The sequence below is a fragment of the Sardina pilchardus genome, chromosome 10 (genome assembly GCF_963854185.1).
Source record: "Sardina pilchardus chromosome 10, fSarPil1.1, whole genome shotgun sequence".
Lineage (NCBI taxonomy): Eukaryota > Metazoa > Chordata > Actinopteri > Clupeiformes > Clupeidae > Sardina > Sardina pilchardus.
In genome coordinates this window covers 6,390,180-6,493,326 of record NC_085003.1, presented here as the reverse complement: position 1 = coordinate 6,493,326, position 103,147 = coordinate 6,390,180, and the positions used below count along the sequence as shown (strand labels likewise).

The 103,147-nt window shown below is 42.3% G+C and overlaps 10 protein-coding genes across 12 annotated transcripts; 2 read left to right on the top strand and 8 right to left on the bottom strand.

Annotated features, from left to right (window-relative positions):
* The first annotated feature begins 298 nt into the window (after positions 1 to 298).
* abhd2b (abhydrolase domain containing 2, acylglycerol lipase b) lies at positions 299 to 7,655 on the top strand. Its single transcript, XM_062547890.1, has 11 exons — positions 299 to 398; positions 725 to 797; positions 887 to 1,113; positions 1,320 to 1,495; positions 2,172 to 2,339; positions 2,524 to 2,707; positions 2,955 to 3,047; positions 3,776 to 3,877; positions 5,028 to 5,097; positions 5,244 to 5,328; positions 7,438 to 7,655. Exons 3-11 carry the CDS (start codon positions 902 to 904, stop codon positions 7,653 to 7,655), a joined length of 1,308 nt encoding a protein of 435 aa, XP_062403874.1. The 5' UTR covers positions 299 to 398; positions 725 to 797; positions 887 to 901.
* A 2,487-nt stretch (positions 7,656 to 10,142) lies between these two features.
* Positions 10,143 to 13,796, bottom strand: rlbp1b (retinaldehyde binding protein 1b). The gene is made up of 7 exons (XM_062547767.1): positions 13,630 to 13,796; positions 12,841 to 12,969; positions 12,356 to 12,554; positions 11,886 to 12,064; positions 11,581 to 11,739; positions 11,257 to 11,367; positions 10,143 to 10,884 (listed from the first exon to the last, which is right to left on the bottom strand). The coding sequence occupies exons 1-7, from the start codon at positions 13,639 to 13,641 to the stop codon at positions 10,756 to 10,758; spliced, it is 918 nt and encodes a 305-aa protein (XP_062403751.1). The 5' UTR covers positions 13,642 to 13,796; the 3' UTR covers positions 10,143 to 10,755.
* A 3,997-nt stretch (positions 13,797 to 17,793) lies between these two features.
* isg20 (interferon stimulated exonuclease gene) lies at positions 17,794 to 20,723 on the bottom strand. 2 transcript variants are annotated; one of them, XM_062547766.1, is made up of 4 exons: positions 20,632 to 20,723; positions 19,424 to 20,114; positions 19,105 to 19,305; positions 17,794 to 18,780 (listed from the first exon to the last, which is right to left on the bottom strand). In XM_062547766.1, the coding sequence occupies exons 2-4, from the start codon at positions 20,087 to 20,089 to the stop codon at positions 18,589 to 18,591; spliced, it is 1,059 nt and encodes a 352-aa protein (XP_062403750.1). In that variant the 5' UTR covers positions 20,090 to 20,114; positions 20,632 to 20,723; the 3' UTR covers positions 17,794 to 18,588. The 2 variants fall into 2 exon arrangements, with proteins under 2 accessions (XP_062403750.1, XP_062403749.1); XM_062547765.1 differs by lacking the exon at positions 20,632 to 20,723 and adding an exon at positions 20,275 to 20,616.
* A 3,196-nt stretch (positions 20,724 to 23,919) lies between these two features.
* On the bottom strand, positions 23,920 to 30,625 carry pdia3 (protein disulfide isomerase family A, member 3). The gene is made up of 13 exons (XM_062546877.1): positions 30,334 to 30,625; positions 29,238 to 29,316; positions 29,015 to 29,132; positions 28,810 to 28,917; positions 28,504 to 28,633; positions 28,256 to 28,372; positions 27,750 to 27,875; positions 27,004 to 27,186; positions 26,735 to 26,843; positions 26,220 to 26,348; positions 25,306 to 25,385; positions 25,160 to 25,217; positions 23,920 to 25,058 (listed from the first exon to the last, which is right to left on the bottom strand). The coding sequence occupies exons 1-13, from the start codon at positions 30,465 to 30,467 to the stop codon at positions 24,936 to 24,938; spliced, it is 1,494 nt and encodes a 497-aa protein (XP_062402861.1). The 5' UTR covers positions 30,468 to 30,625; the 3' UTR covers positions 23,920 to 24,935.
* A 347-nt stretch (positions 30,626 to 30,972) lies between these two features.
* On the top strand, positions 30,973 to 35,751 carry LOC134094036 (cation channel sperm-associated protein 2-like). Of its 2 annotated transcripts, XM_062547404.1 has the most exons (13): positions 30,973 to 31,090; positions 31,729 to 31,849; positions 32,094 to 32,258; positions 32,575 to 32,643; positions 32,749 to 32,921; positions 33,019 to 33,180; positions 33,278 to 33,402; positions 33,507 to 33,685; positions 33,774 to 33,873; positions 33,975 to 34,001; positions 34,100 to 34,191; positions 35,230 to 35,388; positions 35,670 to 35,751. In XM_062547404.1, exons 1-13 carry the CDS (start codon positions 31,079 to 31,081, stop codon positions 35,699 to 35,701), a joined length of 1,416 nt encoding a protein of 471 aa, XP_062403388.1. In that variant the 5' UTR covers positions 30,973 to 31,078; the 3' UTR covers positions 35,702 to 35,751. The 2 variants fall into 2 exon arrangements, with proteins under 2 accessions (XP_062403388.1, XP_062403389.1); XM_062547405.1 differs by lacking the exons at positions 34,100 to 34,191; positions 35,670 to 35,751 and having other exon boundaries at positions 35,230 to 35,382.
* Positions 35,752 to 37,978: 2,227 nt separating this feature from the next.
* ckmt1 (creatine kinase, mitochondrial 1) lies at positions 37,979 to 45,997 on the bottom strand. Its single transcript, XM_062547406.1, has 10 exons — positions 45,873 to 45,997; positions 45,549 to 45,766; positions 44,505 to 44,703; positions 43,240 to 43,335; positions 42,884 to 43,105; positions 42,594 to 42,679; positions 41,863 to 41,986; positions 40,945 to 41,079; positions 40,308 to 40,433; positions 37,979 to 38,554 (listed from the first exon to the last, which is right to left on the bottom strand). The coding sequence occupies exons 2-10, from the start codon at positions 45,698 to 45,700 to the stop codon at positions 38,444 to 38,446; spliced, it is 1,251 nt and encodes a 416-aa protein (XP_062403390.1). The 5' UTR covers positions 45,701 to 45,766; positions 45,873 to 45,997; the 3' UTR covers positions 37,979 to 38,443.
* Positions 45,998 to 47,702: 1,705 nt separating this feature from the next.
* Positions 47,703 to 66,049, bottom strand: ticrr (TopBP1-interacting, checkpoint, and replication regulator). Its single transcript, XM_062547762.1, has 22 exons — positions 64,865 to 66,049; positions 64,514 to 64,775; positions 64,187 to 64,404; positions 63,780 to 64,011; positions 62,749 to 62,890; positions 60,354 to 60,490; positions 60,025 to 60,222; positions 59,299 to 59,444; positions 58,967 to 59,067; positions 58,449 to 58,542; positions 58,253 to 58,335; positions 57,917 to 58,138; positions 57,473 to 57,569; positions 57,274 to 57,361; positions 57,033 to 57,173; positions 56,809 to 56,899; positions 56,668 to 56,726; positions 56,340 to 56,477; positions 55,843 to 55,994; positions 51,169 to 53,368; positions 49,966 to 50,091; positions 47,703 to 48,114 (listed from the first exon to the last, which is right to left on the bottom strand). Exons 1-22 carry the CDS (start codon positions 65,546 to 65,548, stop codon positions 48,017 to 48,019), a joined length of 5,709 nt encoding a protein of 1,902 aa, XP_062403746.1. The 5' UTR covers positions 65,549 to 66,049; the 3' UTR covers positions 47,703 to 48,016.
* Positions 66,050 to 70,341: 4,292 nt separating this feature from the next.
* c10h11orf96 (chromosome 10 C11orf96 homolog) lies at positions 70,342 to 71,863 on the bottom strand. Its single transcript, XM_062548328.1, has one exon. The coding sequence runs from the start codon at positions 71,477 to 71,479 to the stop codon at positions 71,108 to 71,110; it is 372 nt and encodes a 123-aa protein (XP_062404312.1). The 5' UTR covers positions 71,480 to 71,863; the 3' UTR covers positions 70,342 to 71,107.
* Positions 71,864 to 78,098: 6,235 nt separating this feature from the next.
* alkbh3 (alkB homolog 3, alpha-ketoglutarate dependent dioxygenase) lies at positions 78,099 to 87,536 on the bottom strand. Its single transcript, XM_062548282.1, has 10 exons — positions 87,442 to 87,536; positions 85,505 to 85,605; positions 85,339 to 85,406; positions 85,214 to 85,248; positions 84,394 to 84,441; positions 83,935 to 84,038; positions 81,707 to 81,795; positions 81,116 to 81,325; positions 80,442 to 80,540; positions 78,099 to 78,762 (listed from the first exon to the last, which is right to left on the bottom strand). The coding sequence occupies exons 2-10, from the start codon at positions 85,593 to 85,595 to the stop codon at positions 78,685 to 78,687; spliced, it is 822 nt and encodes a 273-aa protein (XP_062404266.1). The 5' UTR covers positions 85,596 to 85,605; positions 87,442 to 87,536; the 3' UTR covers positions 78,099 to 78,684.
* A 384-nt stretch (positions 87,537 to 87,920) lies between these two features.
* Positions 87,921 to 102,361, bottom strand: hsd17b12a (hydroxysteroid (17-beta) dehydrogenase 12a). Its single transcript, XM_062548150.1, has 11 exons — positions 102,068 to 102,361; positions 94,647 to 94,693; positions 94,136 to 94,211; positions 92,079 to 92,186; positions 91,360 to 91,424; positions 91,190 to 91,234; positions 90,573 to 90,607; positions 89,680 to 89,761; positions 89,501 to 89,566; positions 89,220 to 89,369; positions 87,921 to 88,998 (listed from the first exon to the last, which is right to left on the bottom strand). Exons 1-11 carry the CDS (start codon positions 102,231 to 102,233, stop codon positions 88,855 to 88,857), a joined length of 984 nt encoding a protein of 327 aa, XP_062404134.1. The 5' UTR covers positions 102,234 to 102,361; the 3' UTR covers positions 87,921 to 88,854.
* Between the last annotated feature and the right edge of the window lie 786 nt (positions 102,362 to 103,147).

The window sequence follows — 103,147 nt, the reverse complement described above, 5'->3', positions numbered from 1 at the left end:
GACAATGAAATTGCCAGACACTAAGCCTGCAGCACACGTGTATGGCCATACATGTAGGCTAGAGCTATGTAGGGCACCAGCCTGTGATGCGCTGTTTCAACCGAGGGTATAGGACTGTTATGTCTGACAGCGTCTGTCTTCTATACCTGCAACACTAGGCACCCCACAACCAGCTGGTGTGTTTATGTGACTCGCGTGACGCAAAAGTGGCTCTCGCCCAATGCTAGAGCCACATGTAAATGAGCTTTCCTCAAAGGGAAGAGCTCAATCGTCAGTGTTTGTTTTGTGCGTGGTGAATTACGGAGTGGATGCTATGTGACTGATAAACTGTAAACCGTTTTATTGACATGGATGTAATTCGCGAGGAGATTTTTCTCTACGTCTTGTGGAATGACATGGTATGTGGATACGACGCACGCCGGTTTAATTTCTGCACAATGTAGGTGCCATTGGTGATGCTGTTGCGTTGATGCCAGAATGTCCATTTTAACCTGGTTAAAACCAGTTAGCATTCTCAACAGTAGTCCATTGCAAGTTAAAACCATTTACAAGTAGCCTACGTTTATATCGAATCGTTTGATCGCGCATATATTTCGTTTAGTCCCTTTATCCTGCAAGCATCAGTGTTTGTAGTGCATTGACAATGGTAAACTGTGCTATGTCAACAAGCAAGCTTGACAACTGTAACTGTGCTTAATGTAACTGTGCTTAATGATTCCATTAGTGACTAGTGGCAGGCTATTGAGGCCGCTTGGAGGCAGTGACCAAGGCTTTCATTGGCAATAAAAACCCGTCAGGTGGGAAATCTTATTCCTTCGATTCCCTTTTTATCACTTATCACGCAGTAGACACATACAATGTTATAATCTCCATCCCCATTTCTCAGGGATCATCTGGCATCATGAGTTCACACAACGAAGGAGATGCGTACACCATCGCGCCCGAGATGCCAGCCATGTTTGATGGCATGAAGTTGGCAGCTGTGGCAACAGTGTTGTATGTCATCGTGCGCTACTTGAATCTGAAAAGTCCCACCGCCCCGCCTGATATCACCTTCCAAGACACACCTCTCAACCACTACATCCTGAAGTCCTGCCCCATCCTTACCAAAGAGTGAGTCTGCAACAGATACTGAAAGACTTTGCACACAAGTGAAACTTCATTACCAAATCTAAGCACATGTTTGGCTCTGTTTCCTGGTTTTGGATTGTTCTCCCTGAGTAGTAGTAGGGGTAGGCCTACAAGCAACATCTCTGTGAACACTGTCTCTTGTCTCTGGCTGTTATCGCTAATATAAATTGCCATATTGTGTTTTATAGGTATATTCCACCGTTACTATGGGGTAAAAGTGGACATTTCCAAACTGCCCTTTATGGAAAGATGGGGCGCGTCGGCTCGCCACATCCAAATGGACTTCGGAAATACCTTCCCATGCAAGATGGAGCAACAGCCACATTTGATCTCTTTGAGCCTTTATCTGACCATATTACAGGGGGTAAGTGGGGTAATGTCAGCCCTTTTGTATAATTGCTTTTAGTAATACTGTGTCCATATTATTTATTTGTACATTATTACAGCAACAATCATCAGTAGAACCATTTCAGTCAACATAAATCAGTCCAGATGTTTATGTTGGTGTTGTTTATGTCATTTATTCCATGTATTCATTTTGACAATACTGTGCCATTTTCAGGGTTCCCAGTCTAAGAGGCATACAGTATATAATTCCATGACTTTTCCCCGACATTCCTTGACCAAAAAAAAAAACCTGAATTTCCATTGCTTGTTATATATAATGAATAGTACAATATACTGACTAATAATTTCAGAGTAGCGTTCAAGAATCTTTTACCTTTTTTAGAGCAGATGGATGAATTGGCACTGAAGAAACAAAGTTGGGCTACTCAAACAAGCAATAAAGCTAATAACCAGATATACATCAATTTCGCTTGGAAATATTTGTATTGACAAGTACGTCTTAAATTGCAACAGCAAAATTCCCTGACTTCCCATGTCTGGAATAGACTTTCCAAAATTCCATGATATATCAGCAATTCCATGCCTTTCCTCCTTTAGCTAGAAAACCGAATCAAACATGTGATGACAGATATGTTTTATTCATGAAATGCTCTAAAATTCCAGCTTCATTGTGAAACCAACTTTGTTTACAGATGACATTACCATGGTGATATGCCCAGGGATTGGCAACCACAGCGAGAAGCACTACATCCGCACCTTTGTGGGTTACTCCCAGAGCCAGGGCTACAGATGTGCTGTCCTTAATCACCTGGGAGCGCTGCCAAACATTGAGCTCACCTCACCCCGCATGTTTACATATGGTAAGGAACAGACATTTTACAATTACACACAGGACGAAAAGATTAGTTGGTCAATCATCGTCAGACTCAAATTTTGTCATTCAAATAGACTGAATTAAATATTTCAAGGCGTTTGGAAGATGAGATGTCACTTAATGAACTAAAGTACAGAGGTAAGTTTGTTTGTTTTAAATACGTTTCACAGGTTGTACGTGGGAGTTTGCTGCTATGGTGGGCTACATGAAGAAGGCTTTCCCCCAAACACAGTTCATTGTGGTTGGCTTCAGCCTGGGAGGGAACATTGTCTGCAAGTTCCTTGGAGAGAACCGAACCAATCAGGAGAGGGTGCTGTGCTGTGTCAGCGTCTGCCAGGGCTATAGTGCACTAAGGTGAGGAAGTGTTAACATCAGGCTTTGACGTCAATGTAGCGTGTACCGTCATTTCCCGACTATTAGCCGCGGCTTATACATTGATTTTGCCAAATTTCTTCAGCTATGAGGTTAATACAGAGGGGCAGTTAATATGGTGTTAATATGGTTTTGTTACCTTTAACTTGCATAAAACACTGTAATGCGGCTTATAAAATGACTGTACCATTGCAATCCTGCTGAATGCATTTTTGTGTGCTCTGTCCAGGGCTCAGGATACATTCCTAGAGTGGGACCAGTGCAGGAGACTCTACAACTTCCTCATGGCAGACAACATGAAAAAGATCATCTTATCACACAGGTACAGAAAAGGCCTCAGCACAGAGCATCTGACTTGGGATGGCCTTGCCGTGTGGCTACATGCTGTACATTGTAATATAATACTTATAGGCTGTTCAGAAGTTCACGTTCCAAATTTGCAACAACAAGCAAGCAAGTGAAAAGCGTGTTTGGCGAGATCACTAGCCAGGGTCATGGAGTGCTTTGCAGGGATCGGGCAGGAGTCTACTGCGCAGGCAGGAGTCGAGCAGGACCCATGCGTACACCCCTTTGCTATTCCTAACCTAAGAAGATGGGAGGCGTGAGGGGAGGTGGTGGGTTGAAAGCGAGAGAGCAAAGCAGTTGCTGCAGCATGAACAGGTAGGCTGGGAAAAATGACCTGATAGGAATGAGGCTGTAGGCATGACAAATTTCGTCACGCTCCTCACGAACTTCCGTTTAAAAACGCCATTTTGCTGACTACTACATGCACTCTAGTAACTGTATACACTACAGTATACACTTTCTAGCCCCCCCCCCCCCCCACGTGTTTAGGTATCACATGAATGCTGTACAACAAGCTATGGTGAAATGATGTTGTTACAGATTAAATGTAGAGCTCACAATTTTCACATTTCTGCTTTATTCTAAAGATAACTATTGCAACTACATAGTCGTTGTGTTGTAATTATCATGTCATTTATAAAAGATCACTGAGAACTGGAAGCTTAGATTATTTAGCTTCTTCTTGATGTGATTTGGTGTTTTCAGGGGAAGCCTCTTTGGAATGAATTCAAGCAAAATGAAGGATGCAGACCTGAGCCACCTCTACACAGCCACCTCCCTCATGCAGATAGACGACAGCATCATGAGGTACGGTATATAGTAGTACTGCTCATATTGTGTGTGCCGTGACTGCTATAGAAAATAATCTTGCCTCATAAGATGCTCCGAATGATGTTTTGTAAAACAATTAGTAGCAAGGGATACACAGAATTAGGTCAAAAAGAACTGAATGAGAACTGTAAACAACTAACTATTGTGGCCTTTGCGGCATAGGAGCCTGTACCTACCCTATTTGGTAATGAGAATAGCCTACTTTTCACTTATATAATATGGTCAGGTGATACCCTTTAGTCTATATTTTAGAAGGGATAGTTAATCTTATTATTAGATTCTATACAGCGGACATGTGTTTAACATGAATAGATTGAAAGAATGGAAAAAATATGTCTGAACCAGCCATATTTGATTAATTTTGAAACAAAAGCCCTAATCGATTGTAAATTCTATTGAGGAAATATTTAGGAACAGTATGGAACACGTTTTGGAACCATTTTTCTATGTCAACTTTAACTGTGTAATAAAACTGCATTTTTACAACAATGTAAACTGACTTCTAGGAAAGGAGTCGTTCGATATGAATAGTTGGCATCAACTACATTTGGTTTGTGCTGTTGTTGACATGCAAAGCTGTTATGTAATGACTCTCAAATATCCAATATGACCTATTTGAAGGCGGTAGGAACCCATTGGCATTGCCATTGCCATGACAGCCGTTGGCCCTAATCTGGACCCAGAACCGGACCAGACTGAATATAGACCACCCGTAGGAAAACAACATTTGAAAATGAGCTGTGAACTGTTTGTCCCACCCCCCACCCCCCCTTAGGGAGAAATAAAGAGCATTAAGAATAGATGGAGAAGGAAAGAAAAGGTTTGTTGATATCTTAAGATCTCAGATGAGAAATAGCCCTCTTCTTGTCTCAGCCCAAGTTCAACTGAAGATCTCGAAATTCTTTGTTTTTCTTCTCAATCTATTCTTATTGCTCCTTAGTTCTCCAAAGGGGGGGGGGGGGGGGGGGGTGTTAAGACAAACAGGTGTGATCTCAATAAGAGGTGGTTGATTTCTTGTGAGACAAGAGACAGAATATTTTCATTTAGGCAGCTGCTTTATGAGGGGTACGACAACATTTATCTGAAGAGGTTATTGTGACATCCTCTGTTTGTTCCCGTGTTCCAGAAAGTTCCATGGACATGACTCCTTAAAAGAATACTATGAGAAGGAGAGCTGCGTGCACTACATCCATAATGTACGTATGACAGTTTTCTTTCTCCCTTCTATTGCATAATGCATGTTTCATCATTACAGAGAATAGTAAAGCTAAGTTGTATTTATCTTTAAAAATATGCATGAATCAGTGACAAATGTAATCAACATGCTGACATTTTGTAACAGGTCAATGTCCCACTCCTCCTGGTCAACTCATCAGACGATCCACTTGTCCATCAGTCTCTATTAACGATACCCCGTACACTTGCAGGTATGAACTGCCTTTATATTGCCAATGCTTTTCCATGTTATCCATTTATATAACAAAGATCCTTCATTACTGACAAGCTAGAGCAACATAATGCATCTCTATGGAAGCAAAATTCAAACAGTTCCTGTCTGCTTAAGGAAAGACGTCATAGTGGGATATCGATCGGCAAGCAGTTCAGTTAAAATGTAACGGCACTTTCTAGGTCTGCTTAAAGGGGGATTTCGCCCCCCCTCCCCTTGGCGATAACAGAACGGGGAAATGGTCGAACGTTTGCACCTCTCACTCCGCTTTAACCCTCGTTGATATAAACTACTATGGATGTTCCACAATGATGTGACAGTTGCAGGTGCCATTGTAGCATTGGCTCAGTTCCATGTAACTTGTTCATTCATTTACTTGTTGATTTCTGCTACTTACTTTCACATCTATAGGCAGTCACCTATACGTAAGAATAATGTTCTATGTGGTGGTTGTGTTTCTGTTACATCTCCAATATGTATGTTTTTGAATGTGTCCTTCTGCTGGTTTCCAGTTCATTCAGCTGGATTGTGAGAGCAGGTACAGCACCTCGGCTACATTAGTAGTAATTCACTTGGAGTGGAGGAGCTTTAACGGCTGAGCGTATTGGCACCATTGTGTGTGCACATCTCATTCAGGCATCTGTCTCTTGCGTGCGCCGTCACATGCATGCCCTCGTTGTGTTAATGGCCTAAGCTCTTCTCATCTCTCTCTCTCTCCCTCTCTCTCCCTCTCTCTCTCTATCTCCCTCTCTCTCTATCTCTCTCTCTCTCTCTCTCTCTCTCTGGCCTGCTGCGGCTCAGACAGCCGTGCTGAATTTTTCAGGGCCATGCGATCCCTCCCCTGTGGGATTTATTTATAGGAGGTCTTGGCTCCGCTTCCTGCTCGGCCGTGGTCTTGGATGGGTCAGCCTGTCCTAACATTCAGCCTCCACCTCTCGGCCAGCTCTCTCTGGTCCCACCCGGAGCTGCTGCTGCGGCACAGGTGGCCGTGTAGGTGGCATCACAGGGGCCCGCGCTCCAGGTGATCTCGCAGCGGACCTGTAACCGTAGTAGTTGCGGAGCAGCTCCGTGGAGGTGGTTTGTTTGTTGCTTGTGTCGATGATGGCGTGGCTGCCGTGGGTAGCTCGTTTTTGGAGGCATGAGGTAGTGCCATCTGCCCTGTCTGCTACTGGAAGGGGGGTGGGAAGGGGGCGGGGCTGGGTCAGGAGGGATGACTCAGCTCAGAGAGACTCCGCACCACACCAGCTGTCTGTGTGCACACGTCTGACCCCCCCTCTCTCACCCCCCCACCCTGCCAGATCAGCCCAGTTCAGTTCAGTTCAGCTCAGCTCGCGTAGCACAGCGTGGGCCGAGACTCCATCTGGGGCTGGGAATTAGCCATCAGTCAGACACTGCTCCCCTACTAACCTACTTTCCCAGGCCAGGCGGAAGCTGCCGTGATGATGATGATGATGGTGGTGGTGATGATGATGATGGCAGAGAGCAGCGTAATCCTGGTCATGTTTTGGCTAGCGTTGGCTCGGGTGGTCATTCCCGGAATCCTGACTCAGAAGTCGCCGCCGAGGCTGCTCAGGCGGACGGCGTCCCGCACCGCTGACAGACTCGCCGCGGTGTCACGTATCAGGGTCGCCCGGCCTCTCGGTTTGCCGGCGACTGATCGGCCAGGACGCTGAGCTGAAGAGGGACGAGAGGCCGAGACATTCGGCAGGTTTAGGGTGTCAGAAAGAGAAAGGGCGACGGCCGTGAGGAAGTGCGAGGGTGTGACCTGAAATCAAGCCGTGTTCCTCGATCTCGTCCAGCTGTCTCCGCTGCCGAGTGTTGTGTTCATGCGCTGGCTTTCATTTTAATGACTCCTAAATGCAGTTTAATAAACAATGTTTGAATGAAGGAAGCACTCCACACTTTAAGTATCCACAATATGCATTTTCGGATGTATCCATCAGATCTGACTTGGTAATAGAGGCAGCTTATTGAAAGCCATTGAGTCATCAGCAATAATAGCATTGTGTTTTTGCCTTCTGACTAGTTAATTAGTACGATTTTAACGTATTTGTTCACTGAACTCTTCCTCTCGCTGTGCCCCCCACAGAAAAGAAGTCCAATGTGATATTTGCCCTGACGCTCCACGGGGGTCACCTGGGCTTCTTCGAGGGTGCGGTCCTCATCCCCCAGCCCCTCACCTGGATGGACAAAGTGATCATGAGCTATGCCAACTCCATCTGCCAGTGGGAGAGGAAGCGGCCCGCCTGCCAGACCGCCTGCCCGGACGCCACGTTCGAGGACACAGAGGGCAAAGGCAAGGCCTAAAAAAAAAAAAACCTTGTGCACCACACACACTCCTGTTGTCCGTTTACCGACAGCCCATCCACCTTAAACAACACAGTGCTGCTCTCCGATGAGTCACTACAAAGGCAGGTGATCGTCGCATAGAGCAGTTTATTTTCAGCTCTCTTTCCCATGTCCGTGAAGCAGATGGGATATCTGGAGGAGTAACATCATTTGGACTGTGCCTCCTGTGATGTGTTCGTAGAGCACACGCGAGTGAAGAGACCCACAAGGTGTTCATGTTTTTATCAACCTTGGATCCTGTAGACACCCTGAGTGGGGAAAGACTTGCTACAACGTGTTTGTAATTTACAGTCTTATATTATTTGGAAAAAAAACGTTTTTTTTTTCCTTCAGCTGTTTTATTTCCTACCGAATACAGCCTTTGGTAAGAATTAATGTTTTCATTTTGTTTTGTGTTTCAATGTATGTTACATTTCAGAGCAGTTACTGACACGGAACCTTGACTTAGATGGTTCGTCCACTATTGAATTTTAAAGCAACACTAAAGAGTTTTCCGTATCTTAAAATAATGTTTCCAAAATCATTTCAGCAGTTCATCAACTCGTAACAGGGTGAACGGCACGTCTGCTTTCACTTCGCGGCCCTCTATCGGCTATAACCGCACTATGTAACTTTACGAGGTGGGGTAGTGTATCTGTAGTTCGATGAAATGAGACATTAGAAACTACAAATTTGACTTGCTTCGATGTTCCAATACATCATACTTTCATAAAATCATGCAACATATTCTACCTTGTCTGTTATTTGCTGGATAAACAAACAGTGTGTGTGCGACAGTGGAAAAGTGCTTTAGTGTTGCTTTAAAGAATATCACTATTATGTACTTCAGCTACACCTGCCTTTAGTACTCCAAACAACTGAAACTTTAGTCCAAACCCTATGGCGTTAGTAGAGATACCTGTCTTTTACACTCTTGCGTGACTTGTCCTCCTGTGAACCCTAAAGTTGCCTTATTGCCTGTCCTGTCCTGTGCACCAGGCCTCAACCGGCTGTTCTGTGAAACAGGTGCTCCACCTGCTGGTTCACTGCAGTCAGACCAAATGCTCTTAGTCTTGGCTCCAGAATCTAATCCCACTTCACAAAGTTGATCATACTAATGGACTACGACGAGCATATACCTTATGATTCTACTTTGACATTTCTCAAGTGAATGTTACACTTACTAATGTAGGAAGAGTAACCCGAAATGGGTGTTTTTTGCACTTGCACTGGTTTCATGTAACAACATCAGTCAAATTATTTGGCAGATTCTGTTTTCCAGAGTAGCTTGTAATATGTGGGGGTATTGTAATATGTGGAGGTATGCACTTTATCTGTGCATATGCTCAGACAAAAAGTCATCTTTTAAGGATTCAGATCTACAATTTTAGATCGATATTTACATATTTTCATTTGAATGTTGATTTCACTGATTCACTTTAGGTTTCTGCATGTTGGGTTTTCCTGGTGTGTATGTAAGTACTCTTTATGGGAACAAGTGTAATTTTATTTGGAAAGTGAGAAGCCTAGTGAGAAACATTCGAAAATTGAAAGAAATCTATGAGTAACAACCAGCACGAAAGTGCAATGGTGTCAGTGACCCTCAGTTGGGTTTCGTGTTGAAACTCAATACCCAACAGGGAGCATATGGTCTTCGGTATAACATGGACCACTACCTGTGTCTTTTGTATGTTTTTGGCATAAATATATTGGAAGGACCTTGGTTTTTCTGACTTCGATTTAAGTTATGTGTTGGGGAAAAATCCTTTGAGCATTATGTTACAATACAACTTGCTAGGAGATGAATGGACCAGTAGCTTGGCAACAACAGACTCAAAAGAGGGAAATTTGAGATTGTGCATTGTGTTGGTGTATGTTCCAGTGGGTATTCGGTGTCAGTGACCAATTAAAATGCATTACAGAAAAGGTATTTATTCTTGGTATGATTACCATTATTGAGCCTTATCTTATGTTTATGCGTAAAGTCATGTTTTATCCTGTCTTGATGAAGTTAACCCCTATAGCTAAGAAATTATGAAGAAAGTGGTTTGTATGTATTATGCCAAGATTGGAAGATAAAACTGTGTTCTTCAATAAATTATTTTCTTGTATAAACTTCTTGTGTCCCTTTTATATCTGTTTGCAACAAAAATATTTCATTTGAGAGACTTGCTATTAGATCTCAGCAGCTTAGAATATGTGGTATAGTTGGTGCTTCTTTACATACAGCTATTTTAACAGGGTCAACCTCGACCTGACTTGGATTAAAACATCCAAAATTCCATCTAAATCCAAAAGTATTATATAATGGCATTTACTCCAGTTTGGCTACAAATACACCACGTGTTTGATAGTGTTCGGCTTTTCCACCAAGTCAATTAATTTGTATTTGGCTTTTTAAACAATTAAGTAGGCAGTCATCTTTATATACAGTTTATTGTACACATACTTGTGTAGTGGCATGTTGTTGACATGTTGGGTATCTACAGAGGGTTGTACTCTATGTACACACATTTTCCATTGGAGTCAAATAAAAACAAAACAAAAGAATAGATACTTGGTCTCGAGGACATCACTGTCTGGACAAAAAGCGTTGGAACCTTGACTGTACTATTGGGGTGCAGTTCACAGCAGGGGCCTGGCTGATATTGTTTCATAAAGATAAAGCCATTTAGCAGGAGTGTCATTGGGACAGGCTTCTTCCTCAGTCCTTTGTAAAGTTATAGATAATCAAATTATTATTATTGGCTCATTAATAAAAATGGTCCACAGTAAACCCACTAGACCCAATGACTGTCAGGTTCCAGATGTGCTTTAAGCTCTGTGCCACAGCAGTTGACCAGCTAGTGAATAACAACAGTGGATGTTTAAGGCACTGAGTGGCTTCAGCTGAAGAGAAGGAGCGTGTTGGTTGGTCAAAGCTTTCTCTTGTGCGGCTCCCGTTCACTTCATTCCGTTACACTCAGGCGTGGTTGTATTTTTTTTACACAGTTCACATTAACCTACAATTTTGTTGAAAAGGAATACCATTATTACATTTCTCCCCTGGGGTCTATGTGTGTGGTCCCATTGGTCATGTTCAGTCGAACAGCTTTGTTGCTATTCCCTTGCCGTCATACTTGCTACCTTTACCGTCAAACTCAGAGGGCAGAATATCAGCGTCAAATTCCTTGTAATAGTTTTCTAGCTCATCTCCGTGGACAAAGACCTGCAGGAGACAAAGGGATAGCCATTAGGGAGGGTTCACATTTTGCACACGGGCCCATATGCTTTTTAGAAAATGAATAGCACAGCCCCTTCATAATCTGGGAGAATAGTCCATAATCTATTTTCATCACACCTAGATCCATCATTAAATTGTGCTGTCTTTCCAGCTAGCTGATTCTACATTATGTCCCCCCATTAAAGCTATTTCATTGCCAAGTGGTTTAGGTGCATGGTCAGTCAACCGTAACGGTTGGACACATATCAGCTGGTTCTGTAAGGCAGAGCAGTTAGTTAATCATTGCTGTGGTTGTGCAGATGGCCTGATGTGTATGCACGTGTTGCACTGTTGTTCTTATGGGACAGCCAGACTCACTCTCTCCAGCAGCTTGCCCTTCATCAGGGGCTTGACCACGTTGTATGTGGTGGTGAAGTACCACGGCTGGTGGATGAAGTGCACTGCCTTGAAACGGGCTGGGAAGGAGTCCTGCCAAACACAGTATTGGTAAGAATAGGAACAGTTTATGTAATAAAAACATAGAAAAATTGTGCATTACACAGATTAAGAGCACTTAAATAAGAAAATAACTGGAGTGAAACAAATGCATTCCACTCACATGTTAGTTATATACCGGTACTCATGTAATACAGTGTATTTACAATGTTTTTGTGACAGTAAATTTAGTATTGACAGTGTTACCTGTAACATGTCCACCATTTTCTTCAGCTCAGTAGGTTTGATGCCTGAGGCCTGCTGCATGGTGAAGCCCTTGAAGTTTTCAATGATGCAGAAACCATTGATCTGGGTCTCCTCGTTCTCCAGGAGTTTCTCCAAGATCACACAGTAGGCCCTCAGGATCTAGAGAACAAGCACACACACACACACACACACACATACACACACACGATAGAGGACACAAGCACACTGATTCACATTTCCAATTTTGTGGATGGATCTACGATTGATGACATTAGAGATACAGTATGTGTATGACAGGCACATACCTCATCGAAGGTGATCTCCTCATAGTCCCAGTTCTCGATGTTGAAGAGCAGCACAATGCGTCCGTACTTGTCCCTGTTGGACAGGATGCCGGGGTAGCCGGCCTCGATGGTGCTCCGCACAGCCTCGGGGGTCAGGTTCTCAAACAGCTCGGGGTAGTCACGCCTGAAGCGCACATAACCTGCCCACACACAAGCAAAGCCACATCACTATCTACAGTATTATAAAAAAAACACTATTATTACAATAACTAGATGTAGAACTGCGTTTATGTGTATTAGTCTATTGTACCTTAGGTTTTAATTCAGCTAAAATGGACTGAAAATGACTGTATATTTTCTAACTATGTGCATGTTGTCCAGGTTTACAATAGAGCAGTGATGATGTCTGTGTATTAAGGTTGACTATTACTTTCATTGGTATTTATGTGTATGTTGCCCAGGTCTACAGGAGGTTTGGGATGGTGTCTTACCCTTCATGAGTTCATAGGCTCTGTTCACGTCATATTTCCTAGCACGGATAAACCTGAGCAGCACACCATCAGGCTTGTCCCCGAAGGTGTCGACCACTCCCTTGCCCAGGTCCTCTCCCCCCTTATCTTTAATGATGCCCCTCAGCTCCTTCACAGCAGACACCCTCTTCTCATCCGTCTCATTTAGTTCATCTTTAGCCTACAAAGGACAACATTAGCGTGAACCTCTTCTAAATGTCACTGCATAAAATCGCAATCTGTCATAAGAAACAATAGTGTAGACTTGATCGCTACATAATGAACAAAAGAATCAAAGCACACCAATCACCGAAAAGATGAATTGAGAAAAATTCTGAGGATAATATCTCATGTTCAATGTAAGATGTAAAATCATTTATGATCATGAAAAACTTCAGCACAGTAAACATCACTAGTTATCAGTACACTGTGGTTTTGCATGGGGACAGATAACCGTCATCTCACACCTTCTGCAGGGTGTGGTCAGGCAGCTTGGCACAGGGCCCGAACACGGGTCCATGGTCCTTGACAGTCAGGTGCTCAAGTTTAGCACGGAGGGCCTGCTCCTCCTCGGACACCACACGATACGTTCCACTCTGGATGGGAGAAAACGTGTGTGTGTGAAGAGGGGGCTTGGGGGGCTTGGGGGGGCACACAATCACAACACGACGAAAGCCTCTCACGACTCAAGACCTGCTCAAGACCACTCGACTCACAACTTTAATCCTGGCCATGAGCCCAGCGCTGGGACCTTGAGGGGGAACTCAATAGCACCCAGTGTGAGGGTTTCATAATCTGTCTCACATGAATGCAGAAAAGCCTTGTAAACCTTTGTCTGAGATCAGAGATTAGTGGCTAATGCTAACAACAGTATCATTCTCTTAAGATCTGCTGTACTGTTCTGTACATATTTTCAGGTCCTTGGTCCACGTGAGGGAAAGGGGGGGAGTTGTAAGGTAAGGTTCAGATATTACATGGTGACCAAAAGGGAAATCACATGATTTACTATGTCATTACAAGGATCAGACATCACTCCTTCTCCACACAAGGTAAATCATAAATAAGTGTACTAACTGTACTTATGTACTGAATGCAAACATAAATGGATAAAACAAGTCAACAAGTAAAGGGAATTGACTTGACCTGAGTTGACCTGTCATTCAATCATTTCTAACCTCTCTCATAATACATTTTCAATCATGCACCACTACTGCATAATGGCATTTTACAGATTATATAGATATGGATTTACTCACAACAACAGCCATGTCTTCAGATCTTCCGAATACTGTTGACTTCACTGTGAATGGAGGAGGCAGAAATGCTTTGACCACATGAGAACAGTGTGGTGCCTGTTGCTCCCAACTTTCATTTGACTTATTCCCTTGAGTCTTTGAGCACTCCTTGTGGAGGAACAATTTCTCCCTTGAGATACTGTCCCATGCCTCTTCAACAAAAGTATACTGTAAAACTCTAAACTATACAACCTAAACACCTACAGGCCAGTGGGATTTAAAAGACTTATCCAGCCACAGATGATAAATTAAGATTTAACATTAAACGCCAACTGAGACATGTGACTGGATGTGGTTTGTTTCCTCTTCACAGCTTTCACAGCCTTAATCCCCATTCCATCATCCCACACTTACCACAGTGCCATAATAACATGATCCCTGATCTCATGATCTCTAACTTCACTTAACGTAGTACTTGCATAGCACCCTGTTTGAGCAGACAACTAATAATGCCAGAAAATGTTTTGATAACCAAACTTTTTTTTTTTAATCCCAAACTATCTAATTGAAGTCTACAGTGTAAATAGGCCTACCTCATTGTCAGAGATAGCACCCATACTTGAAACGCCAAATTAATTGCTATCCTCACAAATAGGAAAAAGCACTATATTTAAAACTCTCATATTGAAAACATATCTGCCCCTCCAAATAGCTGTACAAAATACTCCAAAGAGAAATAGGCCAACAACTCACCTGGGTTTAGACAGGGATGCTGCACTTGGTCCTCAGTTCCTGTGAACAGCGAAGCAGGCGATTGAATGATTTGTAGTGTAACCCCTGGCAGGATTAGTGACGTCATCTGAGATTATGCAGATCTGATTTTTCTGATAATCAGCAAACACACTGTGGGACATAGGGAAAGGCAAGACAACCCATCGGTGCGTGGCCAATCAGAGACAGGGTTGAAGGGAAAAGGTGTGGCAGAGAACTCCATTCAGGCAATAGTTGATTTTAGGGTGTGGGTAGGGGTGGTATCGAATATGTGTGTGTGTGTGTGTGTGTGTGTGTGTGTGCGTGTGTGTGTGTGTGTGTGTGTGTGTGTGTGTGTGTGTGTGTGTGCGTATGTGTGTGTGTGTGTGTGTGTGTGTGTGTGTGTGTGCGTGTGTGTGTGTGTGTGTGTGTGTGGTTTACCCTGAGCAACTTGACTGAATTCCAAAACTACTTAGAATAAGAAAAGTAGCTATTGTTGCCTCCCTGAACCACAACGTGATTTGTTAGTTTAGACAGCTATTCACCTTTCACATGTGAAATCACGCATTTAGATTGTAAAATGTACTCTGAGGCTGATAATACAGACATAAACTGTGTGGTGAATGCTGTATCAGTGGAAATTCTGGACTATGTCTGGAAACACACTGAAATATAGTACGGGTACAGCTAAATATAGTTAGTCAATAAACTGAAATAATGTAGGCTACACAAACATTACTATTTTAGTAACAGTATTTTAGAATGTTCAGATTCTAGATTCTAGTACAGTATGAATGATGGGAGGACTTGTAAGAACATGTTTTTCTGAGTTACAGGGCATGACGAAACATTTTATAACATGTATATAAATGCTCTTATGGGAAAATAGGTAATTATTTGATTCCTCTTCAATTTGAGTGTTAAATGTAAATACTATGACTGACACTATGAACAAAAGTGAGAAATGTGGTAGTGTTGAGTATGAATGCTCCTAGGACTAAGCAGTCCCGCTTGGTATGTTTACCTCTACCCCCTTTCTCACATAAGTTACAAGACTTCTGAAATACTGACATCACCCCCACACGTTTTTACTCAAACCATGGGTAGTGAGCCAGGGTTAATCTTTTAAATCAGACTTTAGCCTCTCAATGACGGGGTCTGTGCAACCAAAGCAGTGGGATTGGCAACACAATGCTCGGCTCTGTACTCTCACCACAGCTAAACCTCCCTGGTGGTCAAGACATCCACCACAACAGGTCAATAATCCAGCGCTAAAACGGTTAGCAACGCAGAGTCACTGCCCCGCTGTTGCAATGAGCCATGGGGTGAGGTGAGGTGCAGCACCTGTAGAGTGATGAGACATCTGCCCATGCATGTACCAAAGGTGCCATTTCATGTAAGGTGGTTGACTGTGCCTTGATGGCCAGGCTGCCAGAGTATGGTGTAGCATAACTGAGATATCCCTCCCCTGAGATATGTGTACTAGGCATCTGCGGGGTATTGACATGAAGTGAGGCTAAGTTCCCTGTGTGGGATGCATACTGGTCACTAAAATGTAAATACAGTACTGTGCAAAACTTTCAGGCACCTTACATGTTTTGTTTCAGCAATGCTATAAGGATTTATTTTCCACTTTCTTAATTAAAATTTGACCATAGAACACAGGAAATATGTAAATACAGTAAGCTGTTTAAAAGCTGCATAAAAAAATCAAGCTAAAATTAGATTAGGTGTTTTAGCAGTGTTATAATGACCAATCACCAAAGGTGGAAGCTCTCAATGGAGCTGTCATTCATACCCAAGGCACTAATAGGCATGCACGGCCTGCCAGAAGCTGTTGGTAGATACAGCTACGATGAGGTCTCAAGATCAGCTGCTGATTTGACTGTGATGCACCCTAAAACAGACGCCGTGTTGTCAGGAGTATTTTGGCAAGGCGCAAAGTAGAGGAGCCACCTGAAAAGTACTGTACATCTCTGGAGACTGTCTTCATTGTATTCCCAGATGGCCACACATTTTCCAATGTGAGTAATGAACTCCTCTGGCTGTAACTTTTCAATCTTCAATCTGCCATCTCTGCCCCACTTCTGATACCAATGTGTCAGAGCCAGAACCACCAGTACCAACCAGCTTCAGCTTCCCTCTTGCGAGATTGGTCATTTTAACACTGAAAAAACAACCAGTCGAATGGATGCAAAAGACTAGAACCTGAATCAGAAATGCAGTTTTTGGTTCTTTATATTCCCTGTCTTCTGGTTGAATTCTAATGAAGACAATGAGAAATAAACATATGGTCATCGGAACATTGCTAAAACCACAAGTCTAATGGGTGCCTACACTTTCGCACATTACTATATATTGGCCAATCATTGGTGACATGAATAGAATCAAGTCATGTAATTCTGGTATAAGTTTCAATGAGAGTACTGGGTCAAGCACAGTGTGGTCCAGGGGTGTTAATTGTGTTCGTAATCACGTTATTTCCCCATCTGACATCACATTAATCTATACAGGCAGGATTTAAGAGTAGGAGTAACAATCAGGGGTTGTGGTGCGGCTCTTGCACAATTGCATTTCTTCCTCACTGCGCACAGGGCACCTTTTTGTCTCAGCTAATGCTAGACTTGATCCAACAATTCAGGATATCGGTGGACTAATGAAGACTTTCTCCACAACATAAATACAAAGACCTCATATATGCATATAGCCGAATGAATTCCTTGACCCATAAGCCTCAGTTGAATCACCAGATATGGTCAAATGAACAATTAACTTGTGTAATAAATAATTAAATGATTTCTAATTACTTTCAATCACCGTAATCTCGAGTAACACCATATACTGCAAACAATTGTGCAGAGACAGCAGAATTTAGACAAAAGCATAGCATATTTGAACATCAGATTGTTATTTTTGGTCTGAGTCAGATGCGACGGTGGATTTATGTGTCCGGTTTCTTGATTTTTGTAGAGGGAAAAGTTTTTCCCTACCACATACTGGTAAATAGCTTTACTAACATAACGTTACGGGAAGGAGGGGTTTAAGAGAAATTAGTCTCCAGCAAGATGTAGAGGCATTCCAGGTATGTATTAATAGAGCTGTGTGACTGAATGGAAAGCCTTATAATAATAATCCATTTCCTGGTTGGACTATAGCAATGGTTTTCAAAGTGCAAAACCAACTACGAGTCATCAGGATGGTACATAGTAGGCTGTAAGTGCTTTCTGGTGAGTAGCCAATAGTCTCGACTGTAATGCAGTGGTGGGGAGGGCAATAGTAAGAGAGCAGACCACGATGAAAGGCCTGGGCACCACTTAACTATGGAGTATAAAGACATGACTGACATCAAATATTCTTTATGGTAACCATAAATATAACATTATTCTTCCAAATTATATTACACTTCAATACATGGAATACTGTTCACACAATGACTAATAGTTTAAATGCTTTTATTAATAAATAACTCCATAAGATTTAACCACAGCATATCATGATGTTCAATAGCACATGGACCAAATGTTTAAGTTAACATTAAGTATTTAACACCACTGTCATTACAAATGACATTTTAGCGTTGTCCTCCATCCCAAATGTAAGGCTGAACAACAATAATGTATTACCATGACAGTATGCACACAACTGCAAGTTTCTGTACAATCAAATGGGTGGCTTTTATGTTTTTTACAGGTCTAATTAAATATTAAACATCAGAGCCATTCATTCGGTTATGATGAACTTTCAAAACAGCCACAAAGGTGTGGTAATAAAATGGATTTCATTTTTCAAACTGTTGTCTGACTGAGTTTCATGTTCTTGGGCAGTTTTTACCAATAATTTCTTTAGTTCATAATTTGTTGTAATTTTGATAAGGACAGATTCCCACATATGAGTGGGCTCAGGGATACAGCTTAGAAACTGTATTGTGCAACTCAATGGAAGGTTACAAAAGTTCTCCAGATACAACCATTTCATAGGGTAACAGACCTCTATAAATGTGCCTACAAAAAGGACCCACAAGCTGCCACCATTGCCCATATAAGGAGATCCACGTACCATCTTTGCCCAAATAAGGAGAGCCGGATCCCCTCATAGGGGCAAAGATGGCAGCTTTGGGTCCTTTTTGTTGGCAAACTCCAGAGGTCTATAGCAGCGGAGCACACCACCTCTCCGTTCACCATGTTCTCCTCCCGTAATAGTGATATAGCACCTGTCGAGCTCTCAGCCAGCTCACTGGCTACAGTCCATATGCTCTGGCCAGTACTGGTCCAACATGTAGTGGCTGAGGGAGGGGTCCGGGCCAAGCTGAGGTGGTGCCCTCTCCTTCTCAGAATTATTCTGCTCCCACTGGTCCTCCACCAGCTTGTAGAGATCCAGGGCAGCCAGGGCGTCTTCCACGGAGCAGTGGCCAGCCTGCCCAACCTGCGGCACAGAGAGGTCACAGAAGTCAATCTTAAACAGAGTCTCACTGGCCTGAAGCAAATGCTTCTGAAATGTGTTGTGAAATTAAAGATACGCATCAGTCCAAGTATTCCTCCTTGTTAAATAACTGATTTGATTGAAACATCCAAGACAAACCTCGTAATACGTCACACTGCTGTAACAAATCCAATCATCAATGTATTCATGATTAAGGCTATATCATGGTCCAGATATTACCATATTACCACCAGTACATTTACTGATGAGCTAAAGACAGGGAATTGAAAGGGGCTTGATAGTCTAGTGGTTCAGTCAAGACCTCACCTGAATATTTCTATTGAGGAGTCTTCGTGTTAGAGTCTTCAGTGATGCGCCATTTTTAGAAGGTAAGCTGCACATCTGTCGAAGTGCTCGCGAGGACATAGTATCCCTTGTCATATGCCATGGGTGAGAGAACCCCAAAGCCTTAAAGTCATTGTGAAGTGCATGACCGATAACCACCTTATCCTTAATTAGAGTCACAATCTAAAAACAACAAGGTGCAAACAAAGAGCATGTTAATGTAGTGCAATGACAACATTTTCATATTTAAACTGAAGAATGGCCAACACTTTCTACACAAAACGCACAGCAGGAAACCTACCTCTGTCCTGGCCTTTTCGAAAGGGATGGCATGCTTGAGGTGCTGCTTTCTGATACCACTCCAGCGAGTGCGGTAGTTTGTGACAGGCCGGCGTGGTAGAATATACTGGTCATACAGTACATTACCATCATAGTTCAACACACTACAGCGTGCCAGCTCACTGCAATGTCCATCAGGGCCCGTACCCACCATCTCACAGTCTATGGCCACAATTTTGGCAGGGCAGCTGCCAATGCAGGGTGAGCATCGGCCACTGGAGGGTGGGCTGGCCTCGGACGCAAAACCACTGTCCAACTCCCAACGTTCACCGGGTGTAGGAACCCTCTTCTCCATAATGGGTTGCAAGTGATCAATAGAGGAATCCTGGACACCTGTGCTTTTACTGAATACAGAAGCCGGAGTGTCAACAACACAGTCACCTGTCCCATAATATGCACTGCCTCCTAGGTCATCTCCTTTAATCTCACACAATTTCCTTTTCTTTGCAGAGCTGGTCGCTTTAGGAGCGTCGGTACCATCGTCTGGCTTTTCTTTGGTCTTTCGTTTTGTAGGCTTCCTCTTAGACTTCTTGTATACTTTTGAAATACTGTATGTATGTGCCCGAGGCTGTCCATTCAGTGGGCCACAGGGGGAAATTCTTCCACATGTGATCTCTATGCCCGACATGTTCACTGTCTGAAATAGCTCATATCTGAAAGATGAATAGACACGGATATGGAGTTGGTGACAGACTTCAATTGCTAGCTTAACGTTAAAAAGCCTAATTAACTTTCGCTGAAAGTCTCTAACGCCAACGTTGATAGCATTATGTGATAGACTATCTTTTCACCAAGCTATTTAAAGGAACACACCAGTTAACGTGAACGTTGCCATTTGATCTTCATGTCCATACAGCAAAAACACCTTTACGTGGTTGCATATTCAATGTAGGCTAAGTGTAAGGTAAAACGTTATACTTAAAACGACATTGTTTTTACATGGAACTGCTTTGTTTAAGGGGAAGGCTTCACCACCAGTTTGAATTGTGCTAACTTCACCGGTGCTAACTAGCGCTGTTCATGATACAGTCACTTATCAGACAAACTACTGCATCTATTTGGATTACATATATTTTACCTCATACATTATGGTCTCATATTCACTCTGAAACTGACAAACAAGATAAATATTTGCATTCATAGGCTGTGCGAGGATAGCTAAATTCCTACCTTAGTGCACACGTGGACCCAGTCAAGACAGACGTATGGCAGAAATAGAACAAGTTGAGGCAAGTCCTTAAAGCTGGGTTGCCATTGGTCGATTCAAGTACATCGCTGCAATAAACAATAATAGTAGGCTCACCCTTTTTTACTCCGATTTGAGGAACGGCATCACGTGACCAAGCACAGCCCCCTCACGTTTCGTAGCGGCACAGTGGCCCCTACATGTAGTAGTAGGCTAAAGGATGAAATAGTGCTGCCACGTTGTGGTCACATCATTTAAAAATACTCTTTATTTTGTAGCAAGGTAGCTAATGAATTGGCTTAAGAACAGAGCCAATTCAATAGAACAATACACTTTTTCATTCATTCATTCATTCATTCATTCATTTAACCTGTATTTATTCTCGGAGCGTCATTGAAGGTAGCCATGATTTTCAATTAAGCCGAGATTAACAGAAACAATGAAGTAACAAGTGATATAGAAAAAGGAAAAAAGAGTAGGGCTATAAATAAAACAAAGTAAAATGAATAAATAATAAGATAACGTACATTACATTATAGAGGAGGAAGGGAAAATATAAAAACACATACAATATTATTAATAAAATAATCATAATCATAATAAAACAATAATAACAAAGACATTTAATTAAAGCAGGTACAAATTGACATAGGAATGTTTGTGATTACAGATCTAAATTGATTACAGGACAGTAGGCTATAGAGTTTTTCTACCTCAGAGTAGATACGAAGAACCTTGAGCATCAAACAGTCATTTGATTAATTCCAAATGGCCGTTTTTTTTGTTTTTGTTTTTTTTAATGAATCCAAATATAACCTGTTAAGGAATTTGCCTCTGTTGTTGGAGGTATACCACAAGGAGTGATAATGTTGTTGAAAAGTCAACAATTATTTGCTGCTCTGCCTGATGTTGCCGATTTAAACCCCTGTACTCCAGGTTTGCCTCAAACCCAGAGTCAGAAAAAATAACAGAGAAGTTAGAGCTTTGTTTCAAAAAGATTTTGTAACAATCCACTTTGTGGTTTCTTACTGGACACATTTTAGGGTTTAGATGGTGTTTTTTTCCAGTTAGCCTATTAGCCTGTTTGATGCTCATTGAGCTCAATGCAAATCAAACAGGCTAATAGCCTAACTGGAAAAAAACACCATACCAATCTATGGTGAAGGGTATGTGATGATGTGGGGCTATTTTAATTCCAAAGGCCAAGAAACTTAGTATCCTGGACACATGAAATAGCTGGCCTTTAAAAATAAAAACATATTATAAAAAATCCTCCTGTTCCAATGGGAATTTAACATAGGGGTGAAATACTTATGCCCCCTGTTTTTAAGGAAGAACATTCATTTATTTATTTATGATGCATTCTTCAATCACAAAGAAAATGTGTTTATAGACTAATACTTAGTCCCCCACTGTATGTGTATGTGTTTTGTCATTTTACTTGATTTTGATTAATGTCACTGTTACTCCTGGCAAATATTGTACAAATTGTTATATGACTGAGTTTTTTTGTACTCTTTGATAACATCAATGTAATAACATCCGCTTCGCATTACGCCCCTTAGCTGTTTGATTATACAGTATAACGCACAGCCTCTCGGGGCTTATTGCTTAAGTTTACCGATGAAACAGACCTCAGGTGAGCTCGCTAGGACATGCAATATGGCTGCTCTAGGGTTTAGGGGCCTAAACCACAGACAGTAATGGCCAAAGTGATCAGCTTTTAGTTTGGATTTGGACCATGCAACCAGCAGGTCTTGCTGGAATGATCTGTTTAACCTCACTAGAGTAGCCTATAGGAGCATAAACTTAGATATAATATCTCACCAATGCATTCAACTGTGTGCTTTGTAGGCCAACATTTTTATTTTATTATTTTATCTATCTATTTGGCCAACACTTCCACTATACAAAGTGACTTACACACAGTATACAAAAATATTACAAAGACCAGTCTCCCTGGAACAACTCAGAGTAAAGCGCCTTGCCCTTGGGGGATGGATGGATAGACCTTGCTTTGTGCACTGGTGCACAGTCATGTTGGAACAGCAAGTAGCTATCCAAACTGTTTCTACAAAGTTGCGAGCATGGAATTGTCAAAAAATCTATAGGTTAATGCTGTAGCATTCAGAAATCATTTCAATGTCTGGAACTAAGAGGCCGAGCCCAGCTCTGGGATGGCCCCTTCCTGTTCCAACATGACTGTGCACCAGCGCACAAAGCAGGTCCATAAAAACATGGATGACAAAGTTTTGTGTGGATGAACTGGACTGGCCTGCACAGAGTCTGGACCTCAACTCAACAGAACACCTTTGGGATGAACTAGAGCAGAAACTGAGAGACAGTCTCCTTGTCCAACATCAGTGTGTGACCTCACAAATATGCTTCTGAAAGAATGGTTGAAAATTCCCATAAACACACACTTAAACCTTATGGAAAGCCTCCCCAGAAGAGTTGAAGCTGTTATAGCGACAAAGAGTAGACTGGCGTCATATTAAACCCTATGGATTAAGAATAGGATGTCACTGAAGTTCATGTGCGAGTAAGGCAGGTGACCCAATACTTTTGGCAATATAGTGTAGAATACAAAGAGGGCATTGCAGCCGTCCAGTCACAGCATAGTAAAATGGATGTCAGTGAATAATGACCTAAAATAGAACCTTGAAGAATTCAACAATTCATAGACACAATGGATTCTGGAAGAAAATAAAGAACTACTGGATAGATAGGATGAAAACCACTGCATGACTTTACCTGAATTGCAAACCCATTGTTTTTACAGATTAGTATGTTGTGGCCAATGTCAAAAGGTGCTGTCAGGCATTCTCCAGTGTCAGAGGAAAGAGGTCATTCATGTTCACGGGAAACATTTGATGTAATTCCGGGATGCATTGTTAAAAGCTGTTAAAAGTAAATAAAATACTCTTGAGGATTCCAGTTACAATAAATAATTGCTGAGATAATCTATGCTCACATTTGTCTTGTACAATTTACCCTGCAGCTTAACTTTGCTAAAAATATGAACTCAATTCTTTATCCATTGGATTTGGACTAATCAGACTGGAAAAACTGGGCCTTGTACATATGGACACTTACTGTATAAAGTCTTCCAACTGTATATCCTCAATCATATTACCATTAACTTGATCTTAAAATCTCATTCTTATTCATCATGACCTCAGCATGACACGACTAAACTTGAGACAGTGTGAAGCACACGTTTTTGCATCTAGTTAGCGTGATCTGTATACAGGTAGGCTAACAACAGACTCTGGATTTTCTTGGTTTTATTGTCATTTGTTCATTTGTGTTCAATAGGTTTAATGAGTTCTCTTTTAAGACTAACAAATGAATTCTCTTAAGACCATTTCCATCTTAACCTGGGTAGGAATGACAACAGAAAAAGTTCAATGGATTACGTGAAATTGACAGGAGGCACGGAAATTAAGTTTTTTTTTGGAATGTCCCTGAATCTTTCGTCATGGTTAATTTCAACAGCATTCATGTTCATATCGGTCTTGACCATGTAGAAAACACATCAATCCATGGAGACAGAAAAACTACCAGTCGCTAATGTTAAAAGCTTGAGCTTCGAGATAATTGCAAGTATGATACTTGACCTTATCTTGAGGTAGCAGACATGATCTACACATTTCTTCATCCTTAACCTTAACCATCTACAAAACAAATCCACAGAGGACAAATTACTAGATATTGCTAGATATCAAAGCTTGTAATAAGAGGTGCTGTCAAATATCCTTTCTGTCTGAGGACCATGACATTCTTGCATTCCTTTACAATACTGAATTAAAACATAAAACCTGACCTTACTGTAACCAATTTCTTTTCAGAGAACATGGTGATACAGCAACTGGTTTAGTGGGCCTTTTATTTCACGATCCTTCCAAATGTACAAAATGAGACAAGATACAAAATAAAAAAAATAAAAACAGAAACAAGGAATAGGAACACCCCCCTTTTTTTCAGAAAACAAAACAATGTGTGACTGGAAACTGGTCTCATCACCAAAGTGCATTTCTCCATGGTTCAGAGCAAGGGAAAAAAAATAATCTCGATTTCAAAAGCAGTCCAGCTTTTGAAGACTTTTTTTTTTTTAAATCACGCATAGCCTGGCCATCACCACAGTCCACAGTGTTCCCAGCAGGCCAAAGAGAGGGCTGCCATCATGACTTGGGTCAGAGCATTCTGTAGTTCTCTAGAAGATTGGAATATAATTTAGTTCTCCTTTCATCACTCTCCCTTGAGTGCAGGTGGGCTGACAAGATGTTTAGAGCTCCCCCCCAGCGCCCGACTTCTTCTTTTTGGACTTCTTCTCGTCTTCCTGAACCACCACAGGATTGGTGGCCTCCCTCTTCAGGTAGGAGATGAAATCACTGACCTCACGACCTCCCTGCAACAGCAAAAGTTTATTAAAAAAAAAAAAGCATATGAAATATACATGTGCATTTATAAAACAAAAACAACATTTAGAGTGGTGAACTGAAAACAAACCTCATATTTCTTTGGGCTGTCTTTCTGCCCAGCTGGAGAGAAAAAGATTGTGGGGAATCTGAAAGACAAGACATGAGCAGAGGTCAGTTCAGTCTTGTTTGAATAACACGTCCAAGACTAGTATGGAGAATTTCTTTTTTTCTTACCCCCGAACTTCATATTGCGAGGGCACATCATTTGCTGTTGCATCCATTTTGGCAATGACGATGTTGGGATCATTGGAAAGCTAAAAGAGAAAGGGGGGAAATATAAATTACATGCTCAATAGTAAGAACATACAGAAAAGTATACCAAATCCTGACAGCCCTGTACATCCAAAACACATCACATGCTCAATACATGAATCAGACAGAACTACTCAATATTTTTTAGATGAGGTAGGTGTCAGAACGTAGCACTGCTGTAATGTCGGATCACCACTTCAGCATCTCGGTTTCAGGTTCAGAAATTGAACGAGAAAGATTGAAATTCCACTGCTGCCCGTCTGGCACTAGTATAGCTTACTTAGAAAGCTATTGGAAAGTGGCTTATTGATCTCTGAAGTAGGACACGAGAAATTCACCTTTAAATAATTAACATCCTTCAGCTGCAAAAAAACAATTGCAGTGTGATCGTGACACTGTTGGTAATAGTAGTCCCTTTACACCAAATGACCAAATGACATGACCTGTTGATCTCCCTTTCAGCACCAATATTAAGAGCTACGCCCTGGGACATATTGCATTGCGTGTGCATGATGAGTGATCTGTTGATTTTCATTTTGGTGCCCATATTAACAGGTTACAACACATTGCCTGTGTGAGACTCAGGCATCTAAGGCACACCTTTCGCTTTTGATGAAAACCAAGCTGTGTCTTTCACACTTGAGGCACGTGGAGTCAAGCAGAAGTTAGATAGATTTAGTGCCATCAGTAGTGTCCCTTTAACTCTAAATGCTATTTTATCTTTTGCAAATTCCAAACTGAACTGAAATATTTGCTGAATGACTAGTCATTTAAATGTGACAATATTGTAACGTCATAATGCTTCTGATGTGCAACTTTAATTCTATAATACCTACCTTTTCTCCCAGTTCATTGTACTTGGGCTCAAGACTCTTGCAGTGACCACACCATGGAGCATAGAACTCAATCAGGACATCCTTGCTGTCGTCATTCACAATGGAGTCAAAGTTCTCAGCCACAAGCACCTGTAGGGTGAGGCAGGCAAAATATTACTACACCACACACACACACACACACACACACACACTCACAATGTTCACCATGTCCCCCAAAAATGTTGTCACTACAACGTTTACATTCAAGTCTCATTGAGGATAAAACTGTAGTGGGACAATCACTTGTTCTATGGCTTGACATCAAAGCAGTTTGTTTATTGAAAAGATGTCATATTATCATAAAAGAATTAGGAGCAGTGGAAAGTTACGAGCCAAACAAAACCTGCATGGTCAACTATGACACAGTATCCAGATGAAACAATATCAAAACTGTTCAATGTGCATCACTTAGCACATGCCTCAGCTCTGAGGAATGATTCAGCTGAAAAATGATCAAATTTTTGTGTCATCCGTACCTTGACTGGTCCATCATTGTTTTCGGGAATGGGTTCAGACTTCAGGTAGCGCTTAAGCTTGCCATCAAAGTAACCCTGCAGGAAACGCTCCAAAGCCTTGCCATCGCGGCTGCACAAGAGAAGGTAATGTTAGAAACTCTAACAATAGCTATTTAATTCCACGAAACACACAGGGCATCTAATAGTATGTATCGTTAGTTAGTACTGACAGATCATATGTACTGACTGGAACCACACACACACACACACAGTCATAAAAGGTCACTTACGAGAACTCCTCCTGCATCACATATTTGTCGCCTTTTGCTGTGCGGATGCCCACAACAGGGATTTCTCCAGTGCTGGCATCCAGACCCATCTCTGAAAGGTCGTGGCTGAAGCCGTTCTTGTTGGCCACAGCAAAGTTCAACTTTTTGCCCTGATCCAGGAATCCCTTGGCGACCTTCATCACTCTGCGGAACAAAATATTGTATTGATATTTATTTCTGTTTTAGTTTTCCTCCAGTATCCAGGGAAACACTGCATGACATACAAAGGCACGGAGGCAGTGAAAAAAACCCAAAACAAAACATTAAGCATGTTAGTCATCCCCTTTGTATTCGCTCATATGCAACATATGAACCAGTATACTTCTCCCTGGTGGGCAGGATAGAGTGGCACTACTTCTAAATGGGAATTTTTCTTCTGTACAGGAATGACCCTTCGAGAGAACCCTTAGACTAAGCCCCTTTCTAGTCATACACTATATAACACAGCCCTCCCATATACACGCATGTTTGTGTATGCATACATGCATGTACATTTATATACTACACTACACTATACTGCGTACATTTGTCTTTTTACAGTGTTTCAATATCCAATAGCCAAGCACAATAAGCACATTTAGGGTACACTAGGATGAAACTGAGACCGATTGGCCTAGATGATGCAGGCAACTACTGGTAGGAAAGACAGAGACAGGGCTAGAAATATTGATCACTAAAGGTTACGAGGGAAGCAGGGTGATAGTTACCTGTTCCTCCAGTAGTTTGAGCCCTTGGGGTTCTTTTCATAGTCAACTTCGTAGTAGGCCACCAGCAGGTCCTTGCCGCGAAGCAAGTCCTTGTTGTCATCAGTCATGTGTGGGCACATTCCAAAACTAGAGGCGCAGAGAGTAAAAAGAATATAAATGTTAATCAAATGCAAGGAAAATGATCAGTTATGAGCCCACATACTGTACATCAGTAAACATACTGAACACCTCAATACAACACGCATGGTAGTCATAAAAAATGTATGTCCATCACAAAGAAACTTCGTTCTATATCAGAGAACTGCATACACTAAGTGTTTAGTAAAGTAGGGTTTCTTTGGCAGTTTGTGAATGCATGCAGAGATGCACAACAATCTGCTTAATAACAATGATCAACCAACCAAGATAACAACTCTAAAGTAAACATGCTGCACATTTACAGAGTAAATATCAAGATTGGGGGCAAAATACAGTCTTCACAGGAAATGAGTCATGTTTAAACTTACATGCTGTCCTGAATGAATCGCTTGATCTTGGCATTGGTGAATTTCTCCTCACTGAAGACAACGCTGCTGTCCTCAAACTTATTGGCCAGATGTGGGGGCCGGAAGAGAATGACACCCCTACAAAAACAACATCGTAACAAAATCAGTCTAATGCTAAAATCACAACCCAAGAAGAGAAAGTGAAAACATTTCAGAGAAGAGAAAGTGAAAGCTTTGGGAATGACTCATCCATTGGAACGGCTATTTACTCTGCGTCAACGCCGTGTTTCTTCAGCAGGTCTCCATTGTTGGTGTGGGCAAAGCGGTAGGACTCTCTAAGGGCACTAGCGGTCTTGAGGAACTCCGCCTGAGCTGAACTGTCACCATCAGCAAAGAAACCTGAGCACAAGATGGATATCTTAATACAAGCTCATTCATACACAATCTCCACAACTGTGGATGGTAAAGGTGTCATATTTCATTTCCCTCCAGAAAGAACAAAACCATGACAAATAAAAACTTGGGCTTTTCCTGAAAGGGGATCTGTACTTGTCCTTTTGTCGGCCAAATCTCACCTACAACACTTGCATCACGATCTGCTGTAAACTTGTCAAATTCTGCCTGGGTCTGGACCACCACTGATGAGGGGCCTGCCTGCTTCTTTAAGTGACTGACAATCCCATCTGAAACCAAGAGCAGAAGGAACACATCAGATGTAGATCATTCAGCTGGACACCGAGAAGTCCAGAAGGGGACAGCAATCAACCACACTTAACATACCTGCAGTCCGAGGTCCATCATAGCCCCCTGATTCCTCTCCATCTCTGAAGATCTTGAGGGTTGGGTAGCCACTCACTCCATACTTACTACACACATTCGAGCTGGATGTGCAGTCAACCTATACAGAAGAAAGACGGTTTTTTTAGGCAATGTCCTGAGTGTGTTAATGACATTACAGTTTCCAAATGTATACATATAAGGAAAAATATGAAAGATGGGGTACCTTTGCTAGAGCGACAATTCCTTTCAAACGGGTAGCAGCAGCTTCATACTCAGGAGCAAGACGTTTACAGTGTCCACACCTGTAAAAGGATAAAATATGAGGATCAGAATCTGCTAGACCTACATGAATGTAATGAATGTTGCATAGTGAGGCCAAGTGAAAAGTTCAAACTTAAGGTTTCACAACATTGAGGAGTGGACTTGTTAGAGTGAGTTAAACTAGAGCAACGTCATAGCTAACGTAAGCCAACCAGAGTCGGACACCGAAACTCAACTGACGAATCAGAGCATTACAGCGATTGGCGGCCGTGCCCACAACTTCGCTACTTCCTTAGCAAACTGATTTGTTCAACTGTGGCTATAGCTAACTACTACAAAGTTAGCCATTTCAATGAATTATATTTCTCCAAGTAGTCCACCGTTTTCTCGAAAGATCAATCACCCGAACAACCGAAAACTGCCTTATAAAGACCTCCATTATTAGAGATAGGCTACACCACACACAGGAGTTGGCAAGAAGTTAGCAATGAACAAACGGTGCAAACTAACGTTGGTGATGGCTTGCTAAGTACATTAATGCCAGCAATGACAAACTCGCAGAGAAAAAAAGATCGCTCATTGAACTAGAAAATACAACTCTTATGTAACCACAAACTAAGTAACGTTAGACTGTATGCAAACCCAGGTCTCTCATATCACCTCACCAAAGATGCCACTGCCAACAGTATGCATTAGCAGCTAGCTATGAATCGGGTGAATGCTCTGCGCAATATTAGCACTCGCCAGCTAATAGTTACCTTCAACTTTTCGACGAGATGACTAATCAATAAGAGAAAACTACTCGACTGGCGTAGCATGAACCATTTAACCGGCTAAGTTATCTAACAAGTAAAAGTTACAAATTCACGTGGAAACGTTGACTAGCACGCTAACAATTTCAGCAAGCTAACGTTAAGTTACCAGGACTTTTGCCTGATCTGCGCCCATTTCCAATACACAAGAAACCGTATGACTAAGTAGCGTTGCGTTGCGTATCAAATGATGCATAACATAAAGTATATCGTAAGATTTGTACAAATGATCACTGACAAACTTACCATGGTGCAAAGAATTCCACGAGGATCATTTCATGGTCTCCAATTCTGCTGTCAAAGTCGTCATCTGTGAACTCAAGCACATCACTTGCCTGAGCAGCAACGGCGAGGAAAGCGACAAATAATAACTTAAGCATTGTTTGATACCCAAGTGTCTCCAGTGTATACAACTGGGATTCACCTTTATGAGAAACAGACTTAGGACCGCAGTAACAGGCAGTCACGATACCCTGGCCCAGCGATGCAGGCAGTAAAGAAAAAGAAACTAGCGGCACGGATGTGCAAACCGGAGCTCCTCAAAGTAACTAAAGTGTGGCATCTCACCATTGGATTTTCAGCAGCGTCACCGTCTTTCAATCAGCCAATCAGAGTATGTAATACATTTCCTTGAGGAAGCAAACATCATTTGCTAATTCGCATCATCAAGATAATGAATTGGCGACCACTAATAAATAATATTCAAAAATGTGTTTTCAAATTATGTATTTATTTTTTGATTTTTTTCACTCTCCATGCCTTTGATATCACCGGTTAGTAGCCTAATGTTTCCCTCTCTCTGTCCCTCTTTTTAATATGTAGCCAAAGTTTAACCCGACCTCACAATCAGAATGTATCCATTTTACACGCAACAATGCCATTCTAAGACAATGTTCCATTCTAAAGAAAACGTCTCTCTTCGGTGAAGAGACGAGACGAGTTTAGAAAAATCTCTTCAGTGGTGATCTACTGCAGTGACGTTTCTGCAGACATGGGGACAGAGGTAGGCCATATTCCCATTTCCCAGATTAACACCTACCCGTGTGTGATGGCTAATGAAGTAGGATAATTGCTCAGGTCTTTCCATGTGTGCAGCAAAATGTTGCAAATGTTTTATCAGAGTGTTGTTGCAAGTGCAATTTTATTTTCTGCCATCTGTTGGGGAGGTGGCATTACAGCCAGGGACACTAACAAACTGAATAAGATCATAAGGAAGGCTAGCTTTGTGTTGGGGTCAGCCCTAGAGCCCTTGGAGTTGGTGGCGGAGAGAAGGATGCTGCATTAACTTTTAAATATATTGGACTACCTCACATCCACTACACAATGTACTGGTAAAACAAAAAAAAAGTATTTTCAGTTGGAGGCTAAGCCAACTAAGCTGTAAGAAAGACAGATACAGAAACACTTTTTTACCCACTGCAATAACACTTTATAATGACTCCCATCTTGGCAGAACAAAGGAATAACATTTTAAATAATTTTCTGTATGTTTATGTATGTATGTTGAATGTTGTGTTTGTATTGCTGCTGAAACACTGTAATTGCCCCTTGGGGATGAATAAAGTATATCTATCTATCTAATGAAATAGTTTTAACTATGACAAATGTGTTGTTTAAGCCATGTCACTTCACACTATTTAGGAGAGATGCATCCCCAGAGCAGAAATAGTGCGATCCAAACTCATCCAATCCTTCTATTTGATTGATCAACTTCAGGAGGGTCAGCGGGGTTCTCCGAAGTATTGTATCAAGGATGTATTTGGTAAGCTAGAAGGCCTATTTATTTAGCCGTTTAAGACTGAATAACTGTGTTCACCACAATCTGAGTGAAAGGCTGTGGAAAAACAGTGTGTTCTTTTGTGTAAAGTTGTGGCCTATTCTCAGTTTGTGTAAAACACTGATTAAAAAATGTCAAATTTAGCCTCAGAAGCAACACAAATGCACATTTCGCCACTCCTATTTCTCACCAAGAGTAATCTGGTCTGATTTGTTTTGATGGGTGACAGACCCTCAGACCTTGCAGGGAAAAGACTCCCACCAGCTTGTGCGCTTTGAGATATCTCCTCACGGGGATCACATCATCTCTATGGAGGACCGCAGGCGAAGTCGCCTAAAGAATTGCCACAGGCAGTTTCCACCTCTCAACATGTTCTCTCACTGGGTCATCGAAAGTATCCTCACAAATGAAATGTTAATGATTCATAATGTGCTGTTAAAATAATATAGATCCTTCATATCGCTATTTAATGTACATTGGGTCTATTAGTTATGCCTCAATCTCATAAATTACGTATTGTATGTGAAAACTGTCAGGTGTTCAGATGTGTTAACTTCACAAGACGCATGCAAAAGATCTGCTTTTTGCTTTACATAATCTAACTCTGTGATACACCTACATTTAAAGAACACAAAGAATACAGATGTGTAAATATTGCAGAGAATTTTTAAAAAGTTACAGATCTTTCAACCTTAACTAATGCGTTCCAGGTCATCTGTTTTCAAATATTATTGTTGCGCTCATTATTTTGAATACTATTATATTAGAGATTCAAGCAGGTGAGGGACAAAAACATTCTGACAAAAACATTCTGCAAAGGTTTCAATGGACTTATGGTCTGTTTCCTCTTGTTTGTCCTAATGATGTGTAATGCATTTATCCAGAGATATTTGACAATATGGACCCAAAGCTGGAAATGTTGAAATTAGTTTTGGACATGATGGACTGGAGTATTTTAGCTATTTTCTTCCTGGAGATCTTCCTGAAATGGCTGGACAATTTCAGGCACTTTTGGAAGAGTACTTGGAACATCTTTGATTTCGTGGTCACGTTCTTGGTAAGACCTTGTAAGACAGAGCTGCAATTAACACTGCACCTTCACAGCACATACTGTACAGTAGCATGATGATTTATCTGCATTTTGGCTGTCGCAGTCTGTCCTTCCACAAATCATCAGAGCCATCGGAGGTGTGAACAGGGGACACATCCGGGTCGTGGAGTACCTGCGTAAGCTCCGCATCCTAAGAGCTCTAAAGATGGTGTCCAAATTTCGTCAGATTCGTCTTATTGTGTTAACAGTCTCCAAAGCATTTAAGGTAGGAGAGTGTTATAGGTGTGCACTAATTGGAGATTAATTCCAAATCCATCAGATTTGTTGTAGCAAATTAATTTATGTTAATCAATTCTTTTCAGGCTATGTCTTTCATCTTTCTACTTCTGCTGGTGTTTGCTTATATTTTTGCTGTGGTCGGAGTCATCTTGTTCCAGGCTTACACACGTTCTGATGTCACAGGTCTAACATATCATGACAGTTTCAAGTAGGTGACAACTGTGTGGAAATTACACTTGCTCTCTACATGATGAAACTGTTATGCAAGTGCATTCTTGACTTTCCTTTAATTTGATTACTCACACTCCACAGGGACATTACGAGTTCTTTCATCACGCTTTTCATCCTCTTCACTCTGGACCACTGGTATGCCATTCTGGCAGATACGCGAAAAGTTCCAGAGATGGACCCAAACATCTGTGGAGTTTACATCATTCTGTGGCTTATTATTGGGGCTGTTATATTTCGCAACATTTTTGTTGGGATTCTAGGTTAGTATTTTGATGTATTATGTGCCACAGCATTCTAAGAGAAGTGGGTATAAACTGATCTGATTTCTTTTTATGACTTGCCATTTAGTGAATAATTTCCAGTCAATAAGACAAGACTTGTCACGAGAAGTCCAGCAAATTGAGAATCAACAAAAGGCTGACCACTTCAAAGCAGAGTTCATCAACAGGTTAAGACACAGACATACTACTAATCACCTTTGCACTGGATGTAGGCTATTTCAGCTATGTTAACATTGCTGTTTTTTTTGTTTGTTTTGTTCTGCTGCAGGAGAAAAAGTCATTTGATGCTTCCACAGTAAGATAATTCCTTATTCAATCAAGCTTATTGACAAAAGACTACAGACACATATTTCTATGGTAGCTTAAAAACTGAATTTCTTTATTTGTATCCAGAGTACCACAAACAGCAGATGAGTGTTTGACGGAGACCCCAATAGACCAAGCAGAGATTGCAAATATGAATGTGTATAGTACAAATGAGAAGGGTGAGATCCAGTTGGCCATAACAACTTACTTTCAGTTGTTAGATAATGTTCATAGCATTGCTGAAATTAAGGAAATCTTATTATAGTGTGGGAAGACAAAGCAATTTCATTACCTTTGCGATGGAATGTGTTGATAGCATCAGCATGGTGATATCAACAAGGGACACCTCTGTTTGTGTGTTAGCAGGCCATAGTAGTAATGAGTTCTCAGATGTGCTATTTGTCTGAGAGTCAATGATGAGAACCGTATAGTGCTGTGAAAAAATGTTTGCCCTCTTCCCGATTTCTTCTATTTTTGCATATTTGTCATTAAAATGTTTCTGATAATCAAACTCATTTTAAACTAAAATAACTAGAGTAAATATAAAAATGTGCTTTTTAAATTATGATTTTATTTCTTGAGGGAAAAAATCTATCCAACCCTACTTGGCCCTATGCGAATAAGTAATTGTCCCCTAGGTGACTAAATTAACCAACTAACTAATTGAAATGGATAATTGGGTTCAACTTCTCAAGCTCAAGTGCAGTTGGGTTATTAAGCAGGATAATGATCCGAAGCACACAAGCAAGTCAAAAGTTCAAATGAAACAAAACAGTTATGGAGTGGCATTGTCCTGACTTGAATCTAATTGAAGTGCTGTGGCATGACCTTAAACGGGCAGATCATGCTTGAAAATCCTCCAATGCTGCCGATTGAAAACAATTCTGTAAAGAAAAGTGGGACAAAATTCCTCTGAAGCAATGTAAAATACTCATTGCCAGTTAACGCAAACATTTCACTGCTGTTACTGCTGAGGGTGGCACAATCAGTTTTATTAAAATTAAATGGATGATCCGAAACATTTAAATGTGCCAAATGTGCAAAAATAGAAGAATATAGCATTGTATATCCACTCTCAGTAGTGTAGCCTGAACTTGCTCTATTAGGTATCAGACTTCAAGCCATCAGAGTTCAGGCTGTGATGAACTGAAAGATACTTTAAAAACATAGGATTTCAAAATAAACATTTAATATGTGAGAAAATGTAAATGTTTCAGACTGGGAAACCTATGTAGAGGAGAACATGGCGGTGATGCAGAAACAGGAGATGGATGAGCAGGTCTTCTGGCCCAGGGATTCCCTCTTCAGATACTTTGAGCTGCTGGAGATGATACAGCTCAACCTGGACAATAGGAAACGTTTGCAGGGTTTGGCAGGTAAGGCCTGTAGAGACCTGATTTCTGAGTGCCTTGAATCTTTTCTTCAAGAGTTATAGATCATAATGACTTGTTTAGCTCTTTGAGTCGGTTTATTAAAAGGTGGAAACAAAATGCAAAGCCTCACATGCTCTCTCATATGAAGTCCTTTTCTCCCATTCCTTCTCCCTTTCTCATCGTCTGTCTGTCTGTCTGTCTGTCTGTCTGTCTGTCTGTCTGTCTGTCTGTCTGTCTGTCTGTCTGTCTGTCTGTCTGTCTGTCTGTCTGTCTGTCTGTCACAGCTCAAGCTTTGCTCAATCTGCATGACTCCTAAAATGAAGAGACCGTCTTCTTTCTGAATAAAGCACATCTCATCTCATATCATCTGTCAGTTGTGAGCTGTAATCAATTTGTAATTTTTGATACTAACTGAATTGATGCCAATAGACTATCATTGCTAGCCTAGAAATCTAGACGCCCCTAGCGGCAAATCTTGATGTGGGTCTGGCTCGTCAGGCTATATCACTGCATGTCTGAGCCTAAACTGTGTTGATGTTTGGTCTGTGAACAGCAGGGGGTGCTACTTCTCAAACATTGAGGCTCAAAAAAATAGATTATGTGTATGATTCCTTTTTTATACAACAGTTGTGCACCATCTGTTGTGTATATGATTATTTTTTTCTGTCACATAGATGGTAGGCTACATAGATCTATGATAGGAATGATTAGAAGTTCTCTGACTGAAGTTACCAGACTTTGTGGGGCCTTTCGGTGAAAACATCCAAGTCCATAGTAGGTCAGAATAGACCTATTCTTTTAGAACACCCTTCTCATTTATTGTGGGTTACATAGACCTTGTCATGGATCTTTGCTCAGCATTAGCCACCATGACTGTCAGCTACCCATGCTAATCCCTCTAATGAAGAGATAATGCACTGTGCCTGTTACGGAAGGAGAAGCTCAGCTGGAGGTACTTTACCCGTACTGATGATCACTCAACCCAGATTGTCCCAGTCCTCGGACCTGCAGAACAGCATGCCTTGGGTCCCTCCTGCTGCTAAGCACATCGTAAGCCTACCTTGCACTGACAAGACAAGGTTCCCACTTTTAGTGGGATTGTACAGTTCCATGACATTTCTCTGACTTTCTCTGATAAAAAAAAATCCCATCATCTACTATAATGAAGCGTACAATACACCAATTAAAGATTTCAAGATGGTTGTATAGCGTTCCTACCGAAGAATCCTACCTGTACCTCTTGGTAATTCTATACTGTTTGGTGGGATGTACTGTATGTGCTATAAGTTATGAGATATGAGAAAATGTGCTTATGAGATATGAGAAAGTGTGCTTATTATTACTGATTGACAATCTACAACATTACATTTGCAGGAAAATATTTATGAAAGTATACATCCACCGTGGATGTATTTGTATTTAGATTTTGCACTCACTTTCCATCTATGCTTTACATTTTTAAAATCAAACATGGTTTCCTCCAAAAATATCAGCACAGACATATGACCTAGTGTGCCTTTTGTGCCTTGCTCTCTGCCAGTCAACATTCCTTGGTATTCGCCAGTGTTATTGTGTTTATCACTCTGGCACCACAACCGTTAGGAGTTCCTCCAGCACTGGATTTCCATGGCAACAGCGCTCCTCTGCTGCCAGATTTAGAAGACAGAAGGGTGCAGCTCAGTACTTGGAGAAGTCTGGCTGGTGGGCCGGCTTTGACTGGAGCGTGACTTCTCTAAACAAACCTACTGTAGGCAGGCACACCAAGTAACCACTAACACAGGCAACGTGAATCAAACATTAGGAGACCAAACGCTAAATAAATGCAACATTGAACAGGTGCCTCACTGTGCTTTCCACAACCCAGCTAACAGACACTCTTTAGTTCAGACCACAGTACAGTATCCGTTCCAATTTTGCACTTTGTCCTGGACAATTTGCTCAAGATAACAACTAAGCGGCGGAGGATGGCAATAGGGTGCAATTACTCATCCTTCCTTTGTCTTGCCAAAGCACATGTCCATATGGCACACAGCAAGAGTAGCCTGTCTGTGTGAGGGCATAGTTCCAACTCCCGAGCTCTTGCATTTCTATATTTATAAATGTGACACTGTCACAGTTCAGGGTAGTTATATGTCTGGCGTCTTTACTCCATAAGCAAATATCTCATCCACTGTCTCTATGTGTATGAGAGGTAGTGCTGTAGGGGGTGGCAGGGATGGGGGTACACACGTTAAATGTTTGTCCTCTCATTTCTCACTCGTATCAGCAAAGCAGCACTGGTCAACCATTCAAACAGGATGTTAGCTGACCATAACTCCTGTATTTCATAATTTCATATCTGCACTATTCTTGAGTAAGTGCGGAAAAAGGAGGCGAATAAAAAGGAAGTGACCCATGTCTGACCCATAAGATCAGGCTGGTTTCTATGGTTTTCTCTGTTGCGTGAGTCAGGAATGCGAGATATTTTCTAAATCTACCTTTTCACCAATTCAGTCATATGGCTGTTTGTTCATCTGGATTATGAATGTAAGTAGGCTTAAAACTGAAAATACACAAGCACATACCCACACAAAATACTAATGACACTCTTGGATAAATCGTACACATTATTTATTTGGCTACATATATTTCAGCAAAAATATTGATAATTATTAATATAGTTGGATATGATTATTGATTTCACCTGAGCAAGCATTCACATCCAAGATTATTATTATTATTATTATTATTATCATCATTAATAATATTATTACTAAGTGTTTCATATAGTAAAATGTGATCAAGTATGGCTTTCTGCCACATGGATAGATGAGGCCACGTAACACAATCATGAAGTACAGTACATTCACTTCTCCGGTACATTGCGAGTGAGAAACTCTTGAGAATACAGCTGACACAAGGCATGCTATGGGGAGAGATTAAGGGTGGTGTGAGGTGTTGGTTTGTAATGGTTTATGGTAGGGTACTTTACCATAACTACACTATTAATTGTGGTAACTTGACTGACCACTACTGGAAGGTGGGGAGGGATGGGAAATCGGTTCGGTCAGCATTCCATCTACTTCTGGCCGATGGGAGGAGGAACGCGGATGTCCTGGCCCTTCTCTAGCTTCTTCTCGCACTCGATCAGGTAGTTCACGCCGTCAATCACTGTCTGCACCAGGTGGACCTGAACATTCACCAGTGAACAATGATTACTGTACGCTACACGTGATCTCTCTTGAGTTCAGAGTTAGAGTTGTAGGGGTGGCCAGGATTGGGGTGCAGGCATGTTAAATGTCTGTCCTCTAAGACCATAAACATGTCAGCAAAGCACCACTGGCCTGCAGTTCCTTCAGGATTATGTTAAACCCACAGTACAGTATATAAGCTTGGTGCATTTTTGGCATACCATACAATATTGCTCTGGGTATGAGTTCATGTGTATCTAAGGAATGACATGACGAATACATTTAGGTACCCAGACCACCAAGAACTTTACCACAGTAGCACTATAGCATTTAAATAGCGTATCATTCATTAACCAGAATTTCATTATTTTATATCTGCACGGTTCTTTTGTACATGGAGAAAAAGGGAAGCAAAAACTAATGTGACCTATGACTCAAAATTTCAGGTTGGCTTCTAAAGTTTCCTCTGTAACTTGAGTCATGGATTTCTGAGTATATTTCTTGAGCATACTGACATGCTATCAACAATGTTCATGTGAACTATGCATGTATCTCAACGAGTGCTCTCAGTCAATTTACATATGATTTTAGCACCATATACATACAGTGCCTATAGAAAGTCATCATACCCTTTTGAAATAGTTACTTTTTTTTGTCTTACAGCCTGAAATCAAAACCTATTTTAAAAACAATCTTTTTCAGTTTTACACACCATACCTAGTGTGAAGCATGGTGGGGGCAACATTATGTTGTGGGGATGTTTCTCTTCAGCGGGGACTGGGAAATTGGTCAGGATAAAAGGGAAAATGGATGCTGCCAAGTACACCCACATTCTTAAGGAAAACCTGCGTCCCTCTCCTAGACAGCTGAAGATGGGCAGGTCATTCGCCTTCCAACACGACAATGATCCAAAACATACTGCCAAAAGAACAAAGCAGTGGCTTAAGGATAGGATGGTGAATATCCTTGAGTGGCAAAGTCAGAGCCCTGACTTAAATCCTATAGAAAATCTGTGGTTTGACTTGAAGAGAGCAGTCCATCGCCATTCCCTACAGAATTTGACTACATTTTAGCATTTCTGCACGGAAAATTGGGCAAATATTCCCCTATCTAGGTGTGCAAAGCTATAATAGAGACATATCCAAACAGATTGATGGCTGTAATGAAAGCAAAAGGAAGCTTTACAAAGTATTAAGTCAGGGGTATGATGACTTTTCCAACCCTGTTATTCTAGTTTTTAATTTTTTATTAATTTTCAGAACTGTTGACTTTTTTTTCATTATTTTGATGTTGTACAGCTAAATTTGTAAATAAAACTGGAAAAGATTTTTTTAAAAATGGGTTTTGATTTCAGGCTGTAAGACAAAAAGAGTAACTATTTCAAAAGGGTATGATGACTTTCTATAGGCACTGTAAGTAGCTTTGTAAGTATCTGCAATATGAATAAATGCAATGTTAGTGTTTCAGCTCAATAAGATGGTGTTGCCATTCTATATCACTTTCACTGTAGCGACTGGCGACAGTGATTTTTAGTGCTGTCATAAAAATCATTGCATTGGATATAATTACGCCAGCAATGACCATCCTTACAACTCTTCTCTTGAAGTTCATTCTTGAGACACAGCACTCCTTTGATTACGTCAATTAAACTCTCACAACTCAAGACTATCTCCCAGCAAAAATGATATGAGGTGCCTGTAAAATTCACCACCATGACGTGTACTGTACATCTGGATGTCAGCACACACTCACCTCTGACTGGCCCAGGCGGTCCAGGTTGGAGATGTCGAACGTGCTGCCCACTGCTGCCGTGTCCACTCCCCCGGTGCCTCTCTTCTGCAGACGCAGGTTCTCCAGGATCTTGGAGAACCGAGGGTCCTTCAGACAGATACACACAGCGTAGACTCATTACCACTGACAAGACAGACATTCAGGGTTCTAGGACAATGAGCTATTTTGCAATGAAGTGGGTCAGTGCTTTGCCCAAGAGGAGATTACGCCTTCTGTTATCCTCTCACATACATACTGTATAATGAGGTGTTGTTCTAGAGGAACAGCTAGAGTCCAGGATTCCAAGGTTTGCTTACTGCCATTAGAGCAAATTGGCCTAAGGGAGTGCTGTGTTCAGTCATTGTAAACTTACTAGGAAACAACACTGGCCAAGTTACAAACCGACATTTCATACTAGAGTCTGGAATGGCAGAACAATGGTGACTCAGTGACCCTCGTGGTAGTGCAGCATTCATCAGAAAACTGCTGAGTGTTTCAATATTGGCTCTAGGGAGGATCTAGTCATTCTGGGAAACATGAGCGAATCCTCCTCCTCTGTAACTAGGGTAGAGGCTATTCAATGCTCGTAGGCTGAGAATTGAGGGACGCTGCGACGTACCTTGCTGAGGCGGGGCAGGTTGATGTGGACGCCGGCACGCAGCCCTGTGCCCAGGTTAGACGGACAGGTGAGGATGTAGCCCATTCGCTCATTCCACATGAACTCCCAGCCCTTCTCCATGATCAACCTCTCCACCTGTTGGAGCCACACAGACGGCCACTAAGCATCTCTTACCCACAGACAAGTGTCCACTCTCAGTAAACAACTGAAAGATTTTAGTACTTCTTGTCAAGATCCCATTGGAAATGCATGTGTTGTGCGAATGTGGCTGTGTAAGCGAGTGTTTATGCAAGCATGTGACCCATAGATGTTGCTACTGTGTTTAGCACAAACAGTCGGAACATGGATGTTTTACTGGGTCTTCCTTATGGAGGGGGTTCATGAATTGCATTGTTTTCTGGGGGAACTGGAATGTTTGTGTTCTCTGCATCCTCACAGATACACACGCTTGCGTAAACACTCGCTTGCACAGCCACACACGCACAACACGTGCGCTGTTCCACAGCACAGTCTCAAAGGAGTTCTTATCCCTGCTGTGTCTCCCACAGCTGTCCTGCATCTCACAGAGCTTTGTTTGACAAATAACAGCGACTTGTCTGGCCTCCAAGATGACTGTATGCCAGCATGTGTGGGTGCATGTGTGTGTCCGTTTACCATGCAGTGCTTGTGTGTGTGTGTGTGTGTGTGTGTGTGTGTATGTGTATGTGTATGTGTATGTGTATGTGTATGTGTATGTGTATGTGTATGTGTATGTGTATGTGTATGTGTGTGTGTGTGTGTGTGTATGTGTATGTGTATGTGTATGTGTATGTGTATGTGTATGTGTGTGTGTGTGTGTGTGTGTGTGTGTGTGTGTGTGTGTGCGTGTGTGTGTATGTGCGTGTTTATGAATGTGTGCATGCATGCATGTGCATTCACCTCTTTCAGGCCCCTACAGAAGCGCTCAAAGACCCTCTTCATGTTGCCCCCCTTCTCCATGGAGATGACACGAGTGTGGTCCTCCTCATTGACCCACACCAGAAAGGTCTTCTCATTGTTGTGCCTGAATCATTCAGCAGAGACATGACGTTTAGAGAAGGGACTGAAACTGGTTATAGCTTTTGTCGGTGCAAATTACAGAGATATACCACTCATGTTTCTCCTATCACAATAGGAGATGAAAAACTGCAACTCCTCTAATTAAACAATCATTCACTGGCATTTAAAATCACAGTCTGACCTCAAACCATCACATTTTGTGACGTAGCACAATTTATTCAACTTCTCGTCCAGGGCAGGTAAGGACACCATAGCTAACAGACACAGTTGTAAAAACCGACTGCAATGAATAATGGAGAGGTTGGCATGTGGGCATGGGTGATCGATGCTGCCGCGCATAATGGAATAGCACTGGCATGGCTCTATTTCTGGGCACGGGCTGTAACTTGAGGCTGAGAGGGCACCGTCAGCATCACTAATGCTCATCCGCCTAATTCACTCAAGAAAAATGCAACAAGCAAGTCGGAAACAACTTTCTGCAATGCACATTGTTGCTTTTTAGTTGTGCTGCATCCATTACAAACACTAACAAGTTAATCAGTCATTTTAAATTGGAGGTGAGGTGAAAGTTGATGTAAATGACTCGATCAGAATTGAATTTCAAAACCTACCAGATTCCTCTTGCATCGGGCCAATCGCGGGCCATCCCTGCACAGGTCAGGAGTGGCGATACAGGCTTATCGAACAGGAAGTGATCCTGTGTGAATACGAAACACATGAAAACCTCTTGCTATTCTGTTAACATCTCTGGGCATTCAGTCAACAATCATCATTGGTCCCATCACTCTATTAGGCAAAATTAATGAAATGAGTCCAGTGGCATAAAACCAAACTCTTCTGAAGTCAGAGAGACTTCAGGCCTGCAGTAGAGCGAGCTAGGCAAAGAGTGCACTTGTCTTACATCAATCAGCTGCTGCTGCTCCTGATCAGTCATCTGACCCAGACCGAAGTAGCGGCCGGACAGATCCCCCTTAAGGCCGGCCAGAGCGTCCACCACCACCCGCTCGACCTCTCGTCTCTCCGCACGAGTGCACGCCGGCGGCAGGCTGAGTCCACGGATGCTCCGGCCCGTCCGCACACGCGAGGAGAGCACGTAGCGCTCCTCAAAAATCCCAGACCGAATCTGATGGTGGATTACATTTCATGGATGTTGGCTCTAACAACAATCACATACATTTGCTCAGACAATTCTATTTGGCCTAAGAGTCCAGTCTTGCATATGAATTTAGGAACTCCATGGAGTTTAGTATGATCTACCTTGCTGGCATCAAGATCAGTGGGATGGGTCATCGCTCTGGGGTCATACCCATTGTGCCTCTCCTTAATGACAGGATCAAAGAGATCTGCGAACACCTGTTAGTGAAAAAGAGGCCAGAGCCATTTGGATAGAATACAGAAATATGTTCATACCAACTGGTACCAACAAATCTCTCAAATGACACACATCTCTGGATGTATTTGAAGAAACATTAATTATTTGTTTTCCACTTCCACACAGTTAAAATGTTTGCCCATGTCCTCTTATCCCTGGCTTAACTGTTTTGTTAGCCTTTTTTACAGTCACATAGTTTTATTAACATTCATTTGTCTTGTTTTTGCCTACCTCTTTATATTGTATAGTTTCTAGACATATTTTACATTGTATGGTACTGTGTAAAGTTGTAAAATCACCAAGGACTAAAATGATTCATATACAGTACATACAAACTTTAATTACTACAAAATGATATTTATGAAGGTATACAACAAACTATGCAAAGGGTTTTACATTAAAACATTACATTAAAATACATAAAGCAACACTGGTCATGCCAGAGGTAGGGGTTACATAGTGATAAGAGACTAAAATACATAGGTCAGAGCCCTGGCATCAAAGCTTAAAGCCTTGGTACAGCTGTGTCACATCTGTCCCCTTACTGCATATAATCCCAATGCACTGCAGCTATGTTCCACAATTCAAACACAGGCCTCTCAGGAAAGGCAGATAGACAACATGGTTTCCCATCGGAACTTATGCATGGTGCAATGACAGACTTGTGTTAACACGAACATTCTGGGGCGGAGGAGTCGCAATATCTACAGTACACCATCCTCCTGTGAAACGCTCCTCTCCTCTCCTCTCCTCTCCTCTCCTCCCCTCTCCTTCCCTCTCATCCATCTCCCTCCCTCACCAGAGAGGCTGAGTCTACTGCAGTATTTTTCAGTAAAACAGCAGACATTGGACATGGTTATCGTTGGTTTTCATTTGGCTATTGATTGAATTGCCATTGTTTATTATTGCTATTCTCCTAATAATGTACTACTACCAACATTTTATATTGTGCACTATTACATGTAACTATCGTGGTGTTATTTGTATGTCCCTTTGGACAAATCCCATAACCATAGCCATAACATGGATGCCCAAGTCAGAAAGCATGATTAGAACTACTTGAAACATTACTAAGGCTTATGTCAATAGCTGATGATGCCAGTGTTCTCATGACCTTGCTACTTCTAAGGCAACCTGAGACTCAGTTTACCTCATATGACTCCTCGTCCCCAGCCACCATGCCCACGGTCTTAATGAAAGGGTGCCCAGGATTGTCAACGCCAGTCTGTATGGCATTATCCAGGGTGAATCCATTTGGAGTGGCTTTGTCACACAGCTTTGCATAGACAGCAGGAGTCAGATGACTGGCCATGCAATTGTTGTGTTTCAGAAGATCTGGATATTCTGCACTGTTTGAGCACACACATATAGACTTTACATAGAGGTGATAGTCACTGCTTCACACAGAGGCAGTCCAGAAGTGGTTGATGTACTCGCTATGATCCCTAGAAAGGCTGCAGTAGGCTACAGTTTATTATGAGTGCATATGAACATGGATATACTGTATATAGGCTATCACCGTTATATATAAATGAATAAATAAATAAATAAATAAATAAATAAATAAATAAATAAAAGAAATCCCGCATATTACACTTTCTTTAGTCCGACTGTGCATTCCATTCTGACATGTTTGTAACATGATAAGGACGCCTAGAAAGAATCTATTGACAGATAAGCAAATGTACGCCATGATTTGGGTACGTTCATGCATACGTGGATTGAAATACCCCTAGACAGCCAATTGCTTTCAGGTCATATGAGGACATTCCAGACAGTTCCATGTAGGCTAGCCTACATATAACTCATATTTCGCTTGGACAGCCATTACTTTGTCGTCTCTACGTGCCTGATATTTCCTACATCAACTGGGCTACTTTAAATGCACATGAAAAAAAACATGCCTACTAGACTACGATGCCTCGAGCCGTCAGGGTGCGAATCCCACGAAACCCGCACTAGCATGAATTCGGTTATACAGGCTAAGGTAGTAAATACGCACGTCTCCGAAACATCATCGATGAAAGCACAGTATGTGTTTCATGTCTAAAATGTGTGCCATTATGACAATGAATGATGAATAACGGATTTCGTATGCAGATGGCATCTACTTAATTGGACAGATAACCTGCATGTAACAGAATAAAGGACTGTGTTAAATGCATCGAAAATCTGTGGATGTGATCAGGTTTACCTGGCTGGGTACAGTCTCCGAACCTGTGACCCGGCGTTTACATGTTGCTCCCTGCTCAGCAAAATCCCTGCTGTTAGTGATCCAGCTCCAACTAATGACAGGATGCCCACATTTCTTTTGGTGGACAAAATCCGGGCGAAGTTGCTTGCCATAATATTTCCACAAGACGAGAGTCGACACAGGTACAGCTGAGCAGAGACTTTGTTGTCGGTATGCCGCTGAAAGTATGAAGCCAGAGATAAGAGAATCAGATGCGTGCTCTGAGTACCAACCGTACAGTATAGTGGATGCAGGGATACTGATTCCCTCAGAAGATTAACCTACAGTAGTTTAGTCGTAGCTCTGAACTCCAGTGTAGGCAATAGTGAAACAGTCGAGACTGGGCAGAGGGTTGGATGCAGTCTGAAGGACGGGATAGCTGCTATAAGTGCAGCAAGTGGGAATTACTCAGAAAGGGCGGTGCGCTTTTGGTAGGGTAACGTACTACAATGGTATCACAGAACAACTTCTATTGTACTAACTAGAGGGTTCACAGGCCAAGCTCAATACAATTTAGTAACGCATTTATTAAAACCGATTGACACACAAATGCAACTTAAATAGAGTTTCTGTAATAGACTGATCAATATCAAGGCGCCGATAGCAGGTCATTGGTTCAACACCCAATACATGCTTATCCTTACCACACACTGTACCGTCATTTGGGGAAAAACAAAGGGATCAGCCGCTTCCCATAGCTAACCCCTTCTATTCTGTTTGTTTAAGTCTACCATTAGTTGAAAACAATAGCTCTACTGTAGGGAAAACCTTCTGCCGCTAGGCCTAAGCCATTGCCATATCGGGATCATGCCTCCAGAATGAATTCAGTGACCCTAGAACATGCTTCGTTACCTCTGGTATACATCTGGGTGAGGATATCCATCTGTAATGTATTGCCTTCGTAGTACTCAAACTTCTGCTTTGGCAAAAACGTAAACCACAACACCACTGGTAGCTGGCCACTGTCTGACAGACAGCGAACAGGTGTGACTGCGCCATATGCCCAAGCTTTTTCACTAGTAGTGCTATTAGTGACTCCTCTAGCCCATGCAGCCCACCAGATACTGGAGAGGCATCACAGTTGTCCCATGATGTCCTCAACTTGCCGATACTAAACACGTCCCAAAACAGGTATAATGGGTAAGGGGTGTAGCTGGGTTAACTAACATCCCTTAGAAAGGTTAAATGATGAAAGAAGGCCTACACATTCAGTCAGTCACAAAGACTATTTCAGGCTTTTTGTGGAGAGAAGATTGACACTTGATTAAGCAGCACATTGAAACACCTAGCTCATCTCTACACGCTTACTGTAAACTAAAAAAAAAAACCCTAACTAACGTTGCATGGCTGTGTCTCTGCCTCTACAGTCTTCTACTAACCTCAAAGTCACTGAGCTTAAGTGGGTGGGGCACCTTATCTCTCTGACTGTTTACATATGATACTGTGCAAGGCACTTCAAACAATACACAGGTCGGATCTTAAATTTACCCCACCCCCACCTCTTCGCATAAAATCTTCCCTAGCCCAGGCAGAGGTGATACATTGACTGCGATTATCTGTCCAGAGACTGGTTGCGGAACAGGGCCATGGCTTGATGTCACGTAGGCTACCCACAGAATTTTACACACCTTTGGGCCTTTGACCAAGAAGGTGTGTCCACCAGCTGACTCTCAATAAAAAAAATAATAAAAAAAAACCCAACACATCCATCTGTGGCATACGCACTTCACCTCCTGGTCTCTAAAATAATCTTTTTCGCACATCGCAACCTCATGAGATTGCTATGTTCCATCCGAAGTAAGAGATGCAATTAAAGGTGAAACAACAAATACTGTAAGGGCCAAAATATGTGATCCAATCATTAATTCCCTTGCAATTTTGTCAACTGGAGGACATTATACAAAATAAACAGTAGAAGTTGCCGTTTCTAGATAAGAGATTGAGTACCAAAGAGGTTTACTTCAATCACCACACCCTCTCAAACAATACCTGCATGACGAATTTAAAAATGATTAACAAAGTCAAGGAAGTAAGATTGAATTTAGGAAGCCCTGCCGACGGTTCCTCAATTGTTGTACATTTTGTTTTTAGAGTAACGTTACAACAAAATAGGGTTTAAAGATGTCTTTATTAAAATATTCTGTTAAATTTACACATTATATAACATATGTACAAAACCTTTTCATTTAAAAGAACATATAAACATTTAAAGTCCATATTAAAACAGAAAAAAAATAAATTAAGAGTCATTCAACCTTGATCTATAAAAAGACAGACTTGATGAGGTCTTTAAGAATAAAACAAGTAAAATGCACATAAATAAGATTTCCTTTTGAGAAAATACTCAAAGCATCAACTACATGAAATACAGAGGCCATTGTATGCCATTACATCACACATCTAACAGCTTAGGTTAAAGAACCAAAAAGTTAGTCAAGCAATCTTTTCCTGCTGTAGGCTCTTCGGCGACGTGTGTGACTCAAAGGGGATTGGTCCACTTCGAAAAGAACATTCTTGCGGGATTCATCTGGGAAATATTTAAGGGATTAAGGATAAATAAAAATTCTGAAAAAGCCAAACTCTTTTTGTAGAAAATCCTGGATAAAAGTATAAAATGTTCTGGAAAGTTAACAAATACTGGAATCACCTTGCGAGAACATGAAGGAACTCATGATCCTAAACTTTGTTGGTGGTATTTCACTTTAAAACAAGTTTTATTTTCATCGCTGTAGCATTATTTGTGTCAACAGTTCCCATTTCCTGTAGGATATATATTTAGACAGTATGATCTGCTATGACCTACTTAAACCAGCAGTAAGGAGTTTTGGCCAAAAAGCAAAAGCTTGCTAGCATGCTTTTTTCATCTTTTTTGGCAACTATTGTTAAGACAGGAGGTAATGCAGAGATTAGAGCAAAAACTAGAATTACCATGTTGCGTTGGTAAACTTCCGCGCAGCCGTGAATTTTTTATCAACATACATTTGTGTTGTGAGGCATGTAATATAGGGATCATAGAGTTGAAAGGTATGAAATAAAAAGCTTGAAGTGTGTTGTACCTATTTTGAGGTGTACAGATAATTATGATTCCATAGAATAGTTTGCAGACAAAAACATGTTGCCTCCATTCAGTAAAAGAGTATTCTTGTTGGGGAATCACATGACCGGTTTTTATTTGTTCTGTTTGGATGCTTGTTACAGTTTCAAGGTAATGACTAAAATTCTGATAGTTGTTGGGATATGTAAATGTAGATTTGAGTCAACTGTGTGACATATAACCTATACAATCTAAGCAGTTGACTTTTTAGTCCAAGTGAATGTCAATACCAAATTTGAAGGACATGCCTCAAGGCACTCTTGAGGTATCACGTTCACAAGAATGGGACTTTCATGATTACCATGACGACCTTGAACTTTTACCCTACAGAATCGAATCAGTTCATCTTTGAGTTGAGCAAAATTGAACACTTATAGCAGAGATTCCCAAACTGTAGACTGAGATGAAAAGAGCTATGGCGGAAAGGCATTTTCTGTAATTAATTCATGAATAAATAAATAATTTTGAATCGGGCCACTATATGAAAACATGACATTCAAGGAAATCATTTGTAAACTCTATAGTAGGCTACATTTTCTAAAAAAAAAATAAAAAATAATTAATTATGCCAAAAAAGAGTCAATAGAGTACTACTTTTTAATCTGTCGGATGGATGGTGGAGATATGCGAGCCAAGACAGGATATAGAAGGTGGTACGTGGGGGGGAAAGTTTGGGAGCTGCCGTCTTACAGAATAGCAACCCAGAGCAACTCCCCCCCCCCCCCCAATTGCACCCTCTTGTGGTTTATCCATCTGTGTGTCTCCACTCACATAGCTTCATGATCCTAACTTTTGTTGGTGGTATCGTCGGTGTGTGAATGGGTGAATGGGTGAATGCAAGGCATGATATGTAAAGCGCTTTGGGAGCTTGCAGAAGCCGATAAAAGCGCTATATAAATGCAGTCCATTTACCATTTACCATAACTTCAAATGTACTGGTTCACTGCAAAAACTGCTTATCTACTAAAATCTAACCAGATATTATTAATTTCATATTGAAATGATCAATATTCACTTAATTTAAAAAAAGTTTGACTTTTTAGGCATCTCACAGTGAAAACAAGCAAATTTGGCGGGTTGAACAAATTTGCACAATAAAATTTAATGCAAAAGAAGTCAAACTCACTATAGTAAAAAAAAATATCAAATATGGTATTGGTAGTAACCAACAGAACAGTTTGTTGCACATGTTATTAAATACACACATTAAAGTCTATAAAATGTAATCTTTCATGTAAACCATCAGTATATGCTCTTTATATTAGTAACACAACATTTACTCACCTTCCATTTCAGCAGTTCTTTTTGTTGCCGACGATGTTTTGCCTTTGAATAACAGTGGTGACTGTGTGAGAGCCAGTATTCCACTAGCAGACACTGGCTTCTTTACTTTGGAGCTGGGAGGAGTGACTGATGAGGGAAACAATAAAGATGGTTAAGAAGATCACAATCTAACTTATTTCTAAATGTGCTTGCTCACTTCTACTTAAATCAATGTTGCAATTGATTTAGTGAGAAAAATGTATAATGTGCATCCACTGTGTCCATTAATTTAGTCAGTAACCAATAAATAAAGTTGCAATGATTATGGTTAGAGAGCCAATGATTCTTCAACAGCCTTCTAATGTTAAATACACTCCATTTGTTTAAAGGTACACTATGCAAGATTTTCACCTTAATATAACATTTACAAAGCCAATTTGATGGACTTGTATTAGGTGACTCATTCACCTAGCTACCATGGCCATACAGCATAGCCGTAGCAAGTAGCTATCAAGAAAATCAGCCATGCAACTTCAATAATAGCCGACCCGAAGACAAGAATCAGGAAACATTGTCAGTAGATATAGCTCTTTGGAGATAGTTTGTCTGTTGTTAATCCTTCGCCTCCACAACAAAAAGAAATTTCATTGTGTACAGGGGGAACAAGCCACGAGAAGTAGGCTATTTACCCTGCAGTCACACAGGCTACAAGAGACAGCGACAAAATGACAGGCTGTCGTTCATTTTCAATTGGGAGTGAACGTTTACCAGCAACAAGCGACGAGCTTGCCGCTGCCGCGAGCAAGGAGGTGCCAAAATAGACAAGAAGGCTATTTTATGCCAATGTTGAGCGAAGCGACAAAGCGAAAACATTTTATCCAAGATGGCGGAGATAACTAATCGAAGGCAGTATTTCTGTACTAACAAGTAAGTTCAGGGTATGTTGCCTTATATTTTTTGTAATCAAAAAATATATCTGAAGGTATGTGCGAGCTATCGGTCAGCCATCTAGTACGTAGAAATCGTTAGCCATCAATCAACCGCGAATCACCTCCCTTCTCAACGGCAAGTTGGTGGATTTGTCGCTGTTTCTCTTGTAGCCTGTGTGACTGTAGGGTTACAACAGCAAAGTAAAATATGAATACATTGTGACTCGCGCAGCTCTAAAGTCACCAAAAATACCTGAAAATGCATAACATACCTTTAAATGTTTAAGAATCTCACCTGCACTTATAGAGTCTTTTCCAGACAACCATGGAATATCATCACAACTAAGAGCATCTTTGGCATCAAACTGTGGAACCAAAGCCTCTGTCCAGTCCATATCTTCAACTTGGTCAAGTGGAACATTAGCCAGCCCTTCGGCAGGAGATGGTTCCACGCTTGTCTTCTTAAGCCTGGCCGTAAAGCCAAGGTCCTTGCTCTCTTCCACCTCCTGCAACCTGAAAACCCCTTCCAGCTCTGGGTCCACAAGTTCCTCCATCTCCTCCTGTAAAGGTTGTCCCCATATGCCTTGGTCCTTGTTGCTTACAACTCCAACTCTTTTCTTGCGAGGCCAACTGTTCAGGCTGTCCGGGGTACACCGCCCCCGACTCTGAGGGGATGGGGTCCAGGGAATTGGCTCAGCTGCGGGCGTTGGGGACGGTGTGCCGCCTGGGGTGTGTGTGGGTGTGTAGGACTGACATATGTAGGTTTGTATGCTCGCCTTTCCCGGCGTGCCTTTGGCGGGAGTTCCATGGGGGCATAGCGAGGGTGACCGGCAGCCGGGATCACGGTGTTTGTTGCAGTGCGTCAAAGGGCTTTCAACTCGAGTTGTTCTGGAAAACCTAACATTGGGAGAGGCCACTTTAGTCATACCATCGCCAAAGGCATCTCCACCACCAAAAGAGTCTGTGCGCTTAAATCTGAGCTTGGGAAGCCCGGATGTCTGCATCTCCAGCTCGACTTGATAGGTGAGGGTGTTAGGGGTGCTGGCGGTCTTCTGCTGAACTTTTGAGGCTCGAGGCGTTGAGAACTTTGGAGGTGACGTAGAGTAACCAAGGCGGGCTGCCGCCTCTCTCTGTCGGCGGTCTGGAGTTTGACGGAAACCATATTTTTGCGAGGGCGTGGTGGCACCAGACTCAGTCTTCTGTGAGCCTGCAAACTCAAAAACATCTGACTTGGACGACTTCCTGGAAAAGGAAATGTTCATTTTAAGTCCACCTGTGAGCTGCGTTTTCACTACAGAGGCCTCAGTAATGTCAATGCTCTCATCCTCAGTTGTGACTGCACTGAACTGAGATGAATCCAAATGCTGGGAGTCTGAGGAAGAGCCATCCTGTACTCCTCTTTCAGCTGACTGGCCAGGTTCAGACGGAGAATTTAAGCATTTTTTTAAAGTTTTGGGGCTTCCATCATTGTTTTGTAAAGATAAACGTTCATGGGGTGATCTTCGGAGATTGTATTGCCTCCCTTGGGTAACATCCTTACTATTACCTGACATTTGCTTAGGAGTTCTGTGCAGTATGGTATCCGATTTCTCTGATGTAATGTTTGTTTTATCTGGCGTCACCAGTGGCTGGTTAGGAGACTGATGAGGAGAGTCCTTTAATGGTGTCCTTAAAGAGCGTGTCAGCATGCAGTGGTTTGGGGTCTTTGGTGTAGAGGGAGACTTTGCTTTTTGGACTCCAGAGGTAGTCAGTTCTTCTACTGCTTTGACATCTTTTACAGGAGTGTGCTGGTTCCTTAGAACACGTCTAGGTGAGTTTTGCAGTGGTATTACTGGAGAAGTTTGGTTGATTCGCTGAGGTGATTTTTCTGGTGTTTTGAAAACATTTAATCCACGTCTTACACTATTTGAAGGGCTACACAACTTAACTGGTGTCAGCAACCTTGGTGACACTCGAGTGGGATAGCATGGAGATTCTGGAACTTTGAAAGGTGATCGGACTGCCTCTGCTTGCAGTTTCCTAGGCGAGGGAGACCAAGTGACACTCTTTCTTGGTGTTCTGATGCTGGGGCTCTGGAACATCTGGGCACCACCAGGGGAGATACAGTCAAGCAGATTTTTCGCTGGAGTTCTAAGAATCCCTTTTCCTGGGGTCCGAACAAGTCCTTTCAGCGGGCTCTCTCTTTTCACTGGAGTTCTAAGAATTCCTTTCGGGGGGCTCTTTTTCGGGGTTTGCAGAAGCGGCTCCCGTTGAGCTGGGGATCTGCAAGGGCTTCCCCGCAAGGTCCGGCTGTTTGCCCCTTGTGTGCCCAGTCTCTGAGAGCCTACTGAGCCCAACGCCATAGCAGATGAACGAAGTGTTCTTGGTGTTCCACTTCCCATGACTGATGGAGACAGCTTATGAGGAGATTTGGTCGGTGTTTTATATGGAGACAGCTTATGAAGAGATTTGGTTGGTGTTTTATATGGAGATTTTCTTGGTGTCTTATTGGGACTCTGGAGAAGTAACAGAGGACATTTGATTAGTTGAGAACATTTTATTATATTGCTTTCCATTTTATCTCCGAATCAGTGGAATGTAGGATTGGGTATCTTTCACTTGAATTTTGAATTTGAAATTCATTTGAAACGATATCGGCACCCAATGATACTGTACAGTACTTTTCTGCTGGTGACTAAAGAAATTGGTGAAACTACAAAACTTGGTTCAACAAAATTGTACACTTTGCAATAGGTCTACTTGCTGCACATATCCAAATGTGCTGCTTAACAGAACGCTGTGTTATAGCTTACTTTCACCATGTGCTACTCAAATGCATTCACAATTAAGTAATGGAAAAAAAACATTTACAGTAATTGCCAATGCATTAGCCACATCATGTATAAACAGCAGGACAGTGTTTTATGCAAATGAAAGAAAAGGCATGCAAGATTAAACACCTTTAGAGCCATGTTTATATCTTAAAGCTGCAGTTGGCAAGTCAGGCAGATTGAGGGGAATATTTTCAATTTATACAACTCTCTCATGCCCCTCTCCCACTACCACCGAGCACCTTCCCATCAAATTTGTGCTTGCTAGTGATTGTGCACAAACTGTGATTAACAGTCTGATCTGCCAATGATCATACAGCCCTGCCCTTATTAGACTAGAAGACCCGGGAGCGGTGGATTTGTGCAAAACAAATAACAGGCTCTAGGTGGAGATAGAAGCACTTTTTAAAAAATATATAAAACCCAGCTGATTTATGTTGTTATGTCGGAACATGCTGTCGGTTTCAGAAAATCAAAAACATCTTGCCTATGGCACCTTTAAGTGAAAATCAACTTAAAAATAAAACTGACATTTTATTAATCTATTTTTTTTTTTTATTGTGAGTGTGTTTACACTGGACAATGCTGATAGCATTGCATTTCCCCATTATGAGCAATTGTGTAGTTTGATTGTGACTCCTAAACTAAACTACACACATTAAACCTGGATCACATAATTAGTTGGATCATTGTGACAACAATGATCCATGTATGTGGTCTAGCTTAGTATTTTGATTATGAATTAGAGATGCACCGAGCGATCGGCCGCCGATTGGAATCGGCCGATTTTCACGTGATCGGCCACGACCGGCGACCGGCCGGTCAGTCTGAGACATGCCGATTTTATGCCGGTCAAATGCACTCGCACGTACTTGTAAAAACATCACACTCACACAGCTGAGTTTGCAAAGTTTGATGAAGCTAGGCCAACAGTCAGGGCTGGATAAAGCGCTAATACTGAGTTTTTCTATGCAGCGAACGCTGTGCTTTGCCATATTGCGTGGAATTTACTATACTAAGCTGTCACTTCAGGTTACAGCGCTCATCAAAGCCCGTCCTTGCCGCTAATTGCGTGCCCACAGCTGAACCACAAGCGCTATCAATAAGCAGCGATAGCACGGCAGGAATAAACATAGTTTTGCTTCGGTTTGCCAACTTATCATGTATTCTTTCACACTACTACAACAACTAAGTCCGATTTACACATTTAGAGGTTTATTTCATTACCTTTTGTCTGATCACGCCTGTATATTTCTTCTAAATTCGCCAAAAGTTAGCATTCTAACGTGTCATAAACTACCGCGACCGTGATACAAAACATATCATGCGTGGTGTCGTTGGAAAGCTCCTGCATGACGTTATGCCATCCAAATATGGACACTTCCTTAGTATCCGCAAGCAATCGCGAAAGTTCAAAGAAGAGTGTGGACTGAGAATGTAAGTCATTTGCTGTGTTTCAAGGCTTCTCAAAATTATTTTTTTGTTGTTGTCATTTTCCAACATCTCAGCCTATGTAGCACTAACTTCAGTTATCAGTATTCTGAAGATATTTACAGTTGGATATTGCATATGGATATGAGAAGAAAAGAAATAGTGTTCCTAGTGCATTTCTACATGTGTGAAATGAATGTCCCACACTGGGATTACTGCAGCTGAAGAAGACTTGAAGAAGAATCTGTCTATTCACATTTTTCTACCAGCCATTGATAAGTTGATTACATTTCTAACATGTTGTATTAAAAAAAATATAGGCTAGAAAATAACTCTTTGTTTGTGCTGTAAAGTGGTTAGAAGAAATTAAATCGGAATCGGCTAAAATCGGTATCGGCCAGTCAAACTCGGTGAAAAATCGGAAATCGGAATCGGCCAAAAACTTGCAATCGGTGCATCTCTATTATGAATATTGATTTTTGTGGGCTAATAAATCAACCACCACCACAGAACATTAACAGTAACAGTTATACATTAACTCAACCAATTATTTGTTGCCAGGTGTAATGTTGATTGCATAATTAGTCTGTCCAGGGCTTTTAATAAGCAATTGCCCCTGTGTACTTTTTAACAAAACAAACAAACAAAAAAAAAATCCCTACAGCAAGATGAAATGGTTGACGTATTCCCATACAGGTACTACATGCACAACTGTGTATAGTACATACCTCAAAGACATCAGACTCAGTTGACCCAATTAGGAACCTCCGGCTGCTTCTAACACCAGTGGATTCCGAGGACGTAGAGGGTCTTCCAGGGGACTTAGCGGCACCAAAGAGCAGCCGCACAGGAGATTTCACTGCACCAACACTAATACTTCCTAGTAACAAGCAAAAACAATGGTTCTGTTTATATCCATGTTTAGTTTGAAGGGAGATAAAATCAATGCAAGTTTTTCCTTTTTTTCCTGATCACTGAGAGAAATGATATCTGTATGTGTATTCCATGGTCTTAATTAGTTATTTCTCTGTGGATTCAAACAATTTGAGTTCAATTACTGCTAATCATACTGAGTGGGGGGTATGGTTGACTAATCACTGGGGGAAAAAAAAGAGTCCTTTCACCAAGAGCTTGAACATTTTGGGTTTCTAACTTGAACGTTTGGATTTTTTCACAAAACTTTGTAGTGCACCCTTACACCCTTGATGTAGTTATCTCTGCTCACCTATACGGCCCTCACTACTGCAGAGTTGGGATGAGGAGAGAACTCGGTCCAAGTTTCTGGAACGTGGTTGAGAGTTAGAATAGAACACACTGGAATGCCTCCGGGTAAGGCTCTTTATCCTGGGGCTTCTCCTCAAGTCTGGCAATGAAAATGGGAAGAAAAAAAAACAACAACTTAGGGTACGTTCAGACTAAGCGTGCTCAGAAATAGATATAAAGCAACAGTTGAACACGCAATCCTTTTTTTGTAATTAAATACAATGTAGTTGCAATGGCTGCAGTGACATTGGTTCATCCATTACTAATGTATATTTGAAGGTTTATTTTACCTGCTGGTGGTTTAACTGGTGATTCCTCCACAATGCTCACATCACTTTCACCTGACCTCCTGCACAAAAAAATCAGTTCCGTAAAACAATCATATAATCAAGACGTTAAAGCGTAAATAAATGAAATCAAGCGTGACTTACCTGCCAGTCATCTGTCTTTGCAGTAGTCTATTGGAAACCTGCTTGTGTAAAGGCGTCTCGGTCACTTTCTTTGTTAAGAGAGAATGGTGATCTAAAAGTACAAAAACAAAAATTACAAAGTTATGTAGTTCACATTCTCATGGATAAGTAAGTATTTCATTATTATTTCACTAAATTATGTAGTTTATCATGGACACGTGTTTTCATTAATATTTGAAATGTACCACTGTTTTCGGTCAACTGCAAGCGTTTACGTTTCCTTAGTCCCTCCACAGCTGACACAGAATGACTTCGGGGCATTTTAGACTTCTTGGTTGGTGAGAATGCCTCTTGATTGAAGAGGTTTCTGCGCACTTTTGTTACTTCTGTACAACACACAACAGCCCAACATTGAACATTGCAACAAAAAAACTGAAACAATTCACCAAAGAAGCAAATAAAAAGTATGAGTAAATAAAAGTTCACCTTGTACTTCTTGCTTTTTCTTGCTTGGTGGTGGTTGCTCAAGGTTCGTTTTCTCAACAGAAATGCTCAACTTTGGTTTTGGTTTGGTCTGTAAAGAGAGCAATGGACATGTTGATATGTACAAAACTGCTACACACATACATGACAGGCATTATATTATATGTTGCAGTTTCATGTCAAATTCAGAATCATCATAGACCTCTTTCACCACCCTGGTAGATTTTCGGGGCATTTCAATTTGACGGAGACTCTGTGATGCCTCAGTCATGCTTCGATGTCGTGTAAGCATCCCACTTCTGTAAGATTAAAATAAAATCTTTCAAAGTTCTGCATGTTTGAAAGTCCCCACAGTATTCATATTAACTCTGATCGGAACACCTAGTTGCTGAACGCAAATCATAATTACAAATGTATTGAGTGATTTTATTTATGAAAAACAGAGTTCTATTAGCAGTAAGACTGTGACGTTAACAAAGGCATGCTATGAAAACTGATTCATGAACACAGTCAACACAATATGTAGCCATTCCAATATCAACAGTAAAGAACAATAGCTGTTACATTCAAAAGTGTACCATTTACGGAATTAAAAATGCAGGGAGTGTGCAAACACACACACGCGCACACACACACACACACACACCTTTTCTTGCGTGCTGAGCGATTGCGCAGCTCATCAAGGCGTTCCCCGGAGGCCGAATTCTGCGTCGCTGAGACAGAAGAGAGCGAGGGAGACACACTGTCCTTCTGCACAGACTCGTCACTGAAGAAGTCAGACGGCAGCATGGCAACCAGGACCTCCGGCAGCTGGGTACCAAGGCTGTTATATACATCCGCAAGGATGCGAGGGATGGCTTTCAGGTACCTGTGTATGAGAGCAGGTAAGGAAGTGTTAGGAGACCATGGGTCTCATCACGGCAAGTCTGCATCAGGGCAAAGTGCAGTGGTAGTGGTAGTGGGGAAAGACATGCTGGCTTACGGTGGCAACAGCTCATCCTGCATGAACTTGGCCAGATACACAGGATCTCTGGTCAAAGAGATTATCCGCAACATATCAGCAACCTGGGAGAAAAGCAGAAACACAGTTGAAACACAAAGAACCTTCTAATGGTCAGATAACTGAATTTGCCCATAATTGTTTGACAGACCATATTTCTTCAAATCAATCAATATACCTCTTCCACCATCTCTTCCAAACGGTCACTGTTTTCTGGATTGGAGGACATCTGTTGGCAGAGCTCTACCCTAAGTGCTGCCTGCAATTGGCACCTGTAGGACAGTGTATTATTTATTTACTGCATTGACAGTATAACTTCTGCTTAGACATACCCGTCTTGTCAAAAATGAATGTTGTAACTATCAAAGATCGTGTTGTTTTCATCCTACATATGACGTTTTACATGTAATACAGCCAAACAAAACAATTATGTGTTATGCGCCTTACATTTTGGACCCAAAATTGGAACATGAGACTAATGCAATTTTGCTGTTACATTACTTTATCACACACACTCTGGGACACTGAAAGTGGAGCAGAGGCATTGAGAACTCAAATTGTATACACATGCGGTTTCATTTGATGGAAAGTGTTTTGATGTGTTCATTCTATTCAGAGCTTGAGGGTTGAACTAAGGGACTAACTATTATGAGAATTACAAACAGGCTGAAGCCGTGAGGATATAAAGGCACTTACTCTCTGACTTTGCTCTCAATATCTGGATCGTTTCCATAGAACTGCCGAACAGATTTACTTGATTTTAAGAGGCTCTTCTCAATTAAAGTGGAGGTCTGTTCCTGCCAAGGAAGTGACAAAAATTGTTGCAAAATCTGTCACTGTCAATATAGCTCAGCTTTCCTGCCAACCCTGCATTGACATCAACAGCACATTTACAATAATCCAGTATGACATAACATATTTGATTTGATCTTTATTAAAATAAAAGTCAGGTTCCACTCATTATCTCCATAAGGCAGTGAAGGCAAATTTGCCAGACTGTATTGTGACCTTGCAACAAAATCTCTTACCTCAGAAGAATTTGTGGATTTCAAGAATGTTTTCACCATTCCCAGCAGATTCTGCACCACAGAGCTGAGAGCGCATTGCCTCTCCTCTACTGCCTTTTGATAACTGGACTTCAGCTGTGAGAGTAGCTCATCTTCACTCTTAAAGTCTGTCATAAAGAAACCACAGTGTTAATCACAGCGACTGTAAAATGTCATAATATCTTAATACAATCTTTTCAATAATAGTTTTTGCAAGAGAGAGAATAATGTGCAAATGTTCCATGACCATAGACTGGACATTATTGATCACAGGCTGATAATTACTGATAATGGACTGAAAAATAATTCACCCATCACAACAATCTGCATACACATATACCATAAAATGTTTTCAAGCACCTCTGAGGCACTCATGAGGAATACATAACAAGCCTTTATTCTAACATGGCCTCTCGTTTCTTAAAAATACCGTTAATTTCCTAACTATTAGCCGCGGCTTATACATTGATTTTGCTAAATTTCTTCAGCTATACGGTTAACACACAGGGACAGTTAATATGGTATCAATATTGTTTTGTTTCTTTTAACTTGAACAAAACACTGTCCCGCGGCTTATACACAATGCGGCTTATATGCGGGAAATTACTGTACATATCATACCATAATCTTTTTCCCCCCCCTGTATACAGAAGCTATTCTAAGGTGTGTGGCATGTCACAGTAACAAGTATCTAGCAGTGGCACTCACGCATGGTGCCAGAGCTGCCTTTAGCCTGGTCCCCTGATCGCCGTTTGCCCGTCCTTTCCAACCCTTTCCCGCCCCCTGGGGGCTCTGAGTCTGTGTGGCTCTTCTGGGCCTTCACGTTGAGCCGAGCAAAGTTCAGCATCTGCAGCGAGCGGCTCATCGTCTTCATCTTCTGCCTCACTGGTGTGCGCTGAGCGCCACCTGCAGGAAAAGCAGCGTAATGAATCAACGTCTGAGCACGAATGAGTGACATTGGAGACAGCACAAAGCACAAAGAAGGCCGTAGAAGATGCCAGCTGGACAGTTACAGTACAGTACAGTACAGTACATACGCTTCTTGCCCTTCAGGTGGCCCTCTGAAGTGCTGCTCTGGTAGAGTTCAGACAGACTGCTGAAGAGCTCTTGCTGGGGACCTGGCAGCTCTTCTCCCTCTTCAAGTTCTGCCTCATCTGGGGCAGCATGAAGCAGCCTGGGGAGACATCAAACATACAACGAAGGCATTTTTACCGAAAAAAACATATTTACACACAGTCACGATTAAAAGGTGCAGCCCACGATTCTTGACCAATACCGTTCTTGTCAAATACAGTGGAATGCTCCATGGTGTTTGTGAAGAGCTCTGCAATGTTTGCACTGTAACATCTGAGCCAATAAACACGGTGCTTCAGGAGCATTGCATTGAAGAGTGTCATTTGAAAACGTGTTAAGCTCAAATACTGTATAAACAACTTTTTGCAAAACTGGAACCCAATAACAGACTGTATATCTTTAAATTGTACCTTGCGTACAAGGAGTACGGTTAGGGCGATCGGCCATTGAGATGGTTGACCAACATCACCATGGGATGCAACCATTGTGCTGCCTCACCCCCACAAGCCAGATACGCACTAATTCTACAGACCTTGCTCTAACACAAGCTAAAACATAATAATAATAAAAAATCCTGGAAATGAAATTGAGCCTAGAACTGATGCATATGCAGGGTACTTTCAAGTCAGAGAGTTAAAAATTAAGAACTTAGGTTAGCTTTGTGAAACTACCATATTATTCAGATATGATATTTGACATTTTTACATGTCTCGTGCTGTACAGGTACATAGCTGTAATATTTTTCTGAGGCTGCAGCACTAAAATGCCAAATGCCCTGTTCTCCACTGTGTTATAAGAAAAACATTTTTTGTATTGGAGTTAAAGGATCAGAAGACCACTGTCTTTCACTGTAAGGCTATGCATTTGGCAAAAGCCCCACACAGTAGCGGGACAGAAATAGGGATTTATTATTTGTAAAAGTTGTTTGCAGTGTCCTGCCTCAAGTAGCGTTTCACTTTACACTCACTTTCTGCTGCCCCTGCTCATAGTCGGCATGGCCAGTAATAACACGGTACTAGATGCGTTGCATATGAGGTACAGGCTACTGAAGATGTCAGGGCCCGTATTCACAAGGCATTTTATCTTACCACTAAGAGTACTCCTAAATCGCGCTAGAAGATTTTAGTTAGGAGTTTTCCCTTAAAAGTTATTCACAAAGCCTTTCAGACCTACTTTTAGTAAGGAGAAACGCCCACTCCTAAACTAAAAGTGAGTCTTCGTTGCTATGGTTGACGTCATTACTCATGCACGAGCTTGATGAAAGTGACCACCTTGATTGGCTGGTGATTATAACGCGGGAATGATGGCAAAAACCTCCCCTACGATGACGAGTTGAGTGACAGGTGTCAGGTCTTAGCTGGTGAGAATGCGTGCGCTATGTCTGACTGTGAAGGATGGAAGATGATGAATAAATGGGTATAGCCTAAATTAATAAAGAGTAGGCTAAAGCAAATAGCCTAGGTGCATAATGAAACACGGACTGAGCAGTAGCCTCTATTTGCAACATGGTTTAAATTAATCTGTATGAAAGCACGTAGCCTACATTCGCGAAGAGGATAAACAATTTAATTTAATTTAGCCCTACAAGGACACGTTACATTTAGTTTACACGCAGTGGTGGTTTTTTGATTGTCGGTGGCGTTATTGCATCTCTTAGTTGCAATGCACAATGATTCCCTCGCATGACAGCTCCTGTAACCGCACGGTCATTTCACTACATCGCGACGTGAAATGCCACTAAAAGCGGTTTGTGAATAGGTCTTACTGAGTTAGGAGTCCTCTCGACTTCTTTTAAGCTGTCCTAGACTTGGGAGCTACTTTTAGGCTTAAAATGCTTTGTGAATTACTTTTAGTGAGAAAAATTAGGAGTCCTAAAGTTAGGAGTGACACGCCCATTATTTTTAGGAGTTTCTCCTAAATTCGCCAGTTAGGAGCTACTTTTAGCCCTACAATTCTTTGTGAATACGGGCCCAGATGAGTAACCACAATAGTAGCAGTAGTAGCTTTTTTGCTAGGCCCAGCTAAGGCTGGCAATGTGGAATATTCTGCTGGCTGGTGGGCAAGCAAGTGTTCAGATTGGTTGTCTGTCCATCTATTATGCAGATTTCAGTAGAGCAGATCTTGCACACAACTTGGCAGCCTACGTCTCTTAGCTGTCCACTTTCATTCAGACATATTTGTATAATATGCCGTGTAACTGGAGGCTATGACTATGTAATTATATGTAGAAAATGCTACATTTATTTCTGTCGCCACCCCGTTGATATCATCCATTGCAACGTTTTAATGTAGACATCGTCAAATGAAGGGGACATCGCCCAACCCTAACAAGGAGTGTTTATAAGAAAGGAGACTTACCTCATTGACTCCATCAGATTTGCAGTGACCCCTGACTCATCAGACTCTGGAAACCAGTACTCCACCAACCCCGTCGAAACAGCGCTGGACCTATGTCTCAGCTCATGGTTGGCCCAGTCAGGAATCTGGCAGTTTACTTTCTCTGTAGCAAGAGGCAACAATCAGGAATATGCGACATTTCTCAATAAGCAGCTAAACAACTTCACTATTTACATGGAGCTGTGCTCGCTTTGGCTGTTTATACAACCCCAAATCATTAGTTGTAATGCTGTGTAAAATGCAAATAAAAACATAGTGTCATAATCCACAAATCTCGTAGACCCATATTTAGTTGCAAAAAGAACATAAATAAATCAATGACTACATAATAAATACCGCATATGCTACAGTAATTTTGAATGGAGGCAACAAAATGCTTGAAAAAGTTGTGTAATGATTAAGACAACAGAGAAGTATTTCACAACTAATTAGGACACCATGATTGAGTATAAAAAGACCATTACAGAGAGGCAGAGTCTCTCAGAAGTAAAGATGTGGAGGCATTCATCATTCTCTGTGTAAATACCGTAATTTCCCTTTTTTCTGAATAATTTTCTGAAACATGTTGCTGACATCAAATTCAAAATGAACATCGTCAAATTGGCTATTTTTCACATTTTATATGCTATCTATGTCCTTTTTTAGAGCTAAATATGGCTTTACGAGATGTGTAGATTATCACATTCTGTTTATATTTTCATCTTACAACATTCCAACTCGTTCTGATGTGGGGTTATACATTAGATCAACATCATCATCAACTTAGTTTACCTGAACCCATAATAGATCTAGATCATAACTGTCGGCATTACACCAGAACTTATGCACTGCAACCAATCTAACACTGAAACTAATGGAACCAGGAGGGGCAGCACTACAACTAAGGGTAACCACAGTAATAAGTCTAGTATCAATCAAGATCGCAATAACAAAAAATGCATCAATAAAATGTGTTGGCAGTACAGGTAATATAAACTAGTCATTTGCCTCACCATCACAATGATCCTCATCCCTCATGAGGTCATATACCACACTCAGCACACTGTTGACCACGTCAGGCAGGTCAGTGAGCTCATCATCAGACACCTTGGAGGCCAGGTCAGGGGTCACATGCTCACTGCCCAGGACCATGGGAGGCCGCAGGATGCTTAGTGTAGCGGTGTGGGTCGAGAGAGGCGACAACACGGCCGAGTGCGTCAGGCCCCCACAACTGACATCTGCCACCTGAAAAGCATATGCAATAACACATTATTTAAAAATGAAACCTCAACCAAGTCCCATACATTTAAAAAATATGGACACAATGCATTTTGAACTAAGAAAATGATCAACAATTCAAGACATGTGCTTGATGGTACACATAACCCTAAATGCAAGTTAACTCTTTTTGGCGATTTACCATGTGAATTCCTTGAGACAAAATCTCCTTCATAAGGTGGCTAACATCAGGCTCATCTGTAGCCTGTAACATCCAACTCTCTGTAACAACTTGTTCCACAATCTCGGAGTCCCAGTTATGCAACAAAGCTCTTAGTGTGATCACGACTGGTGCCGAGAGGAGAGACTGTCTGTTGGACATTGGCGTCAGGGACACGCTGCCTGTCCGTGCATTATCATCTGAACAAACATAACAAAAATATACACATACATACAAATGAGTCCATGGTGATTACGCAAGGAAAAATATTCTTATACTGTACACATACAAATGAAAGATCTGGTTTACCTTGACCCCACTGGAAAACCCCTCCAATTAATGGGAAGGCCAGAGGATACAACTTTTGGGAGCCGAAGATGTAGCTGATGCTGGAATCCAAAGGAAAGATGGCTCTCCCATCACCAACAGGTGGGCATCCTTCATTTGGGCCCTCCTGACGGTTTGGGTCGCAGACGGACTGCAAGGCGTCCATGGGCACCACACTGCCACCCATTTGTCTCAAAGCAGCACTTATTATGTCACTTCCGAGGGTATCCTCACACTGTACTGTCTATAACCATAAAAACAATGATCACAAAGCTGTCACTGACTGACTATGGATTTGTGCTCGGAAACATAAACCACACACGTATCACTTACCTGGCAATATGCTGTAGTGTCAATCCAATGCAGGACAACTCGACGTTGCAGAAGTATGTCTTGCAGCCCTTTAGGTAGAATATGGTCAGACATGTCTTTAGATCCACTACTACTATTGCCACGGGGGGAAATAAAGTCGTCCATGTCAGCTTGTGAACGCGGACAACGGGTGAGCACAAACAACACATTGTTGCCTTGGTTTGACAGATCATCGTCTTGTGATGCTGTGGCTCTTCCAAAGCGACTTGCCCTTTTGGGGCGCAGTATGAGTTTAGTTGGTGAGGTGATATCGGGCCTGTCCCACTGGAAATCCAGTAAAGCTTCTTTCGTCGCGTTCTGAACCGCAGCAGCTGGAGTGGTCCGAAGTTTTTGGTGGGCACGAGCCAAAGTCACTGCCTTTCCATCGAACTTGGATGAGAATTCCGACTCAAAATCATCAAACGACTTTTCTGTAATTTCCTTGAGATCAGAGCCTCTTGCAATCAAGTTAGTACTCCGAGGAACCCGTGAATAAAAGAATTTATATCCCCATCGCACCTTTTCGATGCCATGTCTGTTTCCAAAACACAATAAAATCCTCAGGATCCATTGTTTCAATGGATGCGGACTGACACTGCTGCCGTTTACTGTAAACTCAGTTTGCTGATCAACGTCGATGACAAAAACCACATTATGCGAGGCCATATCGGCCCACTAACCTAAAAATAAGCACTCGAATTTGATTTCCTAATAACTAAACTAGTAAGCCAGGCAAGATATCTCAGACTCATCAGTCAATAATCGAAGCATTTTGTCACCGGAGCAACTTTCCGAAGGCTACCCTATCCCTTGAATCCAGGTAAACTGGCTAGTTCAACATGAACATAACATAGTTAACAAGTTTCAAAAGGTTAACGTTAGTACGGAATATTTCTGGCTGGCAACGAATATCACCTCGTCGTATCTAACACAGATCAGAAGTTAACGTTGGCTAACTTAGTCCCGCTAGGTAGCTAGTAAGCGTTGTTTTGGGAAAAAAAACAACTTTGCTGCTTCCCTTTGTTGACACGTAGCTGTCAGAGTCAATGGGTTTCTTGTAAAGCAAACAAAACTGTACCACTACGTACAAATTGTAAAACGACATGTACTCCAGCTCTGAATTAAAACGCCAATAACTAAAACGTTACGCCAAGATCAAATTCGCCATTTTCCTCTTCCCTCAAACTGTTCGCGCTTCAAAACTGAAGTCCCTACCCTTTGAGCCTCATTGGATGAAATTTTACAGCTAAAGCTCTCACTGGCTTCACGTACTATCAATCAAGTGATCGCCGAGTACGCATGTACAAGAACTCAATTCATTGGACAACTCTGGAGTCATGGGCCAAGCGTAAAGGTTTTAAAAAACATTAAAATCAATTTCGCTTCATTTATGCATCACACCAAGGAACAACAGGCTACAGCAATCATTAGAAGTGGTCATAACAAGTGATGAAGTCTTTGGTAGTTTGTATTTATTACACTTGTCACGACCGTCAGTCCGTAGTTTAAAAAATATATAGGCCATCTATTATTTTTTTGAAATTATCTCCTGTTAGGATTAATCGCAGTCTTCGTTCTGCAGTTGACACAGTAGCCTAGCCCTAGACCTAAATAATGATCATTACATGATCACATACATGATAAATCAATTGAAACGTCAAGAAAGTGTAGAATACAAGAACGTGCCCTGATTTGCAACATATTTATTTCATTATATTACAGCCTACATTATTTTTCTATTGCTTTTAGGCTACTATTTCCTATATCCTCCTGAGACCCGGGGAAAAAAAAGTTTTAATTTTGAGATTTTTTTTAGATGATTTAAGTATTTTGGTCTAAAGAAACATGCTGCAGCAAAAAAAAATTCCAAAAATGTTCTTAGTTGCTGAGTTATCAGATGTCCTTTGCAAATGACATCGGGACTATCCGAATGTCCTAACCCTATGGGAATAGTAATAGTATTGCATTAAAGTCAATGGAGTGTTAGGGTATGTGAGATATTACAGGCAAATAGGTGGCCAAGAAAGGCTTTGCTCCCCCTCAAGTGTTTTTAACATAGCTTTCAGAGATGGCTACTATAATGGAGTGTTGCCATAATGGCTGAATTAGCATTCAGACGGCCATAATAATGAGCCTGGCTCATCGGTGTTGCAGCCAGTCTGCATACATGGCACACTGTAGAGCTAGGTTTTAGGTTTGGAGGGGTTACTACACTCTCCCTTTAATGAACATGTGTTGAAGAAGTGCAATGGCTTGCTGTGAGGGCATCAGAGAGTATACACCATGATAGGGACTCTCATTATTTGACCTCTGACCCATGTGCCAAAGACCCAAGAGACGAATGAAACGTTAGTGTTCAGGGCATTCTAGGATGGCAGAGGTACACTAAAGGGATGCTTGATGGATACATTGTAAATGTGAAAGCACTTTTAGGAGTGGCAAATAATCATTTACAGGTAAATGGAGTAATCAGTTACCCAAAATACAAATTGGGTAATGTACATTGAGGCAAATTCACCTACGATGTACTTATTTCTTAATAAACCTTAAAGTTCTAGCTTACACACTGCTTCTGGGGCTGTATTGTACCTTAAGGGATCCCCTTTTATCCTGTATCTCCTTTTATTTATTAGAAATAAGTAGAAAAGACCTTGTTGTCTCACTCAACCCTCTGCCTTCTAAAATGTAGAAATTGGTTAAAAAGCAGGGGTACTGAGTCCTGATGTCCGCTACAGGGGACATTGAACAAAAGTTATGTTTTGAAGGTGTTAGAATTGTTGGATCTTTCTGAAATTTCTCTGAATTCAAGTTGAGACTGTCATTTTTATGACACAAATTGACTGTGTGCAATAAAACACATAATAATGACCAAAAATGGTCAATTACCTCTGTTGCTGCCATGAAATGAAAAAAATTCAATAGCCGCCATTTTGAAAATAAAATGTGTGAAATCTGTTAACCCAACCCACATAATTGTGGTATCACCAGAAAGCCCGGGATGTCCTCTTGAGAGTACAAAAGGATTTGAATAGTTGGCATGAATGGTATTTCATTTATAAGACTCAGACTGATGTCCCCTACAGAGGACAAAAATGAATGGCCGGGTCTCAGGAGGATATTGCTGTATTCAAGTGCATTACAGTGTATTGTCTACTGCTGTTCTGGAGAAACTGTGACAGTGCATTTTACCATAATGCATACAGTAGTAGTGTGTGTGTGTGTGTGTGTGTGTTTAATGATGGATAACTCTCTAGATCCATATTAAACGGTCACATTTGTCACTTATTGGCACATTTTTGCCCTATACTCATTACTTGACGATTTGGCTGTCAAAGTTCACTCCCATATCTGTTACCCAGGGCCTGGAACTGACCTTGCTCTTGGAGAGTGTAAGAACTAGGTTACCTTCTGTTCATCATCCGTCGGCCTATTCATGTCACTGGTGGGATATGTCAAGGAAGGAAGAAAAGAGGATAATTTCTGGTTTATAAAAAAAGCATGAGTGAAAGGATTGCATTTGAAGACTTGAGTCTCTTGGTTCCGGCCCAAAGCCCAGGAGGGATGTTCTGAGACTGGAAAATGTAGGTCAGACAGAGATTCAGAAACCCAACACACTCCAATCAGGCCGTATACAGACACTGCAACACCGCATCACAGAACCACATCCTACGATGCGCTTATTATCTTCTTCTGAACAGTTTTAGCAAAGTAATAATGATAATGTCATTGCACACTTTGTCGCATTTTAACAGGCCATCACAAATGGGTTAGCGTAAAGAAAAATATACAGACCAAAAGAAGTGAGATGAATATCATGCCAAACCAGATCTTAACAAATGATTTATAATTTTTCACTAATGAATGAGCTTAGCACCCACTCTATAGTGTTGGAATGTGCATGTGACCTCATGTTCACTTTCTACACAAATATTGCAGATTTCTATCCAAATAAGGTTGAAAGTGGCATCATTTATTTATAGCATCTAGTCAGAAGCCAAAACGCAAACGTGTTGATGCTTCATTCATGCACACATTATAGACAACGGATGAGGCAAAAATGTAGGTGTTGCATGCATTTCAGCTCCATCTGTTTCGCACACATTTAGTTAAATCAACAATCAGTCAGTTTACCATGGACTGTCCATGTGACCTGTTTGCCTGGTTGTGCAGGTGTATTCAGACCACACAATGGCCAATCTCTCCTCCGGCAGTGACACTGTGTCCTTGTCTGAGAAACGTTCATACTCTGCCAAGGCTACAAGTGGTTCTCTTTGAAGGGCTCATGAGATTTCCTTGAAAGTGAATACATGTCAGTGTAATGCGTGGTTATATAATGGAAGAAACATCTGCTTCTTGCTCAGCCTGTTGGAACACAATGTTTTAATTGCAGAGAGAAGCAGTTCACTAGATACAGCTCTAGTAACACACCTTTTCCATAAATGGTGTCTTTTCCAAAGATCACAATCATATTTTAGCTGCAGTGGCCAACCACAACAAACCAAGAAGGGAATATTAAGATAAAAAAAAGATTGATGGTGTGGCATTAGGTTTGGGAGAGAGGTGTGTGTGTGGTGTGTGTGTGTGAGACAGAGAGAGAGAGAGAGAGAGAGAGAGAGAGAGAGAGAGGGGGGGTATGTGTATGACTGGGCAGGCAACAGGACAGTCTGGCAGAAACGGAACAGAGGGTTTTGTTTTGATGACACTTTCCGAACATCATATTTCATTCCTCCATTACCACGGCAACGGGATGAAAAGTAGGTTGCAGGCAAGCAAATGGGGAGAGGTGAAAAGATAAACTAGAGCAGCGGAACATGAAGCACAAATACATTTTTTTTCTATCGAATTTGAAATTAGTGACCATTGTTAAGGCCTTATTGTTGGCACGCAGTATTTGTCAGAAAAATAGAGGAGCGACAGAGCAAGCACAAGTCACTCTTAAAGCCTTGTCTCTGACATACAGTGTCATGATACTGAGTGGACTCCACAGACGACCAGATTCACAGTACCTGCACAGTCACAACTGACTCACACACAAAGAGGCACTGGATGGGCAAGTTTGTGCTCCTTGTATTAAATTATTTTTGTTTGCTGCTCCAGCTAGATGGAAAGGCAAGTCAGACTATTTTTATATTCCCTGCAGCCAAGGAGGCAACTGTGCCAGATTTTGTGAACTGTCCAATGAGGATCTCCAGCTTATTTCTCAGGAACTGGACTCACTCACATATAATCACAAGAACACATATGGATGGTTAGGTTAATGGGGTTTAGAGGTCTCCCAATGTACGTAGCCTGTCAGTTTAGGTTGTACATGAGTTATGCATGGAGCTGTATACGTCACTCTGGGTCATTGAATGTCAGTCTCTTTTGAGTGTTTACGTGCTCCCCTATGCGTTCGGCATGCATAAACACCATGAAATTCACCTCCTTTGAAAGCAAGCATAGACCAGACCAGCAAAAACTATAGTTGGAAATATTTATTGAAGTAATAAGAAACTGTAAAAAGATAACAAAATTAAAATCAAAAAGTATAAAGGCATTTTCCTTCTGTATCTACGAAAAGTGACTTTACTAGTCCACAGTGTCTTTTTCCTAATTGAACTAAAATCAGTCAAATAAATATCACAATCATTTAAAACATTATACCTCATTTCTGGAAACATACTGTAGTTAATTTTACATCTCTGCTACCAAAGAAGAGGGACCAGAGATCAGAGCTTTGCAGAGAAAGTTCAAGAGCCAGACACTTCTTTACCACATTAATAGGACATATGACGTGTGGATTAAGAATCTATGAGCAGGCACAAGGTGAAAAAAAACAAAACAGAAATTCTTCATTGTTTTCAAAAAACAAATACTTAGATCAACTTTCAAGCCCTGCTTCAAGTTCAAAATGCTTTACACAGTAAAAATAAAGGAATATATGAGGAATTAAAGTGGTACTATGACTGTGTCACATCTTACAAGCTACAATTAGCTCTTGCCAAGCAGTGGTATCCAGTCAGCCAAATACTGTCACTCTGCTGGAGGAGTTTGGTTGAGAATGCATCAGATGCATGTCAAGACTATAGATATGTTCTATTCATAGATATGTATATATATTCATATATCATGTGACAGCAAAGAATCTACGCACATAGGAGAAATGTCCAGTCCAAGGAGAGGAGCTAAAAGTTCATCTGTGTGTCCTGCTCCTCATCACTCCTGCTCCGGGTCCAGGGCCTCTTCTCAGTGTGCCGAGTCGGAGTCGCTGGAGTCCAGGCTGGCCTGTGTGGGGGTGGAGGAGTGGGCGGCGCGGGCCGGGGGTCCGTGGTGCAGCGTCTGGGTGCTCCGCCGCAGGCTCTCCAGGGACTGCAGGAAGGAGCGTCGCGCGCGCTCCTCCTCCAGCGGCGAGACGCCCTCCTCCTCCACCTCGGCGATCTCGGCGAAGGTGACGGGCTGCGTCTTGAAGCGCGCCTCGCGGGGCCGGCGGGGCCGGCTGCGTCCGCGCGCGGGGCCCTTGGGCACGGGCAGCTGCTGGGGGAACTCCTCCATGGTGGAGGCCAGCAGGTGGGCGGGCAGCGCGGGGAAGCCCACCACCTCCATCTGACGGGCGGCCATGTGTGGCGGCGTGGACGCGGGGTGCGCTGGGTTCGTCGGCGACGCCAGTAGCTCCTTCTTGCAAAGAGCCTGCAGGTCTCTCTCTGTTCCCTCCTCTGTCGTAGCGGCCTTTTGGGGCTGAGTGTCCGTAGACAGCTTCACGTCAAACGGGAGAATGCAGAGGTCTGAAAAAATATCCTGGTTCGCTCTGGTGCAGCACGCTGTGTCTGTGCCGGTCTGCGCACATGTGCCTGTGGCAAAACACTGTGCTGTTGTCGTCAGTGGCTGAGCCCTCTGTGAGTCTGAGTTTTCCTCCTGGTCGCTGCTGCTGCTGCTGCTGCTGCTGCTTTTGCTGCTGCTTTTGCTGCTGCTGACTCCGAGCGCTGGGTTTTTGCGTCTGCCTGCGAGTGCTTCTGCTGCCAATGGTTCCAGCTCTCGCTTTTATAGCTGCTCACTTTCCACTAACCCCCCACCCCCCTCCCTCCCTCGCTCTGCTGGCCCCTCCTTTAACTTCAGTCACCGTTCCTGCTGCCATACCAGTCAACCACGATCAGCCCCCTTAAATAAACACCAGCCACATAGAAGGAAACCGGGGGACGGAGAGAGGGAGAGACGGAGAGAGAGAGAGGTAACATAAACACACCCACATTTTCAGAGGAATAGGTAACTGTTGGAGATAATGTATGCCTATGGTGACATTTCAAGATAAGGAATCACACAAATATGCAAAGATAAAGCACTCACATTTGCACAACAATACACCTACACACTGGGCCGTACAAGGACAGGGAAGAGTATGCACGGTTCAGACAAGGTCTCTGAAACAACATCAATTCATAATCAGTCAAGAACCTTGACTGAATTCATCACAACAGTAGACAGTGGAATCAACACCATTTCATAGCGCATATGACCCTTATTTGCTGATAGAACAAAAAATTGGATCATGGATACATGGAAGAACAAACTCAAAACTAAAAATGAATACAGCATCTCAAGGGGGAGGGGCAAGGATGAGGCTGTTGTCATGTCAACCAGAGTGAGAGTATCAACATAATCAGACTCTGTCAGAGGCTTAATTAGTGTGTCTGTCATCATCAGTATCAGCAACACCAGTGACGACCACCATTACCATCATCAATCCATATCACCATGTTACCTATGTCTATAATTATCACCAAAGGTTAGAGGCCGAACCATGTCAAACGTGGAGTGCATGTTTGCCTGCTGAGGTAAAACCTTCACCAGTCATTTTACTGCCAGGCAGAAGGGGTGACGTGATGTGAGAGGAACCGTTCCTGTTTTTGTCACGCATTCCGAGGATAACCCTGCAAGAGTGCTGGAAGGAGACCCGGGTCACCATACGTGCCAACCCTTCCCATCAGCCCTTGCGGTGAACGGGGTGTGTGCTGACGTGCCTGTGCGAATGCCGCTCCCCGTCTATTTCTGGCGCTCCGCAACAATGTCACTCCGCTCACCCTCAGGTTTGGGTGACATCACATGACACCTCGTTGCCCCCCTCGGGGCTCCCTTACTATGACCAGCCCTCACCGGATGGACCGTAATAACCGCCCTGCGCTAGTCAGTCCGGGAAGAGAGCCTGTAATGAAACCCACTCAGGTCTGCTTCATGTGCTTCATTCTAAGCCTTCCACTGGCCTCTGTTTTTATTATTCACTTGGGAGGTCATATAGACAGGTCAGGCCAGACACTGAGAGAGAGAAAGAGAGAGAGAGAGAGAGAGGCTTGTCTGCATCCTCTCTTTTATTCTCACAGTGAGGGCAAAACATTTATTTGAAATTTCTTCTCGTTTGAAAAGTGAAACTTTCTTAAATTTTAGATTGTTTACACCTAAAGTGAAATATTTCAAGCCTTTTTTTATATGTTTTTTTTTACTTAAGTATTTTGATCTTGATGATTAAAGTTCAGAACAGCTCATGTAAATCAAAAATCTAATATATCAAAATATTAGAATAAAGAAATTATAATGCAGAAATTGTGACTTGAGAGGAGATCTAATCAGATAATCAAGTACAGTAATGGTTTTCTGAGCCGTTAATCTCTCAGTCTGGGCAGGGAAATGGACTTTTCCACAATATTAAAATATTTTTTTTATATGCGCTTGTATACAGTACATCATATATTTTTTTCATATAAGCAATAATTATTACACAACTATGACACAAAAAGACATATTCTTCACTTTCATGTTGATGTTGTCAGACAGTGTGATGCATTAAGGCCAATTCCAGTCTTCCTAGACTCAAGACCATTGACAGCTGGCTCTTCCTTGATAGATGAGAGGGAGGTTTTATTGAATTAGCCTGCTAACTTTAGCAGACGTACCAAAGACAGACCTTACACTGAGCACCCCCAAGGCTTCAAGGATTTCAGCTGGTGCCGCATATAGCCTCCTGCTATAACGTGACCTCAGATCTACAGGCCATACGGCATTATGGGATCTCACCCAGAGGTGAAGCTACCGCATGGACGCTGGCCTTGCCTTAATGAATGAACCGTCTTGATTTTCACTTTCCATTCCGATTGTTACTGGGACTCAAGGTTGAGTGGCAACAGTTGCCAGAGGTAGAGTTTCATAGTTGGAGGGATTGGAGCTTGGTTGTCTCTCTTGTTATGTCACGACAGTTCCAAGGTTGCAGCGACAGTGCTGAGAGAACCTTAGATTGAAAACTGAGGTTAGTGGAAACTGTTAGGTAAGAACAGGGGTAAAGACTTCCCCTGCTGTGTACAGGCCTACGGCAATGAAGCACCACGAAAATGTCAGAACTGCTTCCTTGGTTATGGTTGTGCTCGTCTGGTGAATGTCACAACAAAACAGCTGCACACCCAAGCCCCCATCTGAGTAGCAGCATGTGATGTAAACAGAATCGAAAGTAGGTCAAAGTCAAGAACTAACAAGCTTTTCCCAAAGATTTTAGACCTATTTTAAAACGTATTTCATGTTGTTGTGACATCAGATGTATAAATAGAAGCAATATATTTGTTCTAGGAACTAGCACCATTGTACCATCAAATGCACACACTGACACATTCTTCTACAGGAGTGCAATGGTCTGCCATTTCAGCCAACATGAAAGTGAGTTGCCGAGGGGTATTGAGGTGAGTAACATAGCATGCCAAAGAGAATATCTGAAGGTGACACTAAACACACAGAGGCTTTTGAAAAGGCCTCAAAGGGGAGAGAATTGTAACAGATCTTTCGACCGAATGTGACACAAAAGTTGTGTTTACTTGTGAGAGCCAGGCCAAATAGTTGAGTGCAGTGTGGGGATCCACACATGTTTTTCTCATTGGCATGATTAGATGCCCTCTACATGACAGGACTGGAGGCAGTAAAAAATAGGTCCTTGTGGGAATAGATGATGACCCTCGGGATTTGCCACAGAAAACACCAAGGGGGTGAGAAAGCCAGTGGTATTTATAGGGAGGCTCTTCCCACGATGCGCAATCGATCTTCATAACATGTCACATTAAAAATACTCTAACACCAAGACCACATACTCCCATGTGAATTCTGATCATATCTGGGATTGTTCTATGAGCTTTCTGATGTTTGAATATGTTAAGTGACTTTTATGTTCATGGTCAAACTGTCTCATGTGTAATCCAACTTATTTATACCGCCACCAATGGTCTGATGGGATCATAACGAAGTTATTTAAAAAAAAAAAAAAAAAAAAAACATGGCTGCCCAGAGCACACTAACTTCACAGCACTGGTCTTTACACTTTAAATGTCACAAAACATTTCTGATTAGTTTATTATGCTGTCAAAAGGTATTTCCAAAAGGTTTTAATTTTGAGCTGAAAAATGGCTTCATCAATCTACTTGGTGAGCTGACCTCAAATTTAAAAGAAACATGTTCTCTGTCTTAACGTGTCTTCTCTGATTTTGAATGTATCCATCTAAATATCAATCTTTCATTGAGAGGAGCTTAATAAACAGTCAATGAAAGGCTGAATTATACTGACATCACCACTGCAAACATCATGGTCAGTGGTTGTACTGCGCGGAGTTGCCAAGCATTACAAGTGCTGTCGAGAAGAAAAGGGCAACCTTTGGGAAATTGAGATCTACTCTCAAAGGATAACAAGTATGACCGGATGAATCTGTCAGTGTGGCCCCCTGAACAGAATGCAATCACATGCAAAAGTACACAAGTGAAGCGTTCTGTACATGCCCTGTGCCTATTTTCCTAGACCCTTGAGAACAGCACCACTAAATCAAATGTGCACGTGCACGCACTCACATACACTCACACCAAACCATTATGTGTCCACTTGGCTTAACTGAGCCAGGCAGTAGCGCACTGCGCTCTGGCCTCTTGAGTCCGATGGCATTTGACAATGAGCCTGTTGTCTACACTCTGCTACTGGTCTGGGGTTGAAGACATTCTGATGTAAGGCCTGAAAGCAGATCCGGGAAGCCTGCACCCTCAGAGGACCTGTGGCTACTTTTGCACGATGACAGGTGGCCCGATTAGATACGACCACCACAGCTAACAAAGGCATGTTCTGCACGTAAACAGGGGCAAGAGAGCCACAGAGCCAGCTTTTCCCAGAAACACTAGCCCACTCTGACGGCAATCAACAACTTGTGTTCTGCAATACTGTTAACTACAGAATTTGTTATCAACAATCCCACTCGCCAGTTACCAGAATCTGAACTATTTGCATGATACCGTCTCAGATAACAAACAGTCACTCAGTGGCACAGGCAAGCTGCTTCTTGCGCAAGAGAGCTCAGTCAAGCCGTGGTTCAAGCTTTCTCTCTGCTCCTCAGCCTCACGTGCACACAAAGAATAATTAGGACTAAATACTGGCCATTTATCTCATTAAACAGCTTGAGCTGCAGCATCCCAGAGCAGCACCGCAGTTTGTTTTCCCAGAGCAAGTCAGCCCAGAGGGACCAACAGTGGGAGCGCCAAGGTTCTTGGCCGTGTAAATGGCATTTAAAGATGCAGAGGCGAGTACTACAAGTTTAATTAAAACTTCACAACACATCTCTCCAGAAAGAGAACCATTAGCAACGTCACCAGAGGGGCCCTCATTAAGGCCACGTGGGTTTCAGTGCAGAGCTCTCTTGGTTAGCACACTCTGAAACTGTCAACACGGTCAAGTGTGGGCCCATCACTGCATTCTATTGTCTCTGCACTTGGACTCTGCACACTAAAGTTGAATCTAATCTGAAAATGTCAGCACTTGGGTTTGCAGTTAGGGGGAGAGTGAGACGACGGGTCCTGATGGCATTCCTGACTGTGCCAGACCAGGTCAGGACCTTAAGGCTTCAGACCTTGTAATAGATATCACTCGAGAGACAAGCTATGAATAACCACGCAATGGCGGGAAAGAGTGTAAACACATAAGACGGTATATGTTTCCAGCACATAGCTGTGTGTGTATTTACTAGTGATGGCTGGCTGTAAACGACAGCCACTCAACCACTCTAACTCTACCCCTAAGAAGGAGCGAGTACTAAACACATGTTGACAAGCGAATTTCTATAGGACACGCTGATTGACATGACAAACATTTACTTGCATTTAGCACTTCACACATTTCTCCCAGATACTGTAGGCACCCCACAGGCAGGAGTGGTACGTAATAACCGGGTCACGTCAGTAACCAGGGGCGACTTGGCATTTCTCTCCTGGATCACTTGGTGCGTACTCTGCCGTTGCCATGCAGACCCTGCCAGATAATAGGTGCGCTCTTCCCCAGACAGCGCCAGCGACTGCCAGCCTCCTGCTGTGGGCTGAGACAGGGCACAAGTCTCTCTCCTCTCTTTATCAGCTCCTCGGGAGCCTCAGCATGACTCAGCCCATTTGAAAAGCAGCCAGCATATACAAGGACTGAACTTCAATTAGAGAAAGGCTACCAAGTTCACACCAGCAAGACTGGAGAGATAGGGGGACTGCCTCACTCCCAGTGAAATTGTTGCCCACACAAGAACGGCAAATTAAATCTATGGGAAACAGTCATTGCTAAAGAACTATAGATATACAGCATCATGTGAGACATGTATGATCTTGCTTTATTCTGTGGTGGACACTGCAACGCAGCATTGTAGAAACCTGCTTAGTACTGCTTTCATTAGGGCAACACTATTTTTAGTGGCATGTTTTCAGACAACTAAACTACAATTTGTTTATTGATCTTATGAAGTTGTAAAAGCACCAGGTGTTTCCCTCACTTGGCTATTCAGTTTGTTTTGACCTCACTAGGTTTGCCAGTGAATTTTGTTTGTCTATTTTTAATGTTGTTTGTTGTACGGTGCCCTAATTTCAGAAAATTAACTCTTTTGACACCTCTTTCAATAACAACACCTATAATAAAAAATATTCATATCGCTTTACAATTTCTATGACACATAGCATCTTATGAAACATATACTTCAGCATTTCTTCAAATAGAAGACTTTAAACTATTAAAAAGCATCCAATCAAATCACATGACCAGATGAGTTACCAACATGGCAGCGGTCCATTAAAGTCATTTATAAAGCTGGGAGAGTGGCCCAAAGCACTGACTAAACAAAGTAGACAGGACAGAGAAGTAACAACAGCACAGACCTCTTATTCAGACCTAATTACCTGTAAACTGAAATAAAGGCCCAGAAACTCCAGTGAACAAATTGCACTTTATTTTTTACAGCTGAATCACAAAACATCCCTTTGGGATAATAGAACTCAGGTAATGGAGCACTTAGCTGTTCCTTCACATTTTACAACTGCTGTGCTCTCCAAACATCCACAACGTTTCAGTCATTTTAAAGACTCCTCATTTCAATGACTAAGAACTTGTAAACCGAAAACTCAGAAAATAAATAAAACTCTTTCGGTCAAATCTCCCCAAAACACACACACATCAACAGAGTTAAACAGAACATCTCTTGTAAGGGGTTAGTCACCACAACAGTGAGTCACTACTGATAAGTCGCTCTCCAAGAGTAAGAGTTTCTTGCACATGCCGGTAAGAGGCCTGTGCCCCTGCTGTTTCACGAGAGCTCTCGTCCACCGTCACGGCCCTTCTGCCTGCTAGTGACGCATGGCAGCGGCACTCTTTTTGTAGCCTTTAGCTCCTGCACGTATGAAGGTTGAAGAATGATGAACGCTTTCGATTTTCTCATTTCTGCCTCTATCCAGTCTCCCACAAGATGCAGACTTGGTGATGTCACAGGCTACGTCTCTTTCACGTGGTGGCACGGTTAGGGTTCAGGATAGATGGTGCGGAAGGTGAGGTTGATGCGGGGCCCTCGATCGTGATATTCTTTGGCCACTTGATGCTGTACAGGATAAAACAAACGCAAGCACAAACATTCAGGGCAAATTTTGGGCATGACTTCTGCTCTTCTGCTCGTCCTACTGGAGCAAAGGTGCTTGTCTGCTCCACTGTCTGCACTAGGAGACTCAAGCATGCCGGCCCAACGTGGAAGATGGTTTACTTACAAGAACCAAAGGGCATGTTTCTTCGGATTTATCCACAGGATGTCATCAGGGAATCAAACAACATGACAACAGGCTTTTAAGCCCAAAGTTGAGCCAACCACAGAGGCTGCGTTACGCAACACTTTTCCCGCATGTAAAATAAATATTTAGTGCACACTTCAAGCTCATGCTGAGGCCGTGGGGCTTATTCTGTCCCTGCGGTGTGAGTTACAAGCAGCCAACGCGGTCTGCTGGGTAGGGGCTGGGGCCCGTGAGGTGCACATGCTGGGACGAGGCATTCAGCTGACTCCATAAAAACGCCCTTGACCTTTCAACTTGCTCTGAGTCTCTCTCTAGAACACCCGATTTTCTAGGCCAAAAACCCATGGCAACAGGCTTTTTCACATTTAGACAAGCAGTGACCTTAGGGTTGTCATGCAAGCAGGGGGATTATCTTACTTTCCCACACTGTAAAGCAAGCTGATGGGCCACTGCCGTGACAGCGCATACTTTTAAAAATGGCCGCGGTGCTGCTGTGGCATGCGGCCCATTACTCGAGAGCGGCAAATCAACAGCGGTCCACGCGGTCTGTGAACACAATGACCTGAGGGAGCGCAATGTCTTCTATAAATACATTCTACCATGTCCCAATATGCTCCTTTTCCATCAGACGAGTTTCCATCAAATGTTTCTTTTCCATCAGACGGGTTTTGTAACTGGGACAAGGGTGGCAAAATGTCTGTCTCGGGAAATATAGCGTGGTTGATATTTCTTGTTTTCTAATTTTGACATCTAAACTATCACCGCTAATAGCCGTTCGCGACACGCTGCCTTTGCATTAGCATGTCGTGTCTTAACTCAGAACATGACGATAATGCACACATGTGCAAAGTCTCTACTGAACTCAGAAGAGAGGATCAACGAATCAGAAAGCCTGGAAGAACCCTTGTATGCCAGAGCACAGGGCTGGGAACAGGAACATTACCTTCCCCAGCACTCTGTGACCATACTGCAAATCTGCTGCCATAATAGCCAGCAGGCTAGGAAGAGCAGTCTTTTCAAATGGAGGGGCTGCCATCAAGGACTCTGACGCCTACATGGGTTCTTCTTGTTATTGTACTGCAGCTCGGAAGTACTGTGCTTCCTGTACGATGAAATGCTGAAAGTAATGCATTTGCCAACCTACAAGCAGAACGCAATGCACGTGCAACGTTTTTTCTTCATCCACAAGATACAGCTCTGTAAGAACTGAAGATACACTGCTTGATGTACACTGGTTTTGTAAAGTTGTTAATGTAGTCATCTAATCTCTCATGTCAGCAGCGGTTGATAAGTAAGCGCAATGTAAAGAATGTACATATTTGTTATAGACATAGAACTAATGTTATAAATATAACAAGACTTAGCACTTAAATACTGCTATTTGGAAATGTTAGCGGTTTAATCATTCTGCGCGCTGCCTTATGTAAGGACGGCCTGCAGTGCTGAGGCTGGTTTATGTAACGGTGTGTATGTGAGGGCTGTGTGTGTGTCGTACCTGCCAGTCGTCCTGAGTGCAGCCCTCCATCATCAGCAGGGAGCCGTGGGCCAAGGGGATCCTCAGCCGCTCCACATACGTGTAGTCACCATTCTCCGCCTGCGTCACACATGTGCACGCACGTCATCCACACACACGCACACACACACGCACACACACACACACACACACACATACACACAATCATATCATCTTTCCTGGCAAACACACATTTGTTTGAAGAAGGCTTTGGGATTATGAGCTAAGTAATAGAGGCAATATATTTATATATAAGTGTATGTGAACCCACACAGACAAACAGAAACACACACACACACACACCAAAACATGAACAGTGTGAACATGTACTACAAAGTTCACACTGAGGGCAAATCAGGTTGTAGCAGCCGTCTCTGCAGAAACAAGCCGTCCTCTCTGTGTACTCCACAGCCCCGCCAGATCCGGCCCATCTATCACAACTGCTCTCCTCTCCCACCACCAAGTCCCACCACACACACACACACACACACACACACACACACACACACACACACACACACACACACACACACACACACACACACACACACACACACACACACACACACACACACACACACACACACACACACACACACACACACACACACACACACACACACACACACACACACACACACACACACACAGCGCACCGGAGGAGGCTGCTTGCGGAGGCTGAAGATGCGCGTGTCGCCCAGGCTGAGGGAGGCGATGGTGGGCCGCGGGCCCAGCGAGCGCTCGTTGTCCGAGTGCCAGGCGATGCTGTCCCTGCCGTCGCGGTACAGGTTACACAAGAGGGAGTTGAAGGACCGACCGCTGTGTCTCTCAACGGAGGCTCGCAAACTGCTCAGCACTGGGTGCCACTACAAGAGTAAGGGGGGGGGGGGGGGGGGGGAGAGAGAGAGAGAGAGAGAGAGAGAGAGAGAGAGAGAGAGAGAGAGAGAGAGAGAGAGAGAGAGAGAGAGAGAGAGAGAGAAATGAGGAAAAACACAAAGTAGTGTATGGAGGAGGGAAGAAGGTCAGCAGGATGTAGGAAATGCAAGATAAGTATCTGAAGACCAGGGCACAATCAGAGGATCATACCATTAGGAAGTATTAACAGTACATCCTGAAAGCGAATGTGACCTATTTGTACTGATTATAACTAAGCTGGTCTCTTTAAAAATGATCTGAATTAGAGGACTGCTCAAGACACAAAGAAAAGATAGAAAGAAAGAAGAGAAGACTGCAAGAGTGTGGAGTACCTCTGCATTGGCCTGCATGGTGGAGTTAGAGTAGGTGTAAGGCAGTTCTCCATACCAGCACGTCAGTCTAGGCTCTACATAGGACTCTCCTGTAACAGATGGTTAGGTTATAGATCAACAGCATGTTAACATCTGTGTGTGTGCATGTGCTTGGGTGTGTGTGTGTGTGTGTGTGTGTGTGTGTGTGTCTTTCTGTATGAGTTTGACTTTCATAAGTGCCTTTCATCAATCAGAAGCACCACTTGTGGCAAGGCCATCTTTGCACACTCTTTTCACAGCAGAGACCACTGCTCTATTCACTCCCTGAAGGCCTTGTACCAGTATGCCCCAGCCAACTGAGGAGACTGTGAATAGCCAGCCCCACTTCCCATGCTCTGCAAGTGAGCCCTTGGCAGCAGTTAAATGCGCCTGGATCCCACACATAATCCGCTACCCAAAACTAACTCCAAAAGAGGCAACAAGCCCCAAGCACGGACGTCTCCTTCCTCCTCATGTGATATCAATGATGGACGCAGAAGAAAAAAGAAAAAGATGCAAATCAAAACACGGGCATTCCTAAAACAGAATCAGGCCCATTTTTACCTCCAAAGCAAATGTTTGTGTGAGATGTGATGAATTTTGGGCCTGGCAGAAACCCTTGGTAAAATATGTCGGGCTACCCCAGAGGGAATTGATAAATAGGTCTGGAGTGACATGGCACACACTTAAAGGACTGGAAAGAGTGAGTCAGAGCTGCTCTCTTTTTGGTCTCCCTCGTTTGGGCTCTCTCAAGTGTTTGAATGCAGATGACAGACGGTCAACACAGTTGGATGTGTTTACTTTGACTAAATGCAGGAAAATCGGGCCATCATTAGTTTTTTCAGAAGGCCGGCATCACGGTGGTTTACAAAATGACACATCAAGTCCTGGCTCATACATTCTGTAAAAAAAGCCTCTAGTCTTACATAAGCTACAAGTAAGTGAGGTATGTTCTGCAGATATCACGCGGTTGGGTTGTATATCTGAACAACATAACCGGACATTTGGAACTCCAAACTTAGTCGGCTCTTACACTACTCCCCTCCTAGTATTTTCGACGGACATTATGTAAAGCTCATGTCATGAACGAATCGAAAAACATGCAGAGATTCTGTTCACTTGCGTGTTCAAAGCTATAGAAAGTACTGCCTATGCCTCTTATTTTCTCATTTGCTCGAAATAAGTCAAAAGTTTAGTCCATGCTGGCTTGATCTGTCGCCTTGCTCAATAGACACCACTTGGGAAAAGGCATCATTGAGCAAAGTTCGCTAGAGACCCTGGGGTTGCATTAAATGACTCTGGCAATTACAAAATGCGAAAGAGATATTTCAGTGTTTGTGTTGTGAGCTTGCAAACTGAAGTGCTGTATTTCAGCAATCTACTGGATGATTGTTGTAAACACTGCAATCAATCACATTTATGACAGGTTTCTGATCCAGAGTACAAAAGCTAGTCTTAGGGTGTGTGTTTATCAATTCTTCACATGATCATGTAATCATATAGTCATAAAAATCTACAATGTCGCTTTAGATACTCATACATATAACTTTACGATGAAATCTTTAATTTAGTCAATTGTTGTTTTGACAATTGTAAGTATTCACACAGTAAAGGATGACAACGTTCATGCACAAAGTCTTCTGGTACTTGAACTGAGAGACTGCCAGAACTATGGCATTAACCTGCATGAGATTCAATCATCATACAAACACAACAGTTCAAACAACTACCATCTAGCCAGATCTGAATGCAAAAGTCAGGTACTTCAATCACCAATATCTTGTGATCACATGAAATTGAACATGTAGGATCACAACGACAACCAATGGATGCACGCACAGATTTAGGCAATGCAACGGACGCATCATCAAACTATGACTACCGAACAAGACTGCGGACCCTAATTAAAATGCTGGTGCAAAGTACAAAGTCAGACTATGAGCAAAGTTCTTGTGCATGAACTGATGGCATCATGTAGCTAAGACAGCTTTTAGCTAACCCACCGCTGTTTGTGCTTAGGATCTTTCTCATGGTATTAAATTTGCAAAGAGATTTTGCATATTTGCCCTTTGCCCAGCATTTCAATTAGCGCCCCGACACAGAAAATGCAACACACAGAAAATGGAAATAAAAGTTCAGTTCAGTTCAAGACAAAAAAGAAAAGGTCAAAGCATCCACAGGTTCCTTGTGAGTGAGGGCCATCCACTGACCTTGCCTGGAGTTGGTCTTTTGTGACCAGGGAAGTTCAGCAAGGAGAGTACTGAACGTCCAGTCTGCCTCCTCCTGCTGGAGGAAATCAGTGAACAGCCGGAGCCTGTGCAGAGACACACCAGTCAGAACACACACGATGGGAGGCTAGGGGACACAGCCATAGAGCAGGGCAGATTACAGACAAGACCAGAGAACAGTGAACCACAGTAACGTCGGCATGGTATTTTGGCAGGTACGAGTGTACTGGTGTTCAGATGAGAATTGGGATCTATAAACTCTCATAAAGACAAAAAGCTAGAGCTCTCCAATGTTCACTTCATCTCCACTTGACTTACTGGCGCAATGGGACGATGCCTTAATGAGGCTTTAATGGGGGAAATTAAACTGAGGATTTAAGTGGTCCTGTTCTCTTCACCAATTCTCTCAAGAAGTCTCAGGGAAAGAAATAACACACTTACTGGGACACTCCTGATGGACTGTGACTGATGTCGTACACCCCAGATCTCCTGGGAAAGGAAAAGAATAAGCAATGGGGCATCGTTTAAAGTCGGATAAGAATATTACATCTGTGCATCTAACAATAAAGACAGAAATCTGTCCATCTGTGTGCATGTTTGTGTTTGTGTGCGTGTGTGTGTGTGTGTGTGTGTGTGTGTGTGTGTGTGTCGGACCATTCATCTGCTCTGGCTGACTTCATACATGGTGGGTGTACTGCTGACAATCCAGGTTAGTGTAGTGTTGACTGTGACGTATAGAGATAAGATGCTAAGGGCATAATTGAAAGATAATATTTTGCAGGTCTTGATCTCAACAGTTTGACAACTAATGCCTGAAGCACTCGTTTGTATAAATGTAACATCTACACAAGAGTAAAGGTTATATTGTGTTTTTATGCCTTTGACAAACATTTCATATGTAGTGATCTACACAAACTATCAAATACTGTTAAATATCAAATTCATTTATTGTATATTAGGACCCATTAACATGTTACATGCAGTACCGTAATTTCCTGACTATTAGCCGCGGCTTATACCTTGATTTAGCAAAATTTCTTCCGATATGAGGTTAATACAGGGGGTCAGTTAATATGGTATTCATACGGTTTTGTTTCTTTTAACTTGCACAAAATTAGCATTAGGATTTGTCATAATTGACCCATTGATCAAACTTGTATCAAATCAAACAGCTGCTATATAAATTCTGTTGCTTTCATAAAAGAATGATGATCTTTCTTAAGAATTCAAGGACAATTTCTGTATTTGGTAGCCTACTTACTCAATAACTTTCTCCTCAGGAATGTCTCGAATGGGCTGTGTGACATGGAGAGAAAAGATAGACAGTGTCTAATCCAGGTCTAAAAGTTTGCTGTGTGTTAAAGGCCAGAATAAATCAGTTATTACCTTGGATGGCTGCTGAAATTCATATGTCCGTGGCCCTGCTTTCCATGATGTAGATCCAGGACAGGGACCTGAGGCATAACTCATAGATCACATACCTATGTAATCCCATACTTCATTATAAAACCACACTGAAGCATCCAGAGGTGGATTCTGTCCCTCTGTTTACCTGCAGGGCTACTGGGTTTGGCAGCTGCTGGTCTGATCGCTGGTTTAGCCCAGCTGCCTTGGACTCTTGCCCGCTGGCGTTTATCTCCCATGAGAGAATCACTGTGGAGAATTCATACTCATTACTTTCACCTAACTTTTCTCATTCTGAAAATAACAAGACAAACAACAATAACAATAACAAACAACAATAACAATCTATCAATCGTTATAGTACACTCTCTCAGGCAGGTCAATGCTGCCACCCAGAGGCAACATTGAGACATTATGAAGCTCATCTTCACACATGCTAAAGACACTGGGTGCCTCTCATATAAAGTTTATACGTCCTCCCTCGCTCCTCGGGCCTCGATCCTCACTGATCTACATAAAGAAAGATAGACGAAGGGATAGTCTATCGTTGTTGCTGCCCCATAATTCTTTATGTAGATCAGTGAGGATCGAGGCCCGAGGAGCGAGGGAGGACGTATAAACTTTACATGAGAGGCACGTATAAAGACATGGTTTTATTTCAGTTAGCCTATTAGCTGGTTTCATTCTCATTGAGCTCAATGCAATTCAAACCAGCTAATAGGCTAAATGAAATAAAACCATGCCAATCTCTTGGTGTGGTGAAGGGTATAATGTGATTATGTGGGGTTATTTTAATTCCAAAGGCCAAGGGGATTTAATCAAGGTGCATATTGTCCTGGATCCATGAAATAATTGGCATTTCAAAGATAAAAAAATTAAAATATGCCTGCCTCTATGGGAATTTTAACACATAGGGTCAACATAGGCGTTCCAATACTTATGACCTCTGTATTTTAAGGAAAACATGTATTTTCATTTATGATACATTATTAATTTACAAAGAAAATTGATGTCCTTAAAGGTTGGACATTTCTTCATTTTTTCATTTAAGGCATTATGATCAACTTCCAAAAGATGATTTTATATTCCTCTTTATAGTCAACTTTAGCAAGTGTTCCAATACTTATGGAGGGGAGGACCGTACATCTAAAAGCCGGGGGTTAGACAATAAAATCTTAACACCAACTTATACATACTTAAACATAATTGATTGCTTGAATATGCAGACTTTCAAGACTTTCAAGTTTCAAAGACTGTTGGGTTATCTGTGACAGGTGCCACTCTCTTACCTGCCAACCCAGCATAAAGCTGTATGAGCTATGAGCTAGAGTCCTGTAAACATGTTTTATTACCCCAACCCCAGCGAAATGTTTCTGACTGTCTGTCAGAAGTGTAAGCTCCTATCACAGGAATGTTGGAGCCACAACAGGTTAGGTTAGGGTTTTGCCCAATAACAATGTGGGTTTATGTTGTTAAAAATGCCTTAAAGAAAACTAAGTCTTGTCTCTGTAAACTCTCCCTTTATTGAGAGCCTGGTTGGGGCTAATGTTTGTGATTGTGCTCTTTAAGGCGAAATCAACTTCAACAGCACAAAGGAAGTGTGGAAAAGCTCATTACCTTGACAAGATAATTAGAACCAGAAAATGAAACAAAACCAGTTATGTCAACACACACATCAAGGATGCGTGTTTATTCTCTGTATATTGTTACAGGGGGTAAAAGCACGCAGGAATCATCATGGGTGGCCTGTACAGACAGGAGATTGTAGGCTATGGGAATAATTTAACTGCATAACAAATACTTGCTGGAATTACACACCTTATAACGCTGGCTAATCCAATCAAATATGTTGAATAGCTAATATATCCATCTACACCTACCTTAAATGTTAACAAATATATCAATACCTTGTTAAGTTACCTAACCTAAGACACCATCCTGATACACACCACAGCAGCGGGGCGACGTAGCACCTTGATAGGTAGAATAACGAGTTTCAAGTCACCCGCTGCAAAGTTAAGATAACTTGATGCAAGCTACACTTAAAATGTAAGACAGTTAAGACTGTGCCTCCCCATGACTTACGTGTTGACGTGATTTTGAGAGGATCTCTCAATCTCAGACAGGTAGCCGAAAGATTGGTAGGTCTACTGCTGGCTTGTACCAGCGACTGGTGCGCCGGAAAATAAGTCCCATAGCAAAAGAAACTGGACCATAAAGGTTCCTACGCGATCTTCGTAGCCTCATCCATTTTTAGATAGATATCTGGGCTCTAATATCTCCTACTCGCTTGCCCTCTATTCATTTGATTATGAATATGAGGTCCCTCCTAATAACCAGTGGTATTTCGCTTGTTGAAAATGTATAAGCAAAAGCAAAAAGCAGGCCTAGATGGTATTTTCCCCATTTGATTAGGCCTACCAACCACACCTATGAAAAATCTGGAACTAAGGTCATGGGCCTAAATAACCTGTCATACCTCCTTAAATCCCTCCCTCTACAGCTACTTCCTCACTTACATCTAACAAAATTCTCATTATCGCTCAAGAAAAGTAACAAGGGGATAAGTTGAAAACTTTATTAACAAAACAAGATTGTACGTCACACATTTGGCAGTACGTGTCCATACAAAATGTTCACGGCAAAGCAATGCTGTGTCAGAAAAAAACACTAAATTAGGCCAAAAGCCAGTGCTGAAAATCCAGCCAAACAGGATTGTGCTACACAATATGATAAAGCAGCGCTGTATGCACTCCATTAGAGGGTTCATTCTTTGGTAATTGATGGATGCGCTACTTTTAAAAGGCAACCAACTGTTCACGGGCCCAAAGTCCCCCACTCATCTTTGGTCTTCAGATGATAACTTAGTGTTACCTTACATTATATTGCCATGGTGTATATCGGCTAAGACTTTTGGTTCCATCAGAAGTAGCCTACACATATGAAAATCAGTGACACTCACCGATACATTTCCAGCACCTTTTAAATATTCAAACCTAAAAATATAGTAGAAAAAGATCTGAACAGTAAGAATAAACCTTAGGTGGTCTATAGAAAAGAAGGCACATACGTGAGGGAATGTTTTGATATAAAGAGTCATGGCACTAGCCATATAATTAATACAGGATATGTGACATAAGAACATGTAAAACATGATAAATACAAACTTTCCGTTGTTCTGAAATTATCAACATTACTGATTTCAACCAACAATGATTTCACAGAGTTTGTAAGCCTTTTTTTACCTGTAGCAGACTCTTAGTTAGTTTGCGACTTTTTGCCATTTTTATACAATTTCCAAAAAAGACAATACAGTGAGAAATACACAAAATAGCCCTGAGAAAGGAAAACCTTAAGAGTACAAATATTCAAACAAAATGCATATAAAAAAAACCTAGACAGACATACAAACACATACAAAGTCATCATACGTATGGACATGGCCGGTGGTCTTCAATGTAAACTAAACAGCAGGGGCTTGTACAGCCAAGTTAAGGCCTATAAGTTTTTCCTTTGGTCAGCTTGAATCAAATCAGTTTTCTGTTTTCTCCTCCTCAGATAACCTCCACGCTGGGCCTTGTTCATCCGAGCTCCGAGGTAGAGAACCAGTTGGATGGGTGCGAAGACAGCAGACCACCAACCCTGCAATTTTAAAAACAAACTGAATTAAAAAGGAGAGATGGTTTGCAGGCTGCACTGTGGAGTCCTTAAAGTCTGGTTGATGTTTAGTAGGTGGATTATTTTTTATTTGGTTCTAAGCATCACATAGATAGGAAATAAAGAACCAAACTAAACAATTAAAAATAAAAATAAAATTAAAAAAAATAAGTAAAAGATAAAGGCACTTGGAGGAAAAGACCTACCATGACAGCATGGGGGAAATAGCCATTGGTTTGGTCCTCCAGTCCCACAGTTTGCACCTCAGCAGCAACATAACGATCAGGTGTAGGCTTGTCCAGGGTGGGTTTCCTGATCTTGGTCATCTTGGTGGCCACAAAGAAGGGAAGAACACTCTGTGGGAACAAGCAGAAAGAAAATTATTATTATTAATAATAATCATAATAACTAGGCTGGGAATATGTCTGAGAACATGATTCATGTTAATGTATGCAGTATTATGAAAATAGTAATTTGACAAATTTACCTGAATAATGATGCCCTTGCACTTGTACTCAGTATGGAGTCCACGAGAGAAAAAGTCCACAAAGGCCTAGAGAAGAATTGTAAACATGCCTGTTAAACTACCATCAGATAAACGGCAAACATATATAAAATAAGCAGGCCCAACAATATGAGAGAATAAAGAGGAATTTGGACACTTGCCTTGGAGGCAGAGTACACAGTCAGCAGTGGAACCGGATACATGCCACTGGCTGAGGAGATGTTCAGAATCACACCCTTGGACCTATAGGAACACAGAGACAGCAACTCCTTTAAAACTCACTTGTTGCAAGTTATGGTTTAGAAGTGGCCTTAACTATTCACGATCCACAACATACAGCCCTGGCAGCAGAGGAGAAGTGCTTTTGTGCATATACACACAGACACCATAGTCCAATCATGGTTGCCTGGTGTGTTGCCATGGCACCAGCTTTGTCATGCAGTGGCCCTGCAGCTGTGCTGATGTGCTTGTGTGAGGGGCTGGGGAGGTGAGGGCTGCTCCCATTACCACCAAATTTGTTAGCCTTTCCTATTGGTTTGACGTGGGACTCCCCAGCCAATGAGAAGACTACATTTTGTACACCCCCCACACACATATTCCAACTAGATGCTTTTCCATGCACACAATGAGAGGCGGGGGGGTACATGCCGTGCAGACTAGAGTTGGGTAGTCAGAGAACAGCCTCACATGCGCACCAACACACGTGCTAAAGCCACTTCTATATGACTCCAATGCTGTGGCATGCACTCCACAAGGAGCTGCCATTGCAGACCCAAGACCTGGACAGAAGGTGGGAACCTCCACACCACTCTGGAGCTGCCTGCACAAGTTTTGCAGTCAGAACTAGTCAGGCCTATCGGTACAAGTACTTGATCTGGAGCATTACATGCAATCCACAATTAATCTGTGAAGTAGCCTAAATGACCCATTGTGGAGGGGAATTTCATGGCTTTAACACTATTTAATGCCATTTAGGTAGCACAACGAAGTTATATTCAAGAAGTACACAATCTCGACCTGCAACATACTATTCAAGCAATGACAGTCTGCTTACCTCTCAACCATTCTGGGCAGCACCAAACGGGTCATCTTCATGGAAAACACAATACAGAAGACAAAATCAGCACAGGAGCATTTCACATGAAGGATTGTGCTACATTCTAAAATCCTGCTACTGGCATGATGGCCATTGACAGAATTTGTTCATTGACAGAATGCAACAGCTTGGCAGCATGCTTGTATGGGAAGGTGGTGGGGGGCACTTGGTTGGTAGAGAGAGGGAGAGAGGGAGAGAGGGAGAGAGGGAGAGAGGGAGAGAGGGAGAGAGGGAGAGAGGGAGAGATGCGTAGGCGGTGAGAGCAGACAGCGTTGGTGTAGTTCAGTGTTGCTCTGGGAACAACATGAAAACTGCAGGTACATCAGCAACAGAGGAAGAGGTGGATGGTGTATAAATGTGTTAGCCCGTTTCCTGGACTGCCTATAATACATATAACCTGTGAATGCTCACCTACAAAAACTAGCTACATATAAAAGGAAGCCCTAAAATGAATTGACACACTTAAAGGAGATTTGACTAATTAAAATAATAGCTGTTGATTTCCCGTTTTCATGGATCCGTTCAAGTCTGCTAGCAACATTAACTCAGAAGATAGGCAATATGATGGTTCTTACCTGACAAACCGAAGTGATGTTGACATTGATCATGTTAGTGATGAACTAAAATGAATGAAACAAAGAAGGTTTAATTACAAAGAGGTTTGTCAGTCAGTCACAATCAACCTGCATAGTGCCTATTGCTTAATTGTAATACCAAAAATAGACCCTCATGCCATGATACTCACATTTTCCAGGTCAGGAATATTTAGGTAGAACTCTGGGTAGGAGTAAGAGATTCCAACATTGTTCACTGTGAAGAAACACAAACAGTAAAAACAAAGTGTTACTATCGCCAGTGTTTTATGGCTCTCAGTGACTATTCCCCCTCATCACCAGAAGGGGGAAGTAGAAAAATAAGAACAAGGGATTCCCCAAGACATGCATTAACCAAAGTTTTTTTTTTTAGCTACAAATCATGGCAAAATAATAATAATAAAAACAGACATAATGTTCATACATTTAACAAGAACCATTTTATAGAAAGAAAACACACAATGCTTCACTGACTTAATTTCTATCCCTATAATGGTAATCAAATTCTCTGACAATCATTCAAACCTCCATATAAGGACAGAAAAACTGTACTGTACAGCTCTGCTGGTAAAAAAAAAAGCCATCAAACTTGTTTCACTTGAAAGCTAACCAAATACCAAGGGAACACAAAGCAGGTTTTGTGCGTGTGTGTGTGTGTGGGGGGGGGGGGGGGGGGGGTAGCTAATACTACGTCTATGGATACCGCATATTTTCAGAAATACCAGTGTGATTGCCTTCACACCGATAAGGACCACACAGAGTGCTAAGCATGCGTGGCGTAGTGTTAAGACAATAGACAAGTGTATATGACGTGACGTGAGTAGCAGGAGAAACAAGCTGGTAGCACTGTACAAGAATGTCATCAACTCACCCAGAATTCCAACTTCCAGCCCTTCCAGTCCGGCTTCAACCTTTGAGTAGATATCAGCCCCTCCAAAGTCCACAGCTATGGTCTTGGTCTCCACCTTGTACATGTCCTCTGTTGAAGTAAAGAAAAAATTGCTTCAATCAGTCTACAACCATTCACTAATTGATTTGAGACCAGATGCATACCATGGAACCAACATACAAGAATGCTTGTGTGTGAGTGACGGCAAGAGAGAGAAAGAGTGCAAGTGTGAGTGTGTGAGAGAGAAAGAACAATGAACATTCACATTAAGTCACCTTCGAACTTGCGTCAAGAACTCTTTTATGAGTTTCATGCCTAAATGAGTTTGGCATGTATAAGTTGGCATGAGAAGAGGTCCCTTCACACCCTGAGAATATGACCTCAGCAGCTGCCAACAAATTTGAGTACCTCTCTATTCAGTTAGTCACACACACACACGAAAAATCTTAAGTATGGCTTCGGTAAGAATGCCATTGGCAACCGGACATCATTTTCCCCAGCAGGGGGAGCTGTATACCACCAAATGCACAGCTCCCAGCACGCCTCCCTTCCCGCCTTTTGACGCGCCTACTGCAATTAGAATTTATTGTCCAAAGACTCGTTTGCCGGCACCGCTCTGGGGTGAATTATGGGAGGAAAATTCCTCCAATGTGCCGCGAGCAAAGACTGCTTGTGCCAGTGCAGAAGTAATTGCTCACTAAGGTGACATTACAGCAAGCTCCAAACCCACCCCATGAAGGAGAGGCTGGGTGATAAAGAGAGGTGGGTAGGCAGCCCTCCAGTCAACTCAGGAAGCAGACTCGAAAATTCAGCGACAAAGTCTCCTGCCCAAATGAAGGGGGGGGTCTTTGAGTGGTGGCATGGTCACCCTCACCCCTCCTTCCTCGCCCGTCCCTGACGTGAGCGTGTGATGGGAGTGCCAGGTTTGGCAAAGAGAGTCCTGGCTCGTGAGGACCCATGGCACAACCCCCCTCCCCCCGCAGCCCCGCTCGCCACTTCCCCACCCACGGCGGGCTTCCAGCACGACTGTGGCACAGCAGCACTCTGGGTAATTGCAGAGCCCCAGTCCAGCCATGCAATGCCATCACAGCCACTGTGCGATTACATTGCTGAAGAAGTGTGTGTGTGTGTGTGTGTGTGTCATGGACACGGGGTGTGGGTGCGTGTGTCTGTCGCGGACACAAGGCACACACCCCTTAGGAGCTAGTCAAAAGCAACAGGACTGACTTAAAAGGCTCCCTCCCTATTAGAAGTTGAAGCGGAGCTGGTCATTCCACAAACAAGAGAGCCTGCTGGGGGTTATGTGGGAAGTACATTAGTACCTATTGCAGCAGCCTTCACGTCCTCCTTCAGCCACAACAGCAGGGCCAGAGGCACTCCCAGCAGCCTCCACACACAATGGCTCATTGAGCCAACAATGAGCAACTGTACTGCTTTCACAGAGCCTCTAATATATTAGAAAATTCCCAAAGAAAAAAGGAATATGAGACAGAGAGACAGAGATGGACAGAGAGAGACACAGAGACAAAGAGAGAGAGACAGAGAGAGCCTGCATGATGTCCTCATTGTGCGATAGGAGAGGGTTGCACACGTCAACAAGCACTCGTACGCAGTTCCTCTTCTCCCCCCTCCATATGCGCTCAGGGCCCACATCTCTTTTCCATGACGACAGACGTCATTTGAAAGAGTTCCAGGCTTTTACCAAGGGAGGGTGGAGGGGGTGAATGAACAAAAAATTGCTAAAAAAAAACCCCAAAAAGCAATCATTCTTCAGGCATCATTTTAAGGCGCGCACACACACACACACACAATACATGGAGAAGTACATCAGCCATCCAATAATGGCACTTCACCAACATGGCATGCCATTGCCAACCACTGTGGCACAGACTACAGAATGTTCAATATCAATGCTCAGTCCTCCACGTCCGTCAAAGGGGAAACCAGGGAAACGGCAAAACCACAGCAGAGGACAGCCTTCATGGTGACCGCCTTTCACCTTCAGAGTAGAACATACGCACGCAAGGTCAAGGACTTACCGAGTGATTTGGAGACGTCATCAAGTTTCTCCTGAGAACGACTTATGAGCATCAAGGCAAAACCTCTGCGGGCAAGCTATTAAAAAAAAAAAAAAAAGACACACAGAAAGACAGAGTTTTAACCTAAAGGCTTTGTGCATCTTGTCTTTAACATGAGCCCATACGGTCCCTTGTTAAATTACAATGGTAGATAGAGAGCAACACGTGAGTGCCAATGGTCTTTTGCGGGAGGGAGAGAGTGAATTGAGTGTACAATTTGTTAATACATGTGTGGTGTATTTAAGTGCATGTTTGCATAGTGTGTGTGTGTTTGCATAGTGTGTGTGTGTGTGTGTGTGTGTGACTCAGTGTATTAGTGGCAGCCGTGCAAGGGGGGTCCTCTTTCACACAAGTGCTCTAAACGCTCTCCCTGCCCTCGCCTCGGAGTAAAGCCTCTCTTCCTCGCTCACATAAATGAGTCACCGCGCTTCAGAGGAGAGAATAAAAGAAATAAGGGACGGAGAAGACTCACCTCCTCTGCATAGGATTTCCCGATGCCGTCCGTGGCGCCAGTCACAACTGGAAAAAAAAAAAAGACAGAAGCAGCAGAGGTCAGACAAGGGGCTTCGCATCCTCATCTTATGACAAACGCACACATTGTTTAGGTTTATCTATATACAAAGTGTTGGAGTCCACCCACAGTGCAAAGCATTCAACTTCTGGACAATTAATTGATTAGAATCTATATAGTGAGACAGAACAAAGAGATATTCACCATGTTAGGTAAGATCCAAGCCCCATATCTAAAAGAATCGCTTGCTCTAAAAACTCACTGAGGTAACTATTCATACTGAGCAGGTGTTATAATGTATAGAGCAAGTTCCTCTGGCTCAAATATAGCATATTGTGAAGAAGTGTGGATTTCGGGTCTGAGGCTAACGCATAATTGGTACACTTGTGTACATCTGTTTTGAACGTTGCTCATATTTAACATCACTCACAGTGCATTCCAAACCATGCATTTACACCCCCCTTACTGCGCTAAATTCAACTGTGTGGTATGCCAAGTGTGATATCTGTTTTAAACACTGTTAACAAGGGCCCAAAAGCCAAATGCATTATGTTAGTTCTCAGCACAAACTAGTCATTGATGTCAGAATGCCATGTTTAGACTTCAATGCAGTTTCATTTATGTCCTACATGCACAATGACTAAATGATAACACCGGAAGAAATGTCTATTTGCAATGTATACATCTTCACTACATAATATATGCATATATATTTGCTACACATACACACAAACACACTCGTGATCACTATGGGCAGCGGCCATTCACGAATAGTGTGCAGCAGACAGGGGAAGGGATGGGAGCGGGGAGCGGGAGGCTGCGGGGGGGGGGGGGGGGCTGATGACGAGCACAGAAGCGAACAGAGAGGGGAGGGCTGAGGAGGGATCCTGGGGGCTTCTATAAATAGAACACGAGAGCCGGGAGAGATGCGAGGCTGTGCAAAAAGAAAGGGGATGAGGGGATGGGGAAAGAACAGAGACATGCTCACTATTTTTACCCTTCCTGAGCAGAAGACTGGCTTCGGTAGAGAATGATCATCGTTTCTGTGAAATAGATTGGTCGCTTAACCATCCAGAGGTGCTTTTGTTGCTGAGCAGGGTCACTGAATGGAATCCCCAACATGGATTTCCTACCCAACCAATATACGTATATTTGTTTTTAAAATCAGATATGTTGGGCAGAGATCGACACCCTCCAACTCACGTCCAATTGCCCAATCAAGGATAGCATTGTCGTAGTATCCCTATATTCACTGCTCAACGAATTTTGCAAGAGTCTGAGACTGCCCAATGCAAAAACAACCTCTCAACATTTTCTTTTTCTAATAACAACAAAAAAAACATAAATCCTTTCAAACTAATTTGATGGATAGGTACCTGCCCTCTCCTAAACCCCAGAATACTCATGTCTAGGAAACACTGTTGCCTCAAGAGAGCACTGAACAAGGCTTGGGGGAGACGACGTGACATCCAAGTACAAAGCACATTCCAAAACAATATGAGTGCATACCACAGCATGTGAGGTCTTGACAGGCCACTGACAGCTAGTGACAGAGATGTATATGGCATTTGAAGAGGGCCAAAGCCATGTCTGCTCACTGGCACATACACCTACGAATGTCTGCGTTGGGTGGGGTGAGAAATGCAAGTCTACCTTCGCTATCTGTGCATATGTGCACGTAGCTGACATGTTCTTTTGGCCGTGAGCTCTTTGTGTGAAGACGGGTTCACAAGGTCAGAGTTTGAGCAGCTTCAGTCTAAGCAGGTGGAAAGATAACAAATGAGAAGATCTTCATGCATGCCCACCTTCTAGAACTTTTGAAAGGCTCCCATGAAGGTTACAACTTAAGCTGCGTTGATGAACAGCCAGACCCTACACATCAACACTGCTGTGCCTGTGCTGTATAGCCAAGAAAAATAATAATCTCTCATTTCACATTCCAAAAGTACTGGCAAATACTGGCATCCCACACCATACACCACACACACACACCAGAGCTCCCAGCAGGGGTTAATTCCCCCTCACGTGAGTGGAGCATTACGTCTGTGGTACGCTTCAGCCATCAGCTACGCAAGCACACACGTCAATCACATGAATGTGACCGACGCTTCACAGAGGTGTCTGAGCATACATGGCAAGTGTGTGCCAAGAGGGGGGGGGGGGGCAACAATTCCTAGCATTTTAATTCCTAGCATTTTAAATCATCTTCCAGTAATCATATAGTGCGTTTTGGGAGAGAGAAGATCCTGACCGCTGACAAAAGAAATGGAATTGTGGGAAAGTGGCAGGCAAGAGCACACAGAAACACGAACACCCCTACCACTGCAGATGCAAGCGTCCCTATTCCTGCATTGAGAAACAAGAATATATATATATATATATATATATATATATATATATATATATATATATATATATATATATATATATATATATATATGTATATAAATAAATCTCCAGGCTAAAAAAAGCGGCAGCTCGGGTGAAAATAGCAGCCTCGTCTGGGGCCACCTCAGTACCTGAATACTAACAAGACGCTTGCGCGCCCTCCTCCTCACTCCTCTCCAACCCTCCTGAGCCGAGCATCTCAGCCAGCACTGCCCTCCCCTCCCCCCCCCCCCCCCCCCACACACACCGAAGTGGACGTGCATGTGTCTGTGGGGGTTACACACTCATGAACGCTCCCACCTCCCTGACTGCATTAGGATTTCATTCAGTGAATACCCATTCACTATCTAAAACTAAAAAACACTGAGAACAGCTCTCCAGCATTGCCCCTCCTTGCAGGCTGTGGACTAAAACTTAAAAAAAAGGAGGAAAAAAAAAAGGTAAATCTTTCCAATAGGGTGCCAACGTACCCCTCCTCTCGTCCAATCAGATTTGGATGTGGCGAGAGCAGCAACTGCAGTCCTTGTGTGCTCCACGAATGCAGTGTTATGTAATCTGTCGCATCCCTTTCTCCCTGCCCTCTCTCTTCCTCTCTTGTGAATGAACCCTGCCTCCCCCTGTGCAGGGGCTGAATTCACCACCGCTGCTGCAGAACAGTGTGCAGACACCCACCCACCCACCCACTCTCAACAGCCAGGCAGCTTTAAATAGTACATGCAGTCACATGGCCAAAATCAAAAGTACAAACCAGATCCGCAAGACCAAAATAGCTCTCTATATCAGGATGAAAACTTGGGAGGTGGGGGTATAGATATATTTATACACTCGAACACACAGACAAGCATAAAAAGTTTTTCGCACTCAATGACTTCCTAATCTGCCTACGTTCTGAAAATGTATCAGGTTAATGGTAAAGTTACAGTTCAGGTGAAAAAATGGATATCCCAACTGTTCAGAGAGAAATGAAGTGCAAAAAATTCAACAACGACATTGAAAAAACAAGCTGTTGATAAGTCATCTATTTGACAGAGCCAAGCTAAGGCCTGGCGGATTACTTCTGATCTTTAAATAAGAAAAATACATGCCTTCAGTGAGGAACAGTGTTAAAAAAAAACTCTTCCTAAGGCTGTGCATCAATGATACACTGTACGTCTAGCATACTCTAGTAAATACACAGCCATGTATTTCATACTGACAATAAAAAACATGACCGTGTCAACAGGGCCATATGAGGTCAGCAACACAGTGTGTGAATGACGTATCTAAAGCCCAAATTTGGGACACTCTTACTTAGATGGCGAGTCTAATAGAAATTGTAGCCAAGAAAGCTGGTGCACGGGACATCAACTGCTATGCATTAGTTCTATCCAGCTGCTATGCATTAGTTCTAAAAGCTAAATATTCACAATTCTTAATTAATTTCCTAATATTTTTTAAGAATTAGGCTAGAGAATCAAATGGCATCATAAAAGTGCAAGTGAGACTGGAATAGAATACGTGAGCTCGGTCTTAGTGTAGCAAAGTGCATACACAAACAATTCCAAAGGGATGGAGCAGATGGGAGATTTCCTTTTTCTAAATAAATAAATAAAATGTGGAGTCGTGACAGAGAAGAGAAGGAGGGGGGCAAACAAACACTGGGTGCAGGGAGGGCGGGAGGAATGAAGGGATGTACTAAGCTGAGAGAGAGGAGAGGGAGAAAGAGGAGGGGGCAGAGAGAGGGAGAGAGAGAGAGGGAGAGAGACTCCAAGAAGGAGCATGGGTTACGTCTCCAATTGTACAGATTCTATTTTACCCATCAGCCTCAGCTGCAGCACGTGTCAGAGAGTGTGTTCCATCACATGAATGCCAGCGTTTCCCTCCTACTCAAGCCCCAGTCTAACACACACACACACACACACACAAATCCCCCTGTATAACAGAACAGATAATCACAGCCAGTCACCATTCATACCACACAGGCATACCACATTCACAAGTAAGGAGACACAGAATAAGGGCTCGTCTATGTAACACCGTGCAATGAATGTGGAATACATCTATTCTAATATTTCCCTCACAACAAATAATCTATGTTTAGCATTTAAAATGAAAAGCGATTTAATTTTAACAGACAAATGGCTTTACATCAAATCATATCTTGAATTTCCCCCTTGGGGATCAACAAAGTATCTATCTTCATCTGTAATGCATTCATTTCATTGAATTTTTGCAAACAGTGCAAATGATTATTGAACTGAATGGAATCCACAGTACAATCAAAAGAGCTAGAGCTATTAAAGAGCTATTCCTGTAAAGCAAAGCCATTTCCTCAGACTAAATGCACTCCATTCTCCGGGGTAACACACTGTCCAACTAAAGCCAATGTGATGGGCATCTGCTCAGACAAGCCCTGGCACTATTACGCAACGAGGATGCTGTTGGTCCAGGAGGGAAGACGGGGAGAGGGTGAGAAAGACAACTCTGTTCATAAGAAATGCATCTGCTTCTCACATACAAGTTATGATCCCACACTCACAGAGAGGTAATTATTTGAATCATATTATAATTTTGGCAATAAAAGACAAGTTTAATATGACAACTGTGTTTAAAGATTCAGCACAAGCTGGTTTATTGGTTAAAAATAATAATGACGAACAATTATTTTCTGATGTACGCTATGGCCTGCCGCGTCCTTCTCTCCAAATACTAACTGAAGTCAAATACCCACAGAACAGAATAGCCCTTCTTGAAACATCCTTTTTCAATGTAATACTCGCGGTAGGCACAAGGGGTCTCCATCACACATTCAACACCAGCCCGGAGTGGTTTTACGTCAGAATAATAATTAAAAAGCAGGCTCCGATGTCTGTCTCCAAGTAACTTCTGAGGCAGAAAGGGATAGAATGGAGCAAGAAGAAAACTATCAAAAACCATCACCGTCCTAGTCCGCTTTCCGTAAGAGCCCCTATTCTGATGTCGCAAACGACGAAACTTGTTGGTCTGGTTGATCCTCATTCATGAATGTTGCAATGGAGTAACACTGTAACATCGGTCTTCTACCCCACACCCTGCCATCTAGGAAATACTGATCACTGGAGCAACCCAATTGAAGCTACATTACAAGTGCAATAGGCCTTAATTAGGCTAGTGTTGGACTCCATCAATGGGCTGGACGACGACGTTTATGACAGAAATCTAAAACAGAGTAGCAAACTAATTGTGTAGGCTAAATTCTGGCTGAGTAAGATTTTTTAAAAAGAAAAAAAAAACAGACCCGTTTGAGCTCGTATTAACTGTCTCATATTGCGTAACCATGCTGAAGTTGAATTTCAAGAACGTCAGGACTAAAAACTAGTTCTCCAAGATGAGGCACCAAGTCAAATAAAAAATTGGAAGTGAATGTGCCGGAGACAAGTCAGACAGGTCCTGAGTTCAGTCGGTTTCAAGGAGTGGCGCACCAACTCACCACATGCGCGACTAAGCTTTATAAGACACATATACGCACAAAGCCAGGAAGATGTCGTTTTAAGTCAATACATCATTTTAAGACGCTAAGTCTGCCTTAGCCATGCCATGTTTGCAGGGTTTAAGTGATCTTCCGCCCATTGCGACAAGCAATTCAACCAGTGTTTCATGCGCATGTGCAATGACAATGCAATGAAATGATTTGGGCTATCGTCATCTGCGTGAAATTTGTCAGTTTTTCTTTGGAGCATTACATCTACCTGAAAATGTAGCCTAGTCACCTACATGCATTCCACCAATGCGACACACTAGTCATCCTTCGCTAACTGCACGTGGTAACAATGAAGACTGCATACCGATGCAGGTGCATGTTACCGATCACAACTGCGTCATCTTGAATAACAGTCTCACACAATGAACATTAAGTTAATAAAATAAATCATTTGCCATTAAGGGTCTCTAATGGCCTTTAGACAGATATTGAGAAAAAACGGCATTTTGTTCAAGCTGAACAGCCGAATTAGCTGGCACAGCAGGACACCAAGGGTTATGGTCTCGTTGGTGGAGAGACGCAGTGTCAGACTGAGCAGAGGGAACTGGAGAACTGGGTCAGACTAGGCCGGGGATACGGCTCCGCGGTTTTTTTTCATGACGTTGTTACAATTATTACCGATACTCTCAGCGCTATTGGAATAGCTCTCCAAAAATAAAACTCAGTGTTTAATACACAAATCTTATATACCTTACTCGTGAACTTCAATTATATTCATGGTTATATTAGGCTTAATTGTTCCCATTAAATGCTTAATTGAGTGTGTGAATCTTTAGAAAACAATTAACTTCATATTTCATCATTCATAAGTAGTAGGCTAGATGTTTAACTTTATTTATATTATACGTCTCAGTTAGCCTACTTAAGTCTTCTGTCAGTGCAAATAACTGAATTGGTCATCATGGTGTCTAACTCACTCATTTTTTTTTTATATCATGTGGTTACCTCTGTCTGGGTGCTCACCTAGATATTACAGGTCATCAAATTTGCGCATAAATGTGTTCACTTATGGCGCAGTCATTCACTCACCAGCCTCCCTACCCGGAACACTGCTTCTAGCCTTCTATTATCACTTCTAACCAAAGCCAAAACAGCGCCCAGTTCAATCTATAATAGCCTAAATGCACATAAATATACACTCATTCAATCAGTGATACAACTACGCTACTTTACAGTGGTGATATTTAAAGGAACAATTCAGATGAAGAATTGTTAACTGCGTATGTCACTTCAGAGAGATTTGACCACTTATGATATCCACACTGCGATTTATGAGTGCTAGTTGAACCAGTAATCACCTAATAGCGAGGGCTCAATGGAACAAATAAACTGGGCTACAGCTGCTACAGCATTTGAGAATAAAGCTAGTAGGCTGTTTTAAATAACCGGGTGAATCATCATTATCTTGAGAAGGAACTTAGTCTGTCTGTGGGTCCTTCAGCAGTGAAAAGATGTTGACCTTTTGTTGGAGGTGAAAATTCAAAGACCAACTCACCTGCCCATTTTCCCAATTTAGGAGAAAGTAAATCTCCGTTCCCAATAACCCATATCCGAATGGCGGTGATAAGTTTATAGAGCAGCCACAGCAAGAATGAGGCCGTGGTAAGTGCACCGACCCAGTAAAGCGGCGTTTCAGCAGAATGAAGCAAGTCCAACTCCATGAGAGCGAATGTCTTTGTGCGTGAAGTGACCCAAAATACGGCAATATGCACTAATGTAGAGCAACAACGTGCGAGCCCTTTATAAGCAGGTTGTAGCTTCACACTCCCACAACTCCCCCAACACACTAGACTATCCAGATTTATGTGCACGCCCCCCACCTACTCTATACACTCTCGGTCAGCCCTCTTCTATTGTTGGTTGGGTGCCGGCTCTGTCTGCCAACAAGTACGTCCATTTCATTGGTGAATAGCTCTGCCAGTCAGAAAAATTCCATTCTCATTCATTCCATTTTCTGTACGAAAGAGGTTGGGCCAGTTTCGATAGCGGGTGATAGGGGATTGGCTAATCATTACGGCAGCCTCTCTGCAGGCCTTTCATTGGACCTGATTCAGAACAGGTTTTTCTGTTTCAGTCAAGATTACGAAACACTCCAAGCCCACGCTTGCCAAAGCGGCGCACACCACTTTATGAATGGAGGGTCGCTCCAATTGGCTGAACTGAAAACTATCATCCCACCTTCATGGATGCTTCTGGAGAGACGCTATTTGCTTGACGAAATGTCAGTTTGGCTAAGGCAAATTGTTATTCTGCTGAACAAATTAATTCATAAAACGAAAATATTTGCACTAAGCTAATTACGCCTAGTGCGATTAGTAGTGTTTATAGGGCTGTGCGTTTTATGGTTCAGATAAATACTAGCCGATCTTTAGGTTCAAGGAAAAATGATGTCGCGTAGCAGACTTGCGCCAACAACTACAGCTCCCAGACTCCAATGGCAAGCACTCGCGAGAACATATCGTGTACGTTCACAAACACGGAAGACCTATGATTATGTAAACATCAAGGCAGATGGCAGAGAGCCTCTATTCTTCGGCATGTCAGTGATATGAAACGCAGAGCTCACTACATCAAT

Excerpts from the sequence above, each read along its gene's own strand:
- abhd2b (XM_062547890.1), top strand. The coding sequence starts at position 902 with ATGAGTTCACACAACGAAGGAGATGCGTACACCATCGCGCCCGAGATG. Across the intron at positions 2,708-2,954 it reads CAGGGCTATAGTGCACTAAG|GGCTCAGGATACATTCCTAG; the intron begins GTGAGGAAGTGT and ends TGCTCTGTCCAG. Across the intron at positions 3,878-5,027 it reads ATAGACGACAGCATCATGAG|AAAGTTCCATGGACATGACT; the intron begins GTACGGTATATA and ends CCCGTGTTCCAG.
- rlbp1b (XM_062547767.1), bottom strand. Across the intron at positions 11,740-11,885 it reads AGGAGATCACCTTCGATGAG|ATCCTGAGGGCCTACTGTGT; the intron begins GTATGTGCCTGT and ends CTTGTTCTCTAG. Across the intron at positions 11,368-11,580 it reads AAATGGTGGACATGTTACAG|GACTCCTTCCCAGCCCGTTT; the intron begins GTAACACTGTCA and ends TGTGTTTGGCAG.
- isg20 (XM_062547766.1), bottom strand. The coding sequence starts at position 20,089 with ATGTCGGGCATAGAGATCACATGTGGAAGAATTTCCCCCTGTGGCCCA. Across the intron at positions 19,306-19,423 it reads TCGAAAAGGCCAGGACAGAG|ATTGTGACTCTAATTAAGGA; the intron begins GTAGGTTTCCTG and ends TGTTGTTTTTAG. Across the intron at positions 18,781-19,104 it reads TCCTCAATAGAAATATTCAG|GTTGGGCAGGCTGGCCACTG; the intron begins GTGAGGTCTTGA and ends TCTGTGCCGCAG.
- pdia3 (XM_062546877.1), bottom strand. The coding sequence starts at position 30,467 with ATGCTTAAGTTATTATTTGTCGCTTTCCTCGCCGTTGCTGCTCAGGCA. Across the intron at positions 29,133-29,237 it reads GAATTGTCGCTCTAGCAAAG|GTTGACTGCACATCCAGCTC; the intron begins GTACCCCATCTT and ends TCTTCTGTATAG. Across the intron at positions 25,218-25,305 it reads TCGCAATATGAAGTTCGGGG|ATTCCCCACAATCTTTTTCT; the intron begins GTAAGAAAAAAA and ends CTTGTCTTTCAG.
- LOC134094036 (XM_062547404.1), top strand. Across the intron at positions 31,850-32,093 it reads TTGTATCAAGGATGTATTTG|ACCCTCAGACCTTGCAGGGA; the intron begins GTAAGCTAGAAG and ends GATGGGTGACAG. Across the intron at positions 32,922-33,018 it reads ATTTCGTGGTCACGTTCTTG|TCTGTCCTTCCACAAATCAT; the intron begins GTAAGACCTTGT and ends TGGCTGTCGCAG.
- ckmt1 (XM_062547406.1), bottom strand. The coding sequence starts at position 45,700 with ATGGCAAGCAACTTCGCCCGGATTTTGTCCACCAAAAGAAATGTGGGC. Across the intron at positions 41,987-42,593 it reads CCCGATGCAAGAGGAATCTG|GCACAACAATGAGAAGACCT; the intron begins GTAGGTTTTGAA and ends TGAATGATTCAG. Across the intron at positions 41,080-41,862 it reads TCTGTAGGGGCCTGAAAGAG|GTGGAGAGGTTGATCATGGA; the intron begins GTGAATGCACAT and ends TGGCTCCAACAG.
- ticrr (XM_062547762.1), bottom strand. The coding sequence starts at position 65,548 with ATGGCCTCGCATAATGTGGTTTTTGTCATCGACGTTGATCAGCAAACT. Across the intron at positions 59,068-59,298 it reads AATCCACAAATTCTTCTGAG|GAACAGACCTCCACTTTAAT; the intron begins GTAAGAGATTTT and ends CTTCCTTGGCAG. Across the intron at positions 58,543-58,966 it reads ATTGAGAGCAAAGTCAGAGA|GTGCCAATTGCAGGCAGCAC; the intron begins GTAAGTGCCTTT and ends ACTGTCCTACAG.
- c10h11orf96 (XM_062548328.1), bottom strand. The coding sequence starts at position 71,479 with ATGGCCGCCCGTCAGATGGAGGTGGTGGGCTTCCCCGCGCTGCCCGCC.
- alkbh3 (XM_062548282.1), bottom strand. The coding sequence starts at position 85,595 with ATGGGAGATAAACGCCAGCGGGCAAGAGTCCAAGGCAGCTGGGCTAAA. Across the intron at positions 85,407-85,504 it reads CAAACCCAGTAGCCCTGCAG|GTCCCTGTCCTGGATCTACA; the intron begins GTAAACAGAGGG and ends GTTATGCCTCAG. Across the intron at positions 81,326-81,706 it reads CCATGCAGGCCAATGCAGAG|TGGCACCCAGTGCTGAGCAG; the intron begins GTACTCCACACT and ends TTACTCTTGTAG.
- hsd17b12a (XM_062548150.1), bottom strand. The coding sequence starts at position 102,233 with ATGGAGTTGGACTTGCTTCATTCTGCTGAAACGCCGCTTTACTGGGTC. Across the intron at positions 91,425-92,078 it reads GCTGGAAGTTGGAATTCTGG|TGAACAATGTTGGAATCTCT; the intron begins GTGAGTTGATGA and ends GTTTCTTCACAG. Across the intron at positions 88,999-89,219 it reads ATTTCCCCCATGCTGTCATG|GGTTGGTGGTCTGCTGTCTT; the intron begins GTAGGTCTTTTC and ends TTAAAATTGCAG.